This window comes from Arvicola amphibius, chromosome 2 (assembly GCF_903992535.2).
Source record: "Arvicola amphibius chromosome 2, mArvAmp1.2, whole genome shotgun sequence".
In the NCBI taxonomy this organism is placed as follows: domain Eukaryota; kingdom Metazoa; phylum Chordata; class Mammalia; order Rodentia; family Cricetidae; genus Arvicola; species Arvicola amphibius.
Window position 1 is genome coordinate 27,033,571 of NC_052048.2, and position 142,705 is coordinate 27,176,275.

The window sequence follows — 142,705 nt, forward strand, 5'->3', positions numbered from 1 at the left end:
CAGGCAGTGTGGGAAGGGGGCTAGCACTAGGTGAAGGGCTCAGAGGTAGAGCGATGGCCACGCCTGTGTGAGGCCCTGACTTCCAACACCTGTACTACAGAAAGCACGGCTCTCCGGGTTCCCCCTCCCGGCCCTTCAAAAGACTAATTTATAGCCGGCCGGTGGCAGTGCACGCATTTAATCCCAGCACTCAGGAGGCAGAGGCAGAAGGATCTCTTCAGTTCGAGGCTGACCTACACAGCAAATTCTAGGATAGCCAGGGCTACACAGAGAAACCCTGTTTTGCAAAGCCAAATAAATAAAATAATGAATGAATAATAAATAAATAAAATGACTCATTTAGTGGCCCATGCCTGTAGTCTTAGCACTCAGGAGAGTGGAGCCAGGAGGATCAGTAATTCACCGCCAAGGACAGCCCTGAGGATTCCTGGAACTCACGTGGTTGTGACTCCAGCGAGTTGTCCTCCGTGTTAGTCATGGCTCTCAGAGAACTGATAGAATGAATATGTATTAGATTGACTTGTAGAATGTGGTCTGGGAAGTTCAGCCATGGGTGTGTTGCAGTGGGAAGTGGAGAATCTTCGTCGTTCAGGCCCTGGCATAGTCCCAGTCTGGCCCTGAGTCCTGGAGGATTCACGGAGAGCTGCTGGATTCAGTCTTACCGTGGAATCCCAAGAAATCAGTTCTACAGGTGGAGGAACACAGGGCAAGCAGGCAGAAGTAAAAGCTTCCTTATCCCCTGTCCTTTAGTGTGGGCTCACACCGGAAGGCGTGGCCAAGATTAAGATTGGGTCTTCCCACCTCAGATAACCCCACCGCAGGCTTACCCAGCATCTGGGGTTTTAGTTGATTCCAGATGTAGTCAGGTTGACAACCAAGATGAGCGGTCATCCTCTGGCCTTTCACTACAATTTATTTATATATAAACATAAAGTAGATATTTATTATAAACAAGTAAATATAATTTTTCCATGGTCATGTTGAACTTTATATATGGAGTTCTTGGCCAGCCTAGGCTATGTGAGACATTGTCATTTGTTTGTTTTTTTGAGACAGTTTCACTAGGTAGCTCTGGCCGTCCTGGAGCTTGCTCTGTAGACCAGGCTGACCTCGAACTCATAGAGATCCGCCTGCCTTTGCCTCTCGAGCGCTGGGATTAAAGGCGTGTGAAACACTGTCTTTAAAGCAAAAACAAAGGAGGAAAAGGCCATAGTTCCTGGGCTCCTGCACCCAGAGTTCTGCCTTCCAGCCCCCACCTCACCCCACACAGATTTAGCAGGAACCCCATAACGGGTTGTCAGCCACATTCTAGGAGCACTTCCTATATCTTTCATTGATTCTTAGCACGCCCATGGGGCACAGTTACGTCTCCTTCGATAGGAAGGACACACAAAGGCTCATCTCTATCAGACTGATGGGGAACTGAGCCTAGGGCTGCTGAAGGATTGAACCTAGGCCACCGAAGGAGAGAGCTGTGAAAATAAACTCCCAAAGCTGGGCTCTTCTGTTCCCATGCTGGGGTGGGCTGCTGCCCAGCGCTCTTCCACAGGCCCTGCTGCTGTCTACTTACCAGATGCTTCTTCTCTAACCACCACTGTCCCATGGGGGTATTAGTATAACCAAGCCCCTCCCCCTCTGCCTTCTCGGGAGCTTTCTAGCTCTCCGTGAGTTGGGTTCTTTTACACAGTGAGTCCTAACTACCATGACTGCCCTTGAGTAACCCTCACCTTCTCCCCACATATGGAAATTATAAACCATGAGAAAGGTATGTGTGGCTTTACAACCACACCCTGGTGCCAGGAATGTGCCTGGCCTCAAACTCACTGTGTGATTGAAAATGCCCTTCGCTTCATCCCCAGAATCCACTTAAAAGCCATGAAGAAGACATGGGGCATACACTTTTAATCCCAGCAATTAGGAGACAGAGGTAGGCTTGGTCTATATAGCAAAGTTTAGGTCAGCCAGGGCAACACAATGAGACCATGTCTCAAAAAAAAAAAAAAAAAAAAAAAAAAAAGCCAGATGTACTTCCCTGGCCAGCCAGCAGCCAGACAGCCTAACCTGAACAGTGAGCCCCAGTTCCTAGTGACAGACCTCGTCCTTGTCTCTGTTTTGTTTTTTTGTTTGTTTGTTTTTATTTTTTTTAATATTTTACTTATTTTTATTTTATGTGCATTGGTGTTTTGTCTGCGTGTATGTCTATGTGAGGGTGTCAGATTTGGAGTCACAGACAGTTGTGAGCTGCCGTGTGGGTGCTGGGGATTGAACCCAGGTCCTCTGGAATAGCAGTCGGTGCTCTTATCAGCTGAGCCAACTCTCCAGCACTAAAATGTGTAGCCCAGGCTGGCCTCAAACTCATGATTCTCCTGCCTCCTCCCCCTCCAGCAAATCCTACCAGTGTGCTCCTCACAACCAGCCAGATCTTGTCTCAAAAAACCAGGTGGAGCTGGCAAGAATGGCTCAGAGGGATAGGTACCAGCCACAAAGTCTAATGACCTGAGTTCCATCCCACATAGTAGAGGAGAGAAATGACACTTTTGAGTTGTCCTTTGACATCCATATGCTAACTATGGCACACACTTGCATGCACACACACACACACACACACGCACACACACATCCATCCATTAATGTAATTAAGAACTGAGGTGTGGAAGGTCCTTCTGTCTATGTGTTGCTTTTATTGGTGAATAAATTAAAAAAAAACTGTTTTGGCCTATAGCAAGACAGAACTTAACAAGGCAGGGAAAACTAAACTGAATGCTGGGAGAAAGAAGGCAGAGTCAGGAAGAAGCCATGTAGCCCCACCAGAGACAGATGCAGGAACTTTACCTAGTAAGCCACAGCCTTGTGGCGATACACAGGTTAATGGAGATGGCTTAATTTAAGATATGAGTTAACCAGAAGTACGCTTAAGCTATTGGCCAAACAGTATTGCAAATATGGTTTCTGTGTGATTATTTCAGTTCTGGGCAGCCGGGGGGGGGGGGGGGGGGGGGGGGGGGAAGGGGGAGAAACAAGTGGCTCTCCTACTACAAAGAACAAAACAAAAAAAGCCCTTAGGCCAGGAGACACATCAGATTTCTTGGTACTAGAGTTAGAGGTTGTGGTGAACTACCCCAAATGGATGGTGGGATTCAAACCATCACCATGATAGAGCAGCAAACACCCTTAACCACTGGGCCATCTCTCCAGTCTTCTATATAACCATTTGGGAACCTGAACTTCTAATAAAATTAAATGTTCACTGACCCAATATTCCCACTCCTAGGTATTTTAAGAGAAATGAAAGCAGATTAGGCATGGAGACTGTGCTAGTTTGAGTGAAAATGGCCCCATAAGACTCCCAGGGACTGGCACGATAGGGATTGTGGCCTTTTGGAGTAGGTGTGGCTTTGCTATAGGAAGTGTGTCATTGGGTGCCAGCTTGGAGGTCTCACATATGCTCAAGCTTGGTCACGGTGTCACTATCTCTTCCTGCTGCCTGTGGATCAAGATGTAGAACTCTCAGCAACTTCCCCAGTACCGCGTCCACCTCCACACTGCCATGCTCCCTGACATGATGATAATGGACTGAACCTCTGAAACTTTAAGCCAGCCCCAGTTAAATGTTTTCCTTTATGAGAGTTGCCCTGAGGTCATGGTGTCTCTTCACAGCCATAAAACCCTGAGACAGTGACACAGGCCCGTAATCCCAGAATTTGGAAAACTGAAACAGGAATTCAAAGTCAATCTGGGCTACAAGGTGAGACTCTATCCAAAAATAAAAATACCTCCCCCCAGAAAAGTCCGCAAAAGGAGCTAGGTAGGTAAGAGTATTTGTGACAGTTGTCCATACCAGCCTGTGATGGCTGGAATAAGAACGGCCCCCATAAGCCAGGCAGTCATGGTGCCCGCCTTTAAAACCAATGTACAGGAGGCAGAGGCAGGCAGATCTCTGAGTTTGTGGCCAGCCTGGTCTACTGCTGGCTTCTCTGAGCCTCCGGTTGCCAGACGTCTTTGATCCTCCGTGTTCCCCTAGTAATTGCTAGGCCTCCTTATTCCCCAGGGAAAGGTGAGTGTGCTATCTGCCCATTCCCACAGGTCCATGATGCAGGACAATAGGGAGTCGAGTCAAGCAGGAACTCACTTTATTACTGTGGGAGTCAGCTTATATAGGTTAAGTGACATGTGATGTGGGGCTACCTCCATCCAATGAGAGGCAGCCAAGCCCTCCCTCTGACTGGAGGGGCGTCTACCTAATTTCTGCTGTCTCATCCTCACTCAAACTCGAGCCAGGCTTTTCTCTATCCTACAGGCCCTGAAGTACTCGAGCCAGGCTTTTTTCTGTCTTATAGGCCTCGAGTTACAGGCCCTGAGATAATTTTGGCCCAACAGTCTACAGAGTGAGTTCCAGAACAGCCAGGGCTACATTGAGAAACTCTGTCTCAAAACAGACAAACAGACAAAAATGTCCCCCACATAGGTATTGAAATTTATTTATTCATGTACTTAAGTCACCCAGAAGTGGAGCTGTTTGAAAGGATTATAGGGATTAGGAGGTGTGACCTTGTTGGAGGGAAAGAAAGTGTGTCACTGGGGGTGGGCTTTGAAGTTTCAAAAGCCCTTGCCAAGTCCAGAGTCTCTCCCTCTCTACTTAAGGATCAGGATGTAGAACTCTGTTATGTCTCCAGCGTCACGTGTATCTGTGTGCTGCCATGCTCTCTTCCATGATGATAATGAACTAAGCAAGCCCCCAATTAAATGCTTTCTTTTATAACAGTTGCCTTGGTCATGGTGTATGTCCTGGCTAGTTTTTATTGTTTGTTTTTTTGTGTTTCAAAACAGGGTTTCTCTGTGTAGTCCTGTCTGTCCTGGAATTTGCTCTGAAGATCAGATTGGTTTATGAACTCACAGAGATCTGCCTCTGCCTCCTGAGTGCTGGGATTAAAGACATGCACCACCATCACCTAGCATATTCTGGCCAGTTTTATATCAACTTGACACGAGCTAGAGTCATCTGAAAAGAGGGAATCTTAATTGAGAAAATGCTCCCTTAAGATCCAGGTGTAGGGCATTTTCTTAGAAACTGATGGGGAATGGTCCAGCCCTTGTGGGTGGTGCTATCCCTGGGCTGGTGGTCCTGGATTCTATATGAAAGCAGGCTGAGCAAGACATGATGAATAAGCCAGTAACCAGCACAGCTCCTCTCCATGGCTTCTGTATCAGCTCCTGTCTCCAGGTTCCTGCCTCCACATTCCTGCCTGTCCGAATGTCCTTCAGTGATGGACTGTGGATGTGGAAGCAGCTGAATAAACCTTTTCCTCCTCAGCTTGCTTTTGGTCATGGTGTTTCATCATAGCAATAGTAAGCCAGACTAAGACAGTGTCTCTTCACAGCAACAGAACAGTGACTAAGATTGGTGCCCATAGGCTCATAAGTTTGAATGCTTGGTCCCCAGTTCATAGAACTGTTTGGGAGGGATTAGGAGGTGTGGCTCCTGTTGGAGGCGGTGTGTCACTGAGGGTGGGCTTAAAGGTTTCAAAAGCCTACACTATGCCCAGTTAGCTATCTCTGCCTCCTACTTGCAGATAAGAATGCAAGCTCTCAGCTGCTGCTCCAGGGCCGTGCTGCCTGTCTGCTGTCATGCTCCCCACCATAACGGGCAGGGACTCTAACACTCTGGAGCATTGCGTCCCACATTAAATCCTTTCTTTTATAAAGTGTCTCAGTCATACCGTTTTGTCATGGCAATATAAAAGTAAATAAGACTCTGGCATATCCAGGAAAACACACATTTGTGGATGTACTCTTACGCTTTGTTTTGATTATGTAATGGATATGGACATAGCATCACCTGCAGCCATAACTGAGGAGGTCATATTTGCACTGCTGCCCTGACTCACCAAAGAAAGAGGAACTAGTTCTAGAGTTCTGTGTCAGAGGGCAGAGGGACAAACAATCCACCACTCAAGGTTTGGCAGCCAGAAGCCAGGCTGGTGGCACAGACAGATCATAGTTCCAGGCTAGCCTAGGCTACACAGCCACCTCTGGCTTAAGCACTCTCCCCTACTCTAAAAAGTGAGTGATCTTAAGTGGTAGGAGCGAGAGCTGAGTGGTGTTAAGGTTGGAAGACTCCCTAGTTATAGGAATTTGCTAGAATTCAAACACCTCCCAGCAAGGATATACGTCCAGAGCCTGCACAACTTCTCGAATAGGATTAGGAAGAAAGAACAGTTAGCTTCTGTGAGCTAGGCTCTGCTGACTGGGCGAAGAGTGTGTGACAGACAGCCCAGAGCCTTCTCCTCTGGCCCCAGTCCGTCCCTACTCCTTTCTGCCACAGAAAGTATGGGGCTGGGACCACCGAGGTAATTGTTGTGTGATCTCAAACATCCAGGGGAGAGATTCCTCCTTCACGCCAGTCCTCTCTGTTCACACCAGTCCCCCCTGGAAGGAATATATTTATTTTAATGAAGCTGCTTCTGTTCAATATTTCTCTAGCACCTATGTAAAAAGTAGGGTGCTGTGTACATCTGCCATCCCATCGTTGGAGGGGCAGAATGGAAGATGAACTCAGTCGGCCTAGGTAAATCAGTGAGCTCCGTGTTCAGAAAAATAAGGTAGAGAGTGATTGAGGAAGAAACTGATTTCAGGCCTTCAGTCACACACACACACACACACACACACACACATACACACATGCACGCACGCACGCAGTGCGCACACACACATACACGCACGTGTGCACACACACACACGCACGCACGCACACCCACGCACGCACGCACGCACGCACACACGTACCCAGTACGCACACACACATACACGCACGTGCGCGCACACACACGCACGCACACACACGCACGCACCCACGCACCCAGTGCGCACACACACATACACGCACGTGCGCGCGCGCACACACACACACGCACGCACACACGCACGCGCGCACGCATACACGTACCCACACACCCAATGCGCGCACACACACATACACGCACGTGCACAAACACACATACATGCACACACACGAACGTGCGCACACACACCCACACGCACGCACACACCCACGCACCCAGTGCGCGCGCACACACACATACACGCACGTGCGCGCGCACACATACACGCACACACACGCACGTGCGCGCGCACACACACGCACGTGCGCGCGCACACACACATACACGCACAGGCGCACGAATTGGCACACCACACACACAAAAGGGCATCTGTGTATTATGCTAATATAACCATGTGATTTGGGGGGCTCGCCTCCTTTTTTTGTCTTCTCAGATCCAGTTTCTCTACTCAGAAACAGTGATTCTCTTGGTCCTGTTTACTTCCTCATACTTCCCAGAAATTCACTTTCTTGTTTCTCTTTCTCTTTTGTCAATGTCACGTCTGTCCTTTGGGGTAGTGGCTGGCACTTAAGCATAGGCCCTGGGGCTTCTCTGGACATGAAGACTAGCGAGCCCTTTGAGATTATCTGCTATCCACTTGACTCTTGCATTTTCATCCTTTCTGGTCCTTTGCATGACTGCGAAAACAAGCCCACCGCTACCCTGAAACATTTTATGAGTTCTGAAAGCGGTTGCCTATGAGAAACATTAGGAATCGCTTGCCCGTCATCTCTGATGGGGCCCGATTCTGACAGGGCCACTGAGTGTGACAACCATGCTATGTAGGGGGGCTAACACAATAGCATTTTTCCTATGACCGCCGTGTGCGAAAGGCCGAGATCAGGTATGACACCCATCCTCATGAAGGCAGGGGCCCAGGCTTTAGTGACTAGGGAGCGCGCGGGCTCTGGGTGAACCTCCCTTCCAAACCCCCGCAGCGGGGGGTTGAACCCTCAAATTTCCGCCAAAGAGGCTAGGCGGAGGGCGGAGCATCCGGGGGGCGATACTGCAGGGGGCGGAGCTAGACCGCCACCAGCGGGCACGAGAAAGGGAAGGCGGCGTGCTGGGCGCGCCGGAGAGTCTGCCCGTCCTGCCTCAGCCTGTGTGCGGCTGGTTCCCGCGGCGTGTGCGTGGTGAGTCCGCCCACCCCCCCCTCCCGGGCTCGCCCTGGCCCTGTGTTCTCCTCCGGGGGTCCGCGCCAAGCTCAGTGTGGTGTCGGTTCGATCCTTTGCGGTGGCGGGGCGCCTGCGCTTTGGTGGAGGCGGGGTCGGGGCGCCGGCCGCCCGATGCCACCGCGGAGCTTCGGGCCAGGCACGGGAGGGCTTGGGGCGCGCGTTTGGTCCTGGTCTGCTGGCGGGCAGGCTTCCTGGTGCATCCGGGACCCCAGGTCGTGCAGCACTCTGCAGGTGCGCGCTGCGCGCGGAAGACGGGCCCAAGGCCCCCCGCTGCGCTCGGCTAGGCGTGTGCTCCGTCGTGGCTACCCGCAAAGATGAACGAGGGACGGCTACAACCAACCGATGGGCCCCGCGACAGACTCGGAAGAACCCCATCCCTGACACAGACCTTGGACTCCAGCAAAGGGCACCTTCGTTTACACCTGTGGGTGCCACCAAGCCCATAGCTCACACTCGGGCCTAAACTGGGACAGTGGCTGCCCCCTGCAGCATCTCCAGAACCCAAAATGGTTTGAAAATATGGGCAGAGAATGGCAGCTGGTGTTTTTAACAAGTTTGTTGAGTCGTTGGCCAAGTAATCGTAGGATTCTAGAAGAAATAAGCTGCCTTCAGCCACCAAGTGGCGGGGCCCACAAGGATTCACTCATTCATTCATTTATATCCTCAACAAATGAGTGTGCACCAGGGGCGGGTCAGGATGGAGCTGATGTGAGTAGAGCGAGGTCGGACTGAAAGGCCACCCGTCGTCGATTCTAGGATGGGATTGGCCCTCTCCCGATATACAGTGAGCAATGAACAACAGGTTGAGGACCCGTGCCAGGCCAGGCTTGCGTGCCCTTCCTGGAAGACTGCCATGAGATCAGATCCAGGGTGACCTAACTGTGGAAGAGAGTTGGGGGAAACTTCAAGAATGACGTGAATTTTCCACATTCCTTCCCAACCAGCCCTGACACTTCAAAGCCCTAAGCGTTCCCCTGAGACTTGGGCAGCGCTGTCCTGGACAAACCATGGCCCTCAGCTTTGAGTGTTCCCTCAGGGGAGTCCGGTCTGGTGCTGGGGCAACATTCCAGAGGCGTCAACCCCTTAGTGGGCTGAGGTCTTGGGAAGTTTTGTAGGTTGGGAGAATTGTGTGTGTCCTCGCCTCTGCTTGCCCTCTTGCCTGGAAAAGGAATGGCAGTGGGGTTGGCTAGTCACAGTTGGGGTTAGTAGGCATTTCCACCCACTGGGTGCAGGTTCCTGAGGAGCAAGGTGCTATCTCCTGGCTACTGTGGTGTGTAGTGTTGGGTACTGGTTTTGGTGATGGCCGATGCAGAGAGCCGCCGGGATGTGGCATACATTCTATTCTGAAGAGATTTGGGTAGGTCTGAGGTTCCTGGGGACTCTGACAGATGAATTGAGGGTGTACTTGAAAAGAGGCCGATTGGTGCAGTTATGCTGGGGGAGGGGAGGCGATAGTCACAGCTTGAGGTCACCTGGTTCCTCTTATTTGCAAGTCAGAATAGCCTACCCTAGGGCTCAACACGCTGGGTGCCTGGACTCCGGAAGGAAGGGAGGCTTGATGACACAGCCTTTTAGACCTTCTGAAGGGCAGTGCATGCTATTCCTGCTGCCCCTTGCCTTTCCAGCAAGAGGTTGAGGACTGGGGAGCTACCTCTAGGCTGTGTTCAAGGCCACACAGCCTTTCTCATGAGGGATGCCACGAATCTGGTGGTTCCCTGGATGTGAGCGTGAGACTGCTAGTCTGTAAGAAACTCCTGATGTGGGTCTGTGGTCACTGGACATTTGTTCTGTGGCTGCATCTCTGGCCGCCATTTGCCAGGCTGTGGTCGCGGAGGGCAGCTAGTGTTTCTGGTTCTGGCTGCTCTGCCTGGCTGGGCAGCCTCGGTAGCCACCTGTGTCCTTGCCCACAGTTGCAAGCCTGAAGAAGACAGTTAAATTGAAGCTGCAGGGTGGAAGGTGGCAGGATCAAACACCATCCAGAGCTTTCTGTGCCTCATAAGCTCACGGGGAGCACTTTGGTTTTCTTCACTTTTTGTTGGTTTGTTTGTTTTGATTTTCAAGACAGGGTTTCTCTGTATAGCTTTGACTGGTCCTAGAGCTTGACCTCACAGAGATCTGCTTGCCTTTGCTTCCCAATTGTGCTGGGATTAAAGGCAAGCCCCACCAGCACCCAGATACAAATTTATTTTTTTAAGGCAGTAGTAGGCTGCCAAGACTAATATCCAACTCCTGCTTAAGAGTATTTCCTTGCTGGGCAGCGATGGAGCACACCTTTAATACCAGCATTCAGGAGGCAGAGGCGGGCGGAGCTCTGAGCTCCAGCTAGGGCCATACAGAGAAATCCTGTTTGAAAAACAAACACGCAAACCAAAAAGACTGTTCCTGCCTCAGCCTCCTAAGTCCAGGGACTGTAGTGTGCACCTCTTATATCCATTAGCTCATTTCATAGTATGGTAGTTAGAAACTAGATTATTACTTCCTTCTTCAGATAGGTCAGCTGGGCAGAGAGAAGCTAATTAGCTTGCCCAGGGTCTCAAAGTCAGATTCGGAACTCTCAGTTCTAACTGCGCTACATGCTTTTTCAGGTCATGCTCCACTTCCCAAGGGAGGTGCATCCATGGGGCCTGATAGCCCTCAAGGGGTAGGAACAGAGAGAATAGCCGTAGACTCATTTATTTTTCAGGACCAGGGACAAACCCAGGCCCTGGTAAGTGCTGGTTGTGCACTCTGCCACCGAGGTAGACATGCACCTTCCTTTCCTGTGGACTCCTCTTCCCTCCTAGCGGCTGGAGGGAGGCAGGGCAGCTACTGATATGAATGGAGAAGCTGAAGCTTTAGTGCCCGGAACCTTTCTGGTGGGTCATTCCCCAAGAGCCATCCTGGCAGATGTCCACGGTTTCTCTACCCACAGTTCAGTGTTCCTTACTCTCTTACTCTGCTCTTTGTGATTTTGTTGGTCCAAACAGGAGGACTATTTCAGACAAAAGGGCAGAAGTAGCTGTCTGAGTGAGCTGAAAAGAGGTACTGCCATCTTGAAAATTGAGTTCTTAGCTGGCTTTTTGGGTGATTATCCTCATGGACATTGCCAGCCACAAAAAAAAAAAAAAAAAGAAAAGAAAAGAAAACGAAAGAACCAAAAAAAAAAAAAAACCAAAATCAAACAGAAAAAAAGGAAATGTATTTGTTTTGTATGTGTGTGGTATATGTATAAATTCATTATGGGTCATATCAGGTGAGTGCACGTGTGTGTGTGTGTGTGTGTGTGTGTGTGTGTGTGTGTGTGACAGGACCCCTCACTTACCCTGGAACTCACCAGTTTGCTGCTCACCATCTAGTCAGTGAGTGGTAGGGATGGATATTCAGGCACTCAGATTACCGGGCACACCGGTACACCTGGCTTTTGCATGATCCTAGTGACCCAGACTCAGGCCCTTATGCATATGTGTGCATGCAGTGTACTAACCGAGCCATTTCCCAGCCCTGGTTTGCTTTAAATTACCCTTCTACCTCAGTAATGCAAACGGGTAGTTGGTGCTGAGGAATGTTTTGCATCTGGCTCCTAGACCAGCCTTAGGAAGAGGCAGTGTCAGTCCTTTTCGGCATTATGCCTGGAAGGGTGTGGAGGGCTCTGGTGTCACCCCTGTCCCAGGACTGGGCTTTGTAGAATTGAAGCAGCCAAATGTAGGGAGGTTGACAGCTGTGTGTCTCGGTGCACACCCAGCTCACGGTGTAGGTAGATGCCTTTTTGCAAAACTTCCGTTTTCTCTGACCTGGAGGGATCTCCTGGCCTAGTGAGTCTATTCCCACCTAAGATGGCCACCACAATGACTTGGGCAGGTCTGGACTGCCTTAGGCCAGGCTTACCTCCTTCAGAGGTGAACCTTCTTTGTTTTTGTTTTCTGAGAAAAAGTCTCCTGTATCCCAGTTTGGTTTTCCATTCACTGTTTGGCTGAGAATCACTTCAACCTTGTGATCTCCCCCTGTGCTGGGATTACGGGCATGTGCTACCACACGTTTCAAACCTTTCTTTTTCTTTTTCTTTTTCTTTTTTTTTTTTTGGTTTTTTGAGACAAGGTTTCTCTGCAGCTTTTAGAGCCTGTCCTGGAGCTAGCTCTTGTAGACCAGGCTGGTCTCGAACTCACAGAGATCCGCCTGCCTCTGCCTCCCGAGTGCTGGAATTAAAGGCGTGCGCCACCACCGCCCAGCTTCAAACCTTTCTTTAGAGGCAGTGAGATAGAGCTGAAGCCCAGGTGGGTGCTGGCTGATCTCGGGAGAATATTGGGAGAGTCCAGTTCGTCTGATCAAGAGCATTGGCTGCTGGCCTTTACCTGAGTCAGCAGTAATGGTCCTGTGTCTTGTCCATGTTTGATCTAGTTCATATACATACATGCTTCTTCTGTAACAGGGCTATTCCCATTAAGCCTATCATAGCATGAAAAAGATTGCAAGTTAAAGAGGCATTTAGCACACCTAAGTACACTATGTTACCTTAGCACACTTTATGTGTCCTAGCCTTCCAAGGGGTGTGCGCACCTTATGGGGACAAAGGGACCACCACGATGCTCCCACCAAAGCAGCCCTGCTCTAAGTGAGGACATAGAAAACCTTTGCCTGGGCTTCTGTGGGGACTTTTTTCCTTACCAGTCTTAGAAAGGTGGGCCGGGGCTAGGTGACAGCATCTGGAAGAGGCCTCCAGAGCCCACCTTGTCTCCTCAGTCTGGCATGCTGCCATCCTCTCTTATACCATAGACCTATCTTTCCTTGAGTTCCAGACAGGGCTGGGCAAATGTCTGGCCAAGGCCGGCCTTGTTCTTCCTTGCGTATCTTCTAGATTCCAGGGAGAGCTCACTGCAACGTCCCTCCAGGAGCACACCTCCGTTGGCAAGGAGATTGTGCTGGCATCTTCCCTGTTGCCCATCCTGTTCTCCCTGGTGTAGGTCGGCTATTGTCCCCTTAACAAGTGAGGAAAGGTGGCTTTCTTCTAGGGTGCGGAAGACAGGAAGCTGCTATTGCCCCGTGCAGGCCCACTGCCAGCTCACGCCCTTGACTGTGGGGTAAGCGTCCAGTCATCTTTTCATTGTATTCTCTGCTGGGCTAGGTACCCCCACCCTTCCCATCATGACTGAGCCCAACAACAAAAAGGAGTAAAGCCTGGGGGTGAGGAGCAGACTGCAGAGTAGCCTCTGGGACTTCCGCCTGCCCCCCCCCACCCTGCTGACTCACCCTTAGGACAGCCCACTCCCTTTCTAGCCCTCCTGCCCCACCCAGTGCTTAGAGCTTTCAGAAGCCCAGGTTCTGGACAGGGAGGGAAAGCAAGGGACTTGTCTCAGAGGCTTTAAGCATCCAGGATGGCAGCTTCTAAGGGCCTCGTGGAGCCACAAGTGATAGGACTGTCACATGGTACACAGGCCCCTCTCATACCACCCTTCAGTTATATGTACTTTTCGCTTGTGTGTGTGTGTGTGTGAGAGAGAGAGAGAAAGAGAGAGAGAGAGAGAGAGAGAGAGAGAGAGAGAGAGAGAGAGAGACACACCCCCCCCCTTTTTTATTTAATGTACATTGGGCATTGCCTGCATGTATGTCTGTATGACGGTGTCAGATCCCCTGGAACTGAGATCTGCCTGCCTCTGCCTCCCAAGTGTTGGGTTTAAAGGCGTGTGCCACCACCACCCGACCCACTCTTGTTCTTAAAACCATTGTTTTGCTGGTGTGATGGCTCATGTCTATAATGCCAGCATGTGGGAATTCAAGGCAGGAGGCTGAGAACAAGTTCCAAAGCAAGCTTAAACTTGTCTCAAAAAGCCCAAATAAGGGACTGAAGTTATTGTACAACTGGCAGAGTATTGATATTTAGTTCAATCCCCAGCACAGCATAAACCAGGTGGTACACATCTGTAATCCCAGCACTTGGGCAGCAGAGGTGGGAGGATCAGAAGTTAAGATCATTCTTGCCTGCCTGTCAATTCTAGGCCAACCGAGGTCCATGCTAGGCAAGACGAGCTGAGCTCTGTGTCCCCAGTCTATGTCCATTGGTGTTCTGCTTGCACCACTTCATGCCTGGTGCCCATGGAGGCCAGAAAAGGTTGTCAGATCCCCTGGAACTGGAGTTAACAGACCACTGTGAGCTGCTGTGTGGGCTCTGGGAATGAAACCCAGGTCCTCTGGAAGAACAGTTAGTGCTTTTAATAGTTGAGCCATCTCTCAGGCCCGTGCTTTTTTGTTAAACGTATTTGTTTAGGGACACACAGCGTGAGCATGGCGCTCAGATGAGAGCTAACTGAGGTCTTTCCACTGTGTGTGTCCTGAGGATTAGTTCAGCTCTACAGGCTTGGTACTCAGGCCTTTACCTGCCCAGTGGTCTCGCCGGACACTTCCGGATTCTTGCTCCCTGTCCCTTGTCAAATGCTTTGTAAAAAATTTTCTCCCTAAGTTCACTTTGAAACCACTGTGCAAATCAAGCTGTCCTCAAACTTGAGGCAATTCTGTTTTAGCTTCCTGAGTGTTGAGGTTACACTTTATCATCTTACAGATTTTATCTTCCTAGTAGTATCTTTGAATTATAAAAGGTTCCAATTTTGAAAGATATATAAGAATTTCTCTTTTGTTTCTTGTCTCTGGGCTGTGTCTAAGATATTGCCTAGTACAAGGGAATTGAGATTTCCTCCCATGTTCTCTTCCTGGTTTTTAAATTTTATTTTAAAGATTAAGTGTGTGGGTGTTTTGACTGCATGTATGTCTGTATACCATCTGTGTGTCCTCTGACCTCAGAGTCCAGAAAGGGGCATCGGATCCCAGAGACTGGAGTTATAGTTGTGAGCCACTGTGAGGATACTGTGAATTAAACCCAGGTCCTCTGGAAGAGTAGCCAGTACTCCTAGCTACTGAGCCACCTCTCCAGTCCCCTGTGTTCTCTTTAAAGTGTTAGAGGTTAGCTCTTGCACTCAGGCCTATCTTTTTTTTCTTTTCCTTTAAGAATTTGTTATTTGAAGCCAGGTGTGGTAGTGTACAATTCTAACACTCAGGAGGCAGATCTCTATTGGAGGCCAGCCTGTTCTACATAATAAGTTTGAGGACAGCCAGAGCTACGTAGTGAGACCGTCTTTAAAAAAGCAAAAAACTGTTATTCGGGTTGGAGAGATGATGGTCCAGTGGTTAAAGGCACTGGCTGCTCTTTCAGAAGGACTTAGGTGTAATTCCTGGCATCCACATGGTGACTCACCGCCCTCCATAACTCCAGTTCCAGGGAATCTGACAGGGTTTCTCTCTGGCTTTCATGAATACTGGACACTTGTGTACATGTGCACAGAGATACATGCAGGCAAAACACCATATACACAAAATAAAAATAAAATAATCTGTTATCATTTAGTGAAACTTCCTGTGTAGCTTCAAGTTATCTGGTGCCCCCAACCCCGAGTCATTTCAGTTCTTCTGAACTTGGCGTTCACCAAGACAGACTGCTTAGGGAGTGTCTGGATATCAGAGACGCCCGATCGAGCCACCTCATGATGGGAGGAGCAGCTGCAGTCTTGTTTGTGGCATCGCTTGTCTGTCTGCTCACTGACAGTTGGGCTCAGTTCCTCTTAGGTGACTCATACCAACTTTGTCAGAGTGACCTGGGTTTGTCTGTGGAAGTGAATCCTCCGGTGATGCCCTGACCCCATGTGTCCTGTGCTTGCTAATGCTGCCACAGCACCCCGAAGTTTTCGTTTTCCTCATACTGGACAGTATCTCTATGGCCAACGTATGTCTGATGGGAAATTTATTTTACGTGTGTATTTCCCATACATGCATGCCTGTGTATCACATGGGTGCCTGGTGCCTGTGGAAACCAGAAGGAGTCAGAGCCCCAGGAACTGGTATTGAAGACAGTTGTGAGCCACCATGAGGGTGCTGGGAATCAAACCCAGGTCCTCTGGAAGAGCTGCCAGTGTTTTTAACCACTGAGCCATCCCTCCAGCCACCCTGCCCCCCCAGCATCCATTTGAGATCATTTGTATGACATCAGGCAGAGGTACAGATTCATGCCTTTGCTAGTGGATAGTTGGTTGTCCCCGGGTCGTTGATTAAAACACCACTCTTTCCCCTGGTGGTGGCTCCGCCATCATCGATGGATGGATAGTCTTGGGGTTGCTCACTGTTCTCTTTCTCTTTAACCAGGCCCACACTGTCACGACTCTCTAGTGTTATAGTAAGTTCTGAAATCAGGAAGTAAAAGTCTGTCTACTTTTCAAGATTGGCTATTTTTGAAAATGTCCTCTGCCTTCCCTTACGAATTTAGGAATTGCTTGTCACTGTCTGTAGAAAAACCAGCCAGTGTTCCTAGAGGAGCTGCTCCGAATCTGCCAGTCGCGTGGGGGGCACCGTAGTCTTACAGCATGGTGTCTTCGCACCCATGACAGGGGCTAGCCTTTCTTTTTTCCTTCTCAACAATGTTTGTAGTTTTCATTTAGTGTCCAGGCCTGACACTTGTAGTCCATTTATTCCTGAGTATTTTAAATGTTTTGTGTATGTGGATTAGTTTTTCCCCAGCATTGGGATGGGGCTCAGGCTCTTGGTAGACGTGTGTTCTACTGCGGAGCTGAAGGCCCAGGTCTTAGTATTTTCTTTCTTGGCGCCATAACAGTCACCTGTTTTCTCCTGGATTATCAGCGGAGTATAGGAAAAACAGCCTGTGGGTGCTTTCTTCTCTGCTGCCTTGCTGTCCTAGAGAATTAGTTCAGGTAGCTTCTTTAGTGGATACCTTGGGTAATGGTGTATGAGTCTGTCAGGTTATGTCAGACTGGTACATCCAAGGGCGTCCCGGCAGATTCCAGCATGCAGCCAGGCTTGAAAATGACCTACCGAGCTGGGCACTGCGCACCCGCCTGACATCCTGGTGCCTGGGAAGTAGAGGCAGGGATGGAACTTGTGACCAGTGTGCCTGGCACTCCAGCCGTTCATTTGGGGTTTGGGCAGTTGAAGTGGTCCCCTTGTTGGCACAGCCAGGATTCAGTTTCATGGTCTTAGCATTTGTTCATCTTTAAGAATGGGTGACACACCTGTTCTGTTGAGAGAGAGCAGCTGTTGCAGGACAGTTTTCTCTTGTGTCCTCAGTCTCTTGAGCTCAAAGGAACTCAGTTTTGTGTCCAGTGGGAAGAACAGCAAGTGTTATCTAGAACAGTGAGTTTGAGTTTGGGCCTTTCTCCCTCTCCCACTTGCCCCCCCACTGTGTGAGTGTGCGCACGCATGCACGCTCACTGGTTATTTATTTATTTATTTATTGTAATCTTGACACAAGCTAGACATGTAGAAAGAGAAGACCTCAGCTGAGAAGATGCCTCCATCAGATTGGCCTGTAAGGAAGCCTAAGGGGCATTTTTTTGATTGATGATTGATGTGAGCATGCCCAGCTTACTGTGGGCAGTGCCGCTCTTGGGGAGGTGGTCCTGCGTGATTCCAGAAAGCCGCCATATCAGTAAGCAGCACTCCCCTGTGGTCTCTGCATCAACTCCTGTCTCTAGACCTGCCCTGACTCCCCTCGGTGATGGGTGTGGCCCTGAGAGTCGTAAGCTGAAATATGCACGTTCCCCAAGTTGTTTTTTGCCATGTGGTTTATTGCAGTAGAAAGTGAACTAAAACACACCTTCCTCCCCACCCCTACAGTGAACTGTGGCACTGGGATTAAACCCAGGGCCTTGTGCATTCTAGGCAGCCTTGGTTTATATTTATTGTAAGACAAGGTCTCATTAAGTAGCCCAGGTCAGCCTTGGACATGTGATCCTCCTGCCTCAGCCTTTGGAGTAGCTGCAGTCATGGTTTGTGCCACCGTGTTTGTTCATGACCTAAGCTGAAGCTGCTGCTGTACTCTGTGTCTGCCGTGGAGAAGGCCTTTAGGAGAGCCCTGAGCTCCTTTCTACCTTCTGAGGCTGGCGCTGGATGCAGGCCGCCACACCCACCAGCTTTCGGTGGATGCTGGGCATCCAGACTCAGATTCTCACTTGTATGGCAAGGGCATAACCACTGAGACATCTTCCCAGTTCCTGAAACTTAATTTATTTCTTTTTTAAAACCAGGTCTTACTATGTGACTTTGGCCTGAAACAAACAACAGCAACAAAAAACCAAAACAAAACAAAAAAACCACTTCTGCTCGTTGTTTGAGATGGGGTCTCTCTATGTTGCTTTGGCTGGTCTGAACTCACTCTGTAGACCAGGCTGCCTCAAACTCACATATATCCACATGCCTTTGCCACCCGAGTGCTGGGATTAAAGGTATGAACCACCACACCTGGCTCCTGAAAAATATTTAAACAATTTATGTATTTTCATTTTATTTATTTATGGCCAGGCATGGTGGTACACACCTTTAATCCCAGAGCTCAGGAGGCAGAGACAGGTAGATCTCTGTGAGTTTGAGGCCAGACTGGTCTAGCTAGCCAGATCCAGGCTAGCTAAGGCCTCAAAATGTTTTTTTGATAATTTCATACATACATACATATAAAATGTCTTGTAATTAGAGACTGCTTGTTGGTTCCTGCCTCCCAGACCCAAATAATCACACAGAAACTATATTAATTGAAACTCTATTTGGCCAATGGCTTAGGCATATTCCTAGCTAACTCTTACATCTTAAATTAACCCATTTCTATTAATCTGTGTATTGCCACGAGGCTGTGGTTTACCAGTAGGTTCTGGCATCCTTCTTCTTTGGCAGCTACATGGCATCTCTCCTTGACTTCGCCTACTCTTTCTATATATCTCTGTTTGGATTTCTCTCCTGACTTTACTCTGCTAAGCCATTGGCCAAAACAGTTTTATTCATCAACCAATAAAAGCAACACTTATACTGCAGGACATCTCACATCAATGTCTTTTGATCATTTGCTGTGTTTTCTTACTTAATGGAATGATTCTCAGGGTGTCTCTTATGTTTTGCCCTGCTGTGCTCCCCTTGCTGGTCTAACTCTGGAGCTCAAGTGATCCTCCTGCCTCTTCTTGCTCACTGTTCTCTTTCTCTTTAACCAGGTCCACACTGTCATGACTCTTGAGTGTTATAGTAAGTTCTGAAATGAGGAAGTAAAAGTCTGTCTACTTTTCAAGATTGGCCTCAGCCCCCCAGTCTCTGGGACTGTAAGTCCACACCACTGAGCCAGGCTTAAGGAGTCAGATATGCCTCACTGGCCTTTGAAAAGCGTCTCTCTGGGATTTCCTGGACCTGAAAGTGACGTCTCAGCGGGTAAAAATGTTTGCCTGGCAAGCCTGGTGACCTGCAGTTTGATCCCTCGAGCTTATGTAGAAGTATAAAGCGATTACTGACTCCACAGAATTAGCCTCTGACCTCCACACAGGCTGTGACACACGCTCACCTGTGAGCTCTTGCAGGAAGTGCACATGCACCAATAATACATTTTTAAGTGATTTTTTTTTCTAGTTTGCATCAGAATTTGAAAAGAAAGTGGAGTCCAGAAGTTGGGAAATGAATTTTATTGTTGTGGTTTATAATGCCCGTGTCTGAACGGACTGTGGAGCGGTTCAGTGCCAGCCTGGCCTGTTGCTGGCGTGGCTGCCTCTCAAGGGCTCCTCTCCACTCCCATGTACCCTGCCTGATTGCAGTCACTCCAGATAGCAGAGTGACTTTGGATGCATGTTGACTGACTTTTTAGTTGGTGGTGAGGGGGAGGTGGGGGGAGGGGAGGGACAGAACAAAGCTCACTGCTTATGAAACAGCCAAGATTTGTGTCATTAATGGATAACCAAGTCTGCTCTTGGGTGGATGCCCGAGGTCCTGTTTGAATCTGCTGTCCTGTAGCTTCAAGCTTCTGACAACACTTGATGTTTATTTATTGTCTTCTAAAATTAGACCCTAGATTTAGGGGGGGGGAAACAACTTTATTTACTTGTTTATATTTTGCCTGCTGGGAATGGAATTCTCAGGGAGGGCCTTGTTCATGTAGGCAGACATTCTACCATCAGCCGTGGTTCCCGGCCCTTTCGGGGTCTTTACGTCTGAAGCTATGTTGGGTAACCCTAGAAAATAGAAAAAGAAGGGAGGGCTGGAGAGATGAATTCTGGGAACTGAACCCAGGTCTTCTGATGGGGCAACCAGAGTACTTAACACTGAGCCATTTCTTAAGCCCCCTTTATTGTGTGTATCTGTGTGTGTTTGTATGTGTGTGTGTGTCTGTATATGTGTGTGTGTATCTGCATGTGTGCCTATTTGTGTATATCTGTGTGTGTGTTTGTATATGCGTATGTGTATGTCTCTATGTGTGTGTGTCTGTGCGTGCACACACATGAGTGTATTGCCCACGGAGGCCAGAATAGGACATCAGATCCCCCTGGAGCTGGAGTTACAGGTGGTTATGAACCTGACATGGGTTCTGGGAACCAAACTTGGGTCCTCTGGAAGAGCAAGAGGCACTCCTAACCGCCAAATCATCTCTCCAGTTTCCAGCCAGTCCCTTCAAACATACTTTGTTTTCTGGTTGTTGAGGGTCAAGCCCAGGACCTCAGGCATGCTAGGCACTGTTGAATCTCTGAGCTACACACCCATAGTTGGGTAATTTAACCGTCATACCCTTTATGTTATTGCAACTCTATAGACTGTAGATATTAATGCAGGGGAATGCAGCTGTTGCCTTTCAGCTACTGGCAATCTTGCAGGTGGCTCCAAATTCTCCTTCTATTTCCTACCATCTGTGCATGCTGTTCTTTGACTCTTGAATAATTTTTATTTATTTATTTACTTGTTTTTATGAAGACAAGGTAAAATGTAGCCTAGCCTGCTCCAGCTGCGGTGTAGCAGAGGATGACCTTGAACAACTTCTTTTAAAATATTCATTTTATGTGCATTGGCGTTTTGCCTACATGTGTGCCCATGTGAGGGTGTCAGATCTTGGAGTTACAGACAGCTGTGACCTGCCATGTGAGTGCTGGAAATTGAATCTGGGTCTCTGGAAGAGCAGTCAGTGCTCTTAACTGCTGAGCCATCTCTCCAGCCCTGACCTTGAACGTCTGCTGTCTCCTGCTCCGCTCTACTTCCTGAGTGCTGGGGTTGCAGGTGTGTGCCGTCACACTGGGTAACCCAGGGCTTCGTGTACGTGAGGAAGCACCCTGCCAACAGAGCTGCGTCTCCCGCCTTGAGCAGTTTTAACATGGCACTGTGTTGTTGTTTCTATTAATGAGTCACATGTTTAACATTGGTTCATTTAAAAAGATGGAAAACTCAGGACCGGAGAGATGACTCAGTGGTTAAGAGCACTGACTGCTTTTCCAGGGAACCCAACACCTGTGGCAAAATACCAATGCTTAGAAAAGAAAAGAAAGAATTTTAAAAAGATGGGGGTGCGTTACGTTCTTCTGGTTATTTCTTGGGCATTCATCAGCCCTACATCTGGGCGGCTTTTCTTCTCTAGCTCGTGTCTTGGTGGCATTCTGCGTTTTGCTGTGTTGCCCACGGCGCCTTGGACACTTGTTGAGTGAGTGGGTGGTTACAGTAGGATATGACTTTCTCCATGGTGTTTATCACATTTCTGTCGGTTAGTTGTGTAGATAAACGTCAGCTGGGGGCACGTGGGACATAAGGAAGCCTACCTCTGTGGTAACTGCACTGAAGTGCCTCGCCTTCTTCCCGCCTGGTGTGGCCCATGTCTGCACTTCTGGCGTGTGGAAGTGGGGGCTTTTGTGGAGTTCAGGGTGCTCAGCTACTTCAGGACATTTGGCTTCCATGGGACAAGAGAAACCCTTGGGGCCCCAGGAAAGTGAGGTGGTTGTCTGTTCGTCTCACTCGTGACACATCTGGCCCAGAAACACAGCTCTCCTGCCCACAGCCCCCCAGCTGGTGGCTTCTGAAGGAAGTGGCCTCCGCTCTAACAGTGACGACACCCATGACCACCACGAGGTCTTGCCGAATGCTTTCACACCTGTGTCTACTACTGCTGGACGTCATGGGAAATGTCAAACAAGGTGGTTTCTTAAAATAAATTGTTTCCTTTATTGTTGTGTGTATGTGGCGGGGGTGGGACACATGGGCGTGGAGGTCAGAGGACCTGGAATCGTCCTTCTCCTGCCTCTCACATCATTCCAGGCTGGTGCCCGGTCTGCTGGCTGCTGGCAAGCGCATTCTGGCCTGCTCCGGGTTCTAGCTTTTTGAGGACCCTCCACACTGCTTTCCATAGTAGCCAGACTCATGTGCATTTTCAGGAACATTGTATACCGTGAACAGACAGACTTGTTTTTAATCCTGCAACAAAACTTTTATTAACATTTTAAACAGGTTCAGCTGTTACCGAAACTTTGGTTTTTTGTTTGTTTGTTTGTTTTTTGGTGTGTGTGTGTGTTTGAGACACAATTCCTTTGTGTAGCCCTGGTTGTCCAGGAACTTGCTTTGTAGACCAAGTTGGCCTAGAACTCGGATCCATCTATCTCTGCCTCCTGATTAAAGGCATGTGCCACCATTGTCCAGCTGGACATACTTCTTAAATTCAGTTCTTCAGTGACTTTCGGTCAGAAGGCTTGAGTGGCAGGCACATTTTACCAGCTAAGCTGTCTAGCCAGCTCAAAATAATTCTCTAATCCTCCAAACTATATTTTCTTCCCATTAAGTTGGAATGTGCACTGCTCTGCCTCATCGTGTGGGTAGAAAGAGGAAATGGGTCGGTGGTGTTGGGAGGCCCAGACCCTGTAATATCGAGTCCCTGCAATCTTGCAGGTGTGTGTTGGGAAACTCACTATAGGAATTCGTGTGGGATGTGCTGATTGGCCTGATCAGTCTTCCTGAGTGTGGGCAGCAAAGCTGAACTCTGGGGAACTGGCCTGGGGTGCCCAGTAGAGCACCCGCTGAGGGTACAAGGCGGAAGACTGCAGACCTGACTGACTGGGTTGCTGCTCTGGTTCGGCGTGGAGGGCAAACAAAGGAGCCCAGGTTGAGAGCCAGTGGTGGTGGGTATGACCTCAGCTGCAGGTGTGGTAGCGTCCTGCTACCTGATGGGGCCCCACAGGGGCGTTGCTTCGGGCAATAGCCACCTACACCATCTGTATGTCTTCTTTCAGGCTGTTTCCCGGACTCTGTGAGTCAGCAGTGGTTGGAGCTGCATAGCTTGTGCCATGGACTCTCAGGTTAGATTCTGGCATCTTTTCATTTTGTTTTTTCCTGGACGTCCCTGCGAAGGATGCAGCCTGGTCCTCGCTTGACAGGTCTGCAGAGATGCACCTCATATCCAGCAGAATTGGTCTCCGTTGGCACCCGATAGCAGCTTGGTGGGGGATGGGGGATGGATGGAGTGGCATGCCTGTCAGACTGGTAGACATGGCAAGGACAGCCCAGACTAGTTGTGTGAGCAGAAGAGACCTGGGCTCCCACTTGCCCAGTCAGGGACTGAGCTGGTTGTGGGCAGAAGTGGTGTCTGAGCCTCCCCTTCCAGTCAGCCACAGTCTGTAAGTCAGGGCTGTTGTCTCCTGCGGTCCTGCCCTGCTCTGCTGTCCTGCAGGGCCCTAGAGAGTGGCTCCCTCCTGTGGCCCTCCTCCCCTGGAGCAGGGTAGGTGAGGTCTTCCTGCTCTCATCACTTCCTGTTTACTTTTGGGTAGGAAAGCTGAGACACAGAAGTAAGTAGCTTGCCCAGTGCCGGCAGGTTGAGGCCGTGGTGAAATGGTAACATTTTCTCTTTATCTTAATATTTGACCTCCCCAAAATACAATAAAAGAACTTGTATTTTATTGTAGATGTTTCTGACTTTTGGGATTTTTTTATTCCAGCTTTTTATAGTAAAATAAAGTTAGTGTTTAGTACATCTATTAAATGCACATTGAGGGATGTTAAGTGACCCAAGTTTCATTTCTAAGCTTTCTTGTATTGCAGGGCCTCGTGGTACAGGCATTGCTGTCTCAGTGCTCCTCCCCAGTGCTGCTTCCCAGTGTTCTTCTCAGTGCTGCTGCTCCTCCTCCAGTGCTCCTACCCCAGTGCTCCTCCCCAGTGTTCTTCCCAGTGCTCTTTCCAGTGCTCCTCCCTAGTGCTGCTTCCTGGTGCTTCTCCCCAATGCTCTTTCTCAATGCTCCTCCCCAACGGTCTTTCCAGTGCTCCTCCCCAGTGCTGCTTCCCAGTGCTCTTTACAGTGCTCCCCCCCCACCCAGTGCTCCTCCCCAGTGCTGCTTTTGGACACCGTAAGGCTGCAGTGAAGAGCAGAGAGGCCTGTGAGCAAGACCCTCTCTGCCCGCTCTGGGGTTCTTTGGTTATGCACACATCCCCATGAAGTGGAACAGGCTAGGGCAAGGGCAGAGTCTGACCTGGGTCAGCACTCCCTAGAGTTTATTGAGCATCCTCTGCCTGCCAGGACCATCCTGGGCTCATGAAGGGGATGATGGAGAAGTGCTTGCCGCTGGGAACAGAGCCAGCGCAATCAGGCTCAGCTCTGTATGTAAACAACATGGTCGGAACGGCAATGGTGACATTTGCCGGCTTCCCCGAGATAGTGTACAAGCCTTACCCTCGAAGCTGCTTCCTCAGCAGGGTCTTTTCAGGAGGAGTTCTATAGAAGGTGCCAGATCGCCCCTTGGTGTCTAGAGGTGACGCTAGTCGGAGGGTGCTGCAGAATATGCCTCTGCCCTGTAGGCCTCCTGCTAGAGCTTTTGGCTTCTCAGAGCTATTGGTTCTTAGAGGCAATGAGCCTTCCTGACTCCCTTTTCATCTTAGGTCAGCAATGGCTCAGGCCTGGAGGCTGAGCACATCACAAACCTGCTGGTGTTTGGCTTTCTCCAAAACTCCAAGTATAATTTCAATCAAGAACTGGAGGCACTAAGTCAGGAGCTGCCCGTGCAAGTTTACCCGGATGCAGACTTGGAGGATGAGCTGCAGACTGACGGCAGCCGAGCCAGCCGCTTCTTCTACCATGGAAGAATACAGCCAGGTGGGCCCGGCCTTGTTCCCTTCTGTTATGAACATGGTGCCAGTTAGGGCCTTGGTGCGTGAGGAACACAGATGAGAGACAACTTTGCCTTGCAGACAGAACTTGAGTGTGGAGTTTATAAGAAAAGGGTACAGGAGGGAAGAGAGAGACAGAGAGGAAGCGGCCTGCTTGCCTCTTCAGAAGACCTGTGGGGAGAGAGTGGGAGTAAGCGGGGCTTGCCTCTTAAAGGGACCTTTGCATCTGCATGCAGTCAGGGAACTGCTTGCCATGAGCAGAGGTGTGACACACTGTGCCAGGTTCCCAAGGGGCAGGGCCAAGGTGTGCCTCGATTCTAACACTCCTCCCTTCCTTTTTTTATTAAAAGGTGAGGAGTTAGGCATGGCAGGTTAAGGGAATGAGGGCATCAAGTTGTTAAGACCGCTTCCTGCTGACCTGGGGGACATCGACTCTCTTTGGGGGAACCTGAGAAAACTGGGGTGTTGCCACGCCCTGGGGTAGTGGGTTGTTTCACTGTGTTCAGACTCTGTGGAACTCTCTGGTGCCTCTTAGACCTGGAAAGATGTGGGCAGAGCAGAGGACAAGATTAGGTTTAGGGAAAAAGATTTTTTTTTTCCTTAGGTCCTGGTTATTGAAAGTGAGAATGTCAGGACCGGAGAAAGGGGCGGGGCTTAGACACTTAGGCCTGGTAGCTGAAGGAGGGGTACATCTGACCTGCTCAAGGTGCATCCTCCAAGGCGACTCCCTGGAGCTTACAAGAATTCTTTGAGTTTGTGAAAACATAAGTTTTAGACTTGTTAGCATTTCACTGTTTATAATCTGTACTAAAATTTACATCATATAAGTGGCATATATTTATGCCAGAAATGATGGTGACAGGTGTGTTTTTGCATAATGAACAGCACTTTTTAAGTCTATAGTTAGAAAACGACCAGAGATTTTAAAATCGTAAGCTTGTGGCTCTGATGATAGTGGTATTGTGTGGTGTGTAGTACTCTGTCAGAGTTGTAGTGATAGCTCATTAGAACTTGATTGACTAATGCATAAGGAGAGAGAGATCTGATAACTTGCATTTGTACACCTTAAAACACTTTCTTATGCTGGGCAGTGGTGGTACACACCTTTAATCCCAGCACTCAGGAGGCAGAGACAGGCAGACGAATTTCTATAAGTTTAAGGTCAGCCTGGTCTACAAGAGCTAGTTCCAGGACAGCTAGGACTGTTACACAGAGAAACCCTGTCTTTTTTTTTTTTAAATATTTATTATGTATACAATATTCTGTATATGTGTGTATGCCCGCATGCCAGATGGTTGTGAGTCACCATGTGGTTGCTGGGAATTGAACTCAGGACCTTTGGTAGAGCAGGCAATGCTCTTAACCTCTGAGCCATCTCTCCAGCCCCAAGAGAAACCCTGTCTTGAAAAACCAAAACAACCAAACCAAAAACACCAAACCAAAACAAACCACTTTCTTGTACCCCGAAGCACCCGTAGATCCTCACATCTTAAGCTCTGTGTCTTTATGTAAACGAACTATAAAGTCCCTGTTCTTTCCCCGTCATTAGGACATCACCTAACGCTTGAGAGAAATCTGTTTTGTGAGTTTGTCCCTTTTAAACTGGCAAACATACCAGCCGTCAAACTGCATCAGAGCTCTTGAGAAGGATAAAATTTTACCTGAGTTAATGCTTAAAAAAAATGACAGAGACTTGATTGGTACCTAGACAGCAATTCCCTAGGGTCCTCCATAGTTGTTGAGGGCAGGGGCTTCGGGGCATCGTCCATCTTAGAGCTGGCAGCACGGCCCTGCCAGGCTTCAGAAGGTCCTGTGGGTTACGAGTTTGTAGGAAGACCAGCTTACCTTGCCCTGGGCAATGAGGCAGTCAATTTCAGCATACCATCATCCATGGTCTGCAGAGAGCTTTGCAGCAGTTGGGGTGAAAGGCAGGTTTGTTCGGTGGCTAATGCTTTCACGTGTGAAGCAAATTTCAGGTGGAGGGTCTTCTGTGCCCACCCATGTAGTTGGGAGCTGCGGGCAGGCCTGCTTTTCGTCCCGCCTGGCTCCCGGCCGCCGGCTAGCTTATGCCCCAAGATAATTACATGGAAACTGTATTCTTTTAAATACTGCCTGGTCCATTATTTTCAGCCTCTTACTCACATCTTGACTAACCCATATCTAATAATCTATGTAACACCACGAGTGGTGTCTTACCGGGAAAGATTCAGCATGTCTGACCTGGTGGCTGGCTTCATGGCATCTGGCTCAGAGAGGAGAGGCAGGGCAATTGTCTGAGCCATCTACCTCACTTCCTTCTTCCTCTTCTGTCTACTCCACCCACCTATTTCCTAACCTATTAGGCCAAGCAGTTTTCTTTATTAATTAACCAATGAAATCAACAGATTGATAGAAGACCCACCTACATCACACCCATCTTCTTTGGAGAAAATGGTGGGGGGTGGAGGAAATGGGGGTTGTACTAGGAGCCAACCTGTCTCTCTGTTTCTAATTAAACATTTAAATGCCATTTCCAAGTTCTCTGAACATTGAGGGCTGTCTATTGGGTATATCTGAGCTATGATTACAGTATAGGATCTGCCTGGAGAACTGGATCCAAGCTGAGAGTCTGTGGAGTGATGTTTTATCCAGAGTCCTCCAGCTTGACTGTAGCTGCTTTTAACTTAACAGGTCAGATTTAGACTTATGAAGGACAAAGAAAGAAAAAAATGTTGCAATAGAATACACACATGTATACAAACATACAGAGTTAAAGCTAGCTTATACTCACATAAAGGTTTTTTTGTTTTGTTTTGTTTTAGTATTTTGGTTTTTTGAGACAGGGTTTCTCTATGTAGCTTTGGAGCCTGTCCTGGAACTAGCTCTTGTAGCCCAGGCTGGCCTTGAACTCAGAGATTCTCCTACCTCTGCCTCCCAAGTGCTGGGATTAAAGGCACACGCCACCACTGCCCGACTCACATAAAGTTAAATCAAAAGTCACGTGCCTACTGAGGAAGAGATCTAGCAGGCAGCAGGTGTATAGGTGGGGTCCCTGTGTCAAATGAACACCTCAACAGGCCCTGTCAAGGTGTACCATCACACAAACACACCACATAGTCATTGTAACAGGAAATTAGGGACAGAGATATAAGTAAAAGATAAGACCAGACAAAGCGGAAAGGCAGCTGGCGACAGGTCATGTAACTACTCTCCTTGTGGTGGAGGGGATGTGGGGCAGGCCGTTGCAGGCACCACTTAGTTGGAGCAGAGCCGCATAAGCCTGTGGCTCCTCCCTGTCCCAGATGCCACCCACCCTGGGTGGCACAGAGGTGACTGGTCACATGGCTATCCTTAGTAAAGATGGCAGTTAAGATATCTGGTCTGCCCTTAGCCAAGATGGCTCCTGCCCATGAGTTATAACCCTTCCCTGTAGGTGGCACTTGTCTCTTAAATGACCTTTGTACCTGTGTACAGTCAGGGTACGGCTTGCCGTGCGCAGAGGGGTGACTGCACTGTGCCAGGCTTTCAAGGGGCAGGGCCAAGGTGTGCCTGGATTCTAAGCCCTTCACCCCACGACTAAGCTTTACTGATCTCCACAAAGGTTACAGGGGCTTTGGGGCTCAGCCCCCAACCCCGCATTGTCAGGTTCGTGTGTGTGTGTGTGTGTGTGTGTGTGTGTGTGTGTGTGTGTGTGTGCATGTCATGTGACTCGTCCTGTGATCTGTGTGCGCCCACTCATGTCCAACTCATTGCCCCTGTTTTGGGACTAATTAGAAAGTTTCTCCTTCTGCTGAGTCCTGCGTTCTCTTCAGGTGTGGACCCGAGTCCCCATTCTGGATCAACAGGGGGACCTGTTTTTTTACTATAGGTCCCGAGCAGTCACAGTGCAGCCAAAGACTGGAAGGTGGTGGAGATTTTGTAACCCAGAGGTGCCGCTAGTTTCACTTTGTGGAATTTCAAAGTCATTCCTCCTGCCATTCAGATTTGGGAGGTCTGGGACATCGCTAGTCTGGGCCCGGCCTCCAAGCGACTCTTAACAGAGCCCCACAAGACCTTGTGTGGGCTAGCTGAACTCCCAGTCCAGCGAAAACTCCTGCCTTTCTGAAACCTTAACATATGTGATAGATGACCTTCAAGACCGGAGCACTGAGGTATTCTGGCCCTCATTTCCAGATAAGGAAACCGAGGCACAGCAGACTATGCACCCTCAGATCAAACTGCCCGGGCTTCAGGACTCAGTCCAGCTGTCGCCCCCTGCTGAACCCTTATCACTCGGGCCACATCTAGACTTTGTCTTTCCCTGACCTGAGCCCTGGGCTCTGCTCGACCAGTGTGTTCCTGGGCTGGAGACTGCTGGGTGGTTTGTTTTTTTGTTTTTTGTTTTTTTAATTCGTGTCTGTCTGGGTATGGGGGTGTGCACAAGCCCTAGCATACGGGTAGAGTCAGAGTTGGCTCATTCCCTCCACCATGTGTGTCCTGGGGTTCGAACTCAGGTTGTCAGGCTTGGCAGCAAGTACCTCTGAGCCAACTCACTGACCCTCCGTTGATTTTTGATCCTGGTTGGAATCACTGCTCTGTAGGCCTCCCAGGACCTCCAAGCCCTAGACTGGGGCTTCCCCACCCTGCAGGCCAGGGGCTGGAAATGTAGGTCAGAGGTAGAGAATGCCTAACCTTTCGAAGGCCCTGGGTTTGTCACTGGCAAGCAAGCAGTCGAGCAAACAAAAGACAGCCAGCCTCTCACGTTACACTTGGTACCTGTTACTAAGCCCAGCTTCCCTGATCTTAGGACAGAGGCTGTGCTGCCCTTGAGTCATTGTGAGGAGACTGGCAGCTGATTTAGCCTCTCCCTCCCCTGCCTTCATTTATTTTTTTGAGACAGGGTCTCACTATGTTACCCTGGACAGCCTGAAACTTGTTGTGTGAGTCCTTCCCCTGCTTCTTTCTAGCTCAGCCCACACCTTCCGACGTCAAAGCCTGGCTAAACACAACGGGTGTCAGAGAAAGTGACGCTGGGGCTCTAACACTTGGTCTCACCGAGGCTTTGGAAAAGTCTGATTGGACTTGGAAGAGAGGCAGAGTAGGAGCTTCACAAGTGAGTGAGCAGGAGGAATAGTGACATTAAATCACAGGGAACCGGATGCCAAGTAGTGACGTGTGACTTCATCTGAAGTGAGTGAGCCCTGGAAAGGCCTTGGGAGAGCTGTGTGCTGGATATTTGACAAGTATCAGCCGAGCAAGGGCCAGGCATGCGCTGAGTGCTAGAGCGATTGCCTCACGTGTGTGTGTGGGGCTGAGTTTCCCCCTTGAGAGCAGCTGCGAGAACACAGGACACACTGGACGGATAGGAGCCATCTTTCCCTCACTCCCAACGTTGAGTACCTTGGGCCTCTGGCCAGTTCCTTAGAGTGAGTCCCCTTAGGACCCAGCTTACTGTAGCCAGTTCCTGGTTCTGAGATACAGGGTGAGTCTGCATTGTGAGCTTCAGCTGGGCAACTGACTGAGAGGGAGCATGTCCCTGTCAGGATAAATAAAAAGCCAGTGGGGTTCAAACAAAACTACAGTGATATTTACTGAGTACTTTTTAAGAGCTACATACAAGTTTGTCATTTATTCATTCATTCATTCACGAAATTGCTTACTGAGCACCAACCATATACCACTCACGCATTGTTCTCAGCTTTGGGTGTCAGACAGTAAACCAAAAGATTTTAAAATCAGCTTTTCAGGACCTGGAGAGGTGACTTGTAATTAAGAACACTTGTTACAGGCTGGGGAGACGGCTCAGAGGTTAAGAGCAGTGGTTACTCTTCCCAGAAACCACATGGTGGCTCACAACCATCTGTAATGAGATCTGGTGCCCTCTTCCACCATGCAGGTATACATGCAGGCAGAACACTGTATGCATAATAAATAAATAAATCTAAAAAATAAATCAATCAATAAAGCTCTTGTTACTCTTGCAGAGGACCCAGGTTCAGTTCCTTCCTGCACATGGAGCCTCACATCTCTAGTTGCAGGGGATGCAGTGCCCTTGTCTGTAAACAGAGACCACTTGTTTGTTTCCTGGCCACTGAGACTCATACAGAAACTATATTAATTACAACACTGTTTGGCCTATTAGCTCAGGCTTCTTACTAACTAACTCTTATGTCTTACATTAACCTGTTTCTATGAACCAATGTATCACCACGAGGCTATGGCCTACTGGTAAAGTTCCAGTGTCTGTCTCCTTCAGCAGCTACGTGGCATCTCTCTGACTCTGCCTACTCTCTCTATTCACCTCTGTTCGGATTTCCCGCCTGGCTTTACTCTGCTAAGCCCTTGGCCAAAATAGCTTCTTTATTAACCAATGGTAATAAAACATATTCACAGCATCCAGAGGGGCATCCCACATCACTCGTCTAACCTCCATGGATACCAGGCATATAGGTAGTACGTGCAGGCAAAACCCTCATACACAAATAAACTAATATGAACAGAATTGTAGTTTTCCAGAAGCTTATATATAAGCAGTTGTGTCAGACGAGAAAACTAGAAAGAAGTACATAGTGAAAAAGGGAGCAGCCTGGGCAGAGGCCGCACACGAGGACTGGGCAGTGGAGAGGCAGGGCAGCATCGGGAAGCTGCAGAAGGGGCAGCTTGAGAGGAGGCAGGGCAGGGCAGTCCCGGTGGCCAGTGTGTGGGCGTTCACAGTGAGAGGACTGGGAAAGGACACTCCTGCTCTGTGAGGGGCTCTGGAGGATGCTTGGTCTCGGGGCGGCGTGCAGCAGAGTCGGGGCTCAGGCACCACTACCTACAGAGCCCCTTCCCTAGTGCCATGCCGGTCCCAGGCTCATCTCTGGTCCCCACTAGGGCACATGTGAGGTAGGAAGTGGCATGAAGCTGTTGACCAGGAATCACTGAGTCTTGTTTGTGTCTGCTGCCTGAATGTTCAGATTCTGAAAGTCAGGAGTCGGCCATCCAGAACGTTGCCCGACGTCTTGCCCAGCTAGGCGATGAGATGGACCACAGGATCCAGCCCACACTGGTGAGGCAGCTGGCAGCGCAGTTCATGAACACCGGCCTGTCAGAGGAGGTACGTACGTGAGTCTGGCCTGAGTGCAGGACGCCCCCTGTGCAGCGCCAGTCTCTCGGGAAGTGAGTCCTGCCCTTGACTGCCACCAGCATGGTCTCTAAGGAGCACTCAGTTTAGATTTAGAAGCCCATCCGTCAGAGTCCAGAACTCAGGGGGAAGCCTCCAGAAAGAGGGTCAAAGTGTCCGTTCCCTACTCGGTCTTCTCTTTGGAGAGTCAGATGAAGTCACCAGTGGAGATCTTGATGTCGTTTTCCCCAGGGTGACAGTGCAGCCTGCTCCTCTGCTTGGCTCTGTGGTTCTAATTAGCACAGAAACAGACAAGATTTCTACTCTTGCTCAGTACTGTGAAGGACCCAAAGCTGGATCCTCGGCACTGTCCTTCCCCAAGAAGAGAGAATACCAAACCCCGGGACTGAAATACCCGCCTCTGGAAGGGATGGAGGAGGGAGCTTCTGTTTCAGCTGAAATCATGGGCGCCCTCACTGTGTTGACTGTGCCTCTAGGCAGCCTGTCTTTGTGATGGCACTCCCTCTACTGCCCTCACTCTCCGGCGGCTGTCACCCAGCATAGACACATCTGTGAACAGCCTTGGGACTCCAAGGGGAGATTTTGAATGTGAGCCACAGAACTTGAAGATCTCTGCCCCATGCTGCTTTTTGTTTTGTTTTGTTTTTGGAAGATAGGGTTTCTCTGTGGTAGCCCTGGCTATCCTGGAACTTGCTCTGTAGACCAGGCTGGCCTCTTTGAACTCAGAGATACACCTGCCTCTGCCTCCCGAGTGCTGGGGTTAAAGATGTGTGCCACCACCTCCTGGCTACCTTTAAAAAAAAGGAGTCAATTCTGTGTCTGCATGAGCCTTGTGTGCGAGTACATGCACACACTTGCGTGAGCCTTGTGTGAGTACATGCACATGCTTGCAGGTGCACGCAGAGGTATCAGGTCCTCGAGCTGGAGTTGCAGGCCAGCGTGAGCCGTTGCATATGGGTGCTGGGAACTGAACTGGGCCCCCTAGAGGAGCAGTACATGCTCCTTTACCTCTGAGCCATCTCTTCAGGTCTCTCTGATGGTCTATTGTCTGCCTTTCCACTTGAAGGAAAGACAACACGTAGCCCCTAAAGCCGAGCACAGCAGTAAGATGAGCCTCAGGCAGCCTCCTGAACAGCAGTTCTGTAAGAACGGACTGCAGGGAGCGCCTCTGTCGTGTGCACAGGCTGCTCAGTAAACACACGGGGGTGAGTGCCTGCCGCATACCTCCCTCCACGGCTGTGGGGACTGACTTCTCTCTGCCATTGTGGGGACCATTCCCTCTGCCCCGTGCTCTTAGCTGTTTAACCAGTGCTGCCCTCTGAAAGGCTTGTCTCCTGTTGCCTGGTCTGTTCCCTCTGAGGGAAGAACATCTCTCAACTGTCTTTTTTCACGTGCAGGACAGACGGAACTGCCTGGCCAAAGCCCTGGATGAGATGAAGACGTCTTTCCCTAGAGACATGGAGAATGAAAAGGCCATGCTGATAATGACCTTGCTATTGGCCAGAAATGTGGCCAATCATGCACCATCCTTACTCCATGATGTCTTCCGCACGACAGTGACCTTTATTAACCAGAATTTATTCACCTATGTGAGGAACTTGCTTAGAAATGTAAGGACCAGTAACACGAGCCCGTGGAGTCCCGTGGTCCCTCCCTGCTTGCCCACCCACTCCTCTTGACTGTTGGGAATCCAGCAGAGCCAGAGCCCCTGCTGAAGTCCCTCTTGCCCCCCCTATACCCCAACTGCAGACTGACGGTTGGGATGAGAGGCAAAGGCTGGTTCACACTGCTGGCGGGACGCAAGCACGGTGGGGAGACATGGAGTGACAGGGAAGATGGCCAAGGGCTCCAGCTCCCTTGGGCTGCTGTTGTCACAAACTTATTGCTCTTTATTGGTGTGCGCATGAGCATGAGCTTGGGAGGGTGGTGCCTATTGAAGCCAGAGGTTGTTACCAGGTGTCTCCTTTTGTTCTTGCTCTACCTATCTTTTTGAGGTAGGGTCTCGGTGAAACCGAAGGGTGGAGGTTGTTTATTTATTGGGGGTGGGGGAGGGGCAGAAGCCACCTCCATCTGAAGATGACCCGGAATACAAGGTACTCTTCCTACCTCAGCGTCCTGAATGCTGGGACTACAGTGCACCACCACACGTGGTCAGTGGCGCCGGGGACGGAGCCCCGAGCCCTGACTGAGACTGACTGCTGCCGCTCTCTCCGTAGGAGATGGACTGAGGACGCCTGCAGAAGCGTGGCTGGCCGACACCCACGATGGCGAACCAATGAAGCTGACTCCAGAGGAAACTCGGCCATGGAAACACAAGCTGGAGTGAAGACAGGTCCCAGATAATAGCTGCCTCCCTATTCTCAGGACAGTGTTTTGGGCTGGTGACTCGGTTTCTCCATTGAGCTAGTCTAATGAAGATGCCAGCGTGTGCGTATCTGAAGGGCTTGCGTCAGCTCCTGCATCTGCTCCATGTATTTTTGTCTAAGCTGTACGGGTTCCCACTTGAAAATTAAACTTAAAAGCAGGTTGTAAGGCAGAAAGACTTATACTGTGAAGTTACTGTTCATGAGAGGCTAGCCTGGGTTGCTGTTTCAGGACAGTGCTAGCAGGGGTGCCCTGGCCCTGGAGTGAGAACTCCACCCAGTGCAGGGGACATCTCAGTGCACAGACGGCCACAGCCTTCCTTTGTAAAAGCTGAACAGCAATGAGGTTTGAGTCTATGACTCTGTTCTCAAACCACCCCTCCCCGCCCCACCCATAAGCAAGGGTTTAGCTGTTTCAAGGGACTGTTTTTCTAAAGATTGCTGAGTTGTGCACACAAATTCAGTCACTACAATCAGGTTTGCTAGGAAACACATTTACACAAGAAAATGAAATACCAGAGTCAACCGGAAATAACAGGAGAGATCTAAAACAGCAGCCAGTAATCCAAACAGTAGCCTTGTCACCTCCCACTGTGCGGTGGCCACCATCTTAGTCAAGTTTCCAGAGGTAATTTCCAGACACATCTGATTGACATTCTTGGTTGTAAAGCAGTATTGCCATTCGTCCTCACCGGGCCAACGTTTTGGAAAGATTCCATGTGTCAAAGCCAAATGTCCCCTTTGCTTTTGTATTTCAGAGCTAAGGTCTTGCTGTGTATCCTCAAACGCAGGGCGATTCTCCTGCTAACTTTCCTAATGCTGGAATTGCAGGCATGAGCCACCACTACCTGCTAAGTGTTCCAATTTTTAAGTCATCGCAGCCATGACGGCCTGGTATATCATGGAAACTGGTGGGTTTTTTCTTTAGGAACATGATCCTTGTGTGGGTGTAATTGAGAGATGATTTTAATTCAGAGAATATTTTTCATTCTGTTTAAAAGTATGTGAATTGATATGATAGAAATTTGTTCAAAATAAAAGGCTTTCTTTAAAGGATGCTTAGCGACATCTCCTAGGCGATCTAGTGCATCAGAAGGTCACAGCATTCCCAATGACCTTCAGAACCTAGCATAAACAGTGTTTGGGGGCACAGCGACTTCACTGGCTGTGCCAACTGGGAACTCAGGTGTGGTTTGAATGGCAGGATTGTGCTTCGGGACTAAGGCAAACCAAGTATGCGTGCACTTAAGAGACTACAAAACATTACCTGAAGTAATCCCCCTACGCCGACAGCAGTGGACAAAACCATGAGTCATTAGTTATCAGAAAAGCTCGTTTTATTGTCACCTCCAGGGTGTTTCCCCAAGAAGTTGCTACTGTCTGGAAGCACAGTTTGTAGACTTGAATTTTGTCACTTCCTGATAGAGAAATAAGCTTGGGCACAAAGTAGACAACAGCATGGGAAATGAGCCAGAACAATTCGCAGCAATGAATTGAGCAAGTCAGAGCTGATAAGCATACTGGAAATGATGCTACCTGAATCAAATGCTTATGCTAATCTTTATTTTTGGTGTTTTGTTGTTTTCTGAGACAGGGTTCCTCTGTATAACAGCCCTGGCTGTCCTGAACTAATTCTGTAGACCAGGCTGGCCTCGAACTCACAGAGGTCCACCTGCCTCTGCCTCCCGAGTACTGGAATTAAAGGCGTGTGCCACCACAACCCAATACTATTTTTTTTTTAAAGATAGGATCCCGTGTATTAAAGTCTGAACTTTAACTCTTAGCCACATATGGCCTTGAACTGTCTTCCTTCCTTCCCCTGAGTGCTGGGATTACAGGTATGTGTCCCATGCCCAGTGCATGTGGTGCTGGAGTGGAAGCCAGGACTTCACACTGGACAGACATAACAGCTATGTCTGCCTGACTCTGCTGTGTTAATAATTACCATTCCAGTACTTTGTGTGGGGGAACTAGAACTAGAGCCAGTAACAAACTGAGCTTAATCAAGGGGTTAGGAGAAAGAGGCACTTTTAATATGAAGGAAGACAGACAGATTACAAGAGCAGGGAAAATACAGGTTCAGGGGGAAAAAATTTTCTTTTCCTTTTGTGCTGGCCAACAAATGGCCCATGTACACAGGGTACCAGACAGACCTTTTTAGACCTCACTAAGGGAAAGTGTAGTTCACCGTCCTGGGAAAGGCCTTCACAAACCTGTCATCTCAGAATGACAAAACGTGGCACTGGCAAGATAGCCATGGGTAAAGGTACCTTCCACCAAGTATGGGGACCCCCATGGTGAAAGGAGAGAACTGTGGCATGCGTCCACACACACATAGACAAATGAATAGCTTTTCATGTCAAGTGTTTGCTGGAGGAATATATCCAGAAGCAGTGTCTAACACCCTCTCAGAGGAGAAAACGGGAGGATCCCGAGCTGGCTGCTCCGACTTGGGCCAAGGCCCGGCAAAGTGTCCCTGAGACAGTTCTGCCCTGAGCGGCACTGAAGCAGCTGAGGGGCTGGGGCCTCGTGTAAACATGAGCGTGTGAAGGGCAAACTGGGACGTGACGAGCCAGGCTGGGGGGAGGGGGGCTGTGTGAAGACCACAGCGTGTTCATCTTTTAACAACAGCTTCCAGCTCTGCGGCTGTAAAACCAGAGTCGGCTCTGATGGACGCAGCAGTTCTGCGGCAGGATTTCACTGGGAAGTACTCTTGTCAGAGGAGCAAGATGGAAGACTGGTCATTCCTGAGTCTTGAGTGTCAAGAACCCAAAATCCTCTAGGTGTCCCCATATCCCTCAATATGCCCACCCTGGACTGATGGCCACCACAGGGGGAAAGGACCAGAGGGATCAAAAACTGCCAGGAAGGGGAGAGGTGTCAAGTGGCTGCCTTCATCTGTCACTGCATGCCTGGTGATGACAGCTGTGTCCGACAGTCCGGCTTTGTTCATGGAAACACACATTAAATATGGCTACTGAACATCAAGAACCGCCACAGGGTGCTCCTGGGGCGCTCACCCAGTGGTTAAAGGGACGCTGCACTGGGCCTGGAGTCAGGAATTTTCACTCGCTGCCTTGCCTCTGGTAAGCTAGGCCATGAGATGAACCAGGAGTTCGGGGTGGGTTCCTACTCATTAACGCGGGAAGTCTAGAGTGAGCGGCTCCCAGGACCTGCAGCTGTGAAGTCCCCTAGCCTCTGGTGTGTATTAAGTGCTCAATCAATATCAGCAAAAGGGGCAACAGCCCCACAAAGCTCACTTAGAAGGTATACTACTGTGGCAGGCCACAGCCATCTCACAAATGAAAGTTCTCAGTGCTGTCCTGCTAAGATTGTGTGTGTGTGTGTGTGTGTGTGTGTGTGTGTGTGTGTGTGTGTGTGTGTGTGTGAGAGAGAGAGAGAGAGCTTGCGCGTGTGCGCGAGAGAGACCGACAAAGGCTGATCATACTAGTGAGCAGAGCGCATGAAGACCTAAGAGTAAGGAAAGACTTTTTCTTAGCTATAAAGTGTAGTTTCTATAAAGCAGCTCTTAAAAGGTCAATGCCCACATCTCCCCTTCAGAGCAAAAGGCAGTGCAGACACTGTTCTCTGACTAGGGAGCTTAGCACAGAGGCTAAGCAGTGGCAGCAGTGGTTCCAGGAACCAGGCTCAGAGAACTTCACTCTCCCTAGGACAAATGCTACCTGAAGGGACTGGACACAGGCAGGAGGGGCCAGGGATGCTCTGGGTAAGGTAAACGTGAACCAGGCCAAACAGGCATGTTCTTCTAGAGCAGTGATTCTCAACCTTCCTAATGCTATGACACTGTAATGTGTGTTGTGGTGAGGAGACCTCCAACCATAAAACTATTCCGCTGCTACTTCATAACCAATTTTACTGAGAGGAATTGTAAACCCCTGGTACGCAGGACAGCTGATACACAACACCCCTCCCTAAGGGGGAGGCCCGCTGGGTGAGAACCACTGATCTAGACCATCTTCTGGAGGCAGTGGTGGTCATGCAAGGCCTTCCTGCTAAGGCACTCGACTCAGATTTGCCATGTCAGTACACAAGATTAAGTTGGTATTCTTTAGTCCTGGTGTGTCTGTCAGGAAAACCTCACTGATTTTGGCTAAGTGAGCACCAATCGTTTCGCAGAATGGAGCAGTTAAGAATTCTAGGAAGGGCTGAGGTGCAGGAGGGATCGAGCACTTGCCTGGTGTGCAGCATAGCCCCACTATGAGGTGCACACACAGGCGACAATCTCTACAACTAGTAAAACTCTGGTTCACGAGCAACAGCAGAGCTGCGCTGACTCGATTCTGATGCCGTGCGCTCCCCAGTCAGGCGGAATGTATTCTGAAACTTTAGTCCAGGGGCAAGAACAGCCTCCTGTCAGTCCCCAGAAGGACTTGAGAACTAATTTTAATGTGACAGAAAGACCAGGTGTGGTGACACATGCTTATAATCTCAGTTCTGAGGCTGGACTATAAGTTCAAGACCAGCCTAGGCTACATAGGTAGACTGCCTATTTATTTTTATCCATTTAGAGCAACGGCAAACCTAGGAAGTGCAGCAACACTTGTGGTGGCTACTCTGTCCCATTGCCAAGCAGAGGGCAATGAAATACAACATGCCTATCTCCCAGGAATAAGATTCCGTGTGGAGAGAACCAATGGGAAGTCACCTACTTACCATCACCCAGAAAAAGATAGTTGGGCAAACCAGGTCAGTGTTCATGGGGTAGTAAAACACAGCAACAAGCACTTAGCACAGTATCATGTCTTCCCTGTCCCTGCCTTGGTGGAGAGCAGATACAGCCATCCTATAACAGACTTCTTAGCCGCTCCCACCTGAATGTGGCAGTCAGCCCTTAAATGGGCTGCACCAGTGAGAACCCAAAGTTCCACAGGGTTAACGCTGGAAGAAAACTCTTTTGGAAAAAAAAAACAAAAAACAAAAAAAAAAAAAAACCAAGGTAAGGCAACCCACCAGTCTCTGAGCTGGTGAACCAGGACATACTCCCACCACCTCCGGCCACACTAAAGCCCTTATACCCACAATGGGGCATCACAGTGCGACACAGCAACAGGACACAAACATGCTCAAATCTCTTCCTGATCCGCTCTTTCAAGTACTTTTTAAGGGATAGTTTCTTTACAAAATAATTTTTAAAAATCAAGCATATTTAAAACATCAGCTCTTGGTGATCAGAGTAGTTAAAATTTTATTATAAATTTCAGAATCTAAGAAGTGTAATGTTACATGACTAAGTTAAATCTGAGAAGACTTCTTACCAAGCTCGTGAGCCTTGCAGGTGGCACTGTGGCTCCAGGCATGACAGGGTCAGGTTCCACCCCTCCTTGAGGGATGGGGTCAGCCAAATGACAGAAGACCCTGCTGAGTCCCATTAAGTACAGGTGAGCATAGGGGCCTCTTGGTCTGTCACCTGGCATTGGGCTGACCAGAGTTCAGGCCAAGAGGTCTCTTGAACTCTGAAGACCAAACCAGCACCTGAGCAGCAGTCTTGGTCTTAAATTCAAGTTTCTGTCCCACTTTTCATTAAGTGATACCTAATAGTAAATGATAAAATTTTATCATTTATTTCAATGATTTACATTGAATAAGGGTTATGCTCCAACTTTCTGTAGCCAAATGATGACACTGCTTCCTACATGGCAGGAGACCCACAGGGAAGCCGATGCTGTCCCAAAGACCAAGGTCAGGTACTGGGAAACACTAACCCAGGGTCCTAGATGATGCAAATGCCATCAGAGGTGTCATGGACACGTGGGGTGGATGGCCTCATGTGTAAGAGGTCCAGCAGACCTGGACAGGCTATGTAGACTGCCTTCCTGCCTCTAAGAACAACAACCACAGCCTGTAACCTGCACTGGCAATCAGACGAGGACACCTCAAGTCTCCTACACAGCTCTAACACATTTATCTCTTGGGACAAGGTTTCAGCATGCAGTCCTGGCTGGTCTCAAACTCAGTATGTACACCAGGCTAGCTTTGAACTCGTGATAAATCTTCTTGCCTCTACGTTCTGTATACTGGGATTACAGATGGTGCCACCAAACCTGGCCTGGGTATTTATCTTTTAAGCAGTTCCTAAAGGCAGCATCTTTGAAAGATGGAACCATGGGAGGCTTCGGGGGTTTGCTGGGTGGGAAGGGTGCAGGGTGAGCCGCACTGTACTGCAGTACCTGAGAGGTGGTGCAATGGAAGAACGCCTCACGCTGCAGAATGGGAAACCAGCAAAACGCAGCTGCAGAGCACAGCAAGTTCACGTTACGAGAAACTGCAACAGGATGAACAGCTGGCTGCCCCCAGCTGCAGCTTCCTCCCCCAGATTCTCTTAATGGAACCCTATCCCTTAAAGCAGTGGCCCTCAACAGGGAATGACTTTGTCCACGGTGGACATTTGGCAATGTAGGAGACATTTTTGGCTGTCCTTACTGGAGTGGGGTGCCACTGGCGTCTAGATGAAAGCCAGGGCTGTTTCCGATCATTACGCACACAGGGGCAGCCTCCTACAGAGAATTACTGAAAGGTAAGGGTGCTCAGGCCTGTCCTAGACGGGAACTGCACTCTTACCCTGCCAAATATGGTGTGCACCAAGGCCCTCAGGATGACAGCCAGGCCAGTGTGAACACTCTGTGTCAAGCCAGCTCCCCCAGTGTCCTGCCAATGTCCAGTCAGCTGTTGGCAGTCTATGTTCCAGTGAATACAACTAAAGCCGCAGGTCCTTTTGTCTGCTTTCTCGTCTGAAAAGCTGTTACTTCTTCCTCAGAGCCAATGCAACTCCCACTGCCACAGCTAGGATGGCCACTGCAGCAGCCCCTCCAAACAGCAGTGCAGCCTTGCCCTCGATGGGCACGGCACTCTTGGCTACCCTGGCAGCAGTGGCCTCCCCAGTGTGGCTCTCTTTCCTGCCCCCAGCCCCCTCTGCACTCAGCTGGACGGCCGGCTCCGCCCCCTCCAAGGCAGCAGGTCTTGCTGCCGCTGCTGCTTCCAGCTCCTCCTCACCAAACTCCACAAACACAGATGGAGTGGGGCTGGCTTTCTCAACTCTCATTTCGGAGGCTTCCTTGGTGGTGACCTGTGGGAGCAAGGGAGCGGTGGCTTCCGGAAACGCCTCCTCTGGCACTTCCTCCTTCTCCACGTGCACGATGTCGGAGTTAGAGGAGTTGTTCTCGCTCTTCTCCCCGGCCCCGCTACTGTCCAAGCTCTTCACTTCTTCCGGGTCCATGGCGATCTGCTGCCAGGACTCAGGCCCGAGAGAGACCGGGAGGCTTTCTGTGTGCCAACTCTGGCTAGCAGACAGCGAGACAGGTAGGCTCTCAGACTGCCAAGATGTGGTCACCGTTGGGGACTCCGGGGGACTGACCTGTCCGGAGTTGTCACTAGGCAGGATATAAATGTCATTACTATCTTCTGCAATGATTCCCGGGTATTCTTCCTCCTCAGACTCAAGACTAAAGACAGTGCCCTAAAAAAGAAGAGGGAGAATCCACAAGCAGACTCATTAATTTTAAAAACTGTCAACCTAGGGAAAATAACTGTCTACTGTCAAGTTTCAGGAGTAAATACACTGCCCCCACCTATACAGCTTCTGAACAGAATGTACTCATCTGAGCGTAAATAAATGCAAAGGAGATTTTCCTTTTTTTTCCGTTTTTTGAAAAAGGAGCACTTTTACCCCAGCTTCTTCCCCCACCCAAAACACATTTTTGTTTTAATTTTTAATTGAAAAAAGTTCCCGTACACTGAACTATGGTCACACCTTTCCTTTCTCCTACAGTCTAAAAGCTTTCTTAGTGGCTTCTCTCAGCCTCCTGAGTGCTGGTGTAACACTCCTGCACCCCATACCTTGCTAAAAGAGAAAGCTTTTGTTTTGTTTTTTCAAGACAGGGTTTCTCTATGTAGCCATGACTGTCATAAAACTCACTCTGTAGACCAGGCTGGCCTCGAACTCCGAGACTCACCTGCCTCTGCCTCCCAAGTGCTGGGATTAAAGACACATGTGCCACTGCCTTGCTAAAAGGGAGAATTTTGGCAGCTCCACTGTGCATCATACAGTTAATTAACTCAAAACAGCAGAAAAAAATGAAAACAAGATTGTGTACTCTGAGAGTCTGTCACCGAGTAAACACAGAAATGTGGTCATGTACCCAGTGCTAGTGAGGGTTAGAGGAGAGTGTTCTTCTGGTGTGGAAAGGCAAGGGGATGGCAGAAAAACCATGAAATCCTGGCAGCGAAGGCTGTCAAGAAGATACAGTCTAACCAAGCACAGAACTATAGAAGGCAGGCAGGGAAGAGCAGACAATCTACTCTGCATTGTGTGCACGAGGGATAGGAAGTTCAGCACGACAGGCTAGAACTCATTCCTGTGAGGTGTCCCTTACCTCCATGCACATAAAATAATCAATAATATATATTTTGAAATTGATGACATAATACGTCTACTGTCTGTAGCAGGCTGCAGTGGTCTATGTCTGCAGTCCCAGCTCCAAGAAACCAAGTTAAAGCATCACTAAGTCCAGTAGTTCGGGCCAGCCTGGAAAGCACATGAGGCAGCCCAAACAAAACAAACTTTTGGATACTATGTCATGATGAAACACAAGAGACTGGGGACTCGGGCATCTTTCCTTCAGGGGATCATTAAAGACCAGCAGTGTGGTCTTCATCCATGTTCAGCAGAACTGCTGACCAGGCGCTATTTCAGGGACTGAGGTTCTAAGAAGGCTTTCAGGTATGTGTCCACACAGGCTGGGCAAAGCCAGGGGTTAAGATACAGTAAGAAAGGCAGGAAGAGAACCAATGGGTTGCAATGTTATAGAGATCCAGGGAAATTTCACACACACACACAAAAAGCTAGCCAACACTTAAATGCAACAGAAAGTTTGAATAGAATATATAAGTGAGCCAAGCAGTAGTGGCGCACGCCTTTAATCCCAGCACTCAGGGGGCAGAGGCAGGTGGATCTCTGTGAGTTCAAGACCAGACTGGTCTGCAGAGTGAGTTCCAGGACAGCCAGGGCTACACAGAGAAACTCTGTCTTGAAAGGGGGAGCTAGGAGAAGTTGAGGGAGGAGGAGAAAAGGTTGGGATATATTATATGACTGAAGAATCTATTTTCAATAAAAAAGAAAGAAGAAAATTACATATTAAAATCCTTGCTCAGTTTTTCTATTTTTTCTTTCTTTTGTCTTCGCTCTGTGTGTGTGTGTGTGTGTGTGTGTGTGTGTGTGTTAGGGATGGAATCCAGAGAAACTTAAGTGCCAAGCAGACTGATTGGACCACTGAGTTCACCTCAGCCCATCTGAATGTACTTTTATTTTAAAAATAGAAGATTTTTATGTGTTTGGCCTGAATGTATGTCTGTGTACTGCCTGCAGCGGTCAGAAGACAGCATTAAATGCCCTGAAACTAGAGTTACAGCCAGCTGTAAGCTCACCATGTGGGTGCTAGAAATTGAACCCAGGTCCTCAGCAAAAGCAGCCAATGTTCTTGAACGCTGAGCTCCCCCATTAGAATTATTCTTGATTTGAAAGAGACTTTACTACCTTTCAGAAAGGTTAAAAACCTACAATCTGGGGGCTGGAGAGTTGGCTCAGTGGCTAAGAGCTCTACCCGCTCTTCCAGAGAACTTGGGTTCAATTCTCAGCACCCATATGGCAGCTCACACCTGTCTATAATTCCACTTTCAAGGGATCTGATACATTCACACAGACACACATGCAGGCAAAACACCAAATGCACATGAAATAAAAATAAAAAAATTCAAAACCAAACAAACATACAGTCCATCCTACTTACTGAAAAGTCAAGTCTGATGTATAAGAAGCCCATACTGTACAGCCTACATACACTACACAAACCTACATTATTATTGAGCCAAACTGAGGCTGTCTAAGTAAATGAAGGGCTATATAGTTCATTCAAAGGCTCATCACTGAAGGGTGTTTTAAAATATTAATTATTTCCCAGCCTAGCATGGTGGGGCATGATGGAGCACATCTTTAATCCTAGCACCCAGAAGACAGAGGCAGGTCGATCTCTGAGTTCAAGGCTAGCCTGATCTACAGAACAAGTTCTAGGACAGCCATGGCTACATAGAAAAACCATGACTTGAAAAATAAATAAAAATGTTTATTATTGTCCAATGAAGCTATTATTGTATATAGTTTCATATATACAATCCCACCAGGCTTTTTCTTACAGAAATTGACAGCCTGACTCTGAAATTTATGCTGTAAGACATCAAGACTCACTAGGGCCAGGTGTGGTGGTGCCCCTTTAACGCTAGCACACAGGAGGCAAAGCCAGGAGGGTATTTGTGAGTTTAAGGCCAGCCTAGTCTACATAGCAAGTTCCAGGATAGCCGGGGCTAGAGAGAGAGAGACGCTGTCTCAAAACAAACAACAACCTCATTAAGAAGCCTACTGACAGCATTAGTAGAACTTTTCCAACTCATGCCCACCCTTGGGCATACCTTCTCCCTCTCTGAGTGAACTGCATTTCTATTACTGAGCACAGGACTCTGGTCCAATAGGTTCTTCCAAGAAAAAGAAGCTGAAAATCTCAACGGGTCCTCCCCAGACTCTAATCTGTACCTGTAACACAACATGCAATACAGGCTAGGAAATGTGAATTATTTGAAAAAAATTAGTGGAATGTCTGAACTTGAACATGTCTCAAACAAAGGGCAAGACATATGGAAATACTATGATAAACTAGTATTCTTTTAACGTTTTTTTTTAAATATTTATTTTATTTATTAATTATGTATACAGTATTCTATCTGTGTGTATGTCTGTAGACCAGAAGAGGGCACCAAACCTCATTTCAGATGGTTGTGAGCCACCATGTGGTTGCTGGGAATTGAACTCAGGACCTTTGGAAGAGCAGGCAATGCTCTTAACCACCGAGCCATCTCTCCAGCCCTCTTTTAACGTTTTTAATTCATTTAAAAAGTCTTATCACACAGAGAACAAGTCATGGGAGGAGATTTTTCTTTCCACCATGTAGTCCTAGGGATCAAGCTCAAGTCATCAAGCCTGACTGCAAATGCTTTTCCCCACTGAGCCATCTCACTAGCTCTTAATTCCTTTGTAAGAATTCAGATTCAGAGTGGCTTATAAATCTATAACATAAAATTCATCATTTTAAGTATATGGTTCAGTGGATTCTAATATAGCCACAATGTTGTATAACCTCACCAGTACAATGTTAATTGTAAAGAGTTCCTTTTTTTCTTCTTAATTTTTTACAAGACATTTAAAATATCAATCTATTCTTTTTAAAAAAATATTTATTTATTATGTATACAATATCCTGTCTGCGTGTATGTCTGCAGGCCAGAAGAGGGCACCAGATCTCATTACAGATGGTTGTGAGCCACCATGTGGTTGCTGGGAATTGAACTCAGGACTTTTGAAAGATCAAGCAATGCTCTTAACCGCTGAGCCATCTCTCCAGCCAGCCCCTCAATTTATTCTTTATTGCCAAGGTTTATAACAAATTATTTAAAAGTAAAGGCCGGTTTTTAGTCCCCATTTAGTTACTTGCTCCATTTCACTCTTGCATACTAAAGTCAAATGTGTAAAACACCTGTTAATGTTCAGCATTAATATATCTGATTTATGATGCAGAAATTAAACACGCAGCTGTACAGCAATTGTCACTCTTGTCAAAGCTACTGATTTTTATACTTCAGAAATAGGTTATTAGCACAGTCAAAAGACAAAATTTAAATTCAGGGGCAGACCATATTTACTTGATTGACCAAAATTTAAAAATCAAACAGCCTTCATTTCTATAATAACTTCAAAGAAATTTAATGTATGGTTTTTGAGAAATACTTTCAAAGATACCTACATTGCCAGCATTACAATCTGACACTTTTAACAGGAGTTACCCTACACTGCTCATATGCCATCTTCTGACATTACACCTGATACTTTAATCATAATTATTATAATGGTCAAAGAAGTTTAGTTACTAATTACTATCAATTCACTTATAGATAAGCCAAGTGTGCTCACCCTCTCCCAGTTTTTTGAAACTCTGATGTGTTGATTTTGGTTTATCCTCAATATAAAATCTCTATAACACTCAACATACCACAAACTGACGACACCTGGAGAGCGAAGCAGACTGGACAGTGGACAGTCCCCTCCAGTGCTGCCACCCCTGAACTGACCATTCTGTCCTGCTGCCTGCTGAGCACTAGAGACACCTACCTGCATGAGTTTAAAAATTGATCTGCACAAAAGAACTTTTAAAAACTATATACAACAAATTGGTTTTTAAAAATACAAAAATAACATCTGTCACTTCTGTCATGCTGACAACTTGACATATATATGCATGCAAAAAAAGTTCCAACTCGGCCATCTGAACAGCTGTGCTCTAATATGATAAACTGCCACTACGTTCCCACTGACAGAGGGTATATTCAAAATATTTCATATACTAAATACTGCAATAGTCTCTGCACGTATAAATGCTGGTTATAATAGTTTTTTGCCTTGATTAAAAGTGTCTTAAGCTAACATTAAGTGCACTAAAATCCACAACAGTTCAGAAATCTATGACCTTACAATAAAGAAATACAAAATGTACAACTATAAAACAAGAAACGATTACTGCCATGCAAGACTTAAACTGAAAACTGCAAGGAAATGTGATTTAAAACAGCAAAGCTCAGATATACTTAACACTCCAGGGTCAGCAGCAAGTTCTACCAACAGCAGACTTAAAAAAGAAAACACATTCTCTTTGCTGGTATAAATCATATCTTCCAATCTGAGAGCAACCGTCTGGCCTCGGGTTTAAGAGATTAGGTCTTTTACAGCTGTTTTAATGAAATCTTTCTTCTCAGTTAAGTTGTAAGCAGGATAGTTTTCATGTACCTCTTTGCAAATCTGCTTCATTGTGACTTCTTCCAACTTAGCATCAGCCAGTAATTTCTTCACTGTTTCCTTTAATTCTTCATCTGCAGGTGGTTTTTTTTTTTTTTCAATTTTTTAATTAATGGTTCATCATCAGAACTATCTTCAGATTCAGAGTCTTTTTTGGAACTGTTTTGATTCTTCTTGGTAGTGCTGCTATCTGCCTTCTTGACATTAGCACTTTTTACAGACTCGTTACTTTCAGCAGCAGCTCTTTGTTTTGCTTTCTCTTTCTTAGCTGTCTTTAGGTGGCTGCTGCTCTTCACTTTCTCTCCCTTCTTCTTCTTCTTCTTATCTTCGTCACTACTGGACTCACCTGACAGAATTCCAGGACATTTGGTTTGCTTTGACTTCCTTGTTGTTCCAGAACTGTTCCGTTCCTTTTTACTACCTTTGCTTGAAGATTTTTTGGATTTTGGCAATGGTTTGCCAGAAGGCTTTGGATGCATTAAGAAATTCAAGATCCTCTTCACTAGTGTGCTGTTCACGCCTGATCTCTCTAAATCAAGAACCTCACAGATGCTCTTCAGCATGGCGTTTCTAAACTTTTTCAGCATTTCTTCCTTCTTTTTATACTGGGTACTGCCTTTTTCAAATGGAAAGCCACTGAACTGACCCACATTCTTCTTTAATGAGGACACTGTGCCTGGTCTGTTGTAAAGCAGTTTGTGTAGATGTCTAAGTTCATCTGATTTTTTCTTACTCAGAAAGAAATGTATCCTTTCAATTTCACAAAGTTTCTGACCCTTCCCTTGTGCAATTGTAAATGGCTCTCTTTGTAAGGAAGACACTTGCATTGTCAATCTTTCTACTTTCTTCTTTTCTTTCTTGCCTTCCAAAATGAGACTCTTTTCTTTCTCTTCCTCTTCGTCTTCCTCCTCCTCCTCCTCACTCTCGTCCCTGGGGCCCGGCATTTTGGGCTCCTTCTCGGACGCGGGCTGCGCTGGGCCGTCCTCTGCCTCCGCAGCAGCGGGGGCCGCCGCCGCCATGCTGCTGCTGGGGACCTGCGGGCGAGAGGAAGCCGCAGGCTCCAGTTCGCTCGCACCGGCAGAACCGCGGCGACCGCTGGGCGGCAGTTGCTTCCTTAGGCGCCCACTCCAGAGGCTCAGCCACTCCGCCCGCCTCCCCGGGGATGCCCTAGGCGGAAAATCGCACCGCCTTCCTGCCACCCATACGCGCGCTTCCGCCCAGCCTTTTTTCTTTTTAAATAAGACAGCTATGCAGGTATTCAAATAACCAGTTAGCTTACAATTAGATTGAGCCTAAAGAAACCAGGTACAACCGAGCTCCTGAAAACCTGCACTGTGGTAACTTTCTGCAGTGCTAAAATGGAGCTCTTTATCTGTGCAGAGTGTGGAACTCAGGACACAGAGAGGCACACATGCACTCGGCCGGAGCTGCACGCACCCCAGGCCCAACAGAGTTACTATTTAGCTTCCAGACAAGCCCCCCCTTAGGTGCCATTCCTCATATGGATCCTTGTCCCAGGCGTCCCCAGCTCCACTCCTGTGGGAACTCTTTCAAACCAATATGCCTCCATTAGCATGATGGTAATGTAAAGCCAAGCAACAATTCCCAACCTTCATCAATAATGAATGTCACAAAAAGCCCTTTACGACCAAGAAAACGACCATCAGTGGCAGAACTCATGGAATTACGGGCAGTCAGAGGTCAACCGCTGCGACAGCATTTCTCTTTCCTCTCTCATGTTGTCATCTTGCTGTGCCTTAAGCACAACACGGATCTTAATGTATTCCTAAGTGTGTATCTCCTTTGTTTTGTTTTGTTGTTGCTTTTGAGACAAGGTCTCAGGTAGCCCAGGCCAGCTGTGAACTCAGTATACAGCTGAGAGGGATGGAACGATAGCTCAGTGGTTAGAGTGCTCACTGCTCTTCCAGAGGACCAGGGATTGATTCCCAGCACACACATGGCAGCTCACAACCAACTACAGCTCCAGCCCACATCCTCTTCCGGCCTCCTCAGATGATGCATGTGATACAGACATAAATGGAGGCAAACAGCCATACATAGAAACAAACAAAATATGTAGCAAAGAATGGCCTTTTATTTTTTATTTTTTAGGTGACTGTCTATGTGACCCTGGCTGGCCTCAAACTCACAGAAATCCACCACCTCTACCTCCCAAGTCCTGGAATTAAAGGTGTGCACCACCACAAAACTAATGTTTTTACATTTATTTATTTAGTGTGTATGTGGGGGACATCTCTGTCATGGAGCATACGTGAGTGGGAAGTCAGAGGGCAATTTGCATGAGTATAGGAGTCAGCTCTCCCCCACTGTGTGAATTCCAGGGACAGAACTCGGGTCACAGCAGCAAGCACCTTTACCCAAGGACTCATCTCTGTGGCCCCGAGCTCCTGACCTCCTTCTTCAGTCTCCTTCCTCAGTGCTGGCAATAGGACTTATCCCACAATGTCTGGCTGTGTTTTGGTTTTTGAAGACAGAATCGCTTTGTGTAACCTGGCTGTCCAGAAACTCACTTTGTAGACCAGGCTGGCCTTGAACTCACAGAGATCAACCTGCCTCTGCCTCCCATATGCTGGGATTAAAGGCACCATCTAGCTTCTGTTTTGTTTAAGTCTGAGATGGCCTAGAACACATAGTCCAGGCTGACCCTGAACTTGGAATCCTCCTGCCTCAGACTTCTGAGTGTTGGTTTATAGGAATTGCACCATCTCCCACCTAAATGTATCTATTTTTCTTTTCTTTGGGACCATTTCACAGTGTAGCCCTGGCTGGCCTGGAGGAACTGGTTATGCAGACCAGGTCAGCCTTAAACTCACAGAGATCTGCCTGTTCTTTGTGTTGGGATTAAAGGTGTAAAACACCAGGAACAGCTTCCAAATGTATCATAATATATCTAAATACAAGTTTTTCTTTCTCTGAAAATTTTCTGCTATTATTCTAATAAAAGTAACCACTATTTTCTTAAGAATTTTTACACTTATTTATTAATTGGGTATGCATACCCCGGCACGTGCACGGAGGTCAGAGGACAATGTGCTGGAGTTATTTCTCTCCTTCCACTCTGTGGGTTCTAGGGACTGAAGTTGAGTCATCAGGCTTTATGGAGTGTCCTAGACAGCTGAGACATCTTGGTGGCCCCAACCGCTTCTCTCTAACACAATGACTCCTATCCGCCTAACAACTAGTCTGGAAATGGTGTGGTGGCAAAGCTCATCCCAGCCACAGGCGAAGGCAGGAGGACTAGGAGTTGATGAACAACTAGTTGTCTTTTGAGACCCTGTTTCCAAAAAGCAATGGAGAGGGTGCTGGGGGTGTGGACACAGAACAGTGGTGGAGCTTTTCTGCTCACAAAGGTCCTGAGTTTTAGGCCTGGCACCAAAAGAAAGGGAAAGTGTCGAGAAATGAAAAGTAGAATGTCCTGTCTGTCTGGAATCCTTTGTCAGCTCGTAACTAATGTATCAGCCCTCCCTGCTATCAGTCTAACGAAGACCACACCACGGCTCTCTTGGGAACTCAATTCAACTCCCTGCCTCCATTACAGCCCCTCTCAGTCAGTCCATCAATATCTCAGAGCAGAAAACCTGCCTCTAACGGGTTAGCTAGCCATCAGATAAAGGCTCAGTTCAAATAGAGTCCTGCTAATTATCTGACTCTCCCCGTGAAAAAGCCAAGAGGGCAAGGCAATACAATACTTAGAAGACACATTATCCTTCCTGAGCACAGCTGTGCTTTACTCTCAAACCAAATATAAATTATTTAAAGGAACAATACTATCAAATGAAGTAAACCAAAATGTCCTCCCTCTTCTTAGGGGCATTTTCTTCTCTCTCTTTCTTTCGCAGCACTAGGCAGGGAACCCAGGGCCGCGTGCACGCCAACCAGGCCCTCTATCCTAGACTCTGTCCTCACCCTCTGGAACCACCTTACAGCTCGGTTTTTCCTGCTTGTGTTCTAGGTGTTCTATGAGGAGCCTACATAGCCCCACAACTCCACACCCACAGCCTCCTGTGAGCACTGTGCTAGAACTCCCAAACCTTGCTGCCCGGGAGTTTCAGGATATGAACTCTCAAGCCGGGCACAGTGGCACATAACTTTAATGCCAGCACTCAGAAGGCAGAGACACAGGAGGACCTCTGGAGCTTGAAGCCAGCCTGGTCTACATGATGGGTTCCAGGACAGCCAGGGCTACAGAGAGACCTTACCTCAAAATCAAAAATCAAATAAATAAAAGATAGGACCTCTCAGCTGGACAGTGGTGGCACACCCCTTTAATCCCAGCACTTGGGAGGCAGAGGCAGGCAGATCTCAGTGAGATCGAGGCCAGCCTGGTCTACAAAGTGAGTTTCAGGACAGCCAGGACTGTTATACAGAGAAATCCTATTTCAAAACCCTCCTCCAACCAAAAAAAAAAAAAAAACAAAAAACAAAAAACAAAAACACGAAACCCACAAACACTCAATAAGTTGCTGATCTGCACTTTGAAAAATGAGATAACAAGAACCGATTTAAGAAACAAAACCAGAACCAAAAGTGTCTAAGTAAATAGGTGAGCACTGTGGGCTCAGAAAGCCCTTTGGGTTCCGCATTTACTGAAATAGATCTTTCATCAGGGAAAGCTAACAAGCTGACACAGATTTCCTTACAGAGTCTGCCCTGTTACTACTCCATGTTTGTGTGGTGCTGGGGATGGATCCCAGGGCCTTATGCATGCAAGAAGGTACTCTCCTAAGAGCTACAAACCTCCCCTCATTACTTTAACAATCCAAGCGAAGCTAACAGAGGGCATAGGAGCCTCTGGTCCACAGTGAGAGGACGTCACAGCAGCACATCTGTCCGCGCCGCTTGGGGAGCTCCCTCATGGGACTATCTTCTGCTACCACCATCTCCTCACAACTTTTTGTTGTACTTAGGCCATTTTAGTAAAAATTACCATCTTTTATGCTCTTTTATAATTGTCTTTTTTTTCTCTAAATTTTATGCTTTTATTTATTTACTTGTGGTGGAGGGCAGGGAGAGAGGGGGCACACAGTGATTGTATGGAGATCCAAGGGATCTTTCCTAACATGTGGGTTCCAGGAGCAACTCAGGTCAAGCTCGGTGGCCAGCACCTTTACCTGCTGAACCATCTCACCGGCCCTTCTGTGAGCCCCTGAAGGAAGAGCGCAGCATAGCAGCTCACATGTGACCTCGGCACTTAGGCTGAGGCCAGAGGACTGCTCTAAGTTGGGGGCCAGCTTGGACTACACAGTAAGTTCCAGGTCAGCCTCAATAAACCTCTTTTAAAAACAAAAAGAATGACCACTGAAGTTCTTCCCAAGGGGGGCCTGTCTACATAGACAGCTGTTCTGGGCTACCTAAACTCCAGCAAAGTAGAGTAACATTCAAAGTGGTTCTAAAAGTATCTGTTCCACCCCCATCACCTAAGCTTGTCTCTTGTTAGAGACCTTCTGCTATAACTTAGCAGCTAACGTCCAGTTTCTACCCTCACATCTGTCTGTTATATCACAGCGCCTCAAGTCTATGTCTGTGGCTAGAAGCAGAGAAAACAAGTCACCCTGTATATATGAAACCAGATAAGAAGATAAAGGAAATATGTTTAAACTCATGTAAAATAAAATATGACCCTGCCCTGCTTAGGAGTTAGGTGAAGAAAACTGACCTAGCAATTATTCAAAGAACCATTTTATGGGTTGGGAATGCAGCTCAGTTGAGTGAGTGATTGCCTACCATGAATGAAACCCTGAATTTGATGCCCAGCGCTATATAAACTAAGTGTGGTGGTGCAGGCTTGTAATTCTAGCACTTGGAAGATGAGAAAGAAGACTCAGGAGTTCAAGGCAGTTTTAAGAGTTCAGCTACAGCCGGGCGGTGGTGGCGCACGCCTTTAATCCCAGCACTCGGGAGGCAGAGGCAGGCGGATCTCTGTGAGTTCGAGGCCAGCCTGGTCTACAAGAGCTAGTTCCGGGACAGGCTCTAAAAAAAAAGCTGCAGAGAAACCCTGTCTCGAAAAACAAAAAAAAAAGAAAAAAGAGTTCAGCTACACGGTAAGTTCAAGGCAAGACTGGCTACATGTGACAAAAATAAAATTTATTAAAACTGTATACTGCATGCTTCCAGATGTCTAATACTGAGCTTATTTTGTTTCAAGTTTTTTGGATTTTTTTCTCACATCAGTTACAAATTATTTGTAACTGCTGCATCTGGTATAAATTTTTACCTTTTGTGTCATGACTGGTGACCTAAGCACCTATGGGTTTTATTTTTCCATCTGAGGATGAGTGGACAGAATTCCAAAGCCCATCCTCATTGGTAAATCCATCTAGAAAAGCACCTCCTCTAAACTTTACCAATAAACCTTTAGCATTCACTCTCAGACATACATACATTGTTGCTAAGGTATTCAGCTTATGAGATGTGAACAGGTAACTGACTTCTTTCTAATGCTCAAACAGGACCCTTGCAAATGCTGCTTTAGTCCCTGCTAACTAACTAAGAAGACTGAGTGTGAAAAGCCCTTCTGGAGAAGTGGATTAATGTTCACAAGGATGATGCCAAGACCCACAAGAACACATCTCGGAAGCCAGCTCTGGATGGGACTGTAAATGAGAGGTAAGAGCTATTGCGCAGCACATAGCGAGGCCCTGGCTTTCATCTCTAGCACTGAAGAGGACGTGGGGATCAACTCAGAACCAAGCATAATAAACACCCATACCTGAATAGACAGAGGTTCCAGACTTACAGAACTATGCTGACTTAGTTGCAACCAACCTACTTGGCTTCAGATCAATTTTTATAGCATAAAACTGTTCTAAGAAACCCTAACCCTAAATGCTTCCAAGAAAAATCCTTATCCTAGACTAAAAATAAGTAATCCTTTTCATGGCTGCTACTCTTTAAAATTGTAACAAGAATCTTCAAATCAGGGGAAAGAATAAGAGATTAATAGCATTCAAAAAATCTAAGACAGACATTGATGAAACGTTACAATAATTTTCTGTGTAATCTGAAACTGAATCTTTTTTTGGGGGGGAGGGGGGGTTTCGAGACAGAGTTTCTTTGTGTAGCTTTGGAGCCTGTCCTGGAACTCACTCTGTAGACCAGGCTGGCCCTGAATTCACAGAGATGCGCCTGCCTCTGCCTCCCAAGTGCTGGGATTAAAGGCTGTGTCACTACGTTTGACTGTAAACGTTTTCTTTGAAGAAACTCCAACTATGTTTTAAAACTTTTTCTTTTTTTCATGGAGTAAGAAACCTGGTTAAAAAGAACCACTATCAAAATAATAATGAAAAAAAGGCTAAGAAACAATGGCTACAACACTGAATGGAACAGGCGTGCACAGAAAAACATGTGTGATACTGCACACAAAAGTCAGGCAAAATAATTACGGTCTAAGGATATACACGCACGTAAACTATGATTTTAAAAAGTCAGAAAATCTGGGCTAGAGAGACGGCCCAGGGGTTAAAAGCATGCACCGCTCTTCCAGAGGAACAGTGTTCAATTTCCAGCACATCAGATGGCTCACAACTACTTATAACACCAGCTCTGGAGGGACCCAACACCTCTAGCCCCTGTGAGCATCTGCACTCCTGAGCATACCTACATACAAACACACACACATACACATATTAAAAATAACGCAAAAAGGCCAGGCGGTGGTGGCGCACACGCCTTTAATCCCAGAACTCGGGAGGCAGAGGCAGGCGGATCTCTGAGTTCAAGGCCAGCCTGGTCTACAAGAGCTAGTTCCAGGACAGGCTCTAGAAACTACAGGGAAACCCTGTCTTGAAAAACCAAAAAAAAAAAACAAAAACAAAAAAAAAAAAAACACAAAAAAATGGAGCTGGAGAGAAGGCTCTGACTGTTCTTCCTGAGTTCCAATTCCCAGCAACCACATGGCAGCTCACAACTGTCAATAAAGACATCATAACCGTCTATTGTGAGATCTGATGCCCTCTTCTGGCATTCAGGCAAACACACAGAGAGAACACTATATACACAATAAATAAATCTTTAATAACAAAAAATAAAAAGCTTTAAAAAAGTTCAGGAAATCTGTTAGCCTTATGAGGTAACAGATAATAGAAACATATCAAAACCCAGGAGAAGAATATAAAGAAATTCAAAAATGGCAGCTGTGTGGGCTGGGGATATAGCTAAATGGTACAGAACTTGCTAACACATGTGGTCTGACTTCAGTCCCTAGCAATCTCACGCTGTCCCCTAAAGCATTAACTGCATCCTTCCCACAGACACATGGAGGTCATCTTACTATTCTTCACCTCTTAGTTATTTTGATGTTTTTTGTTAGCATAAAATATTCATGACCAACAACTACTTAAAAGTCCCACGTATCAGTTTATTTAAGTAAAATCCAGGTAACTTAAAATGGTTCAAACAGCCTTTCCACTGCTCGTCGTCCAGAACTAACACAAACCTACACTGTTCAAGGCAAAACAAACCCATGAACGGCGTGGGCTCGGGATGTAACTCAGCAGTAGAGCACTTGCCTACCGTGAACATCACCTGGTTGATTTCCCAGCAAGTAAAAAATATATAAAACTTTTAAAAAGTCTTAATTATAGTAAAGAAAAACCGTTTTTTAAGTAGTTCATACCCAGCCACCTTGCTGCACGATGAACTCTGCAGCATGATCCTCCAGGTACGTCACGCCGAACTGCAGCAGTGTGCTCAGGGGCTCTTGCCCACGTCGTGTCAATTCCAGAAGCATTTGTTGTAGCAAAACTAGAGGCACCAAAACCTTGAATGCAAAGATCAAAACATGAAAAACATAAAACTTGGAATTCTTATAACGGATTTTATGTTCAACCACTGAAAATGTCAATGCAGACACATGACTGTGGTTATTTCCTCCTTTCGATGCTAAGACATCTACTCCTGCTAGAAATTTTTAAGCTACTCTATGTAAATTTCATACAAGTGGGAGGATAAAAAGTTGTTATGTGAAAATAACCATGTGGGAAACATATGTATTCAGAAATTCACACAATTAACTATAACAAAAAATACTGTAGTGATATTTCATTTGTATTTTAATAAATATGGCTTGACTGAAGAATAGAACACAAACAGCCACACTAGTCAGCCATAGAGGCCAGGCAGTGGTGGTGCATTGCCCTTAATCCCAGTACTAGAGAGAAATGTAAGGCAGGATGAGACAGGAACTCACTCTCTTTCAGTCTGAAGATTTCAAAGAGGTAAGAGGTCTTTAATGGCTGGCTGCTTTGCTTTTCTAATCTTCAGGTTGAATGCCAATACCTGTCTCTGGGTTTTTAATTATTTGTGGCTACAAAATGCTAAAAACAATTCAACAAAGACTAATCTAAAAACTGTAGTCACCCTTGCTCTTAAAAGAAATAGACTGTTAATGCACCAATTACCAAAATTTAAGTCAACACACAGTGCATATGCACACATACACCTATGACTTACAGGGACTCTGGAAAAAGTTGTGAAAAGACACAAACTAGCAACAGTCACGTAAGGGAACTTAGTGATTAGGGCAGGTGAGGGAAAAGTTATTATCTTTGATTCTATTATTTCTGCACTTTTTTCTTTCTCTTTTTTTTTGGGGGGGGGGAGGGTCATGGGTCATGACAGGGTTTCTCTGTGTAGCTCTGGTTGTCCTATAACTTGTTCTTTAGACCAAATTGGCCTTGAACTCAGATTTGCCTGCCTCTGCCTCCCAAATGCTGGGATTAAAGATGTGCACACTGACACCAGGTTTATTTCTATACTTTTTACATTTTGCACCAAACACTTTATTGTATATTTGAAAAAAATTTCATTGTTGCTCTTTCTGAGCCAGGGTCTTATGCTGCCACACAGGCTGGTTTCCACCCATGGCAATCCTCCTGCCTCGATCCCCCAAGTGCTGAAATTATAGGTGAGTGATCACATCTGGCAAAATAATAACTTAAAAACTATGAGCTACCTTATGAAAGTCACCAAACTCCAATACAAAAAGAGGCATTGTAAACTATACCTGTGGTAGTCTAGATGAATAATATTATGGGGGATTAGGAGTGGCCTTGGAGGAAGTTTGGTCTTGTTGGAGGAGGCAGGATGACAAGGGCCTTTAATCCAGACCTTTAATCTGGGCCACACCTTCTGTGGGGTGGGCTTTGAGGTCTTTTTCTCAAGCTTCACTCAGTGTGACTGTCAGTGGACTCCTGCTGCCCCGAGTCAAGATGCAGCGCTCTCAGCTCAGCCCCACATCTGCCTGCCTGCTGCCATGCTTCCCACGATGACGATAACTGACTGAACCTCTGAAACTGTAAGTGAGCCACCAAATTAAATGTTTCCTTTGTAAGAGTTGTCACGCTCATGGTGTCTCTTCACAGCAATAAAAACCCTATGACAATAGCTAATAATCCTGTGGCTCAATATTTAAAATAATCATAATTTACAACAGACACTAACTAGAGTCTACTGCCTTCCTTTTGAAAACAAAAAAAAAAATGCATACAGAAAAATAAGAACAAAAACTAAAGGACTGAGGATGCCTTGGTGGCAGAGTACCGAAGGAACTGGATCTTTCCCTAATGTTACAAATTAAGAAGCTAGAGATGGGGAGGAGGAGGAGGAGAGGGAAGAAGAAAAGAAAAGAGGGGAAATTAGCTAATGTTAATAACTGCATGCCATCTGCATGCAGGCTCTTTTGTCTAAAACATGAAAGTCTCTCCATGACCTAAGAAGGAATGCATGAGGAAATAAACCAATTTCAGTTCCTTGTTTCTGGATTACGGAGGAAAAAAAAACAGAATGACAAAGTATTTCCTCAAAAGAAAACAAACTTTGAAAATGAGTTCATGCTTCATACTAATATTCCTTGGCTTTGGATTCTTGAAGGAATCCACTTTGAAGTTTGAATGGAAGATACAACACACATCTTCATTTTTTTATATTCTCAAAGAACTCTGCTCAAAATACATTAAAACCTTTTTTAACCACTAATGGAAATGAAAATAGGGCTATTAGAATAAGAAAATGCATCCAGCTGTCTAAAACAAAATGACTGTTTATCTTGCCTCCACACTGCCTTGGGCAGGAGCAGACAAAGGATGGTTTGAGAATCCTGCAAACTCTGGTCAACTGCACAGACCTGGGTGTCCTCTACAACAAAGCACTCTAATCTCCTATAATGATCCAGAAGTGTGTGACACTTTGACTTTAGGCATGCTCAATCTCCTATTATTTATTGGGGAAATGAACTGTACATATCTTACTTTATGAGCCATCATATAAAATAACATTTCCTTTCACCCGTTACAAGTTACCTCTTCCACATCTATCAAAAAGCAGCTAGGGCTGGAGAGATGGCTCAGAGGTTAAGAGCACTGGCTGTTCTTCCAGAGGTCCTGAGTTCAATTCCCAGCAACCACATGGTGGTTCACAACCATCTGTAATGAGATCTGGCGCCCTCTTCTGGCCTGCAGACATACATGGAGGCTGAACACTGTACATAATAAATAAATCTTAAAAAAAAAAAAGCAGCTATCTCATTTTATATAAAATAAATGAGTAACAAATGTGAGAAGCTTTCTCTCCTCACTTTCAGCTTTGGGTACAGTCCCTCCTAACCACTCTGGACAGCTGTCATCTAACCCCTCTGTTCTTCACCTAGTGCTCTCCCAGAGCCTTCATCATCTCATTTTCCTTTCCATGCTAGCTAATTTTGAATGGCAGAGTTCAGACATTTCATTTTATAAACTGCAGCACTTTCTCTTTGTCTGCTAATATTCTTGTTGCTACATGCCCGACATATGACTTATTCCTCACACTGTTTTGATGTTTTAAAGACCACGTATGCATTGCTGGGGAGGGAGCAGTCTGAGAGTGCATCATAGGGCATGAGGTCAGAGAACGACACTGGCGAGTCTGCTTCTCCTACCAGGGATCCCAGTGCTCAAACTGAGGCCATCAGGCTTGGTGGCAAACACCTTTACCTGCTAAGTCATTCTGCTAGCCCTGTTCTGTTCTGCTTAAGAGAGGGTCTCACGTAGCTGAGGCTGGCCTTGAACTACTGATCCTCCTGCTTCCACCTCTAATACTGGGATTACATATGCACCACCACACTCAGCTCACAGAAATTATTAAGCGACCATCACACCAGGCTTACTTATCTGACAGGCCCTTCTTAATGGACCTTCAGACCTACTCACTTCTATTTGTATTTTATTTGTTTTCGGTTTTGTTTGAGATAAGGTCTCATGTAGCGGGCTGGCCTGGAGATCATCATATAGCTGAGGATGGTCCTGGATTCCTGATTCCTTGCCTCTACCTTGCCCAGTTTGGGAGCAGTAGTGTAGATTATCTTTACATACTTCAACTTTCCTGTACAAGAAACATCAGGAGGGGCTGGAGAGATGGCTCAGCGGTTAAGGGCATTGCCTACCCTTCCAAAGGTCCTGAGTTCAATTCCTGGCAACCACATGGTGGCTCACAACCATCTGTAATGAGGTCTGGTTCCCTCTTCTGACCTACAGGCATACACTCAGAATTTTGTATACATAATAAATAAATAAATATTTAAAAAAAAAAAAGAAACATCAGGAGTTGCTCTAAGCAGGGCTAAGGATGTAGCTCAGTAGAGTACTTTTGTTTAGCAGCCATGAAGCAACACAAAACTAGGTGGTGTGGTTCAAGCTTGTAAACAGAATATTACAAGTTAATAACGGGAAGTTTAGAAGTTCAAGCTCATCCCTGGCCACATAGTTATCCTGAGGTTAGCTTGGGCTATAATGAAATGCTGTTTCAAAAAACCAAAACAAGAAAAGTTAAGTCACTTCTACAGCTCATTTATACCAACTGTATTATTCACAAGTATTCTACATAATCTAAAACTAAATCATTATTTTTTAGTAGTCTGCATTTTTGTGGTTTTTTTAATATTAAAAGGATTCAGACCAGGTAGTGGTGGCACACACCTTTATCCCCCAGCACTTAGGAGGCAGAGGCACACAGACCTCTGGAGTTTGAGGTCAGCCTGGACTACAAGGCAATTTCCCAGACAGCCAGGACCATTACACAGAGAAACAATGTCTCAAAATACTAAAAAAAGAAAATAAAAGAAAATTCAGAGCCTAGTCATTCCAAGAAGGTCTCATATTCACTTTTCTAGTGATTAAGAAAGGACTAGGAATATGGTTTAGCTGGTAGACTGCCTACCATGAGTGAAGGCCTGGGTTTGATCCTGAGCACTATAGAAACAGCCACTGTGGTACATGCCTGTAATCCTAGCACTGGAGAGGTGGAGACAGGCAAACCAGTAGTTCAAGATCATCCTCCGCTGCTTTAGGGCAGCCTAAAGGACATGAAGTCCTGACTCAAAAAATAAATAAAATTACAAGAAAGATGAAGCACATAGTCTTCTCTTCTTATTCTTATTCTGAGTAATTCCCTCACAGGACAACAGTATTCCTCACAGGGAATATCTTTCCCTGAGAAATTCCTGGACTGGAATGTCTAGGAGACTTTCAGCATCAGAAAGGGTACCGTCTACTGGCATACCTTTGTTCACATTTTATTTAATTCCCTGACAAAGAATGGGCAGAAAGACAGTAAAAATGTGCAGTTTGGCAAGAAAAAGAGTATAAGCGAATATAAAGTTGCACCAAGACGTGTGTGGAAGAGAGGTTGTAATCGTAATGGCAAACTTCCTGTTCTGCCATGGATGACAGCAGAGGAGTCCTTCCACTCAGGCAGTAGCTGGTGAAAAGGCTTATCTGTCTGAAAGGAGAGAGCTTGAACTAAGAACACAGTAAGGGGCTCCCTGATCAAAAACAAAGACCTCAGCACACATAAACTACTGCAGCTGTGATCCAAGGGGCCAGGAGCCATCTGGAGTTGGCAGCAGAACTTGGCAGCATCATCCACGTGGTACTGGTAGGCTTTACACACAAGAAAGTTGCAAGATTGAGAGATTAATGGAATCTTGTCCATGGTTCCAGAATGCTGCTGAGGCCAGACAACTGTGGCAGGAGAGGCTCTGAGAGGCTATTGTGTGAAGATGTTTGCAATGAAGCCCCTGGGACACTGGAGACAATTAAACAGCCACCAAGGCGAGGCATGACTGAAGCTGGTTCAAGAGACAGACTGTGTGCACTGCGGACGGCAGGGCTAGCCACGCTATACTTCCCCACAGTCATCTCCTCCCAATCCGCCTTTGCAAGGCAACAGGCAGGCAACACAGCATAAGACAAGAGATAATCACACAACACAGTGGAAAGGCTAGAACCAGCAAATGTGAACTGGTTGCTAGTCAAGAGATCCTACACAAGCTTAACCCTTTCCTGAACAGTCATCCACCTAAGTAAACAAACAACAGAAAAAAAAGCTCATTATACTGAGAATGCAGTTCACCAGTAGAGTGCAAAATCTAGTCAGCAGGATATCCCACCCCCTTCCAGCCGCAAAATAAGGCAATAAAATCCACTGTGCATTCTTCAAAGGAGAGTTTAGAATGATCAAATGAGATACCACATGAGACACACTACTATCTAAACTATAAAATCAAAAACGGCGTTAAATTTTTGTTCATTTGTTTTGTTTTGTTTTGTTTTATAAGGCAGGGTTTTTCTGTGTAACAGCCCTAGCTATCCTGGAACTCACTCTGTAAACCAGGCTGCCTTAAACTCACAAGATCCGCCTGCCTCTGCCTCCCAAGTGCTGGGATTAAAGGCGTGCGCCACCACCGCCTGGCATGGCACTAATTTTTTAAAAGAACCAGAAGACGTATCTAAATGAATACCTCATTCTTCTCTAAGACATGTTAATTCACATGCTAACAAGTAACTACCTGGAGACAAATGTCATGTCTAACAAAGAGAACTCAAGAAATGATAGAAAACTCAGAGCACAGCAAAGAAGAGCATACCACAGGGGACATTGTGGAACCTTGCACATTAATTTAAGAAAATAGTAAAACAAAACTATCCACTTAACATAGTTTGGACTCATACATTAATTAGTGCGAAGAGTAACAATTCTCTTTCTGCTTTATTATTAGCAAAGATAACTTGGTGACTACCTTATTCCATGCGCCGGCATGAGCTGCAATCTCCGCTGCGCAGTCACGGTAGGCCTGATACGTCAGGGGCCTGTAGAAAGTTTTTTAAAAGTCTGCGTCACAAAAAAGGGCTTAATTTCAGGTGAATAAATATACAGACACTACCGTGTTGCTAAGCTTTCTGAACATATCGATTTTTTTTCATGATATGGCTTTTAATATTTGGTTTCCCCCAAACATTCCCTACACTGCTGAGGAGGTTGTTATAGCAGTGTATCAAGATAAATATATATTCTAGTCATTATTTTTTAATTACTTGAAATTCATCTGTTAGAGATAAATGCCTGAATTACAGATACTAAATCCCAAAATTAAAGAATCAAATAGTAACGTGTAAAACTTAAATCAAGATAAATATATATTCTAGTCATTTTTTAATTACTTGGAATTTATCTGTTAAAGATAAATGCCTGAATTACAGATATCAAATCCCAAAATTAAAGAATCAAATAGTAACATGTAAAACTTAACTCAGTTAAGTGAAAACACAATCTAGCTTTTTTTTTTTTTTTTTTTAAAGGCAAAAGCCTAAACCAGACAGTGGAGGCAGCACCTTTAATCCCAGCACAAGACACGGGCAGATGGATCTCTGGGTTTGAGGCCAACCTATCTCAAGAAAACATAAGTAAATAGGTAAGTAAAACAAGAAAATAGGAAGTAGGAAGGGCCATGCTTTTATAGGTTTTAAAAATCCAATTCCAGAATCATTTTCTGTTCTGACTACTCTAGTCTGCAACTTCTTAGCAGATGAATACAGACAAACAATAAAAACTACCACTTATTAGTGGTCTAATGTATTAGGTTTTATATTTTTCACATTTATATTATATTACATCACATACTATCACCACACATTAGAAGGCAAAGCTGGGAAAAGCTAAGAGACTACACATCCCAAAAGCATGCCAGGCAAACACCCAGCCGGACTGACTCCAATAGCACACTACTTCCATTTCTAGTTAGGGTTTTTGCTTTGCTTTGTTGTAAAGACAGGGTTTCTCTGTTTAGACTTGGCCATCCTGGACCTCGATCTGTGGACCAGGCTAGACTCGAATGCAGAGACCTGCCTGCCTCTGCCTCCTGAGTGCTGGGATTAAAGGCCACCACCTGGTTCGTTAGGATTTTGAAGTATGCCACAAAAATGTCTAGATATCACATGTAGCTATAAAGAATCTGAAATGTGGTTATTGTGCCTAAAATATTAACACACTTTGTATTTCAAAGAGCTGCAAAGGAAAAAAAAAGAATGAAATATCTCACTAATAATCTTTGAATATTTAAAATACTTTGACTATACTGATTTAAAATATGTTAAAAATTTCATTAATGTCATGTTTTATGTGTTTGCAGATGTTTTTGCCTTCACTGTGTCTACAGACTAGAGACTCAGGAAACAGCCCTGCTGCACAGCTGCTGTCCGCTATACAATCAGCACCGCGCACCCGGAAGCACTGCCTGGCTGAAGCCACTTCTTATCAGTGCTCAGGACCCTTTTAGAAGTATCGGGCTCCACACTGGAATCCTGCACAACTGGAATTTCACCAGATACTACATCATCCACCTACCTCTAGCTCCCTGAGGCTTCACTGGCGGCTACCAGTCCCTTCACTTCCTGTTCTGAACTGGGCTGCTGTGGGCCACTGCAGTCCTTACAGGTAGTTTGGCTATCAGGCTAAGGACTTTATCATCCTTCAGAATGAAATATGATTTAAAACATTATATGTACACACATGCATATGAAACATGTAGCAGGTAAAAACATTTATGTTTTAATACATAGGAAAGCAAGTAGCTGAATGATCAGCCTTCTTTCTGTGGTCTTAGAGTAAAGAGAAGAAAGGTGCCTATAGAAATCAAAGAGTTAAGATGAATTTCCCACTTTTGCAAAAGCATTTGGAGTAGGAGATGTTTCCACCTGTACAACTGCACTGTTTCCAGGGTGTCAGTAACAGCTTCAAACTTTCAAAAGACTGACTTTTGAACAAACTTATTTGCTATATAACCAACTTAAAAATATTATTATTAATATTAATAATAAAAAATATTATTTTAAGTGCCACTATTTAAGGTTTCTGGAAAACTAAATATTCATCTAAACCAGCATTCTCTTAAATGAGTGAATGAATGAATGAATGAATGAAAACTCAGGACATGGTAGCACAAACCTTTAACGCTACCTATCACTTGGAAATCAGAGGCAAGGTGAATCTCTGTGAGTTCCAGGTCAGCTAAGACTCCATAGTAAGAGACCCTGTTGCAAAAGGCAAAATTATACCATTCTGCTCATTAGAGAGTTGGTAATATCCCAGCCAAGTTACAATGAGTAAACGAAGAATTGACATATGAAGAATGAAATGGTTTTCATAAAGGAGAGATGACTCAGCAGTCAAGATTAAGAGCACTTCCTACCCCTGTTCAGTTCCAAGCACCCATGATGGGGCCTGTAATTCCTGGTCGAGGAGACTCAACCTTTTCTGGTCTTCTGGGCATCAACATACATATAAATAAAAATAAAAACAAATCTTAAAGGCCAGGCATCACGGTGGCACATTCCTTAATTCAGCACTTGAGAGGCAGAGACAGATGGAGTTCTGTGATTAAGGCTACAATGTGATTTGGGCTACAATGAGACCTTGTCTCAAAAAAGACAAAGAAAAGAAAGCACGATCTTTTAAGGTTGTAATCTCAGTATGTACAATATTTGAACATTTAAGGACAGAAAGTCTTAGTGAACCCTACTCAATTCACCCTTCCCCCCAGGCCCCCAGAGCTAGGACAGCAGCCCTGCTGGTCTTAGTCATGCTGTGAACCCAAATTTCCTACTTAAGCTTTATTTCCTGGCCACTCATACCATCCTTTCCACATTCCTTTACTCTGTGTCTGAGGTAGAAAATCCACCTATGGTTTCACTTCACTGAGCATAATTAAGGATTTTATATATGCTCCTTTCACCAGAAAATATGGAAACACTAACTGCTTCCTGCTAAACCTTGACTACATAACAGTAAAGAATTTCCTTACTACAACAGCAATTTGCCATCTGAATTTTAACCTTTTGGTGAGGAACAAATTTCCTAAATGATCCATCTTCATCAATTCACACTAATGCTGTAATTCATATTAATTCCTCAATGAGACTTATCATAAGTGAATTGGTTCTATTTTAGCATGCTTGTATTTTTGCTAGCTTCTCAATTTTAGTTTTAGTACAGTGAGGGCCATAGCTGGAAAGGAGTTCCCTGCAGGAATACAGAAGTAGCTTCACAGGCAGATGTGCAACCCCAAAGGATAACAATATCTGTGATACAGATACAATACTAAATACAGCCATCTCAAATACAAAGATAATGCTAATCATACATTATAGTACACAAACCCCCAGCCATATTCATATATCTATGAAAATAGATGGCCAGAGACAAGGAATGATTAGGACAAAGGCAATAGTTTGTGTTTATAACACAGTACGTGAATCTGTTGAAACCTGACAGCTCAATGGGTAAGTAAAAACCATCAGATCTCTGGCGGAATATTTAATCCTGGCTTCGAGACAAAGCAGACGCTTTAGGAGCGCGAAGGAGGAAGGGTGACTGCCTAAAGCAAAGCCTCAGCCAACCCAGCACCGCGTCCACCCAGACTGCTCAGAGAAGCACCCTCCACTCGGCAGCTGCAACTCACTGGCTGAGAATCACTTGCAAGGCCTTATGCAAAGGCTCTTTCAGCTCCTGGGACACTCTTTCTCCAAGATGGGCCAAGCAGTCTTCTATTGAGCTTTCGGGGTTAGCTGGGCTAAACACTGGTGAGGTGTGACAGTCAAAGCCTGTGCTGGTGAAGGCTGAAGACAAGATAAAAGAAAAATCAAAATTAATAAATGGTGCCAGGGCTGGAGAGATTGCTAGTGATTAAGAGCACTTGCTGCTCTTTCAGGGGACCAGGGTTTGATTCCTAGCACAAAGACCCAGGAAATCCAAAGCCCTCTTCTGGGACTCCTTTGGCACTGCATGCACATGGTACACAGACATACATACAGACAAAACACCCATACACATAAAATAAATAAAAGTTATAAGAACGACAAGAAAATAAATAGTACCATAAGTTGTGCTATAAGCCAGATGTAATGGTGCACACCTATAATCTTGACACTCAGGGTTGTCTGAGGCAGGAAGATCTCAAGAAAGAAGCCTGCCTGGGCTACACAGTGAGTCCCAGGTCAGTTGGGCTATACAGCATGAGTCTGCATCAAAAAAAAAAATCAAAAGAAAGCTGAGCATGGTAGCACACTAAGGAAATGGAGATAGGATGACTAGGAGTTCAAGACCAGCCTTGGCTAGTGAATCTGAGGCCAACCTGGGATCCAACAACACCCTGTCTCCAGGAAAAAAAAAAAAAAAAAGAAAAAGAAAAACAGAAAGAAAAGAAAGGGGTATCTTTATGAGAGTCTACAATTTTGAGGTGTTATTGTTTTGTTTTTCAGCTGGAGGCCTCCCTATTTAGCCCAGACTGGCTTCGAACTCATGATTCTCCTAGCTCAGTCTCTCAAGTACTGGGATTATAAGCATAAACCACCATGAATTGTTCATTTGTAAATTTACTTCTTTATTTTTCTTTTCCTTCCTTTCTTCCTTCCTTCCTTCCTTCCTTCCTTTTCTCTTGCCAGCATTTGTCTCACTGTAGCCTAGGTTCACATGGTATTTACTATGCAGCCCAGGATGGCCTCAAACTAACAAGGACCTTTGTCCCTCACCCTCCCAAGTGCTAAGACTATAAGCACAAATCAGCATGCCTAGTTTGTTCATAAATTTTTATTAATTTTCTTTCCCAACTAACAGTTGTTTCTATTGAAAGTTATTACATTTTATATATTTAGGAACACACACATACATATACACACACAAGTATTAACAATTTTTAAAGAAGAGGACATGAATTTGAAGAAAGCATGGGAGAGGTATATGGGAGGGGATGGAGAGGAAAGGAAAGAGAGGGAGAAATGATGTAATTACAATGTTTTCAAGATAAAATATAATTTAAAACATATATTTTGGCAAAGAAAACGGTCATAAAAATCATTTTCTGACTGTAAGTGAGGCCTGCTCCAGAGCAGAGAATTCACATCTGATACTATGAACCTCTAAACACACAAATGAATAAATCTCTGGAGGAGAAGGCAGCAGTGGCAGTGCACATCTTTAACCCTAACACTGGAAGCAGAGGCAGTTAGATTTATGGGGGTTCGAGGCCAGCCTTGTCTACACAGCAAGTGTCAGGCCAGGCAGTTACATGGTGAAACCCTACCTCAAAAATTAAAACGACAGCCAGGCAGTGGAGGCGCACGCCTTTAATCCCAGCACTCGGGAGGCAGAGGCAGGCGGATCTCTGTGAGTCTGAGGTCAGCTTGGTCTACAGAGCGAGTTCCAGGACAGGCTCCAAAGCCACAGAGAAACCCTGTCTCAAAAACCAAAATAAAATAAAATAAAATGATGACAACAACGAGGGGGGGGGGGGTAACTAAATGGACAATAACCAGAACTGACAAATCTACTCATTGCTCAGGAAGGGAAGAGGGAATAGACCTTCAGAGACTTCTTTGTCCAAGGATTTCAGTTCTTCTTCAATCTCAGATTTAACTTTTAATAAAACTTCTGGGTCCAGAGACTGTGGGGTTACATCACCTGAAATAAACAAGAGAAAACAAGAGAGGTTACTACAGAAAGAGGGACAGATAAGCCATTAGATACAGACAGTTGTAGTAGCCACATGTGGAGGCCTTGGCAGGAGGGGTCACCTTAGATCAGGAGTATAAGAGCCAGCCTGGGCAACAGAGTGGTACCCTGTTTCCAAAAACCAGAACTATTTACACTTAGTATTAAGTCAGAAAACAAGAAATCAAATTTTATTATCAAAGCTAGAAGGTATTTTTTGCAACAATAAATAAGGCTGAGGTGTAGATCAGTGAAGAGCACCTGTTCAAACACTCTGACTTTGATCCCAGAACTAAAAAAAAAAGAAAAAAGAAAAAAGAAAAGCAGGGAAGAAACAATAGTTAATAGATTAATGCTGAGAGTAAAATCATACAGAAGAGGAGCCTCTGAACACTTGACTCCAGACACATACATTAGAAGACAGGAAGACAAGAGTATCAACACACACAGGTCCCCTCTTCCTGCTTGCAACAGTCTTCAGAATAAAAACGTGTGAGTCAGGCATTATGGTCCCGAGATACTCTCAGCTCTAAGGAAGGCTGGGCATTTTGGAGGCAAAGGCGTCAAGTTTGACACCAGTCTGGTCTGATAGCAAACTCTAGGCCAGTTGAGACTACACATGTAGCCAGGCGGTGGCACACACTTTTAATCCAGCATTTGGAGGCAGAGACAAGCAGATCTCTGTGAGTTCAAGGCCAGCCTGGTCTACAGAATGAGTTCCAGGATGGCCAGGGTTATACAGGGAAACCCTGTCGTGACGAGGGGCGAGGGCACACACGACACTACAGATGTAGCGAGAGCCTATCTCAGAAGTAAATGAATAGCCCTGAGTAAACGAGAACCTTTGAAGAACTCTGCTTAGCGTTCCAGAGACAGACAGTAAGTACTTCTCTGTTCTTGGCTTTTTTTTTGAAGATTTATTTATTATGTACACAGTATCTGTCTGCATGTATGTTTACAGGCCAGAAGAAGGCACCAGATCTCATTATAGTGGTTGCTGGGAATTGAACTCAGGACCTCTGAAAGAATAGTCAGTGTTTTTAACCTCTGAGCCATCTCTCCAGCCCCAAGATTATATACACACACACACATCGCCACACACACCATATAAATATATATATATATATATATATATATATATATATATGTTTTGAGACAGGATTTCTGTGTAGCTTTGGAGCCTGTCCTGGAACTAGCTCTTGTAGAGCAGACTGGTCTCGAACTCACAGAGATCCGCCTGCCTCTGCCTCCCGAGTACTGGGATTAAAGGCAGGCGCCACCACCACCCGGCTGTTCTTGGCTTTGACTAAGAATCAATTCACTAAACAATGCTAGTGTGACCATCTAGGAACTTATGGATAACACAGCTTTGATGTCATTCTCACCGTGGAAATCTACAGTGCTCCTAATTCCCATTTTATTCCTTAGACGTTTCCATAGTGTGTGTGTGTGCTGGGGGGGGGGGGAGGGGAGGTGTATACAAGCGTGAATGCAATCATACATGTAAGTGGAAGTCAGAGGCCAACATTAGGTTTCTTTCTCGATGGTTTTCTACCTTACTTTCTTTGTATGTGTGTGAGTGTTTTGCCTGAATGGATTTCTGTACACCACATGAATTCTGGTGCTCATGGAGGCCAGAAGACAACACTGTGTTCCCTAGAACTGGAGTTACAGTTTTAAGCTGCCACATAGGTGCTGGGAATTGAACCCAGAACCTTTGGAAGGAAAACCAGTGCTCTTACCTGCTGAGTCATCTCTCCAGCCCCTCCACCTTGTTCTTTGAAAGAGGGTCTTTGCGGAACCTGGAACATACTAGCTAGCCCACGAGCTCTAGGGGTTCACCTGTCCTGCCTGCCCTATACTGGGGTTACAGACCAATGCTACTACGTCCAGCTTTTACCACATGGGTGCTGGGGATCCAACCTCAAGTTCTCATGTTTGCACAGTCAGTAGCTTATTAACTGAGTTAGCTCCTCATTCCCATCACACACTTTTTGAGAGGGAAGGGGTTAAATAGGATCTTACTAAACAGATCTGGCTGGCATCCAATTCATGACCCTTCTGTCCGGCTGCTGAGATTTCAAGCACGTGTCATAATGCCTGGCTCCAACAGGCATACTTTGAAACCACACTGAATTATGTATAGTGAAGATTTTTTTAAAAACAACCCAGGCCGCTGGTGGTGTTGCACACCTTTAATCCCAACATCCTGGAGGGCAGAGGCGGGTGGATCTCTGTAAATTCTAAACCAGCCTGGTCTAGAGCGAGTTCTAGGACAGCCGTGACAACACAGAGAAATCCTATCCCAAAAAAACAAAAGTAAAAAAAAGCAACCCAGTTTCTTCACAATTCAACAAATAAAACACATTATACTTTATTTCTAATGTATTGCCTTATTAACTTACTCTTTTTCCTGATTATTCCTCAGAGGACCAATTTAAGTCTGTTTCTCCATTATGTCTTCAGTCTTTAGTGATTTTTTTTTAAGAGAAAGTTTCCCAGGTTGGACTTAAGATCACTGTTATAGTCAAGGGTAACTTTGAACTTCTGACTGTGCCACCATGCCCGGTTTTAGGCAAGCTGGGGATTGAACCTAGGGTTTTATGCTTCTAGGTAAGCTCCATTCACACTCTTCAGGGACACTTTCCTACGCCTGAGGTCAGTACAAGCCTTTCAGTATCAGTATCAGCCTGTGCTGTCCATGTAGGTAAACACTTACATGTACTCCAGCCTACATTCAGTGATTTTACAATCTGTTCTGACCAGGTTACAAAGACTCTGACACTTTGTCTAAGACTTGTGTCAAACAGGACAAACACTTGACAGTGGTATGGCTGTCACCATCTACTGTGGTATGTACCTAAGTAAAGGGTTACAGTGGATAGAAAAATATACATAATGTATTGGCAAAGAAAAAAAGAGAAGAAGTTAGAAATTGAGAAGTGATTTTTCTATAAGAGAGCATGAAAACTGACTAACCACACATACAGAGCAATAGATAATATAGATTTATTAATGGCAGTGGAGAGACAGAGAATATGAAGAAAGTTAACAAGGAAGCTGACCTCAACTCCTGCCTCCACACTTATGAGAACTGTACTCAATAACCAAGGCACAAGAGTTTAGCTTTAAACTGAGTCTGTAATCAACCAGTCCTCATCATTTGCCCATGCACCAATAAATAGTCCATGAAGAAGCAACACTGAAAACCAAATCTTCTGCCTGGAGTGGCTAATGACTGTAATTCCAGCATTTGGGAGACTGAAGCAGAACTGTTATAGGTTCAAGGACAGTAGAGAGGGGGAGGGAGGGAGGGAGGGAGGGAGGGAGGGAGGGAGGGAGAGAATCGTTCTGTTAAGTGGCTTATTACTGAACCCTAGAATGTATGAATAATTTTTGATGCAGTCTCAAATAAGAAATAAGCGAGGCCATCTGTCATCAGCCTCTTTCTGGAGGACATGCACAACCTCAACAAACACAGACCCACAGCCCCTGGCGCTCCACCGACCCACACAGTGAATGACAATGTCTTGGTTACCATATGCTCACACCACCAGATTAAGAAGCAGCTGATCAGGAGTGCTGTTCTCATGACACTGACATGATGCTGATTACACATGACAAGCTGTCATATTGATAACAAGCCGTGTGGAAAGCCTAAACTATAGAAAAGCTACTGCTGTCAGGACACAAAAGGCTATCTAGCTAGCGACCCAAGGACAGACAGAGTCAATGATCTTCATCTAATTAATCCTCCCCACCCAGACATTCTATAGCACAGAACTACACAGCAGGGCCAATGTAGCATAAATCCTGTTCAATGAATCCAGGGGAAGTATTTCAAAGATAAATAGGCACGAGCACACTAAAGTCCACCCACTTCAATTCAAATGAGGAGTTAAGTGAGTTAGCAGCTGTTATATCCCAGCTCTGAAATTTGTCCAGAGCTTTCAAACCAAATACAACTAACACATTCTGGTTAACTTGAATGGGCTAAATCAAAGAAGTAAATTCTGTATCTACAAATTTCCATATAAGGACATATTAAAATTATCTATAAGGGAGGGGGGCTGGAGAAATGGCCTTTTTTGTTACTCTTGCAGAGGACTTGGGTTTGATTCCCATCACCCAAATGGTGATTCATTACCATTCATGACTATAGTTCTTGCTATCTGATACTCTTTTGATCTTTGCAGGCACCAGGTGTACATCGAGCACACATACATATAGGCAGGTAAAACACTCATAAGCCTAATATAAAATAAATGAACCTAAAAAAAATTTTTAGGCTGGAATGGTGGTACACATCTTATTTATTTATTTATTTATTCATTTATTCATTCATTCATTCATTCATTCATTCATTTATTATGCATACAATATTTTGTCTGCAGGAAAGAGGGCACCAGACCTCATTACAGATGGTTGTGAGCCACCATGTGGTTGCTGGGAATTGAACTCAGGACCTTTGGAAGAGCAGGCAATGCTCTTAACTGCTGAGCCATCTCTCCAGCCCCGGTGGTACACATCTTTAACCCGCACTCAAGAGGTAGAGGGAAATGGATCTCTATGAATTTGAGGCTAGTCCAGTCTATATAGTAAATTCCAGGATAGCAAAAGCTACATAGTGAAACTGCCTCAAATAAATTAATTAATTAATTAGGTATTAAATTAAGTGGCTGGGTGTGGTAGTACACTCCTTTAATCTCATCATTTGGGAGACAGAAATGGGTGAATCTCCTGGGAGTTCTAGGCCATCAAAACACAGTGAGATTGGGGCTGGTTAGTTTTTGTCAACTTAATACAAGATAGGGTCATGTGAGGACAGCAAGGGCTACACAGTGAAACCCTGTCTTGAAAAACAAAAACAAAAGAAACAAACAAAAAACCTACAGGCTGAGCAAGTCATGAGGAGCAAGCCAGTAAGCAACATTCCTCTTTGGCCTCTGCTTCAGTTCCTACTTCTGGTTTTCTGCCCTGCTTGAGTTCCTACCTTGGTTTCCCTCAATGACGAACTGTGTATAAACCCTTTCCTCCCCAATCTGCTTTTGGTCTTGGTGTTTATTTATCACAGCAAAACAAAATAAATTCAAAAAACAAAACAAACAAACATGAACCTGATTATCAACTACCAAGTCTGTAGGCTTTAAACAGTGACGGCAGGAAGCCGCCTGCACTGACTCACTGTCCAGAGGATGGGAGTACTACATACGACAGTCTCAGACAACAAAGATTAGAATAAAACACAGAATTTAATTAAAAACTAGAACTATATACATTTATCATCAATAGATTTCAGATATTTTGTGAGTTTTTGAAATTTTTCTTTAAAGATTTATTCTTTTTTATGTGCAATGGGATGTTTTGCTTGCATGTACATCTATATAAGGGAGTCAGATCCCTTGGAGCTGGAGTTACAGACAATTGTGAGCTGCCATGTGGGTGCTAGAAATTGAACCCAGATCCTCTGGAAGAATAGTCAGTGCTGTTAACCACCGAGCCAGCCCATCTCTCCAGCCCATAGTTGTGATTTTTTAAAACCAAATCTCACTATGCTGAAAGCCAATTGGCTTCAAACTTACCATCTTCCTGCTCTGGATTCCTAAAATTCATATGCAATGACATCTCATCCTGTCAACTGATTTTTTACATAAATAAATAAGACTTTTAATGAGTGTACTTTCTGGTAGGTGGTGGTAAACAGAAGTGTACTAGATTGTTATATATAAATTTTGTGAAATTTTCTATCAATTCTACAAATTCTACTGAGTTTTTTATGCAATGTTATCTAGGAATAATGATTATTTCATTTCTTCTCTTTAAACCTCTAACCTTTTATTTCCTTTTTTTGTTTGGTCATATTGACTAGAGTATAGCATCTGGCATACTGCAAAGTCAGAGCAACGTTATAAATCAAGGCCATGAAATCGGGGGGCAGGACTGTGGGGTCATACAGCAGGATTTAGAGGGAGGAAATGGGGGGGTACATATGATTAAATTTCACTGTATACATGTATGAAATTCTCTGTCAACTGATTTTTGAAAGGGGTATCAAAGAAAGAATAATGTTTTCAATACATGGTCTAGAACAACTAGATATTCTAATGCAAAGAAATCAATCAACTGTTACTTCAAACATACACACACACACACACACACACACACACACACACACCACAAAAAAACCAACCAGAGACCTAAATATGAGATAAAGCTATGAAACTCTAGGCAAAGCTTTCTGAAGCAGCATCATAAGAAATTAAAGAAAACAAACACTGAACCTCACCAAAATGAAAACCTAGTAGCAGGAAGTAAACCAGCAAAGTTAAAAAAAAAAAACAAACAAATCATGAAACGGAAGAAAGCACCTAGAAACAACATATCAGCTAAAAGTCTGGTATCCAGAACATAAAGGAATCCTTAAAGCTCAACGCTAAAAGATAAATAACCACTCAGAATGGTTTAAAGAGGAGAGTGAGACGGGTGTTCCTGGTCGTCACTTGACTGCATCTGGAATGAACTATGCTCCAGCAATAGAGGCACACTTGTGATCTGGAACACGCTTCACCCAGACCGTGAGGCTGGATGGCACTAGACACTACAAAAATACAGATGAGAACCAACCACAAGGCTAAGGGCCTAGGAGATGACTTAGGAGGTAAACCTGGGACACCCCTTCTGTTGGAAGCCTACGTAAAGACAATGGAAGAAAGAATGGTTCGCTCTTTGCCTGCCTGCTCTCGCCTGTCAGCACACCCACTCCTTCACTGGCATCGAGCCTGCTTCTTCAGGATTCCAGCATATACTGAGGACCAGCTGAGACGCCCAGCGTCATAGGACTGAGAGGCTACTAAATTACTGGACTTTCTAGCCATTTTTGGACTGCAGCCAAATGAGAGAGAAATTCATCCCATAAATTCTGTGACTCTAGAGAACCCTGACTTATACAGACAGGAAACAGAGATTTCTCCAAAGATACACAAATAGCCAGTAAGCACATAAAAATATGCTCAACATTGGGCTAGAGAGATGGCTCAATGGTTAAGAGCACTGGCTGCTTTTCCAGAGGACCTGAATTCAATTCCCAGCAACCACATGGTGGCTCACTACCATCTATAGTGGGATCTGATGTCCTCTTCTGGCATAAAGTCAACAAAGCTGTCATATACATAAAATAAATAAGTCTTTTTAAAAAAAACTATGTCCAACATCATTAGACTCTATAAAAATACAAATTAGAAGCAACCACAAGGCTAAGGGCCTAGGAGATGACTTAGCAGGTAATGATGCTTGCTGCACAAGTGTGGTGACCTGAGTTCAATCCTCAGAACCCACATGAAAATGGAGAGAACCAACCCCAGAAAGCTGTCCTGTAACCTTCATATGCACACCACACACACATACATACACATGTGCACACACACGCACGCATCATGCACATATGCACAACAAGGTGGTTTACACTTACAATAATTTTTTTTTAATTTTTTGAGACGGTTTCTCTGTAGCTTTGGGGCCTGTTCTGGAGCCCACTCTTTTGACCAGGCTAGCCTCGAACTCATAGAAACCCACCAGCCTTTGTCACCTGAGTGCTGGGATTAAAGGGATTAAAGGTGTGCTCCACCACCACCTGGTTTACATTTATAATAATCTTAAAAAAGAGCTTCCATGAGTTTGAGGCTAAATTAGGCAGCACAGTGAGTTCTAGACCTGAGCTATTGAGATCCCATTTCAAAATCCCTAAATAAATGAATAAGATTTAAATGTAAGATTACACATGACAAAACAATCCTATATCTGGATATATGTCAGACAGAATTCAAAACAAAAGTCAAGGTGTGGCTCAGTAGGCTGAATACTTGTCTGGCATGCAGAAAGCCCTGGGCTCCATTCCTAGTATCACATAAACCAGGCATGATGGTATACACCTATACTCTAGCTCAGGAACTAAAAGCTGTAGGAGGACGGCAAGGCAAGGTCTTCAGCTACACAGAGTTCAAGGTTAGCCTGGGTTACATGAGACCTAGTCTCAAAACAAGAAAAAGAATTCAAAAAAGAAACTTAAGCAGATATTTATACATCCATGTTCAAGGTAAATTACAATAGCCAGAAAAATACAGGAAAAGCCAAATCTCCATAAACAGACGAATGGATAAACAAAATGTGACATATACATATAGTCATATGTATACATACATATATTTATATACATAAAGAAAGAGATTTACACACACTACAATATGAAGCACCAATCACAAAATGACTAATACTTTACATGAAGTATCTAAGAATCTAGAAAATTAGAAAACCAGTTAGCAGGCACTAGCAGCTTAAGAAGGAAGAATGAACCAGTTACTACATAAGAAATGTATTTCACTGTCACATTACTGTTGACAATGTAAGTGTCCTTCCAAAAAAAGAACTATATGAAGCTGGGACTGCAGCTCAGAAGTAGGACACGTAAACATCCATGAGGCCCTGGGTTCAACCTACAGTACTATAAACACACACACACACACACACACACAGAAATAGAAATGCCTCTTTATTAAATCTGTATTAATGACCACAGAGACAAGGTGGTCTATGTTAATATATGCCAAGTTGAATATAACAAAAATTATCAGTTGGCATAAATATGCAGGCCAGAAGGATTTTAACCATACAAAATATATAACTGAAACCAAATATGGTAACTTGCACTAGAAATCTCAGCCTTGATCAGAGGCAGCCACGCTACATGAGACCCCGTGTCAAAGAGGAGGGAAAAAAAAAAACCACAGAAGACGAGAAAGAAAGAAAAGAAAAATAATTCAGGGCTGGAGAGATGACTCAGAGGTTAAGAGCACTGGCTGCTCTTCCAGAGGTCCTGAGTTCAATTCCCAGCAACCACATGGTGGCTCACAACCATCTGTAATGAGATCTGGTGCCCTCTTCTGACCTGCAGACATCCATGCAGACAGAATGCTGTATACATAATAAATAAATAAATCTTAAAAAAAAAAAAAAGAAAAAGAAAAATGATTCAACACAAACAGCACAGTACAGAAGACTTAACTATTTCAGAAAAAGTATGGAAGAGCCAAGTGGTGGTGGTGTATGCCTTTAATCCCAGCACTCAGGAGGCAGATCTCTGTGAGTTTAAGGCCAGCCTGGTCTACAAGAGCTAGTTCCAGGACAGGCACAAAAGCTAGAGAAACCCTGTTTAAAAAAAAAAAAAAAAAAAGGAAGAAAGGAAGGAAGGAAGCAAACAAGCAAGAAAGGAAAATTATAGGAGAATTAACTGCTCTTGGAAAAGTCTACACCCAGAATATGACTCATTTAGGAAATAATGAGAAATATATAACGTGACAGAAAATCCTCAGTCATGAACAGAACCTTACTCGGCCACTTCTCACATTTATTGTTCCACAAACTTGAAACCAAGCCCTAACTGATGCTATAATAAATTCTATCCACAGAAGATGGCACAGGAGTGAGTTGTAGATGACATTTCAGGAAACAAACAGGGTAACAAGCCAGGTGGTGGTGGCGCACGCCTTTAATCCCAGCACTCGGGAGGCAGAGGCAGGCGGATCTCTGTGAGTTCGAGGCCAGCCTGGTCTACAAGAGCTAGTTCCAGGACAGGCTCCAAAGCTGTAGAGAAACCCTGTCTCGAAAAACCAAAAAAAAAAAAAAAAAAAAAAAAAAACAGGGTAACAAGACAGCAGTAAGAAACTAAAGCTTTCCCTTAGGAAGGCTACCCTAAACCCTACTTGATGATACAGGCCTGGAATCGCTGCACACAGAAGCTGGGGCAGAAGGGTCACAAGCTGGAGGCCAATTGGGCTATACAGTAAGACTCTGCCTCCAATTCCGCTCCTTGGCCCCCAAAATATAGCCTCCTGAGGCTAGAGATGAAGCTCAGTGGTAGAGTACTTAGTTAGCATGACAAAGCCCTAGGGGGCTGGAGAGATGGCTCAGTGGTTATGAGCACTGACTGCTCTTCCAGATAGACCCGGGCTCAATTCCCAGCACCCACATGGCAGCTCACACCTGTCTGTAATTCTAGTTCCAGGGAATCTGACACCTTCACACCAATGCACATAAAATGAAGTTAAAAAAAAAAAAAGCATGGCAAAGCCCTGGACTTGATCCCTACTACTGAGATCCACTACCATTTAAAAAAAAAAAAAAAAGAAAGAGTTTGCTAGCACTGCTTAATATTCATATGTACTTGAGCCTACAAGAAAACCAATTATTAAGGATAACTAACCCCTGCTGTGGAACAATCTTTGTACACTGTAAATATGTATACTCTCATTAGTTAATAAAGAGCTGACTGGCCTAGAGCCAGGTGGGAAGAGACTGGATGGAAGAACCAGACTAGGAGGACACTGGGAAGAAGGGCAGAGTCTCAAGAGTTGCAAGACAGACAGAGGAAACAGGACGTGTAGAAAATGAGGCAACAAGCCATGAGCCACGTGGTAGAACTCAGATAAGAAACATGGGTTGATTTAGGTTGTAAGAGCTGGGTAGTAACAAGACTAAGCTTTCGGCAGAGCATTTATAATTAATATTAAGTTTCTGTGTGGTTACTTGGGAGCCAGCTGGCAGGACAGAGCTGACAGGCAGTCCCGATGAAAAACTTGCCTACAAACCACCACAAATTTTTCAATTTTATTTTTTATCATTATTAGTGTGTGCTTGTGTGTATGTACGCATGTTATGGGTGCATTAGTATGCATGCCACAGTACACATGGAGGCCAGAGGTGCTCCCCAGGGTAGAGTACAGGAACTCAGGCTCTGGAAGAGCAGTACAGGCTCGCCCATCTTTCTAGTCCGGTTTCGTTTCTTCAGTCTCAATTCGTCCCCTAGCCAAGCCTAGCCTTAACTCTCATCTTCGGGCCTTATACCACATGTATGCCGGTACCCGAGGAGGCCAGAGAAGGTAACAGATCCCCTGAGACTAGAGCTACAGACAGTTGTGAGCTGCCATGTGGGTGCCGGGAATGGAACCTGACTCCCCTGTAAAAGCAGCCAGTGCTCTTAACCACTGAGCATCTCTCCAACCCTAGGCCTCATCTTCTTGAGTGTTGAGATTAATGGTGTCTATCAATACACTAAACTTCATGTTTAGACTTTAGATTTAGTTTTAGGGTTTATTTTTCTTTATGTGTGTGTGAATATATTCCATATGTTGTAGGTGCCAAGGAGGACAGAGAACTAGATCTTGTCTTAGGGTTTCTACTGCTATAACAAAACGCCATGACCAAAAGCAAGTTGGGGAGGAAAGGGTTCATTTGGCTTACAGGTTACCATCAATGTATTTTGCGAGCTACAGGCAGTTAGACTGACTATCTACTAAAAGAGCTTTCCTTAGTTCCTGCAATCTCATACCATTATCGTGTGTCCTGGCCAGTACTACCTTGTTTTCTTTTTTTCTCACCCCCTCAAATATATATGCATGCAAAACACTTTTTTTTTTTTCCGGTTTTTCAGTACAGGGTTTCTCAGTAGCTATGGAACCAGTCCTGGAACTCGCTCTGTAAACCAGGCTGGCCTCGAACTCACAAATATCCACCTGCCTCTGTCTCCTGAGTGCTGGAATTATAGGCATGTGCTGCCACCACCCAGTCAAAAGATTACACATGCCCCAGCATTCGGGATGCAGAGGCAGAGGCAGGTGGATATTTGTGAGTTAAAGGCCAGCCAGGTCTACAGAGCTAGTTCCAGGACAGCCAAGCCTACATAGAGGAACTCTGTCTTGGAAAAAAAAAAAAAAAAAAAAAACGACGGGCGGTGGTGGCGCACGCCTTTAATCCCAGCACTCGGGAGGCAGAGGCAGGCGGATCTCTGTGAGTTCGAGACCAGTCTGGTCTACAAGAGCTAGTTCCAGGACAGGCTCCAAAGCCACAGAGAAACCCTGTCTCGAAAAAACAAACAAACAAAAAAAAAAACAAAACAAAACAAAAAAAATCTTTGCTTGGAGGCATTTATTTGCCGGGCGGTGGTGGCGCACGCCTTTAATCCCAGCACTCGGGAGGCAGAGGCAGGCGGATCTCTGTGAGTTCGAGGCCAGCCTGGCCTACAAGAGCTAGTTCCAGGACAGGCTCTAAAAAAGCTGCAGAGAAACCCTGTCTTGAAAAACAAAAAAAAAAAAAAAAAAAACACACAAAAAACCGAGAGAGAGAACGAACGAACGAACAAATGAATATAGAAAAAAAGAAGCTAATAGAACAACTTTAAACAATGATGAAGTCCTGGCCAAAACTCCTGTTTCTGACAGACAGGTGAAAGGGGGCACAGCTGCCGTTTTAATATTGGTCTGTCCCTATCATTATGGGTTCAGTCTCAGTACTACCAAAAAGAAAGGAAAGAAAGAACAAACAAATAAACAGGAAATTCAGGGCCTAGAGTAAAATTGAACTGGCGCACAGCCACACTCATACATGTGCAGGCCAGGGCTGTTTCGGGGCCAGCAAGGTGCAGCTGCAATCCAGACTTGCTGTGTTTCCTGGCTCCACACTGCTCCCCATCACGAACTGCAGGGCTGCTACTGTAGCTGCACAGCATCCAGCTAACAGAGCACAGCTCTCCCTTCACTCACCTGTGACACCTATGTGTCGGGGAGGAAAAGAGGGAGGAGAGGAGTCAGAATATTCTGGCTTTAAGGCATGATGGTGTAGATTATTCTGTTCTCAGAAGAAGGCAAAGTATAGTGTTTACTATCCTGAAATAATGGAAGAGTCATAAACATCACCAGACTATAAAAACTCATCAAAATACTCCCAGTTGACACGGAATCAGATAAGAAAAATCAGAATATTTAAAATGGGACATTCAATACCAGCAGTATTTAAAAAAAAAAAAAAAGTAGAGAAACCCTGTCTCAAAAAAAAAAAAAAATAGGAAGGAAGGAAGGAAGGAAGGAAAAGAGAAAAGAGACAAATGAAAACAAGACAAAAAAAAGTGAGCTTCAAAGTGGTTCAGTCAGGAGCCAAGCAAGAAGAGTGACTTAGGATGTTAATTAAACATGCTGCATTTAATCAGACCACAAGAGAATTAAACTAAGAATCAGTAATTAAAAGACTAATGAAAATATAATCACCGAATACCTGGAGATTAGCTAGTATACCTGTGACACAAAAGTCAAAGAGAAAAATCTGAAGAAAAATCAAGCACTGTTTTGATACAAATGGAAATGAGAACACAGCCGTAGTGGCAACAAATGCATATGCACGCGATCTTACCAATGGAAAGACAAACGCAGAGGTAAGAAAGCTAAGAGACTAAGAATAGCTTGATCCTGAGCATTCCTGACCACTCACGCAGCATTCAGTAGGTGGAACCTGTCGATCCCAGTGTCCCAGTACTCTAGCCACAACCACATCCCTCCAGTAGGACTGAAGTCTTAAAGTACCAAGACAGAGCTGAAGTGCTGACCTAGGCCTTTAACCCTAGGATTCAAAGATGGAAGCAGGAGGGTCTCTGTGAGACGGAGGACAGCCTGGTCTACAGAGTGAGTTCCAGGACAGCCAAGGCTACACAGAGAGACCCTGTCTGAAAGAAAAAACAAAAAAACCTCTCAGTTTGTTCTCCAGCACCATGTCTACCTGCATACTGCCATGTCTCTCTCTCTCTCTCTCTCTTTCTCTCTCTCTCTCTCTCTCTCTCTCTCTCTCTCTCTCTCTCTCTCTCTCTCTCTCACACACACACACACACACACACACACACACACGTCAGGACTAAACTCTGAAACTGTAAGCCAGCCCCAATTAAATGCTTCCTTTTATAAGAGTTTCTGTGGTCATGGTGTCTCCTCACAGCAACAGAAATCCTAAGACATTTGCCAAAAAGTCTTATGGCCCGAGCTGGATTTCCAGGACCCCTAGAGTGAACAGAAAGGACTCCTAAAGGTTGTCCTCTGACCACCACACACACATCGTGGAATGTAAACACCCACACAGATGCACATGTGTGAAGTAAATAAATAAGTTTTAAATGAAACAAACCAAAATCAAAGTAATATAAAATGAGTACCGTTAAGAGAAGCTGCAGCTAGGAATGGGACAGGAGTGGAATGTGACGGAGGGATTATTCTCTATAATTAATACTGCTTGATCTTACACGTATAAATTACTTAGATGCAAATACTTCTATAAATCAAGTCCTTATCATGAGCCAATATGACCACCATAAACTAAAGACAATACCTTGGGGTGAGGAGCCTTCTTGCTTCTCCTGAGAGAGAAGTCCCAAGTAGCTGAGAACAACATACTTCGTTTCATAGTGAAATCCTACAGGCACAGTAGTCGAGGACGCCATTGAACTCGCTGAAGGAGCTCCAAAGAGGCCTAGTTAAGGATGTCGGAAATCTAAAAGCAAAAAGTTTTTTTCAGTTTAAAGGTGATTACAAATCAATCAACTTCCCCCATTGATCCCAATTACTCACTTAACTCCCAAAGTAAATGTCTCAACTGTTTTTTTCCAATAATCTTTTTTAAGTTAACTATTTAAGGGCTGGAGAGATGGCTCAGAGGTTAAGAGCACTGACTGCTCTTCCAGAGGTCCTGAGTTCAATTCCGAGCAACCACATGGTGGCTCACAACCATCTGTAATGGGATCTGGTGCCCTCTTCTGGCCTGCAAGTATACATGCAAGCAGAACACTGTATTTGTAATAAATAAATAAATCTTTTTTTAAAAAAAGTTAACTATTTAATTTCTATACAAACAGTAACTTAACTATTCAAATAAAAGGTAAATTTTCCTTTTCTCTTTTTTTTTTCTTGTCTTTACTTGCTTTGTACTGTCTTATAGGTGGCCACACCTGCCATGATGTGATGTGGGATTCCCCTCTGTATGCTGTGATTACCATTAATCAATAAAGAAACTGCTTTGGACCCATAGCAGGGCAAAACTTAGCTAGGCAGGGAAAACTAAACTGAATGCTGGGAGGAAGAAAGCAGAATCAGGAGAAGCCATGGAGCCGCCGCCAGAGACAGACGTGCTGAAACTTTGCTGGTAGGCCACGGCCTTGTGGTGATGCACAGATTAATGGAGAAGGGTTAAATTAAGATGAGCAGCCAGGAACCGACAAGCAGCCTCCCCAACAGTGGTGCACAAGTGGTGCACATGTGGATGCCAGAGGACAGCTTCGCGGAGTTGGTTCTCCACTTTCACCTTCCATGGTTCCGGGAACCAAATTCAAGCACATTTACCCACTGGGCCATCTCACTGCCTCTTCCTAAATATTTCCACACGTGTAGCAAACACAATTCTGAACCCCACGCCCATATATGTCTTCTCATTTCTTTTCTTTTAATATTTATTTATTTATTTATTTATTTATTTATTTATTTATTTATTTATTTTGTATATAGTTTTCTGTCTGTGTGTATGTCTGCAGGCCAGAAGAGGGCACCAGATCTCATTACAGATGGTTGTGAGCCACCATGTGGTTGCCGGAAATTGAACTCAGGACCTTTGGAAGAGCAGGCAATGCTCTTAACCACTGAGCCATCTCTCCAGCCCTTCTCATTTCTTTTAATAATAAATCTCATAGCCAAGGCCTTTAATACCAGCACTCAGGAGGCATAGGAAGACGATTTCTATGAATTGGAGGCCAGCCTGGTCTACAGAGTGAGTTCTAGAAAGCCCAGTCTCAAAAAACCAGAAACAACAACAACGAAGGAAATGCCTACAAATGCACTTTTCTCTGCTATATAGAACAACACTGACAAAGATTATTTGGTTAATTTTGGGCAGACTTCTAGGCCATCTGTGCATTTCCCTTTAAAATCTAATATTAGGGGGGCTGGAGAGATGGCTCAGAGGTTAAGAGCATTGCCTGCTCTTCCAAAGGTCCTGAGTTCAATTCCCAGCAACCACATGGTGGCTCACAGCCATTTGTAATGGGGTCTGGTGCCCTCTTCTGGCCTGCAGGCATACATACAGACAGAATATTGTATACATAATAAATAAATAAATAATTTTTTTTTAAAAATCTAATATTAGGGGCTGGAGAGAAGGCTCAGTGGTTAACAGCATTTACTGTTCTTGCAGCAGACTTGGACTCAGTTCCCAGTACCCACGTGGCAGCACTGACATCATAACTGTAACTCCAGTTCCAGGAGACCCAACACATAGTACACGTACACATAGCAGGCAAACATTCACACATATAAAATCCATAAAAACAAAATCTAACTCTAGCAAAATAACATTCTGAGTTTATCCAGAATAATCAATTTGGAGGTGGGGTTTTTAGAGGAGGTGGCTAAGACAGAGTCTCTTTCTATCCCTGGCTGGCTTGGAACTCACTGTGCATATCAAGCTGGCCTTGAACTCAGAGATCCACTTGCTACTGCCTCCAGAGTGATGGGATTAAAGTCAGGCACCATCAGCCTGGCCAGAATAATCTTTAATATCCCATCATCCTTGATGTCTGATCTCCTGGCTTAATTTAACTGAGCATGTTATTAGATCAGTTTAGTCAGACTTTCTTATGTTTAATCTTATTCTCAGTAATTCCTGATCTACTGACTCCCATACTGTTCTCTGGCTAGAAATTCCCACTTGCCTATGTTCAGAGTTAAACCCAATCCCTACTGATGTGGGTGTCCCCTCTGTGTGCTATGATTACTATAAATGAATAAAGAAATTGTCTTAGCCTGTTGATAGGGCAAAATTTAGGTAGGCAGGGAAGACAGAACTGAATTCTGGGAGGAAGAAAGCAGAGTCAGGAGACGCCATGGATCCACTGCCAGAGTACGACATGCTGCCGAAACTTAGCCGGTAAGCCACTACCATGTGGCGATACACAGATTAATAGAAATGGGTTAAACTAAGGTGTAAAAGTTAGCCAATAAGAAGTTAGAGCTAATGGGCCTAGCAGTGTTTTAACTAATACAGTCTCTGTGTGATTATTTCACTTCTGGGCTGCCCAGACGAACAAGCAGCCCTCTCCTTGCAACAGATTGGCGCCATGTGGCCAGCTAAATCCATGTAAAACCTGAAAGGGCTTGAAAAGGAATTCTAGACAAAAAAAAAAAAAAATTACAGAGTTTAACACAGCTTCTTGCTGTTTGCTGGTGGCGTGCCACAGCTCCTTCAAGAGAGATTTTCCTGGTTCAACCATAGCAGGAAAAAAAAATTGTGGGGGTGGGGGGTTAAAACGCAGCTTCCTGAGCTGTGTCGCCAGCACGAACTCTGGCTATGAAGCATTTCAATGGCATTTGTGGGCCCTGGTGTATGTGTGTCCACTCGGGGTCGGGAGAAAAGTAGCTGAGACCATGCCCATGGCTTGGCGCTCCCTGCCTGGGCAGGCACTGGGGTCAGGTCTACTAGCGGCCACCACTGCCCAGCTACAAAATTAAATTTCTAAAATTGCAAAAACTATCAGCCGCACTGCTACAAGTGAGGTGTCAATTTAAAAATTCAGCAGACACCACTAATATTCTAGTGTTGATTGTCCCTTTCCAGTTAAGACATGCGTAATGGAACACTCTGGCTCAATCCTGTGTTAACAACCGCCCCAAAATATCATCACTCAGCAGTTGGCATTCACAGATAATGCACTCACAGGGGAATTCCTAACATGAAACCCTCCCCCTTACACAGATTCTGACTTTCACAGTAAGTATTTTAAGCTTCCCATATAACAGCAAAACAAATTTCAGATACAGATTGTTCCACTTCTAGGTACATGCTAGAGAAATGTAAACATGTCTACCCAAAATTTGTACACGAGTGTACAAGTATAAAAGGTCACTTTATACCTAACAGCCTAAAAAGAAACAATTTTTTTCCCTTTTTTCTTTTTTTTTCCCTAGACAGGTTTTCTCTGTGGAGCTCTGGCTGTCTTAGTACTTGCTTTGTAGACCAAGCTGGCCTCAAACTCACAGAGATCCAACTTCTTCTGCCTCCCTAGCACTGTAATTAAAGGCGTGAGCCACCACAGCCACCAGCAGGAAACAACTTTCAATTTATTTAAAAAATTTATTTAAAAAATAAGCATCCATGACTGACAGCTCACATTACAACCCCAGGAAATTCAACACCTCTGCCTCCTCTGGTGGATACATACATCCACACAGATACACATAATTAAAAATAATCTTTAAAATAAGTATGAGTCTATATGTCTGGCTACTTGGGGAAGATGGAGTATGAGGGTCACCGAATATAAGTTTAAGCCATTATCTAGCACACACCTTTAATCCCACTACTCAGAGGAGAAAGAAGCAGGTGGATCTCTTGAGTTCTAGGACAGCCTGGTCTACACAGTAAATTCCAGGACAGCCAGGGCTACACGAAGAAATCCTGTCTTGAAAAATCAAATCAAAACAAAACAAAACAAAAGACACTGCCTGAAAAATAAAAAAATATTGGCTAGGGTTAGAGGACACGCCTATATTAGCAGCACATCAGGGGAGAAGGAAACAGGAAAATCTGAGTTTGAGGGCACTATAGTCCACATATCAAGGTTCCATCTCAAATCCCCTCCCTGCAAAGAAACACAATAACAAATGGTGTGGTAGTGCACACCTTTTATAGCCAGCACCCCAGAGGCAAAAGCAGGTTGTTCCTGTGAGTTACAAGCCAGCAAGGGCTACATAGTAAGGCCCTGTTTTAAAAGGGGTAGGAAAGGAAGGCATGAAAATGAAAGGGAAGTTTAAAAAAAGAAAAAAAAAAGGCAAGAAAAGTTCCCTAACATGTCATACGTCCACACATTGCCACACTGTACACACTGGAATATCATTTAGCTTTAAAAAGGAATAAAGTAGTGGCTCAGACTTACAGTCTCAGTACTTGGAAGGCTGAGGCAAGAGGACTGCTAAGGCCAGCCAAATGAGAGGCTGCTTTAAACAGAAGAGAAATCAGTGGTAAAGAAGTGAAAGAAGTAAGAATAAAAATGGCTACCAAGCATGGTAGCATACACCTATAATCCCTGCCATAAAACTGTGGCAAAAGAGCCGGGCAGTGGTGGTGCACACCTTTAATCCCAGAACTCGAACTCGAGAGGCAGAGGCAGAGGCAGGTGGATCTCTGTGAGCTCGAGGCCAGCCTGGTCTACAAGAAATAGTTCCAGGATAGGTTCCAAAGCTACAGAGAAACCCTGTCTCGAAAAAAAAAAAAAAAAAAAAAAAAAAAAAAAAAAAAAAAAACTGTGGCAAAGGTATTGAAGGTTCAAGCCTGGGCCACATAGAGATTTCTCTCAAAAAGTAACAAAAGAACCATGGCCAAGTGGTATGGGGTTTCTTTTAGAAGTGATGAAAACTCCAATAATGGTTGCACAACTCTGAGTGTGCTAAAAGTCATTATATTACACAACTGTGAATAGTACAGTAAATTAGTTATATCTTGGTGAAGCTGCCAATGAGCTGCTCTCAGCCGGTCGCAGTAGAACACAACCGCAATCCTAGCACTCAGAAGGCTGGAGCAATATCACCACCAATCTGAGGCCTGACTGAGCTATACGGTGAGTTCCAGATCAGCCTGAGCCACATACTGTCTCATAAAAACAACAATAAAAATATCAGTTTCTATCGGGTGAGGAGTGTAGCTCAGTCATAGGGCGCATAAAAGCCTGAGACCTGTGTTCTATGCCCAATTCACAAAAGCACGAAGCAATCAACCAAAGGGGCTGGAGTATATCTCGGTGAAAGCTCAGCATGCAAAGGACAGTGGATTTGATCTCTAACATAAAAACCCAACTCCTGAAAATATTACTCTAGATCTAGATGTGAGTGATGCAGGTCTATAATTTCAGCCACTTGGGAGGCTGAGACAGGAGGATCACAGTTCAAGACCAGACAAAGGCTATATAGGAACATCCTGTCTAAAAAATTCTTGGTGTTGGGGCTGGAGAGACGGCTCAGGGGTTAAGAGCATCTGCTGCTCTTGTAGAGGACCTTGGTTTGGTTCCTGGCGACAACATGGCAGTTCACAGCCATCCCCCAACTCCAGTTCCAAAAGATGTTCCCTGTTGTGACCTCCACAAGCCCACACACACAGAGAGTGCACAGACACACTTACAGGCAAAACACTCACACAGAATAAAATGAATACATCTAATATAAAAAAATCTTAGTGATGGGGCTGGAGAGATGGCTCAGAGGTTAAAAGCACTAGTCGCTCTTCCAGAGGTCCTGAGTTCAATTCCCAGCAACCACATGGTAGCTCACAATCATCTATAATGGGATCTTCTGTCATGCAGGCATATATGCAGGTAGAACACTATGTACATAATAAAAAATCTTTAAAGAAAAAAATCTTGGGTGAGGGCTGGAGAGATGGCTCAGTGGTTAAGAGCATTGCCTGCTCTTCCAGAGGTCCTGAGTTCAATTTCCAGCAACCACATGGTGGCTCACAACCATCTGTAAAGAAGTGTGGTGCCCTCTTCTGGCCTGCAGGCGTACATGAAGACAGAATATTGCATACACAATAAATAAATAGATATAAAAAAATCTTGGGTGATAATTTCATTTATTTGAAATAAGATATGACACAAATTCAAGTCTGAAAACTGAAGAAAAAGTAATGAAAATACTAAATGTTTACAATTTTATACCTAAAATATTTCATAAGAAAAAATGCAAAAATAAAATCTTTTTGGACAATGTGGCAAGATGGTAAATAAAGTCACTTGCTGCCAAACCTGACCAATTCCCAGAAACCACATGATGGAAACAGAGAACAGACGCCTGCAAACTGTCTTCTGACCCCTACATTGGCTTGGGATACATAAAACCCTGTCGGAAGGAAGGAAGGAAGGAAGGAAGGAAGGAAGGAAGGAAGGAAGGAAGGAAGGAAAGAAGGAAGGAAGGACTTCAAAATGTGTTAAAAGTTAAAGACATAGTTTTCTTTTTTAATTTTTATTATTTCTATTATGTGCACAGGTGGGGATATGTGCACACGAATACAAAAGGTCAGAGATGTGAGGTCCCCTGGAGCTAGAGTTACAGACAGTTGTAAGCTGCCTGATATGGTTGCTGGGAATCGAACTCAGGTCCTCAAGAAGAATGGTATGTGTTCTTAACCACTGAGCCATCTCTCCAGCCCCATTTATTTTCTTCTTAAAACAGAGTCTGACTTTTAGCCCATGATGGTCCCCCGCAATCTTATCTAGCTCCCCATATTTACATTTACAGAAGCCCAAGTGTCATCTTTTTTTCTTTTATAAATTGAGGAAGGTGTTTGGTGATAGCAGTAAAAGAGGTTAATGGCGGCGGGGGTGGAAATGACAAAAATATACTACATACCTGCACAAATTTGTCAAATAATAATGCTTTTTAAAAGATGGTTGGATTTAGCCTTACACATTATTTGGCTGAATTCACTTTCCAGGGCACACTTCTGCACAAGATACAGGCCATTTTAAAATGGATGTGGCAGTTCCCTGGAATCCCAGCACTAGCGAAGCTGACTTAGGAGGACAACTAAAAGTTCAAGGCTAGCCTGGACCACAGGCTGAAACCGTCTCAAAATAAATACAAAAACAAGGGCTGACTGACAAAATGGTTCAGCAGTAAAAGTAATTTGAGTTTAATCTCCAGAACCCACATAAACATGGAAAGAGAAAATAGACTCCCAAAGCTGCCTACTGGCTGTGGATGGCGGCACAGGCCCTGGAAAGTGATGTCATCCTGGTCTATATAGGAAGCTTCAGGACAGCCAGAACTATATAGAAATCCTCCCCATACACACATCCAAAAAACCAAGTTGTTCACTGCCCCACAAACACGTGTACCCATACACACACCTACACCCACAGTAATAATAAATTTAACTTAATTTTCTAAAGGGGCAGGCATGGTTGGGTTACTCCTGGATCTTTATTCAAGGGAAGTAGGAGTAGAATTTTGAGTTCAAGGCCAGCTGGGATATATAATATCAAAAACCAAAACAAAATGTTATTTAAAGGTTATTTAAGGTCTATGAGCCATCTGAAAAAAATATTTACAATAGTTAGAATAGAACCTGATCATTCAGAGAAATGGGACTTGCAAGTCCTTATTTGCTTATTAGATACAGAACAATGATTTTAGCACTTTCAATTCATTGATATAAACATGCAGGATACGTTAATCCAATTGTGTATATGAAATATAAGTGGTTCACTACCCACACACTTGCTTAACTTTATAGTCTGTAAAATAATTTAAAAAAAAAAGGTGGGGAGGGAGGAAAGGCATTTCAAGGGTGTGGCAATTCATGTAAGGTCACACAAGTTAGGGCAGAGAGCATCAACATTCTGGTTTATGCCAAGCCTCCAGGGGAAATATTAGTAATTTTACAAAACTTTTTTTTAACATCAAAAAGAAGAGGGACCTGCCAGCATAGCTCAAAACTTTTAAACGCAGAGAGCAAAACAGATCTTTCCGATAAACACTTGTGCATGGGAATGGTGAACTGATTAACAACGCTATCAGCAAAGAGCATATGAATTTCTGGGCCGATCCGTCCAATTTCTACCCCTTAAAATAAAAGCCCCGACTTAGAAAGTCTAGGCTTCCTCTTTCACAGCACTGTAATATAAAAGCAAGAAATGTGAGATCCCGTGAGAATGTGGGGAAGATTTTCGAAAAGGAAAAGACGAGGTATCTATCGTCTCCATAGGGGAAGAAGGCCCATTGGTTTTGTTTTGTCTTGGGGGCGGCGGTGGTGTGGGAACGGGTGTCAAAACTGCAGGGCTAACCCTGAGAAACAAGACTTCTACCACTGGGACAAGAAAGCTCTAGCAAAGCTAATCTATAATCGTTCTAAGTGAACGGCACACATGTCCCTCCTCCAAGAATGAACTGAGGTTTCCCAGTCCAGTCCCCCAAAACAGACCCCGGTCGGTTCTCCAAGCAAAGATCGGTGTGAAGAACAGAATTAGAGCAAGGGTGTGAGCCCCTGGCGCCTCAGGCAGCCACACCGCCCGTTCAAAAGCAGCTCATCGCGGGGGCACTCCGGACAGGTCCGATCAGCCCCGAACAGTCCCGAGAAGTCCCGAGAAGCCTCGGCAGAGCAGCTTGGTTCCTCGCTCCCTCTCGCCCGGTGTCGCGGGCAGCACCGGGCGGTGGGCTCGGTGGGCTCTAGACCCCTTCCTCAGCGGATGAAAACCCGCTTCGCCACCCGGCAGGACCTCCCCGGAATCCCATTCCCCTCACCTGGCCCCGGTCGTGTCCCGGAAGGGATGAAGGAGGCGGCGGCTGCAGCAGGTGCTTCCCACAGGGTCCCAGAGCGGCAGTGGCTGCTTCGACCCGCGGCCCTAATCTACCGCCGCCGCCATGATGTACGGTGAGGTCACCCCGGCGCGCTTCCGTCACGGCCGGCGTGGGGGCGGGGCTGGGGGCGGGGCCGAGCCGGAAGCCCGAGACTCGGGCAGCTGGAGCGGAAGCCGTGTCACTGACGCCTGTTGGTTAGTTCACGCAGGCGTGACTGACCTGTGTACGGAGCTGTCCTTTGCCTCTCTTTTCAGGAACCACTCAAAGCCTGGATTCCTGGACTTCAGAAGTGTCCTCACTGGTGCTAAGTAGCTCAGTTCTGCAGACCTGTGCATTCCAGTACAGCAGATGCAAGGGCTGCCGGATTCGGCATCGCAGCCACCTGTCAGGAGGTTGTCCTGAAAGATGGACAAACAACTTGAAGACAAGGGTGGACTGACAGACGGGTCTAGGCAGAGACAACTCAAAGCCCAGACACCATAGTGATAAAGGGAATCTTATATTAGCGATCCATTTTTCACTCACAATGCCTGGCAAGCTGCCTGGAACTGAACTGTAGTTTGTGCTGATTAATGCGTGTTTTCTTGACTCCGTGAAACATGTCCAACCTGTGGTCCGAGATAAGCTGTGAATGCTTCCCCACCCCACCCCCCACAAAAAATAGATTTACTTAAAAAACGAGGATACGGTATGTGTAACCTGATTATCTAGTTTTCAGAGTATGAACTTTGTAGATGGCGATTGTGTCTCAATGTAAAAAGATCAAGATATCTAGGGTAAAAGATGAACACCCTACTTTAGCTACCTCCTGTTTCGGGCTATATTCTTGAAGTAACAAGGACAGCATGGAAGATTAGGAGTTAGAAGGCAGTTGTAACCAGTCAGATCAGAAGTGCCCAACTGCTTGTACAGGCCTCTAATCCCAACACTCAGAAGGTTGAGGCAGGAGGATTGCCATAAATTAGAGGCTGACCTGGTCTCCAATGCTATTTCCAAGAAGTCAAAACCACATAGTGTAATCTTTTCTTTAATAATAAAAAATAAGCCCGGCAGTGGAGGTACATGCCTGTAATCCCAACATTGTGGAAGCAGAGGCAGGCAGATCTCTATGAGTTCAAGCCCAGCCTGGTCTACAAAGCAAGTTCTAGGACACCCAAGATTACACAGAGAAACCCTGTCAAAAAAGGAAGAAAGGAAGGAAGGAAGGAAGGAAGGAAGGAAGGAAGGAAGGAAGGAAGGAAGAACATAGAAGAGATTTATTACAAAACTGACTGGGGGCCAGCAAGATGGCTCAGCCAGTAAAAGCACTTGCTGGGTGCCTAATGCACTGAGTTGATCTCTGGAAACCACATGGTGGAAGAAGAGAGCCATTGCTAGCAAGTTGATTTCTCTGACCACACTGCCCAACCACCACCACCCTCCAGCACACACACACACACACACACACACACACACATACACACACACAAGTGTTTCAAAGCAAAACTGATAGGAAGTGACCACCAGTGGCTATGTTTGGGGGCTGATGAAATGTTTAAAATTCACAGTGATCATGGGAGCACAATTACAAATATATTGAATTCTGTTTAATTGTATGCTTTTGGTTTCTGTTTTTTGAGACTGTGTCCTTTGCTGACCTCAAACTTATTCTGTAGCCTAGAAAGACTTTGAATCTCATCCTACCTCTGTCTCCTGAGTGCTGGAATCTCAGGTATGAGCTAGCATGCCTGTGTGTTGCTGGGGATGGAACTCAGGGCATATGCTCTACAAACTATGATCCCAACCCTTTTGAATGTGTTTATTTTTTTAGCTTTATATGGGTGTTTTGCTTACATGTATGTCTGCAACATGTGGGTGCCTAGTGGCAGAAGAGGTCAGAAGAGGGTGTTAGATCACATGGAACTGGATTTGTCAATGTTTGCAAACTGCCATGTTGATCCTCTGAAAGAACAGCACTTAGAAGAGGACTGGAGGATCAAAAGTTCAAGATCATCTGCAACTACATACTGAGTTCTAGGCCAGCCCAGACTACCTGAGACCTTGACTTGCTGTGGGATTCCCCTCTGTATGCTGTAAATACTGTTGGTTAATAAAACAACTGCCTTGGCCTACTGATAGGGTAGAACAGAGGTTGGCAGGGAAAACTAAACTGAATGCTGGGAGAAGGAAGGCAGAGTAAAAGAGAAGCCAAGTAGCCTGCCTGCCTGAGACAGACACCAGAACTTTAGCCAGTAAGCCACAGCCATGTGACGATACACAGAATAATAGAAATGGGTTAAATTAATATCTAAGAGTTAGCCAATAAGAAGCAAGAGCTAATGGGCCAAGCAGTGATTTAATTAATACAGTTTCTGTGTGATTATTTTGGGGCTGAGCAGCCGGGAACCAACAAGCAGCCCCCCTTACAACATTGTCTTTAATGGAAATGGGCTTGTCTGTTTTGCTAACTTGCTTCTAGTTCACCAGCTTGGGAATGGAAATAGGTAGGAACAATGATCATGCAGATTTATCGTTGGTGACTAACCTGACAGGAATTTGGGCTAGCAGTTTTTAAAGGCACATGAGTAGACTTGTTTCTTAAACTTCATTTGGAAATTTATTTTAAATAGTTTCTGTACAAGACCGAAGATAATATCAAAGGATCCTGCATTTAGGAAACTATGAATTTAATTGTTAATACTTGCAGGTTTAGTATGCTCTTAGATTTAAACAAAACAAAACACTTTGGGGGCCAGTCTTATTATTTAAACCAGGCTGGCATGGGACTCTCCAAATCACTGCCTCTGCTTCCCCAAGTATTCGGATTATAAGAGTATACAGCTGTTCTGTACTGTCTCAAGAATGATCTGTGGGAGCTGTGCTTTTAGTTTCGACTGAGTGAGTTTATTAAGTATATAGCAAACAGCAGATAGAAATAGCAGATAGATATTAAAACATCATTGAATCTGTAGTTTTCAACATCCAGCACAGGACAACTGAGGTAGCACAGTTGAGAAAGTAAAAGGTAACTTACAAACATCCAACAGGAATGGACTGGGGAAGTTGAGGAAGTCAACTGGGATTCCCAAGTGAGATTTGTCTCCAAAGATGACTTGCCCATGGAACACATGGCTGAACTTCCGGCCTCCAGTTCCTACTGCAGGTATTTTTATATGATGAGAAAAATAGCAGTAATATCTGTTGGAAATGATTTACCTTCCAGCTGTTCTCAAAGGGCATAATGCTGCCGGGCGGTGGTGGTGCACACCTTTAATCCCAGCACTCGGGAGGCAGAGACAGGCTGATCTCTGAGTTCAAGGCCAGCCTGGTCTATAAGAGCTAGTTCCAGGACAGGCTCTAGAAACTACAGGGAAACCCTGTCTCAAAACACCAAAACAAAAACAAAAACAAAAACAAAACAAAACAAAACAAAAAAAAAACAAAACAGGGCTGGAGAGATGGCTCAGAGGTTAAGAGCATTGGCTGCTCTTCCAAAGCTCCTGAGTTCAATTCCCAGCAACCACATGGTGGCTCACAACCATCTGTAATGAGGTCTGGTGGCCTCTTCTGGCCTGCAGGCATACATGTAGACAGAATATTGTATACATAATAAATAAATAAATATAAAAAAATAAAAATGTATGATGTGGGAGAGTCTTCTGTTTGTGTTGATTTCATTCGTTAATAAAGAAACTGCCTTGGCCCATTTAACAAGCCAGCCCTTAGGTGGGTGGAGTAGACAGAACAGAATGCTGGGAAGTTAGTCAGACCGCCGTGCCTCTCCTCAGGGAGACAGATGCAATGAAGCTCCGGCCCAAGATGGACACATGCTAGAATCTTCCCAGTAAGGCACTACTTCGTGGTGCTACACAGATTATTAGATATGGGTTAATCAAGATGTGAGTAAGAGGCTGAAACTAATGGGCCAGGCAGTATTTAAATAAATACAGTTTGTGTGTTGTTATTTCGGGGCATAAGCTAGCCAGGCAGCCGGGAGCCGGGCAGGGACGAAAAGCAGGCCTCCCTGCAGCTCTCACTACAGTAGTATGTGCACAAAGGACACTTCAGCCCAGTTCAGAGGCAGAAAGACCCCTTATTGATTATGTATAATGTTCTGGCTGCCTGCATGCATGCCTGCAGGCCAGAAGAGGGCACCAGATCTCATTACAGATGGTTGTGAGTCAACTTATGGTCGGTGGGAATTGAACTCAGGACTTCTGGAAAAGCAGCCAATGCTCTTAACCTCTGAGCCGTCTCTCCAGCCCAGATCTCCTCTCTTTATGCAGGAATAAACAAGAAGTAGACTGACAAGATAGCTCAGATGGAGAAGAAGCATTGCAACCAAACTTGACAACCTGAGCTAGTCTCTTGTTGAGACCCTCTGAGCATGGCAGGCATGAATCATGAGGGCCAAAGCAGGCTTGATCTGAGGTTAAAATAGATTAGCAAAGCCATCCATCTCAGAATAGCATCTACATCTTGAGTTCAAGGCAAACCTGAGCTATACAGAAAGATCTTGTCACAAATAAACAGAATAACTCAGAATCCGGAGTTTAGATAGTTGTGTCCCATGTTCTGCATTGATAACTGAGCATTATCATTTGTTATGTTTACTAAAACTTCATTCGTTCATTCATTCATTCATTCATTTATGTGTGTGTGGTAGTGACATTGCCTGTATATAATAGCTTTCACGTAGAGGTCAGAGGTAAACTTCAGGACATGGTGGCTCTCTGCTCTACTACGTGGGTAGCAGGAAAAAAAAAACTATTCCTCATCAAAATGAGGTATTGACATAATCATATAGATATGAACACACCAAGGCATTTGACCTGATAAAACGTAAGAACTCTCCTTTTGCTGGTCGTGGTGGTACATGCTTTTATTCCTGGCACTCAAGAGGCAGAGGCAGGTTGAGCTCTGTGAGTTCCAGGCCAGCCTGGTCTACAGAGCAAATCCCATGCCAGCTGGGGTTATGCACAGAGAACAATAAAACAACAATAACAGAAATTTCCCTTTAACTATTATTTAGTTAAGGTTTCTGTTGTTGAAACAGAACACCATGGCCAAAAAACAAGTTGAGGAAAGGGTTTATTCAGCTTCTACTTCCATGTTTTTGCTGCTTACCACTAAAGGAAGTCAGGACAGGAACTCAAATAGGGCTGGATCCTGGAGGTGGAGGCGTGCTGCTTACTGGCTGGCTTCCTCTAGTTTGCTCAGCCTGCTTTCTTATAGAACCCAGGACCACCAGCCCAGAGATGGCATCACCAACCATAGGGTGAAGCCCTCCTCCATCGAGCACTAATTTAGAGAAATGCTTTACAGCTGGATCTCATGGAGGTTCCTTCCTCTCTGATGACTCCAGCTTGTGCCAAGTTGACACAAAACAGCCAGTACAACTACCATTAAAAAGCACTTTCCTGGGGGCTGGAGAGATGGTTCAGTGGTTAAGTGCACTGCCTGCCCCTCCACAGGTCCTGAGTTCAGTTCCCAGCAACCACATGGTGGCTCACAACCATTTGTAGTGAGCTCTGGTGCCCTCTTCTGGCCCGCAGACAGAATACTGTATACATAATAAGTAAATTTTTTTAAAGGTGCTTTTTTTTGCAGTATCTCTTTAAATCCCCCTTTTCTATCAGTCTGATCTTAATTCAGTCTCAGCCTGCACAGTGTTACTCTTGACATGACAAAGATTCCCATACCTTAGCTTCCTGAATGCAGGGGATGTGGGAGTTGGAGACAAACCTAGACAACATAGAGACATCTAAAAAATAAAAAATTGATAGTATATCTGGCAATACTCCTTAAAAATCTGAAGATACTCAGAAACAAAGGGATGGTGTTTTAGCTCAGCTGGTTAGAGCACTTGCTTCGCATGCTCAAAACCTGGGTTCAATTCCTAACATCACACAAATATTGAACACAGCAGTACCCCAAATCCCAGCATTTGGGAGATGGAGGCAGGAAGATAAAGTCAGGGTTATCCTTGGCAACTTAGCTAGTTCCAAGGCCAGCCTGAGATACATTAGACTCTGTCTTAAACAAACAAAAAAAACTTTCTGGACTGAGGGTGTAGTGTAATACTATAAAATTTTTTAAGGAAAATCTCTTAATATAATTATAATTTATAATCTTTACAAACCAAAACAACTGAGAAACCCTGGAACTGGGAAATCTGTAATCTTCCAGATGCAGAGCAGATTCTGAGACTCCAACCAACAGAGTCATCAACAGCACATGGAAAGGGGAAGTGAAACTGGGCATGGCGGTACAGGCTTATGATCCTAGCATTTTTTAACGCTTTATTGTTCTTTTGAGATAGGGTCTCATGCAGCCCAGGCTGGTCTCAAGCTCACTGTGTAGCTTAGGATGATCTTGAACTTCTGATGGGATTGGACAAGTTTGGTGTGATATGGCTGTAGACAGATATTGAATTTCTGATCCTGGGTGCTGGCCTTACAGGCATGTGCCACCATATCCAGCTTATTTGGTGCTGGGGACTGAGCACATGGTTTGTGTGTGTTGTGAGCACTCTCCCAACAGAGCTACACCCAGATCCCCAGTATTTTCCAGTGGGATGTATGAAGATCAGGAGTTCAAGGGCATCTTCAACTATATAGTGTGTTTGAGGACAGTGTGCACTACATGAGACTGTCTCAAAAAGAAGAGCTGGTGAGACAGTTCCATGGGTAAAGACACTTGCCACCAAGCTCAGTCCCCAGAACCCACATGCTGGAAGGAGAAAACCAACTCCCCCAAGTTGTCTTCTGACAGCCACACTGGAGCTGTAGCACACCAGTGCGCTCTCTCTCTCTCTCTCTCTCTCTCTCTCTCTCTCTCTCTCTCTCTCTCTCTCTCTCTCACACACACACACACACACACACACACTATAAATACACACATATAAATAATAAATGTTCAAAAACAACAGCAGCTGGGTGGTGGTGGCACACCTTTTAATCCCAGCACTCCAGAGGCAGAGGCAGGAAGATGTCTGAGTTCCAGGCCAGCCTGGACTACAGAGTGAGTTCCAGGCCAGCCTGGACTACAGAGTGAGTTCCAGGACAGCCAAGGTTACACAGAGAAACCCTGTTTTGAAAAAACAAAAAAAAACAAAAACCACCACAACAAAATGTATTGAAAGCTTATGGGTTACAGCTTAGTTCATTGGTTTTTTGTTGTTTGTTGGTTTGGTTTTTGTCTTTGTGCGTGTGTTTTGTTTGTGAAAGAAAGGGAGGAGGGAGGGAGGGAGGGAGGGAGGGAGGGAGGGAGGGAGGGAGGGAGGGAGGGAGGAAGGGAGGAAGGGAGGGAGGGAGGGAGGGAGGGAGGGAAAGGTGGGCTCATGAATGCTGCAGTGTATGTATGGAGGTCAGAAGACAACTCTGTGGAGTCAACATTTTCCTTTTACCTTCATGCGGATTCCAGGAATTGAACTCAGGTCGTCAGGTTCACACCTCAAATACCTTTTACTAAGTTATCTCACCAGCCTCCACAGTTTCTTTTTCTTTCTTTTTTTTCTAAAGATAGTTTTATTCACTTTTATTTATATGAGTTTATGTGCAGCATATGTGTATGCAGAGGCCAGAGGGTTGTGGGAGCCTCTGGAACTGAGTCACAGACAGTTGTGAGCCACCGGATGTGGGTGCTGGGAACTGAACCTGGGTCCTCTGGAAGAGCAGCATGTGTTTTTAACCACTGAGTCGGCTCACATGCACACCTATGCGCGTGCGCCCCCACACGCGCACATATATACACACGCACGTGCACCCACACCAAGTTTCTTAAAATGCCCATTGTGACTCCATATAGGATCTCATAACTAAAAGTGTGTATCACAGAAATTTTGGAAATAGTAAAAGTTTTTTGAACATACAATGATCAAAACTTAATTCAAGTGAAACAGGAATGAATCTGAAATTTTCCTGGTAGAGCTTTCCTATATTGCTTTGCACATGACCTCACTACAGCCTCGGTTCTGAACATAACAAGGGGCATTTTGCCTTGAGATATCTTTATACTAGGCTATACCATGGAACACTGCCTGAGACACCTCAGCTCAGATTCAAGACTTGTATCTTATGATTTACAATTTTCTTATTCTACAAACATAGTTTTCTTTTACAGAATTGTATGATTTATTTATTGAAGACAAAAAAAATTTAAAAACTTTCCTATTGGGTTTGGAGAAATGGCTCAGTGGTTATGAACACCAGCTGCTCTTCCAGAGGTCCTGAGTTCAATTCCCAGCAAACACATGGTGGCTCACAGCCATCTATAATGAGATCTGGTGCTTTCTTCTGGCCTGCAGGCAGAAGACTATATACATAATAAATAAATCTTAAAAGCAAAACAAAACAAAATTAGAAAACCTTTTCTACTGTCCTTCCTCACTCAGGATTTGATTATCAAAGTAGTCTGTCTGAATGTGATTAACAGCAGTTGCTACTCCTCCAGGGGATCCGGATCAGTTTCCCAGCATCCGTATGGTAGCTCATAACCATCAGGAACGCCAGTCCCAGGACATCAGACACCTCTTCTAGCCTCGTAGGCACCAGCATGCACAGTGGCGCACACATACATGCAGATGAAACATACATAGACATAAAATAATTTAAAAAAAATAGTACATTTAGCCAGTCGTGCTGTTGTGCACCTTTAATCCCCCCAGGGCTATATTTAGAATATTTTGAAAATTATATTAAAATATTTTTTAAAATGCCATTTGAGTTGCTGATTTCATAAAATACCAAACGAATTTGGTCTTGGGATTAGGACAGAATTTCGAAGGACTTCTGAAGTGATCATAGCACTTCTGCCCTTTTATACCACCTGTTTATTGAAGTGGCCATCTCAGCATTGGCAGTATAAAAACAAAAACATAGGGCTGGAGAGATGGCTCAGTGGTTATGAACACCAGCTGCTCTTCCAGAGGTCCTGAGTTCAATTCCCAGCAAACACATGGTGGCTCACAGCCATCTGTAATGAAGTCTGGTGCCCTCTTCTGGCCTGCAGACATACACACAGACAGAAAACTGTATACATAATAAATAAATAAATATTTAAAAAAAAAACATAGATTAACTCTGAAAGATGTTTTAGACGCTTTATATCTTTAGGTATGAACTATTCAGTCACGATTTAAGTTTTTACATAAAATTAAACAAGCACACCCATCCCATTAGTATGTAAATTTGGTTCTGACCTTAATAAAAGATAAAATTACATAAAACAAAATTTAATTTATGTTTTATTATCAATATTTGATTTGTATACCTATCTTATATACCTGTAGTACCAAGGGTAATGTAAAACTTACTGACTTAGGAATGGAAAAGTTTAAGCCCTGGCATTGTACATCGGCTGCAAGTCCTCCTGAAATGAACAAGATCAGAACCGAACTGAAACTGCATATTGGTGTGATCTGGTTTTCACACAATTCTTATTTGATAATAAATATTAAAGGGCCTATTTTTATTTTATTTACTTGTGGTTTTATTTTTTTTATTTTTCTCGAAATAGAGTTTCTCTGTGTAACAGCTCTGGCTATCCTGGAACTCGCTTTGTTTTTATTAAGGCTAAATCTGGTTTGGGTTTTATTTTGTCTTTTAAATGTGTCATTTTGCCTGCATTCCTGGTGTCCATGGAAGCTGTTGTAACTCTTGAACTAGAGTTACAGTTGTGAGTTGCCATAGGGCTGCTGAGAATTAAACCTAAGTGCTTTGGAAAATAGCCAGTGGGTTTAATCCCTCTGCCATATCTCTAGTCCCATGGTTTGGGTTTAAATAAAAACACGTATTCAATCTCTAGCCCAGGCAGCCTTCAAATTTCCGATGTAAAGGAATGATGTGGCATTTAAGAGTTAGATGGATTTTCCAGCCTCCACCTGAGTGTTGGGATGTGAATACGCTTCAGCACATCCAGCTCACAGATGCTAGGACAGAAATCCAAGACTTCGTGTGTGTTATGCGAGCAGTCTGCCAACTGAGCTACAGCTCTTTAGGCTGGCCTCGAACTCACAGAGATCCGCCTGCCTCTGCTTCCCAAATGCTGGGATTAAAGGCGTGCATCACCACTGCCCGGTTTCCTGAGCTATATCTCTAGCTCTGAGTAAAGTTTTGTTTATTTATTTATTTTTTTGGTTTGTTTGAGACAATGTTGAAACAGTTTTTCTGTGTAGCCCAGGCTGTCCTGGAACTCACTCCGCAGTCCTGGCTGACCAGCTGTCGATATCTGCCTGCCTCTGTCTCCTGAGGGCTAGGATTAAAGGCATAAATCCTCACACCCGCTTTTTTTTTTTTTGGTTCTGAGCTCTGAGTAAATTATCTAAACTGGGATACTCAGTAGCTGAACCAGGCGTGGTTAGTATCCATAATCCCAACATTTGCAGGTGGAGCAGGATGAGGCCAGCCTGAAAAAAAAAAAAGAAACAAAAATTGTTTTACAAAAGCAACCGCTGAACAAGTATAAATAATTCTGACTAATGTCTGACACAAGACTCTCTAAAGTCCTCTCCCTCCGTGAAGTAGTTTGTCCTTGACGATCAGTCACGAGTCACCTGGGGCGGGCGGGAGAAAAAAAAAAAAAAAAAACTCCCAAAGAACAGTTCACGCCTGCGCTTAAAAGGAAGGGCGGGACTAGAGCGGAATTTCCGAGGGTACAGTTCTCTTTTTATTGGTTGGGAAGACTCTGTCCTGGTCACATGACAGGAACCGGAAGTCTGGGTTATAAAGTAAAGGAAGCTGAGCCCTCCGCTGGGTTTTGGTCTCGGGTTTGCTCCGCCGCAGCTTAAAGCCCCGTCTCGAGGCGGTCCCCTGGCCGAGCTTCGCCTTCGCCATGGCCCTCAGCGATGCAGACGTACAGAAGCAGGTGAGGGCCGGCGTGGGTGCTGCGCCGTCGCAGCACCGGGCTGTGCTGGCGTTGGGCTCCTGTAGAGCCGGGTTTTAGGACGGCCGGAGCTCTCTGTGCGGGTCGTGTGCGTGGGGAAGATTTGCGGTCCCGGAGAGGGGGGGGGTCGCAGTACATCTCACGTGACCGCTGGTCTCCTGCTTCCACTTGCTGCCACGGAGTCGTCAACTGGCTCTGCCTCTCATCTCAGCAACCGCCTTTTTTCCTGGGGTTCTCACTGCTTAATCCGGCAGAGTTTTGTGCAAAGGTTGAAAGCTGGGTTTTTTCTTTAACCTGATTTTTTTTTTCCAAGCCGAAGTAATGGCCCACAGTATATGATAGGAAAGAGACTGTTGGGAAAGAGCAGCTTGCCTTTGAGGACCTTCGTGATGTGAACCGGGGCTACACATCTTGGGAAATCATGATTTCAGGCCTGCTGGGCTTTGCACCCTAACTTAAGAATCTTAGGAACATGCTGAAGTACAGCCTAGGGGGAAACAGGGTGCTGCTGACTGGCCTATCACAAGAGAAAGGTGTTTCCCATTGACCTTGCTGACTGTAAAAGGTCTCCAGGGACTTTGCATTTAGTAGTCATATTACCATCTAGTTTCCCCCCGCCCATTCATTTATTGGGGGGAGTTCCCTTAGTGTTTTGAAATAAATTCTTGCTTTGTGGTTCTGGCTAGCCTGGTATATAGCCCAGGTAGTCCCCTGCCTCAGCCTCCCAAGTGCTGGGATGACAGGTGCAGACCTCCCCACCCTAGCTGCACATGGGTTTCCAGAAAAGAAAGTTGAAAGCTGCGGTTTACTGCTGCGTAGTTAGAAAACTAAGTCTATTGTTTTCTCCAAGCACCAGGAAACCCCTGACTGAAGTGTTCTAACTGCTTGGGAATCTTCCTAGAGAAGCTGTGCTTTTTTTCTTTGATGGTTCCATCTCTTGGGTAAAAATACCCAATTTCATCCTTAACCAAATATGCGTGAGGAACAGTGTGGTTTGCTGGGTGATGGTGGCTCAAGCCTTTAAGGCAGGTGGATCTCTGTGAGTTCGAGGCCAGCCTAGTGTACAGAGTTCCAGAACAGCCAGGACTACACAGAGAAACCCTTTCTCAAAAAACCAAGAAAAAAAAAAAACCAGTAAGGTTCTTCTTCCTTTTGGGAGTGGGGAGGAGAGGGAGCTGTGGTGGTTACAGAAGGGAAGGAGGGTGACATCCATGAAGAAGGTTAGGAGACCCTACAGTTTGTTCACAGAAAATGTCTTTGGAGCATTTGTCACTAATTCCGGTTTTAGCATAGGGAAAACTTGATGCGGTGGAAAAGCAGAGTGCCCTGCTCTCAGGCACAATCCACTTCCTTCTTTTTAACCCATCCTCCCCCCAGTTCCCTTCCTACTCCTTGTTAGAACTGTGTGGGAGGCCAAGGCCTCCACAGGAAAACTACAGTGCAGAAACAAAGCGGTGTGATCACTGGGTTTTAGAACAGAATCATTTCTTCCTTATATAAAATGAGAGAAATCCCAATTGCAGTCTGCTCACTCCTGGGAGAACAGAGGTCTTTTGTTTGCTTGTTGAGGGGGGCTTGTTTTGTTTTGTGGTGTTAAGGTTCTAACCCAGATCTTGGTGGGCAAGTGGTCTGTCAGTGAGCTACACTCCCAGGCCAAGAACAATGTGTTTTATTCAGTATATTCTCAGCAGTGTACAGACCAAGTGCCAGACTTATAGCAGGGCTTAAATTCTAGATTCTAGCCAGTGATCTCAGAGAGAGGCGGAGGTAGGTGGATCTCCGAGTTCAAGGCCAGCCTGGTTTACAGAGCCAGTTCCAATATAGACAGAGCTGTTACACAGAAAAACCCTGCCACAAAAAATTTACAGGGAAAAAAATCCTAGAGTCTTCTTTCTCCCAACATTTTTTAATTTTTTTTTTTTTCAATTCTAGGCCTATTTGATTTGGGGCCATGTGGTACTGACTCGGGTCTTCACACATGGTGGACAAGCACTGAACCATATACCTCCTTCCTTGTACAAACTATTTCCTTTTTTTAATCTAGAGAGTTTGGTCATTTATTACACCAGATTTTCTAAGGAACCAGACTCCAGAAAACTTTATTAGTGGGATATCCAAGAGAAACAAAACAAAACAAAAAGCCCACATTTTTTGAAAGTTTTTTTTTTTTCTGATTTAGGGGTGGAGCTAAATGTCCTTAAGGGGTTGACTCACGTCTTAGAATCTTGGTTGACTGTAAATTACTGCCTGTAAAAGAGTGCCTTTGCTCTAGGCTGGGCTGGCCAAGGCGGGTCTGCAGCCAAGAGTCCAGCACCAAGGAAGGCAGGTAATACAGGTTTGAATTGGTTTCTCCCAGGAAGCCAAGTCTTGGATCTTGGAGCGTTTGTAACACTGATCACTTTATTAAAGTATGTTTATGTTTTTGAGCCCAGGTCTCACTGCACTGGTTCATAAGCGATCCACTTGCCTCTGCTCCCCAAGTGCAGGGGTCACAGGCATGTACTGCCATGCCTGCCTGCCTGCCTTCCTAAATATGGTTTATTTCTCTCTTAGGATTTCTTTCTTTCCTCTTTTTAATGTGCACTGGTGTTTTGACTGTGTGTGTGTGTGTGAGTGTGTGTGAGTGTGTGTGTGTGTGAGTGTGTGTGTGTGTGTGTGTGTGTGTGGAGTGTGTGAGTGAAGGTGTCAGATCCCTTGGAACTAGAGTTCCAGTTGTGAGTTGCCGTGTGGGTGCTGGGAATTGAACCCAGGTCCTCTGGAAGAGCAGCCAGTGCTCTTAACCACTGAGCCATCTCTCCAGCCCCTTAGTTAGGATTTTTCTTGCTATGCTAAAACACCACAACCAAAAACAGCTCTGGAGAGGAGAGTTTATCGCAGTTACGTCTACATATCACAGTCCAGCTGAGTCAGGGCTGGAACCTGGCGGCAGGGACTGAAACAAACCGTGGAAGGGTTTGTTCCTCAGCCTGCTTTTCTATACATCCCAAGACCACCTGCCCAGAGGTGGCACCACCCACACAAATACTAATTAAGAAATATCATTTAGGCTTTCCTACAGGCCAGACTTCTGGGGACAGTTTTCTCAGTTGTGGTTCCCTCTTCTCAGGTAACTAGCTCCAGTGCTGTGGGATAACCCTTTCGTATGCTGTGAACATACGTTCCTCTCATTGGTTGATAATAAAAGCTGCTTTGACCTATAGCAAGGCAGAATATAGCTAGGCAGGAAAACCAAGCTGAATACAGAGAGAAAGAAGGGCAGAGTCGGAAGAGATGCCAGCCAGCCGCTGGAGGAGCAAGATCTATTAGAACACAAGTAAAGCCACGAGGCAAAACATGGATTAATAGAAATGGGTTAATTTAGAAGTAAAGAACTAGTTAGTAATAAGCCTGAACTGTCAGCCAGGCAGCTTGTGATTGATATTAAGCCTCTGATTGGTTTTAAGATCGGCCAGGACAAGGCAAGACAGAGAAACCTCCATTTACACTTGAGCTTGTGTTGTTGTGTCTAGTGACAAAAGCCCTACCAGGACAGCTGACTTATTAGGTGAGGTACCTGATGCCAAGCCTGATGACGTGCAATCCCTGGGACCTCCATGGTGGCAGTAGAGAGCTGACCTTAGCAGGTGGCGGACCCACTAACACACAATAAATATGAAAACAATCAAGATGTTAGGTGTTTGGTAGAAGAGGTCCAGAGTGCCCCAGGAGCACAGCAGTGGGAGGTTCAGGAGATGGCGGGTAAGCTGGGGCCTGAGGCGGTGGCCACTTGAAGACTGGCAGAAGTGGAAGGGGGAGCATATTAGACACCCGGGAGGTGAGCACCAACAGTAAACTCAAGGAGCTGGAATGAACCACCTGTGGTGACAGTTTCCGCAGAAGCATCCTTGGCTGTGCAGTTTGTTCCGGGTGGTGCTTGAGAGAAGCAGCAATCAGCCTTGTACCTTCTGAGTCTCTGCACTGGCTTTGTAGCCCTGGCTGCTCTGGAAAGTGCCCTGTAGACATGGCAGGCCTGGAACCTGGTAATCTGTGACTCTGAAGTGAGATGCCTTCTCTTCCTGACTAAAACATGTCTTTTTCCACCTAGATTAAGCACATGATGGCTTTCATTGAGCAAGAAGCCAATGAGAAGGCAGAAGAAATTGACGCAAAGGTGAGATTTTTTCAAGTTGAGTTAACTAAAGGTTCGTGCTATTTAGCACCATTACTGCTAAAATTGTTTAAATTCACATCACATATAATCAATAAGAAAATACCTTTCTTTTTCTTTCCTTTTTTTTTTTTCCCTTTCTCAAGATAAGGTTTCTCTGTGTAACCCTAGTTGTCCTAGAAATAGCTCTGTAGATAAGTCTGGCCTCAAAATCACAAAGATCCACCTTCCTCTGCCTCCCTAAGTGCTGGGATTAAAGACATGCACCTTCTTTAAAGGAGGGGCTGAAGAGAAGGCTCAGTGGTTAAGAGCACTGACTGCACTTCCAGAGGACCCGGGTTCAATTCCCAGCACCCACATGGCAGCTCACAACTGTCTGAAGATCCAGTTTCAGGGGGTCTGGCACCTTCACACCAATGCACATAAAATAAAGTTAAATAAACCACTAAAAAAAGCGGGGGGGGGGGGGAGGCTGGGCAGGCAGTGGTGACACACGTCTTTAATCCCAGCACTCAGGAGGCAGAGGCAGGTAGATCTCTGAGTTGGAGGTTAGTCTGATCTACAGAGTGATTTTTCAGGACAGCCAGGGCTACACAGAGAAACCCTGTCTCAAAAAACTGGAAGAAAAAAAAACCCACAATTTTTATACTTATTGTGTGCACATGTGTTCGTGCACTGTATTTTTATTGAAAATAAAACAAAAAACATGAATAATACATACATGCATGCATACATACATATACACAGGTACACACACAAAAATCCATAAAAACAAAATCAGAAACAATAATAGACATGTAACGTTTTTAAAAAAATGCCTAAGTAAAGCATTACGAGAGAAAACATCTCCCAAGGTACCATTGAATTTGTTTTATGTTGTCCGTCTGTCCCAGGCATGGGGCCTCCCTTAAGTGTGGTTTGTATGTAGAACGCTTATGGCTTCCACTGCTGTGAAGAGTGCCGTGACCACTGCAGCTCGGTTTCTGTTTGTTTTAAATTTTATTTATTTATGTATGTATACAGTGTCCTGCATGTATGTCTGCAGGCCAGAAGAGGGCACCAGATCTCATATAGATGGTTGTGAGCCACCATGTAGTTGCTGGGAATTGAACTCAGTACCTCTGGAAGAGCAGTCAGTGCTCTTAACCTTTGAACCATCTCCCCAGCCTGACTGCAACTCTTATAAAGAAAAACATTTAATTGGTTTACAGTTCAGAGGTTAAGTCCATTATCATGAAGCATGGTGGCATTCAGACAGATGCCGTGCTGTAGAGGCAGCTGAGAGTTCTACATCATGATCCGCAGGTAACAGGAGCTTCTGAAATCTCAGAGCCCACCCCCAGTGACACTTCCTCCAACAAGGCCACACCTCCCATAATGCTGCTCCCTGGGTCTGTGTGGGCCATTTTCATTCTTTTGTCTGCTGGGGATAGCTCTGGGGTAGTGGTGGGCGTTTGTGTTCCTTCTCCATTGACTTAGACCTGTGCTTGCAGCCACAGTCTATGAGTTCCTGTGTGTCAGTCTTGTAGTGTGTGGAAGACCTTGTTTCCGTGGTGTCCCGCATCCCACTGGCTCCTACAATCCTCTTGCCCCCGCTTCCTTGGGTTTTCTGAGCCCTGAGGGTTTGATGAAGACGACCCATTAGGACTGAGTGTTCAAGGTCTGTCGCTCCCTGCACATCATCCAGCTGTGAGTCTCCTGCAGGAGGAAGCGTCCCTGATGATGGCTGGGTGGAGTCTGATATGATTCCCAGGTGGTGTGGCCACCCCTTCCTTATGCACATTAGTGCCGTGTGCCGTGGTGTTCGTGTGGTAGTTCTCTCCTTTCCCACGTGGGTCCTGTTAGATTTGGCATCAGGTGCCTTTGGCTGCTGAGCCATCTCACCTATCCCAGTCTTCAAGTTTGGTCTGCCTGCCTCTGCCCTGAGCTTCGAGATTAAAGGTGTTCACCCCCACATTCTGTTAGGGTCTTACTGCATGAGAATCATCAACATTTGATAGACCACCAAGAACATTCTTACAGGGATCTGGCACATTCCTGAAATCCCAGCATTTAGGAGGTAGAATCAAAAGAACTCAGTCAGCTGTGGCTCCGTTAGTCTTAGTCTCAGACAGAACAAAAGCCATAATCCAAGCACCTGAAGGTAGAGCTGGGAGGAATGCCCACATGTTGAAGACCAGGGAAAGAAAATATGTGATTTTTAACTCTAAAAAGACTGTTGGGGTTGGAAAGATGGCGCATTGGTCAAGAGCATTATGGCAGCTATTTAAGACCAGAGTTTGGTTCCTAGCATCTGTATCGGGTTGCTTACTGTAACATCAGTCCTATGGGATCTAGTACCCTCATCTCCAGAAGCACCTGCATACAGAAGACACATTAAAAAAAAAAAAAAAAAACAGCCGGGCGGTGGTGGCGCACGCCTTTAATCCCAGCACTTGGGAGGCAGAGGCAGGCGGATCTCTGAGTTCGAGGCCAGCCTGGTCTACAAGAGCTAGTTCCAGGACAGGCTCTAGAAACTACAGGGAAACCCTGTCTCGAAAAACCAAAAAAAAAAAAATTCCTCCCCTCCCACCCCCGAAACAAGGTTTCTCTGTGTGACAGCTCTGGCTGTCCTGAAGTTCTCTAGACTCCGCCTGCCTCTGCCTCCTGACTGCTGGGATTAAAGGCGTGCGCCACACTGCCTGGCCAACAAAGTAATCTTTTTTAAATATTTATTTATTTATTTATTTATTTATTTATTATGTATACAATATTCTGGCTGTGTGTATGTCTGCAGGCCTAAAGAGGGCACCAGACCTCATTACAGATGGTTGTGAGCCACCATGTGGTTGCTGGGAATTGAACTCAGGACCTTTGGAAGAGCAGGCAGTGCTCTTTACCACTTAGCCATCTCTCCAGACCCCACAACAAAGTAATCTTTGAGGATAAGAGTTACATTAGATTTTAAGTTTTCACATAGGGAATAAGTGAACATATGAAAGTATTCCTGGTGCTCTCTTCGGCAGCACATATACTAAAACTGGAACGATATGGAAGATTAGCATGGCCCCTGAGCAAGGATGACACGCAAATTCGTGAAGCCTTCCATATTTTTAGATATCCTCATCCAGTATGATCGGACCCTGCTTGTAGCTGATCCTTGGCGCTGTGAATCCAAAAAGTTTGGAGGGCCTGGTGCCCATGCTTGATACCAGAAATCCTACCGATAAGCCCAACTCAAGGATCAGGGCTTACCTTTGTGATAAACATCCTAGGGTTTTAATGGTCGAAAGAAGGAAGGAAGGAAGGAAGGAAGGAAAGAAGGAATTAAGGAATTCCCGGTTCCTGGATGTTTATAATGATCAGCCAAATTGAATGTTCTAAATTAATATATGTTAATTCTTCTAGGCAGAAGAAGAGTTCAACATTGAGAAGGGTCGTCTTGTACAAACCCAAAGACTGAAGATTATGGAATACTATGAGAAGAAAGAAAAACAGATTGAGCAGCAGAAGAAAATGTAAGGAGATGATGGTTAATGCACTGAGCTAAAGAAGCCATGTGTCTGTAGCCCACGTTGGCCGGAGTTTGCTGACCCTCCTGCCTCCACCTCCCAAGTGGGACTGCGGGCATGTGCCACCGTATGTGGTCTCTGCACTGCTGGAGATTGACTCCAGGGCTTTGTACTATCCACACGCTCCACCAACCAACTGAGCCAGTCCTCAGCCATTAAGAAGGTTTGAAGGTCGATGAAGCAAGGTCACGGAATAGCTCAGTGGGACGGTGCTTGCTTACCCTGTGCAGGGCCCAAAATTCCACCCCAAGATCTGCTCTTTATCCCAAAGAAAGTTCAAAACTACAGAGACAAAACGAAGTAGCTTGAGAGTCTAGTTCTTCCTCTTCTTTTCTCCCCAAGACAGTTTCTCTGTGTAACCCTGGCTGCCCTGGAACTCGATCTGTAGACTTTTTGAACTGGGAGTCTACTTCTTGACTTCGGCAAGTTAGTGGACTTCTGTCACTGTGGAACAGAAACCTTAGCTGGGGTGGTAGCTAGTGTCTGAGACATGAGAGTCAGAGTTTGAAAATGGCAGTGATAAACAGAATCTATGGCTTATCTCCAAAGCTAGCAGATGGAAGAAGATTGGGGCATAGGGTACACTCCTAGAATCCCAGCAGAGGCGGAGCTCTGGGTTCCAGGCCAGCCTGGTCTACGTAGAGTTGAGGCTAGCCAGAGCTACACAGTGAGACCTTGAATCAGAAAAGAAGGGCAAAACTGGTGAGAGCGCATGGAGACTCGCAGGGTTCCTGCAGGGCTGCTGACTGCTTACATGGAAAGTGTGTATTTTTCTGTATCGTTATTTTTGATGTTGTATTGATAGTCTCCCATCTCTTTTTTAGTCAAATGTCCAATCTGATGAATCAAGCAAGACTCAAAGTCCTCAGAGCAAGGGATGACCTCATCGCTGTGAGTACTTAGCTCTAGTGATTATGGAACTATGAAATGCTCGTTCACTTTCAAGTGATAATTATTAGTTAACATATAGAAATAATGGTTTTTGTTGTTGCTGTTGTGTTTGGTTGGGTTGGTGTTTTTTTGTTTGCTTGCTTTTTTTTAAGATTTATTTATTTATTATGTATACAGTATTCTGTCTGCATGAATGCCTGCACGCCAGAAGAGGGCACTAGATCTCATTACAGATGGTTGTGAGCCACCATGCGGTTACTGGGAATTGAACTCAGGACCTCTGGAAGAGCAGTCAGTGCTCTTAACCTCTGAGCCATCTCTCCAGCCCGTTTGCTTGCTTTTGTGATAGTGTGCTTCTCAGTATGCAGTTGGCCTAGTTGATGTTCCAGTCTGATTGATCTTTTGTTTGTTTGGTTGGTTTTGCTTTTCAAGACAGGGTTTCTCTGTGTAGTCCTGGCAGTCCTGGAACTAGCTCTGTAGACCAGACTGGCCTGGAACTCAGATCCACCTGCCTCTGCCTCCTGAGTGCTGGGATTAAAGGCGTGCTCCACTACCATCCAGCAGAGAAAGGTTTTCTTGTTTTGTTGAGACTGTAACAGGTATGCCACTCTTGGCTTTTATTATTTATTTGTGCTGGTGTTTTGCCTGCATGTCTGTGTGGGGGTGTCAGGTCTTAGAGTTACAGACAAGTGGGAGCTGACATGTGGGTGCTGGGCATTGAACCCAGGTCCTCTGAAAGAGCAGTCAGTGCTCTGAACTGCTGAGCCATCTCGCGAGTCCCACTCCTGGCTCTTTATACAGACTTTTCACAGTAGCTGAATTGTCTAATGCTGTTACTGGGGTTGAAACCCACACTATGCCAAATACCAACATGTAGCTTGAGTTGGCTTAGCCTTCCTGTGTTGCCAAGGATGACCTTGAACTTCTTAGCTTCCTGCTTCCACTTACTGCTGGCCTGACAAGGATGCACCACAGTGGCCCATTTTGTAGTCCTGGGGGTCTAAACCAGAGTTTCATACATGCTAAGCAAACACTACTAACTGACCTCCACCCTCAGATTGTTGGTGTTTTGTTTTTGTTGATTGTTTGTTTTGTTTTTTCAAGACAGGGTTTCTCTGTGTACCCCTGGCTGTCCTGGAACTCGTTCTGTAGACCTGGCTGGCCTCAAACTCAGAGATCCACTTGTCTTTATCTCCTGAATGCTGGGAGTAAAGTCATGTGTGTGCCTGATTGTCTTTGTTTAGAGACAAGGTGCCAATATCCCTAGAGCCTGTAGTTTAGTCAGACCCTGGACCCCTGGTTATCCTTCCACAGCCCCAGCGATGCAGACATACACCAGCATACTGTCCAGGTCTTGCTGTGTAGTCCCAGCCAGCCTTAGATACTCAGGTTTCCTTCCATCTCCGGATTGGAATTATAGGCATGTAGATCTTTGCAGGTTCATCAGTCCCATAGGTTTCAGCTAAGCAAGTCTGCTAAACAGAACTCTCTGAGAACAAGAATGGTGTTTCCCATCAGCACTCGGGAGGCAGAGGCAGGCAGATCTCTGGGTTCAAAGCCAGCCTGGTCTACAGGGCGAGTTCCAGAACAGCCAGAGATATACAGAGAAACTCAAATGGTGTTTCCTGGGCTGTTTAAGTTTCTCAAGACAGGGTTTCTCTGTGTAACAGTCCTGGCTGTCCTAGAACTCACTTCCTGAGAGCTGGGATTAAAGGTGTGCACCACCACTGTCCGGTACATTTCTTGCTTTCTTAGCAGTGTTTGCGGCACAGACACGTACAGTATCATGTGTGTTAGTGATGCATGTTAGTGAATCCCCAGCAGTGGGATGTGAGGCAATGGGCATGAGCTGTGATGGGAAGATACAGTGCTTCTCTTTCCGTTTTCTGTAGGATCTGCTAAATGAGGCAAAACAGAGACTCAGCAAGGTGGTGAAAGATACTACCAGATACCAAGTGCTGCTGGACGGGCTGGTCCTCCAGGTATGGTTCTATGCCAAGTTGGCCATGCACAGCTGCAGTCCTGGGAGCCTCTAAAGTCTGTCAGAAGCCAGCTCAGTTTTCCCAACTCAACTTCTTTTTCCTTTTTCCTGTGTTTGGTGTGTGCTGTACAGGGGCAACAAAGTCCTTTCTTTCTAACCCTCTGGTCAAATCTACCTGTCGCCTGCAGCCTTACATGTCCCAACTTTGGTTTGACCTTTAAAATACTTGACTTTAAACCCATGGTTAGTGCTGAGAGCATAGCTCGGTGGTCAAGGCAGAATATTTGCATAGCTTGTGGGTAACCCTCAGGTTCGCTGCCTAGTACTGTAAAAAGGAAAAAAGTTCAAACAGTTGTTTGCTTCTGGGTTATGAATCTTTTATTTTACTCATGTTAATCCAGAGTATTTGTCCTCGGTCTGGCTAATAGGACTCCATAGGAACGCGGTTGAGCATTAAAAATCTCTGGTTTCAGACACTGTTGTCTGTTTTCCACTACAGACTCTGATTGCTTTTTCCAGGGCTTGTACCAGCTGTTGGAGCCGCGGATGATTGTGCGATGCAGAAAACAAGATTTCCCTCTGGTGAAGGTAAAGACCTTAGTTCCGGTTGTTGAAAAGAGGGCTGAAGTGTCAGAGACCGCCCGCACTGGGCGGACGCTGTCACTGAGGCAGTCAGGGAGGAACCTGGAGGCAGGAGATGATGTGGAGGAGTGCTGCTTACTGGTTCCTGGGTTTTGAAACAGGATTTAATTATATTTCTATTCCTGGCTTACCTGGAACTTGCTATAGAACAGGCTGGCCATGAACGCCTGCTTCCTCGTACTCTGCCTCAGCTGGAACTGAAGGCATGCGTCACCATGCCTGCTTTTACCCTCTTTCCTACCGCACGCAGGATCACCCCCCCACACACACACACATCTACCACTAATTAAGAAAATGGCCTCCAGACTTAGCTACAGGCCAGTCTGTGGAGACATTTTCCCAGTGAGAGTCCCTCTTCCCAAGTGACTCGAGCTTGTCAAGTTGACGTAAAGCCAGGTGATGGACTGGGAAGATGGCTCAGTGGTTCCAGAGGACTTGGGTTCAACTCCCAGCACCCACATGGCAGCTTACAACTGTCTATAACTCCAGTTCCGGGGGACCTGACACCTTCACACCAGTGTACACAGAGTAAATTTAAATAAATTACTTTTTAAAAAAAAAAAAAAAAAACTAGCCAAATGACTCTCTAGCATATAAGGTAGACTAGACAAGATAGCTTAGAGGTAAAGCCACATGCAAGAACAAGGCAGATTCCTGCATGTTCTCTGACCTCTGCACACACAGATAATACTGTAGAACAAAGTAGTTTAAGGTTTTCTGTGATAGTTGCTTCTGTCTTTTGGTTTCTGGCTGTACACCAGGCTGACCTTGAATTACAGAGCTCTGGCTCTAAAGCTGTGTCACTGAGCCTGGCCCTTTGCTTGTATTGCTGTCCCAGTAGAGCAGGCAGTTGAGGCGTCATGATATGCCAGGGTATTGCTCACCCTTGAGTCACAGCCCAAGGGCTCTGAGTGACTGCGGTGCCCGAATGCCTAAGAAAATTCAGTCTGTTGGATTTTTTTTAGGAATGGCCTTAAAGTTTTTAGGCAATTGTAATTTAAAGTTCTCCCCCCTCCCCACCCCGGGATTTTTCGAGACAGGGTTTCTCGGTGTAGCCATGGCTATCCTGGAACTCACTCTGTAGACCAGTCTGGCCTGAACTCGTGGAGATCCACCTGCCTCTACCTTGTGTTTTTCTACCCACAATACACAAAGATTCTTGTATCTCTTCATACCCGGCAATATTTCTTTTAATTAAAATTTTTATGTGTGTGGGTGTTCTGTCTGCACGTATGTTTGTGTGTCACCTATGTGTCTGGTGTCCTCCCAGTGGTGGTTCCCCTGGAACTGGAGTCACAGGTGGTGTGAGCTGTCTTCTGGGTGCTGGGAATCATATTGGCCTTCTGGAAGAGCAGGCTTTGTTCTTAACCCCAACCAGCTTTTCAGTCTAGGACTTTGTAGTCGCTGTTGTAATGGGTGTGGGTTGCATCTCTCGTGGTAAGCAGTGCCATCTCACTTCTGCAGCTGCCAGTTCAGGTCAGGCCAGCAGCCACCCCTCCCCCACGCTCCTGATACCAGGCTGTCTGCTGCCTCACCCACACCTGAGCTCTGTGGCGCTGCCCCTGGTGTATTCATTCAGTTGCCAGAACCATTGAGTCTTGACACAGATGAGCCTGTGTGTCTCTTCCTCCCACCTGCGCTCAGGTTCTTGATGTTCATTCTTCCTTGGGAATGGCACTTTTATATGTCCTCAGCAGCAAAGCTTGCTTTCACTCGAAAATCTTTCATTGTTTGTTTTCCCCAGGCCGCAGTACAAAAAGCAATTCCTATGTATAAAATTGCCACCAAAAAAGACGTCGATGTCCAAATTGACCAGGAGGCCTACCTGCCTGAGGAAATGTAAGGAGACTTCCTGTTGTTGATCTTCTTACTATGGGAATGGCTATGGTGCCGAGCCTTTTAGAAAGTGTCTTGTTTTTGTTGTTTTGGGGGAGGAGGGGTGGCTCAGCAGTAAAGCCCATACCTGGGTTTACTCCTTGGTCCTAAATAAGAAAAGTGTTTTCTTGGCTGAGGTCTTGGCTGCAAGACGAGGTGTGGTGTGTTCCCCAGAAGCCTGTGGCTGTCATCCCATCAGGGCTCCAGTTCTTCCTCTTTAGAAACTCTCAGTGTGGGCAGAGCTTATCTAATGTCACTGCCTGACCTGGGGTGGCATCGTAGGACACATTTTGAACTTAGTGGAAAGAACGTGAGGCTTAGGAATGTAAAATGGGCTGCAAACACTGACATCAGTATTAGATTTGCAGCTTTGAGGTTTTGGTTCATTTCTTCCTACTCCATGTAGAACCAGGAGGTCATGAACACTGTGATGATTCAGATGTGGGTTCCTTCCCCACCCGACCACATACTGTCTGAGCAGTGTTGGACCCCATACTTAATCTCACTGAGCCTTGAGATTTTTTTTTTTTTTTTGTTTTTGTTTTTCTGGTGGTGACGGGTAAGACAGGCTTTCACTCTGCAGACCAGGTTGGTCTTGTTTCCAGCAATCTGAAATCAGGAGGCTGGGGTTACAGGCCTGGCTCACCATGCCCAGCTGACTTCATTCAATTGAAGTACAGCTACCTGGCACTCTCATGACATTCAAATGAGGTCATGTCTAGACAGCACTCACTGGTATAGCGGCTGATACCGCCTGGAGACTGTCATCATGTGTGTTTCGGAATAGTAGTGAAATGGGCTAGGGTGTAGTTCAGTATAGAGGGTCTGTTTATGGATGTGAGACCCTAAGTCCTATCCCCAGCACTGAAGAATAATAAAGTACCTAGTATATAGTAGTATATATACCATTGTACATACAGTATAGTACTATACTATTGAATAATATCTTCAAATCACTGGCATAGCCAGGTACACTAATATTTCTGAATAAACACAGGAAAAACTGGCCATGGTAGCACTTGATATTAATTGAAGTATTTGGGGTGGCAGGAGATTGTCAAGCATTCATGACCAACATTTTATTTTTTAAAATGAAGCTAGAGCCAAGTATTGGTAGCACATGCCTTTAATCCCAGAGGCAGGCAGTCTCTGTACAAGGCCACCTGGTCTACAGAGTGAGTTCCAGGACAGCCAGGGTTACACAGAGAAGCCCTTTCTTAGGGGAGAAAAAAACAACAACAACAAAAGCTGTAGGCTCAGCCAGGCATGGGGCTCATGTGCAGGAGGCTGAGACAAGATAGTTTATTGTTGCTCAGCCTTTTGACTCGGGTCAAGGGTAAAGTGCTGGAAGCAGTTTGGACTGTATGCAGACACTGTGTCTCAAAACCCAGGAGAGAGCCGGGCGATGGTGGCACACGCCTTTAATCCCAGCACTCGGGAGGCAGAGCCAGGCGGATCTCTGTGAGTTCGAGACCAACCTGGTCTACAGAGCTAGTTCCAGGACAGGCTCCAAAGCCACAGAGAAACCCTGTCTCAAAAAAAAAAAAAAAAAAAAAACCAGGAGAGAGAAAACCTACGCTGACGTTCAGTTCTGTTTATTCCAGTCCCTGCTGTTCTCACATTCCCCCAAACACAGACAGGAGTCGGGATGGGATGGTGGCAAAGCACTGTCTTGTCGTTGTGGAGGGTGAAGGGGGACTGGCTGTATCTGCTATTGTCATCCACTGAAATGTCCCAAGGAGAAAGTACAACCTTTCCCAGCCTGTACATAATGGCGCATGCCAGTAAACTCAGCAGAGGCAGGCGAGTCCCATCTAACTAGGGGAGTGGACTACCTAGTGAGGTGTTGTCTCAAACATCATCCAGGCCATTAGTCTGTTTATCTCAGTAACTGACAGAACTGGCTGTAGCTGAATCTGGTTCTGGGGTTCCTAGTTGACTTGTGTGTACCTCCTGTGTGCTGAGAGCCATCGAGGAGCGGGGTGACAGTGAGGGCTGGGTAGAGGTCGATAATAGGCTGTTGTCTTCTGTCTGTCCTCCCTGTCTGTCAGCAGTATGCAGGTGCGGTCTCTCCAGTAGTAGGCTGCCTGTTGATTCATAGCTACGATAATTGAAACCAGTTTCCACTCGCTGGGGAGGCCTGGCTACAGCTGAGCTGCATGGTATAACGTGTGGCTTGCTCAGCAGTCACTTGGGTTGTGTGTGAGTTCTTGCTGAAGCTGTCGCGTTAGTGTCACAGGGCTAGGCCACCTGTGCCAAGGGAGTTGTGCAAGCGTGGTGAATGCACACTTGTCAAGCCTGTGATTTCCTGTGATTTCCTGTGTTCTCTGTAGAGCTGGTGGGGTTGAAATCTATAATGGGGATCGCAAGATAAAGGTTTCCAACACTCTGGAAAGCCGGCTGGACCTCATAGCTCAACAGGTGAGTGCAGAAGGCTTCTGGTTACCTTTTGACTGATGCAGTCGGGCTTTTTCTGTCCCCTTTGCCGGCTCTCAAATAACCACAAGGAGACTTCTTGTTTCTGACAGCTCTTATAACTTCAGTCAACCCATTTCTATTCCTTTACTTTTTATTTTTTATTTTTTTAATTTTTTTAATTATTTATTTATTATGTATACAATATTCTGTCTGTGTGTATGCCTGCAGGCCAGAAGAGGGCACCAGACCCCATTACAGATGGTTGTGAGCCACCATGTGGTTGCTGGGAATTGAACTCAGGACCTTTGGAAGAGCAGGCAATGCTCTTAACCTCTGAGCCATCTCTCCAGCCCTATTCCTTTACTTTTTATCTTTACTCTGTGTCTGGCTAGCGACTCCTCGCGCCGTCTCGCCATCCTGAAAACTCCTGCCTAGCTGCTGGCCATTTAGATTTTATTAAACCAGTCACAGTGTAAAGGAGTATTCCACAGCAAGTGGGCACTTGCTCTCAAGGGCTGCAAGAACACAGGTCTTTTCAAAGGGTGTGCAAGGCTGCTTCTCACATCTCCACACTTGCACGCTGAACTCTACAGCCATGGCGCTCAGCAGCCGCACTGCTACCTTGTTCAGTCCCTGATTTAGTGTTGTGGTTTGCGCGTGTCTAGAGGCAGCCAGATCTCTGAATGCCGAGGCTAGCCTAGTCTATAGAGTGAGTTCCAGGATAGCCAGGGCTACATAACCCCTGTCTCAAAGCAGAGTAGTTTAGCCAGACACGGGGTTAGTGGTGCCACTTGGGAAGCTGAGGTAGGATCACTGTGTCTGAGGTCAGTCTCCAAGGAAGTGCTCTATGCTGGGAATGGACGTGCTTGACTTGCAGCCATAGCGCTTTCCTGTGTCAGCTTCAGTAACCCAGAGCTGCAGATGGGAGTTAGGTGGATGTGGAGCTCCAGGCCTGGGCTGGGCAGATAAGTAGCTCAGTGAGTCAAGTGTTTGCCTCACAAGCTTGAGGGCCTGAGTTTCATATCAGGAAACTACATAAAAAGTCAGGCATGATGGCATATTTATAATTGCAGCACTAGGGAAGCCGGTGCGGGAGGATTCCTGGGGTTGTTGGCCATCCAGTCTAGCTGAGTCGGCAAACCCCAAGCCAGCATAAGGTGTGTTCCTGAGCTTGCCCTCTGGCCTTCACAGCATGTGGGCATGGAGTCTCCCTCTCTCCCTCTTCTCCCCACCCTCTCTCTGTCTCCTAAGGAGACAAAACAACTTCAGTCCAGATGTAATGGTCCGCGCCTGTAATAATCCTAACATTTAGAAAGCAGAAAGATTGCTGGTTCCAGTCCAGCCTGGGCTAGGCAGTAAAACCCTGTTCCATCTCTAGCTACACACACACACACACCACACACTCTCTCTCCTTTCAGTTCTTCACCAGTACGTAAAGTTATATTTGAGGGGTGCAGTAAAGTAACTGCCAACATGACCGTCCCATGATATGGTTGAAGCTTGTATTGTGGATGTGAGAGAGAGAGCAGTCAGGCATCTGGAAGAGTCCAGAGCAGAGAAAGAAGTAGACGAAGCATGGCCAGCAGACTGGGTGTGGCCAGGACTAGGAGAGCAGGAGAGAATAGTGGAGCTAGTGATAACAGGAGAGAGACTAGAACAAAGAAGGGGGAGCAGGAGAGAAAGGATGGTGAGAAAAAAGGGGGCAGAGGGAACACCCTGGGGGGGTGAGGATGCCAGTGTGGACTTGTGGTACCGAGAGCCTGGAGACCTGCAGGGGCATTGAAATACAACTCCAGGTAGCCCTCTGTCCTTTCTGCCAGAGGTAATGGATATGACTCCTTTTGGCAGGTGGGAACCAGTTTTGCAAGTTCCTAGGGAATGCTGGCTTTTATTTAACTGCCAAGATTTTATCTGACCCTTAAGTTTGGTCACAGCCCTAGACATTTGAGGCCAAGTCCTTCTGTTCTAACAGGGACTTCAGCATAAACTCCATTCTGAGTGTCCTGTGTGGATCACCCCTGGCACACTGGAGGCACTCAGAAAGAACATGTCTGGGGCCTGGAGAGATGGCTCAGAGGTTAAGAGCACTGGCTGTTCTTCCAGAGGTCCTGAGTTCAATTCCCAGCAACCACATGGTGGCTCACAGCCATCTGTAATGAGATCTAGCGCCATCTTCTGGTCTGTAGGTATATATGCAGACAGAACACTGTTTACATAATAAATCTTTAAAAAACAAAAAACCATGTCTGATCCATGTGATGCAGTAGAGCTGTTCACACACCGTCCCTGTGTCACAGTGCGACAGGCTTACACGGTGATTACTCCAGGCCTTTCTCCTGTCCTTTTTTTTTTTTTTTTTAATTCTGTATACAATATTCTGTCTGTGTGTATGCCTGCAGGCCAGAAGAGGGCACCAGACCCCATTATAGATGGTTGTGAGCCACCATGTGGTTGCTGGGAATTGAACTCAGAACCTTTGGAAGAGCAGGCAATGCTCTTAACCTCTGAGCCATCTCTCCAGCCCCCTCCTGTCCTTTTAGTAAGCCCACATGTGTGAGCCCACAGTGTGACTGGAAGTCCCTCTGGCAGGGTGTAGTAGATAGGATGGATCTGACGTGCTTAGCTCTGACCTTCCCATGTGGCAGTGCCCTATCTGATGTCTTTATTTACTGACTGGCTTCTTTACAGATGATGCCGGAGGTCCGGGGAGCCTTGTTTGGTGCAAATGCCAATAGGAAGTTTCTGGACTGAGCCTGCGGAGGTGCAGTCCGTCCGAGGCTGTACTCCTGGAGAGCAGATACCTGTGTGGCTTCCTCTTTCTGTTCTAATACTGGTGATCAGTGGATACCCTCTGCAGCTAATGCCTAATGTCAACAGAAGGGAGGGCCACGTGGTGTGGGCAGGATCCCAGCCCCAGCTTATCTGACACCACAGCTGTGCACTGTTCTGCAGCAGGACTTGAGGGGTCAGCTGGTGCCACATGGCCCTCACCACGGAAGGACCCATTCTCCCTGCTCCTAGTCTAGTCTAGAGTGAGTTGTGCATGCTGTCCCCTGCATCGGTGTCACGTGCATGTGGGGCTTGCATTCCTCCAGCAACATTCTCTTCACTGTTACTGTTTGGGTCTAGTTGTCCTCATCTGTAAACGTGATCTAAAATCTAAGCCACAAATACTCTTTATTTATTAAAACAAAAAGTTGATGTGGATTTGGTTGTCGCTTCTTTTGTAAGGCACTGAGAGTTTGATTTGAGAGTTAAGTTTTGCTGGGCACAGTGGCACACACCTGCGAAAAATTATTTGGGGCCAGCCTGGGCAACAAAGAAGACCCTACTCACTGCCACCACCGAAAGAAAAAAAGGAATCCAGAGAGGAACTATTTCTGAATCCCTGTGATAAATGATATTTACTAGACCTTCCTGCAGCCTTGTGACCAAGTGGACACCATACACAGGCTGTTCAGTATATCCCAGAGTCTGGACAGCTTTGTGTGTGTGCACACGTGCTAGGGACGGGTCCCAGAGCCTCACACGGTAAACATAGGCTGTACCACTGAGCCACGCCCCCCAGCCTATGGTCTGTGCATCTTTGTTGAAGCAGTTTTATTTGGACAAAGGATAAAAAAGCCCAAGTTTTGGAGGCGGGAGCTTTGTATTAGTGCAGGCCCTTTCCCAGCCACCACCCGTGCTTTCCTTTGCCCTTAGGTGAAGGCCCAGCTGTCTGCGATCTGGCAGTAGGATTCTGACTGTCTTGTCTCACAGAGAAGGAAGCCGGTCGGATGGTTATTTGCATGCACATCTGTCCCCGCCCCCCCCACACCAAGTTTTAAGTTAGGTGGGACTAATGTATGTTCTTTTCTGTTTTGATGTTTTGGTTTTGTTGACAGTTTTATGCAGTTCAGGCTGGCCTAGAACTTGCTTATTGGTAGATGACAACCTTCAATTTCCTATCTTCCTGCCTCTACCTCCTAAGTGCTGCGGTTATAGGTGCATGCTACCATGTCCAGGTTTGAGGTGCTAGGGATGGACCCCATGACTTGGGAGCATGCTATGTAAGCACTCTACTAACTGAGCTTTATGATGTGGGATTTCCTTCTGTGTGCCGTGAATCTTTTTATTACGACAGGGCAGTATATAGCAAGGTGGGAAATCTAAGCAGATATAGAGGAGGAAAGAAGGTAGTGTCAGGAAAATGCTATGTAGCTGCCGAAGGAGAAGGATGCCAGAACCTTACCGGTAAGCCACAGCCTTATAGCGATAAACAGATTAATAGAGTGCATTTATTTAAGATGTAAGAGCTAGCTAGGACTATGCCTAAACCATTGGCCAGTTTAGTAATTAATACAGTTTCTATGTGATTATTCGGTTCTGGTGTCCAGGAAACAAAAGCAGAGTCTTGTGTCTCCAGTCCTGGTTCTTAAAACAGGATTGTTAGCTGGACAATGGTGGCACACGCCTTCAATCCCAGCACTCTAGGATGCAGAAGCAGACAGATTTCTGTGAGTTCGAGGCCAACCTGGTCTACAAAGTGGGTTCCAAGACAGGCTCCAAAGCTACAGAGATGACTGGGTCTGTGAGCACCTGTTGCTTCCAGAGGACCTGAGTTCAGTGCCCATGTCTGGCAGCTCACTGCTTACATCCTGAGGGGATCCAGTGCTCTCTGCTGACCTCCCAGGGTACTCATACAGACACACATACAAGCTCAGGTTCAGTGTGAAGATGCATCCCCTCCCCCAGCTCCTCCACTCCTGGGTAACAGTTGACGATGGTAGTGAATTGTGGGGCCCCAGAAGCCACAGTGTGGTTCTTCAGGAGACATTGCTTGTCAGCCATCCGCTGTGCTGATTACAGGACAAGGATTTATCCAGCTTTATTATTGATCATGTCCCACAAACACCCACTAGGAGGGACCTGGGAGGGCCATACCAGGGTGGGCATCTGGCCAGGACAGCTGTGAGGTCGCCAGACTGCTCATTCTGATCCATTTGACCACTAGTGATGCTCGGGAGCCCAGGTGCACTTCCGATGTCACAGCATCGGTGCTAGGATTAGCACTAAGTCCTCAGACGTCACAACTGTGTTGGCCTGCCTACAGTGGGAGTGTTAGCGTCCTGACTGCACCTGGGCCTGCCCTAACACACCGGGGCTTCCGAATGCCCCTGGTAAGCTGTACCACAGCCTAGATTTCATAGAAGGAGATGAGGGCTCTACTCACTTAGTAAAATGGGTCACTTCTGAAGTAGCACTACAAGTTAAAGACCATATATGACGGGGTGGGCATTTTATGTAGGATCAAGTGTAGGACCAGAGGTGGCCGAAAGCAAGGCACACCTGAGACTACTCAAAGCACTTTAAGATACGTTCTCCGATGCCAATGAAGTAGATGCCCTGGGCGATCCCGAAGAGAGGGGCTATGACTAAGGCCCGGCAGCCGGCTCCCTTCATGAAGGCAGCTGCTCCCTCCTGTGTCCAGAGTTTCCTGTGAAGAAAGGAGAGCCTTGGAAGTGAAGGCTAAAGGCACACTAACTCATGACTTTTCTCCAAGCTTGACTTTGTTTTTGTTGTTGGATTTGGGGAGGTCTCTGAATATAGCCCAGGCTAGCCGTGGGCTGCCCTCAACCTCCTGAGTGCTAGGATTATAGGACTACTACCTCCTTTAAGACACGATCTCACATTGTTTTAGGCTGACCTATGGTCCTGCCTCCACCTCTCAAGTGCTAGGCCAAAGACTGGAGCCATTAAACCCCACATGGTCAAGTATTTGTGCACCTTCCTTAGAGAGGGCTGCAGTGTGCAAGGAGAGCTACTTAGCAATTCCGGATTGTCTGGACTCTGGTTGGAGGAGTGGGGAGAAGCACAGGGGCTCATGGGAGAATCAGAAAACCCCCAATACTGTATTCTCTGAGAAGTGAGGGGCCAGTACACTCCAAAGCAGCTCCAAGTCCTTCCATGGGTCTTTAGCTGGCAGGCTGTCTGGGGCACTGGGCTCACCTGGCACAGTCAGTGACCCCACTGTAGGTGTCCTCACCCAGGCCTTTCTTGAGGGTCTGGATTCGAGTCTTCAGAACTGAGTGAAACAGAAGTTAAAGCAAGTAACAAACACCGGAGTCTGTCCCTTGTGCAAACCAAGTGGGTCCCCTGTGAGGCCAGGTCTGCACCGTGAGGTGAGCAGCCGCCTCTGCCTCCCCTTTAGTAGGGGAACTGTGGGTGGCCCTGAGCACACAGGGAACATCTTCTCACAGTTCCCCCAGTGCCAGTTCTCAGAACTACCAGGAAGGACAAGAAAGCCTATGTGGTAACAGGGAGCATCGAGGTTACCTGTCCTCCTGTGAGGGCCTCTGGGAGTTTATCCCAGGGGCTGAACAACGAGGGTTTTGAGGATTGGGGCTGTTTCACCTGCAAGTATGAGCTCTGTCTCCATAGACTGTGTGAGCCTGGTAACTAGAGCAGGGTGGCCCAGAAATCCCAAACTCCAGCCCTCTCCACACCTACCGTCCAGAGGGGTGACAGCCACCGCGGCCACAGAACCCGCTGCGCAGCCTGCCAGGAAGGAGTGTGTGAAGGGGGCCTTGCCGGTGAGCTCGCTGACCCCAAGCTGGTTCAGGTTCGCAAACAAGGGGAAATAGATGATAGAGAAGGGAATGTCTCTGCAGAAGAGAAAGACCACACTCTGGGTGCCCTCACAGCTGCTTCCCCAGCAGCCATGCGGCGCAGCAGATGGGAAAACACCCCTATTTGGCAGAGGGGAAGTTCTTCCCCTGTCCAGCTCCTCCCACCCCCACCCCTACTTCTGTAACCTGCAGAGGAACCAATCAGAGGGAAAGCAGTTTGGGAAGATGAGTCAGGTAGGCAGGCCCCTAGATAAGACACTTAGGTGCCTCTGGGCCCAGGCTCACTCAGGAAGAGGGCCTCACCTGAGAAGAGTGGCACCCAGGCCCCTGTAGAGCCCAGAGAGGCCCTGAGTGCGGAGCAGCTCTCGGGCAATGAGGGTAGCGGATGGGCGCTCGTGGGTGGAAGCCGGGCCAGTGCTGTAGGGTCGGGAGGTGGACGCGGCTGAGGTGGAGCCCTGATGACCGACAGCTGGAGAGGAGACAGGTATCCAAGATTTCCTTAGTGGTGGACCTCTCCCGTGTGCATGACAACACCTCAGTTAGAGTCGCCCAGCCTGATTAAAACCCTTGGATGAGGCAGGCAGTGGTGGTGCATGCCATTAATCGCAGCACTAGGGAGGCAGAGGCAGGCAGATCTCTGTGAGTTCAAGGCCAGCCTGGTCTACTGAGCAAGTTCCAGGACAGGCTCAATAGCTCCACAGAAGCCCGACTCGAAAAAACAACCAACAAACAAGCCAACGAAAACCCTTGGACGGCCGCCTTTGAGTCTTCTGGTGGTTGCATCCTGCTCTCACTTCGAGACAGAAACACTGTGTACGTTCTACTCAGTGTTAAAGGCCGCCAGCAAATCACCTCCTCAGCCTTCCAAGCCCAGGGCACGTGCCCTTTACAACCCCTCCAGCTCAGAGCAGAATTCAGTGCTAAACCATTTTAGTGTCGTGTTCAAAGCCTATGACTTGCTGAACTGAAGCTGGGCCTGTTGGTTCACTGTAAGCCTGCACTTGGAGGGCTGAGGCTGGAGGATTATTGCTAGTTAAAAAAAAAAAAAATGGGGCATGATGGCACACACCTTTAATCCCAGCACTCGGAGGCAGAGGCAAGTGGATCTCTGTGAATTTGAAGCTAGCCTGGTCTATATAGCTCCAGGCCAGCCAAGGCTACATAGTGAGACCCTGCCTATAAGAGTTAAGAAATAAACTGGGCGGTGGTGGTGCACGCCTTTAATCCTAGCACTCGGGAGGCAGAGGCAGGCGGATCTCTGTGAGTTCGAGACCAGCCTGGTCTACAAGAGCTAGTTCCAGGACAGGCTCCAAAGCCGCAGAGAAACCAAAAAAAAGTCTCGAAAAACCAAAAAAAGAAAAAAGAGTTAAGAAATAAATAATAATAACAGACATGAATTTTTGTTTTTGGTTGTGTTTCTAGACAGAGTTGCTCAGTGTAGCCCTAGCTCTCCTGGAACTCACTCTGTGGACCAGGCTGGCCCAGAACTCATAGAGCTCTGCCTGCCTCTGCCTCCTGAGTGCTGGGATTAAAGGCGTGCGCCACCACTGCAAGGCTCATAATTGAAAAACAATGACTAGTGTATGTGTTTTTCCTGCCTGTATGTCTGTGTACCACATGTATGCATTGAGCAAGAAGGATAGAAGATGTTATTGGATCCCCTGGAACTGGAGTCACAGACATGTGTGGAGTTACATACATGTGCTGGAATTAAACCCCAGTTCTCTAGAAGGACAGCAAGTGCTCTTAACTACTGAGCCACCTCTTCAGTACCCTAAGCCCCATTTTAAAATATCTTCAGGAATCCAGCCTGAACATCAAGGCATTGGCACAGAGGTCTGAGAGGAGCTTACACCCTCTAGAATCCAGGATCTCGTTTCTGCTCCTTGGTCTGAAAGGGTTAAAGGCATCACTGTTAAACATGTCTGTTGACCTAGAAGCTGAGTGTGCACAGAACTGGTGGTGGGAGTGTGCAGTGCAGTATGCATTGTGCTGGTCCCAGCCTTGCGGATACCATGAGCTGAGATGTGCCTCACCTAAGCGGCCAGCATCCTGAAGCTGAATCTTGAGCATTTCCATGGGACAGGTAACCACCACCTGGCATATTCCAGCCCCACACCCGGCCAGCATCTCCATCTTCAGGTTCTGCTGCGTCCTGTGGGACCAGGAATAAGGTTCTTAGTCTCGGGCCAGCCCTGCCCCACTCTGCCCCTCCTTTTTTTGGTAGTTAGAACTGTTTTGTTTTATTTATTTATTTAGGTTTTTTGAGACAGAGTTTCTCTATGCAACAGTCCTAGCTGTCCTGAAACTAACTCTATAGACTAGACCGGCCTTGAACTCACAGAGATCCACCTGCCTCTGCCTCCCGAGTGCTGGGATTAAAAGCGTGTGCCAGCATGCCTGACTCTCCTTTCTGTTTTTTGAAACTATTTAAACCAAGCCGTCCTCACTTTTGCTGCATTTCTGCTGCTGCCGCCTACCTCCTAGAAGTGCAGAGAGCACCACTGCGTGTGACTGAAGCTGCATTTCCAGCAGAAGCTATGGGGGCAGCTTGTACACCTGGGATGGAACCAGGAACCACAGGACAGCAATGTGGTGTCAGCTTGCGCTAGCCTCTCAAGGACCATCCGAGGACAAGTGGAGACACAGAAGAGAGGGTTTGGGGCTTGATGTTTAAAATTTGTCAGCATGTTGGGTGTGGCAACTCAAGGCTATGATTTTGACCACTTAGGAGGTAGAGGCTGGAGGATCACTATAAGTTTCAGGCCTGAGAGAGCTAAACAGGGAGACTCTGTCTCAAGAAAAAACAAACAAAACAAAACATGAACAAACAAAACAGAAAAAATCCATCAGCTAGTGGCTAAACATTTCTGTCCATATCTGTCTGTTTGGTATTTTATCTTGCATATACTGTCTGTGAGGACACAGGGCAGGGTCTCTGTGTCCCCATTATCTGTCCTTACCCATCTTGCATGAGCAGCTGCCGCAAGAAGTCATTGGCTGCCAGCTTGATTGCCTTCTCTGGAGTAACCAGGGTGAGGTTTACTGCAGCCCCTAGAGGTGGGAAATGGACAGAAGAATGGCCGGGAGTCTGTCACCACAGGCAGAGCTCCGGGTCGGCAGAAGCCAAGCAGGCAGCACAGTCTCTAAGGAAAAGATCCATTCCCTCTCCCCAACACATTTCCCTTCCCATTTATTTATTATTAATGTCTGTGGGCCCCAGCACACACGTGGAGGTCAGAGGATCATTTTGTGGCGTCTGTTCTCTCCCTCTACCCTTGCATGGTTCTGGAATTAAAGCCAGGTTGTGGGCCAGCACCTCAGTTTGAGCCAATTTGCCAGACCCCTCTCATTTTTGGATTACATAGCCCAGGAAGGCATGGAACTCACAGTCCTCCTGCTCCCTGAGCACGAGCATGGCAGGTGTGTCACCGTGAAGCACGCTGTCCTCCCGTGTAAGCTGCGAGCTCTCTGTTCACTGCCTCCCAGCTCCATTCTTCCCTTCCACTCTACTCTCTCCCTTCCTTCCTTCCTTCCTTCCTTCTTCTTTTGATATTTTGAGACAGGATCTCACCGAGATCCACTTGTCTCTGCCTCCTGAGAGCTGGGATTAAAGGCATATACCACCACCGCCCGGCTTTTTTTTTTTTAAGACATTTCCTTTTATCTTTTTAAAAATTTGTTAATTTAATTTGCCGGGCGGTGGTGGCGCACGCCTTTAATCCCAGCACTCGGGAGGCAGAGGTAGGCGGATCTCTGTGAGTTCGAGGCCAGCCTGGTCCACAAGAGCTAGTTCCAGGACAGGCTCTAAAAAAGCTGCAGAGAAACCCTGTCTCGAAAAACAAACAAACAAAAAATTGTTAATTTAATATGTATAGTGTTCTGCCTGCATGAATGCCTACACGCCAGAAGACGGCACCAGATCTCATTACAAATGTTTGTGAGCCACCATATGGTTGCTGGAAATTGAACTCAGAACCTATGGAAGGGCAGGCAGTGCTCTTAACCTCTGAGCCATCTCTCCAGCCCCTTTTTTTGTTTGTTTTAAAGAGTCTATTTTGTAAAAGATTATTTTATGTATGTAAGTGTTTGCCTGCATGTTTGTAAGTGCACCCATGCATGCCTGGGGCCTGCAAGATCAGAAGACACATCTGATTTCTCGGGATTAGAATTACAAGTGACTGTTAGCGGCCATGTGGGTGCTAGGACCTCTGGAAGAGCACCCAGTGCTCTTAGCTGTTGAGCCATCTTTCCAGTTCCCAAATTTTTATTTTATTTGCATAGTGCGCACGTGTGTGTGTGTGTGTACGTGTGGGGTGTGTGTGTGTGTGTGTGTGTATGAGTGTGTGAATGTGTATAAGTGCAGTCCCTATAGAGGACTCAAGACAGCCCTCCTGGAACTGGAATTACAGGTAGTCCTGGGAACAGAACTCAGGTCCTATGGAAGAGCAGTGCTTAATTTCCCCTCCTTTCTTCCATTCCTTTTTGATATTTTGAGACAGGTTTTCTCTGTGTAGTTCTGGCTGTCCTGAAACTCACTCTGTAGACCAGGCTGGCCTCAAACTCAGAGATCTCTCTGCCTCTGCCTCTGCCTCTGCCTCTGCCTCTGCCTCTGCCTCTGCCTCTGCCTCTGCCTCCCGGCTGCAGTGCTGTTCTTAACTGCTGAGCCAGCTTTCCAGTCCTGTCTCTTCCCTAAACTCCTGTTCTCTTTATGGATGCATGTGTTCCATTGCTAAGAAGTTAAGAAGTCATCGGTTTTTGTTGTTATTGTTGTTATGTTTTGTTGTTTCCCTTTTTGGTTTGTCTGAGACAGGATCACATGTAACCTAGGACAGCTGGACATGAACTCCTTTTGTGACTGGGGATAATCTTGAATTCATGATTCTCCTGGCTCCGTCTCTCAAATGCTGGGATCACAGGTACATGCAACCACATTGGCTAACAATAGCTAAGAAGTCACTGCAGTCTGTCCTGCTGGTATCTTCCATCTCTAATGGTGAAGCAGCAGGCTGGGGAACTGGGCAGGTCTCCTTCTTTATGGGAACCAGGTGATCCACACACGTTTGTCCTTGTTCTCAGGGGTCCTCGCATATCAGCGCTTTCCCAGCACCGACGGACAGCCCAAATCCCATGGTCTCCTTATAACTGTGAAAGCTGCAGACAGCAGCAGCACAGGGTCATTGGAGCTGAGTTCACAGCTCTGTGGGTCATTCTATGTCAGGAGGGGAGAGAGGCAGGGGAAGGCTGGAGGCTTTTGCTTTAAATACAGCACAGCCAAGCACCTCCAGGGAGGCCTTAGCTAGAAGCAGTGGCTTCCACATTCAAGGCTCTTGGAAGCTGGAGAAGTTCAGAGCCTCGTAGTAGTTCAGGCCCCAACCCAGCAGCTCCCTGGGTGGAATGAACACCCATACCACTGTGCTCCAAGCTCACAAAGTGCTGGCTGAATGCACCGCCCCATCATCCTTGGGAGTTCAGAAACCCACCTCGGTACATGCCCAAGAAGCCCTCAGCACGTGCGGTCTTCATCAGGCAATCTGTCCTAGAAGCAGAGGCCAGAAAGGAAGTTAGTAGTGACCAGGTGTACCTCTTCCCCTTCCTGGGCACACCTCAGTTGGCTTGGCCCCCCCAGATCCCACCCTGAAGAAAACGAAACCTCAGACCCTTCTCAGAGCCCGTCCTGCCTTCATTTCTTCCACAAATACCTACATTCCTTTATACACATCTTTCCCCTGCTGGTTCTGCAGTCGGGTCTTGGCAAGGTCAATGGGAAACACGCAGGTCACTCCCACGAGTCCTGCCACACCTCCATTGATGAGTTTTGCAGTGATGCTAGCCCATGGGGAGGAGAGGAAGAGACGCAGTGAGAGAGGGTACTTGGCACAGCCAGCTTGGGTAGGGACAGAAGAGCAGGACCAGGCAATGAAAATCAGGAATGGTAGCTACTGGGCTTCCAGCTGTCAGTCCCTGTCCCCTCCCTCCACACAGGCTGGGAGCCTCTTTCAAGGAAGCCCATGTTTACCAGCCTGATGGCCTCATGCTAGCACACAGTGAAAGGCTCACCAAGCTAAGACACTGTGCCTGCTGGGAAGGGGCCCACCGGCGAGTTGGCAGGCCTCTGTTTGGACTTCAGAGATGCCTTCCAGCCTCTCACCCTTGGAGGCCTGTGTGGAAGTTTTCAAACAAATTCCAACTTTATTTCCAATTGTAGGTCAAGAGAATGTGGTACAGTGGAAACCTGGCTGGGCTGTGAGCTTGGGCAAGTTGCCTCAGGCCTTGGAAACTTTTTTCCCTCATCTAAGGGACTATGTCAGGATTAACTAAATGAACATCAGGTAAATGACAGCTATTAAGGATGAGACCCCACCAGGCTGGAGAGATGGCTCATCAGTTAAGAACACTGGTTGCTTTTTGCAGAGGGCCCAGGTTCGATTCCCAGCACCCACATGGCAGCTCACAACCATGTGTAACTCCAGTTCCAGGGAATCCAATGCCCTCTTCTGACCTCTGTAGGCATCAGGCATACACATAAATTATGCAGGCAAAACGTTCATACAAAATCAACCTAAAATTTTTTTAAAGGGTAAGGTGCCCTGTCTCTGAACATGCATGTGTCTTAGCAATTGATAACCAGGATTAACAAGCAGTATATTATCTGCCCTAGACTCTGTAAAGACATGAGCCTGGGAACAGAAAACAAAGCTTTCTCAGACTCCCTGGAAAATAGTAAAATGTTCTTATCTTTCAGGCTGTGGACAGACATGAGGATAATACTTGAGACAGAATAGCTAAAAGCAGTTAACAATAGGTTTCTTCACAAAGGAACCCAAATAAGCAAGAAAGTGGTAACAAAGGGGACCATGGCTTAAACTTACCTGAGGAAATGTGTGAAAACATTACTGTAGGGGAGGGGGCGCTTAAAGACAATCTCATGCAGCCCAGGCTGACCTCAATCTTACTATGTAGCCAAGGCTAGCCTTCAACCTAATCCTCCTAGAGCTGGGATATAGGCATGCACCATCATGCCCAGCATGCAGACTGGATTTTAACAGTACTCTGTGTGTGTGTGTGTGTGTGTGTGTGTGTGTGTGTGTGTGTGTGTATGTGTGTGTGTGTCTGTTGGTAGATTTAGGGAAATACATGTTTGGGGCAACAGGTCTCACCTGCTCTTCCCGCTCTCCTATTCCAGAACTGGCGCCAACACAATGGTGCCATTGCAGCCCTTCTTCAGACCAGCTGTCCCCTAGAGCCTACCTCAGGTCCTGGCTGGACATCCCGCCGGCGATCAATGGCAGCTCCCAGGACTCAGGCTGTGGCGTCCTCACAGGCAGCTGCTGCTGAGGCCAGTGGAGAGGGAAGAAGTCTGTCTGTGTCCTTGACGCTAGCCTTCCACGGAGCTGACAGGACAGGACAGCATGTGTCCCCACTTCCTAGACCTTTTGGAAGTGTGCATTCACACAGGATCCTCAACTGTTTGGACTTCTGTCAGAAAATAGGCCAGGTGCACATGCCTTTAATCTCAGCACTCAGGAGACAGAGGCAGGTGGATCTTTGAGTTTGAGGCTAGCCTGGTCTACGGAGCAAGTTCCAGGACAGCTAGAGCTAGACAGAAAAACCCAATTTCAAACAAACAACCCCCCCAAAGAATTCTCTCTGAAAAAAAAAGAAAAAGAAAAAGAAAGAAAAGAAAAGAAAGGGAGGAGGTGAGAAAGGAGAAGGCCAAATTAAGAGGCCACCCCAAAAGGCTTTTGGGGGAGTTCTGGGAGTAGTGGAGACATGGGCTGTGAAAAAATTTTACTAAGAGTTCCTCTCACAATAAGCAAGGACTGCAAAACTTTGTTCTTTTCTTTTTTTTATAGGATTTTATTTATTTATTATGTATACAACATTCTGCCTCCATGTATGCCTGCATGCCAGAAGACGGCGCCAGATCTCATTACAGATGGTTGTGAGCCACCATGTGGTTGCTGGGAACTGAACTCAGGACCTCTGAAAGAGCAGCCAGTGCTCATAACCACTGAGCCATCTCTCCAGCTCCTGTTTCATTTTTCAAGATAGGGTATTGTTCTTTTCTTTTCTTTTTTCGAGACAGGGTTTCTCTGTAGCTTTGGAGCCTGTCCTGGAACTAGTTATGTAGACCAGGCTGCCACAAATTTACAGAGATCCAGCTGCCTCTGTCTCCCGAGTGCTGGGATTAAAGGCGTGCGCCATTAAGATCTTCCTTGTAGCCCTGACTGGCCTGGAATTCGCTCTGTAGACCAGGTTGACCTGAGACTCACAGAGATCCAGCTGCTTCTGCTGAGATCACAGGTGCATGCCACCATGACTGGTGTCACATTTATGACTGTCACATATGGGTCCCCTCTTCCATGTTCCTTCCTCTTTCTGAGGCTGCCATACTTGCTTGACAGCCTCAACAAGAATTAGTCATCTCTAGGTCTTTTTATTTGGGGGAAGGAAAGAAAGGAAGAGGGGGAAAGTGACTTAGAGATAAGTTAATCAGGTCAGTAAAAAAATATTATTAAGGGGCCAGAGAGATGGTTGGGTGGTTAGAAACACTTGCTCTTCCAGGAACCAGGTTCAATTCTCAGTACCCACATGGCAGCTCCAACCATCTGTAACTCCAGTTTTAGGAGACTTGATGCAGCTTTCTGACGTCTGCAGGCTCCGGGCACCCAGATGGTGCACATACAGACAGACAGACAGACAGACAGACAGACATACGGCAAAACACCCACAGCCAGTTCTGGGACATAGTACTGGAGAAGAAATGACTAAGATCTTATCTCTTGGGGACTTAAATTCTAGAAGCTACAGATAGTACACAGGAAAGCCTGAAGATCCTAGGGAGTAAGAAATACTATGGAGAAAATGGTGCCTCCTGTCTATCTTTCCAGAACCTGGAAGCCTAGGCAGGAGGGTCTGGTGTGCAAGGGCTGCTGGGAGATGACTCTCAGTAAACTTAGCCTGCCTAGAAAGCACAAGCATCAGCACTGGGGGTGGAGACATGTGTGGTGTAGGAAGTCCTTCTGTCTATGTGTTGCTTTCATTGGTTAACAAAGAAACTGCCTTGGCCTGTTGATAGGGCAGAACTTAGGTGGGGGGGAACTGGATTGAATGTTGGGAGAAAGAAGGGTGGAGTCAAGAGAGAAGCCATGAATCCGTGGCCAGAGACAGACATGCTGAATCTTTGCCAGTAAGCCACTGCCACGTGGCGATATACAGATTAATAGAAACGGGTTAAATTAATGTAAGAGTCAATAAGAAGTTAGAGCTAATGGGGCAAGCAGTGTTGTAATGAATATGGTTTCTGTGTGATTATTTCGGTTCTGGGCAGCCGGGACAAACAAGCAGGCTCTCCTCCTACACATGTGGACCCCTGAAGCTCATTGGTCAGCCATCCCAGCCACATCTGTACACCTCAGTTCAGTGAGAAATTGTCCCCAAAACTTACAAAAGTAGAGAGTGATGGAGGAAGTCTTGTGATCTCTGCCATAGGTGAAAGGGGAGGGTGGGCTGTGAAGGGGAAAGCTGACTACAATGAGGTCTGAGCAGGGTTTCACCAGGCAGCCATGGAGGTGGGAGGCTCAGGCAGAGCAGAGCTGCGGGGAAGCGCGGCCAGGAAAGCAGAGTTAGTAATTGAGGCAGCTGTGCTGAGCAGAGGTAGGACATACATGCTCAAGGCGGATCCAGTCAGCTGCTGCGGGAAGAAACGGGAGCCAGTCAGAAGACAGCAGCATAAGACTTAGTGCGGCAGTACAAAACGGGACAGTCTTGAGCACAACCTTATTGCTGGCCACAGCTCCTGTGCCAAGCTTTCGTTTTGCTGTTGGTCTGATACTGGGGACTGGACTCTGGGGCTGGCCTTGTTCTGCCAATGAGCCCTATTTTGCTTTGTTTTGAGACGGGGTTTCTCTGTGAAAGTCCTGGCTGTCCTGGAACTCATATTCTTTTGCCATTGCCTTCCAAGTGCTGAATTCAAAAGTGTCAACACCACCCGGCATCTCTTTTACTTTTTGAGACAGGATATTGCTAAGTTTGCCCAGGCTGGCCTGGAACTCACTACATATGCTAGGCTGGCCTCCAACTTGTAATCTTCCTGCCTCAGCCTTCCCTCTAATTGAGATTGCAGGTCTTAATGATATTAATATTAAGCCTAATTAATTCCAGTTCATACATAAATACCAGGTATATTCTTGTCCTTGGATCCCGAGACATTCAACTGACCTCATTGCATTTCTTGCCATAATTGCAGTTAAAATTCTACTTTTGTGTCCATGCTTTATTTATGGTGTGTGTGTGTGTGCATGTGTGTGTGTGTATGTATGTGTGTGTGTGTGTGTATGTGTGTGTGTGTGTATGTGTGTATGTGTGTGTATGTGTGTGTGTGTATGTGTGTATGTGTGCCACAGCATGTGTGGAGGTCAGAGAACAATCTCAGGAGTTGGTTCTCACCTTTCCCTGGGGCTATAGGACTTGTATAGCAAATTCTTTTACCCATTGAGCCATCCTACCAGACCATAGAATTGCTGTTTTTATTTATTTTGGTTTCTCTGTGTAACAGCTCTGGCTGTCCGTGTCAACCAGACTGGCCTTCCTTGAACTCAAAGATCCGTCTGCCTCTGCTGGGATTAAAGCCCCCATGCTAGACATTTTGAGACAGTCTCACATTGTAGCTTAGCCCAAGATAGCCTCCAGCCTGAGTCTGGATTGTTCGTGGCAATCCTCCTCCTCCAGTCTGAGTCTGGATCACAGGCTGTGTGATAACTGGTTTTATGTAGGCCTGAGAACTGAACCCAGACTTTAAGGTTGTTAGGAAAACACTGTTTTACATTGAAAACTGAGTTACATTTCCAACCCACTTCTTTTCTTATTTTTAACCATTTGTGTGCCTGCACATGTGAGCTGTTTTCCGTGGAGGCCAGAAGGGGGCAATAGAGCCCCTGAAACTGAAGGGATAAGGTTGTGAGTCACCTGTTAAGTGTGCTGTCCTCTGCAAAACAACATGCACTTGTAACGACTGAATTGTCTCAGCTCCCTAGACTGCTACACACACATCTATGTACATATATATACATACACATGCATATACATACATATGTCTATATGTGGGTGCTTAAATAGGCATGTATGTGGGTGTTTTCCCCATGTTTGTCTTTACATTTCATATTCATATTTGGTGCCCAAAGAGGGTGTCAGATTCTCTGAAACTGGATTTACAATTGTAAGCTTCTATGAATGTTTTTTTTTTTTTTTTTTTTTTTTTTTGGTTTTTCGAGACAGGGTTTCCCCTATGAATGTTGTGAATTGAATGTGGATTCTCTGGAAGGGCAGCCAGTACTTTTAACTGATGAGCCATCTCTCCACTCAGAAGTTTAATACTGAGCCCAGCAGTGGTGGCGCACGCCTTTAATCCCAGAATTTGGGAGTCAGAGGCAGGTGGATCTCTGTGAGTTCGAGGCCAGCCTGGTCTACAGAGAGAGCTCCAGGACAGGTTCCAAAGCTACACAGAGAAATCCTGTCTCAAAAGTCATGATATTAAAGGTCAGCAGTTCTTTGAGATGGTAAACTGCTATGGAAAGAAAAAAAAAAAACCAAACCTGTAGGAATGGCCAAGATCAAAAACACTGATGACAACTTATGCTGGAGAGGTTGTGGGGTAAAGAGAACACTCCTGCATTGCTGGTGGGAGTGCAAGCTGGTACAGCCCCTTTGGATATCAGTGTGGCTGGCGACTTCTCAGAAAATTAGGAAACAACCTTCCTCAAGACCCAGCAACACCACTTTTGAGTATATACCCAAAGGATGCTCAATCATGTCCTCAACTATGTTCATAGCAGTATTATTTGTCATAGCCAGAGCTTGGAAGCAACCTAAATGTCCCTCCACTGAAGAACGGATGAAGAAAAATTATACAATGGAATACTACACAGTGGAAAAAAATAATGAAATCTTGAAATTTTCAGGCAAATGGATGAATCTAGAAAACATTACATTGCGTGAGGTAACTCAGACCCAGAATGACAAATATAGTATGTACTCACTCATAAATGGTTTTTATCTTTTTAAAAAAAGAACATTTATTTACTTATTATGTATACAATATTCTGTCTGTGTGTATGCCTGCAGGCCAGAGGAGGGCACCAGACCCCATTACAGATGGTTGTGAGCCACCATGTGGTTGCTGGGAATTGAACTCAGGACCTTTGGAAGAGCCGGCAATGCTCTTAATCTCTGAGCCATCTCTCCAGCCCCATAAGTGGCTTTTAGACATAAAGAAAAGAAAAACTAGCCTACAATTCACAATCCCAGAGAACCTAGACAACAAAACGACCCTAAGAGAGACATACATGGGAAGTAGAAAAAGACAAGATCTCCTGAGTAATTTGGGAAGCGTGGGGTTCATAGGAGAGGGCAGAAGGGGAGGGGGAGGAAGGGAGCAGAGAAAAGTATATAGCTCAATAAAAAACTGAAACAACAACAAAAACCCAAAACAAAACCCCAAGTGGCTACTTAGGAAGTTCAGAACCTAATCTTTCTCTGCTAAGTCAGAGCAAAGGAAACAGACACATGGCAGCCCTTTGGGTAACACTGCCTGTGTTTCTAGAGCAAATCAGATGTCTGAAATCAAAGTTCCTTGGTGATGGGAATGGGAGACATTTGAGATAAGTCAGAGAGCAAAGGGATAGCCTGAGCCTGGGCACTCAGTACCACTCTGCGGCATCTGCTGGTGGATGCTTTCCTCACTCCGCAAATCCTAGCAGGTTCCCTTTAGCAAACTCAGGTACTCAGAGCCTGGCTTCACAAGAGTCCTGCCACAGTAAATGAATCAATGAGTCAGTTGATACCAGTGTGTATGTGTGCCTGTATGTGCATCAGGTTTGTTTTTGTTTTTTTTTTGTTTTTTGAAGACAGGATTTCTCTGTGTTACAGCTCTGGTTGTCCTGGAACTAGCTCTTGTAGACCAGGCTGGCCTTGAACTCACAGTGGTCCACCTGCCTCTGACTCTGCCTCCTGAGTGCTGGGATTTAAAGGCATGTGCCACCACTGCCTGCCTTAAATTTTTTAAAAAAATTATTTTAATTTTTTAAAATTTAGCCAGCTATGGTTTTAAAGCAATCTTATCAGGAAAATCCTGAACTTGGGAACAGTCCTATTCTGCCCAGTCCTTCCGGCAACCTGTTGAATGCCTGCAATGACAGACAATATTCCTGGAGGGGGGTTGTAGTTTAAAGTTTTACCTTCAGGGAATTTAGATTTTACTGGTACCAGCACTTTGAAAGGGCAGGGCTGGCAGTGTGCTCAGTGGAAGTGTGACCTCATGGGTGGGAGGTTTTACATTCTAGCCTGAGTACTAATGAGGAAGATTCTGTAATCTGGAGAACTGTTTGCCTCATTACTGCAGGGACAACAAAGCAATGGCTCAGGCTCCATATAATGAATGGACTTGCTCTGCCTTTTTTTTTTTTTTTTTTTTGGTTTCTCAAGACAAGGTTTCTCTGTAGCTTTGGAGCCTGTCCTGGAACTAGCTCTGTAGACCAGTGATGTGGGGTTCCCCTCTGTATGCTGTGAATACCATTGATTAATAAAGAAACTGCTTTGGACCTATAGCAAGGCAGAACTTGGCTGGGGGAAGGAACTAAACTGAATGCTGGGAAAGAGAAGGTAGAGTCAGGGAGAAGCCATGTATCCCCACTGGAGACATGCTGGGAACTTTACCCAGTAAGCCACAGCTACATGTCAATACACAGTTACTAGAAAAGGGTTAAATTAAGGTATACGTGTTAGCCACTAAGAAGATAGAGATAATGGGCCAAGCAGTGTTTTAAATAATACAGTTTCGGGGCTGGAGAGATGGCTCAGAGGTTAAGAGCATTACCTGCTCTACCACAGGTCCTGAGTTCAGTTCTCACAACCATCTGTAATAGGGTCTGGTGCCCTCTTCTGGCCTGCAGGCATTCACATAGACAGAATATTGTATACATAATAAGTAAATATTTAAAAAATAATACAGTTTCTGTGTGATTATTTTGGGTCTGAGCTGTCGGGCAGTGGGGAAACAAACGGCCTTACTACAACAGACCAGGCTGGTCTAGAACTCACAGAGATCTGCCCGCCTCTGCCTCCTGAGTGCTGGGATTAAAGGCAGGCGCCACCACTGCCCAGTGACTTTTTTTTTTTAAAGAAAGGGTTTCACTATGCAGACCATGTTGTCCTCAAACTGACTCATTAGCCTTAGCCTTATGAATGCTGGAATACTTTCACTATTTTTTATAGTGCTAAACAATTTTTTTTAAAAAGTACACTCAGGAAGCACCTCCCCCATTGATTTTTTTTTTTTTTGAGACAGGGTTTCTCTGCAGCTTTAGAGCCTGTCCTGGAACTAGCTCTTGTAAACCAGGTTGGTCTCGAACTCACAGAGAGATCCGCCTGCCTCTGCCTCCCGAGTGCTGGGATTAAAGGCGTGCGCCACCACCGCCCGGCCTCCCCCATTGATTTTTGAGCCTTGCATATGCTAGGCAAGTGTTCCTCCACTGAGATCTACCCATAGCTCTTTGTCGGGGTCTCATTGTTACCCAGACCAGCCTTGCACTTAATCTGTGGCCTCCGCAGACTTGTACTTGTCATTATCCCTGCCTCGGCCTCCTATGTCACCAAGTACTGCTTGGAAGGTGTAGAATGACTCAAGAGTCCACGTGAGTAAGGCTGTCCAGAGCACCAGGCTTCTGCTGCAGCCCCTACCTCTTGGCAGACCTTCAATTTGCTTTTCAGGATCAATACTAGTTAAAAAAAAAATAAAAGTTGGTTTATGCTTCATCTTTAAAGTTTTTATATAGTGTGTGTGAGGGGCTAAGAGATGGCTCAGTGGTTAAAAGTGATGGTTGAGAATCCAGGTTCAAAACTCAGCAGTCACATAGTGGCTTATAACCACCTGTAATGCCCACTCTAGGGGATCTGATGCCCTTTTCAGGTACCAGGCATGTATGTGGTGCACAGACCTACACGCAGGCAAAACATTCATATACATAAAATAGAAACTTTTTTTTGAAAGTGTGAGCCTATGGGGCTGGAGAGATGGCTTAGCAGTTAAGAGCACTGACTGTTCTTACAGAGGTCCCGAGTTCAATTCCCAGCAACCACATGGTGGCTCACAACCATCTATAAACAGATCTGGTGCCCTCTTCTGGCCTTCAGGTAGGACACGGTATACATAAATAAATCTTAAAAAAAATAAAGTGTGACCCTCATATGTATGGATTTCAGAGGACCAATTTTGACAGCTGGTTGTCTCCTTCCACTGTGGGCTCCAGGGACTGAACCAGGTTTTTAGGTTTGTGCCGCAAACACCTTTACTAACTGAGCCATCTTGCCAGCCTTGTTTTATCTTGCAATTTAATTCTATTTCTTTTTTCTTTTTCTTTTTTTTTTTTTTGTTTTTCGAGACAGGGTTTCCCTGTAGTTTCTAGAGCCTGTCCTGGAACTAGCTCTTGTAGACCAGGCTGGCCTCGAACTCAGAGATCCGCCCGCCTCTGCCTCCCGAGTGCTGGGATTAAAGGTGTGCGCCACCACTGCCCGGCTTAATTCTATTTCTGTACTAATTTGTTGATATTGTAAAGTTTCATCGATACTGATCCAGGAAGAACCAGGAGAAAACCAGGTCGTTCACCATTGGTAGTAAAGTCTTGTCTGGGGCTTGGCAGATGGCTCAACAGGTCAGGGTGCCAAGGCTGACGAGTTTTGGCAATCCTGGACTCCACACGGTGGAAGAACTGACCCCCACATGCACACTATGGTAAGGACATACAAAGAACTCACACAAGTAACAGAGGCCTGTTCTGAGCCAGTCAGGTGTATCTCGGCTTACCACTCCAGCACTCTGGGGACTGACGGACTAGTCCGTCAGACAGCTTCCAGCACGCCGCCCGCACCTCTTCTCTGCTCTCTCCTTCTGATCAAGCAGTTTAAGCCTTACACACATTGCAATGTGTCCAGAACGCACTCTGCTCAAGGACTGACACAAGTCATAAACCGTTCTTGGGAACCAGAGTGATTTCTAATTATCAATGTCATTTCCTCTCACAAGTGTTTTTTATGAGAGGATCTACATAGCCCTGGCTGTCCTGAAATTTGCTATGTAGACCAAGTTGATGTCAGTGACCCACAGAAGTAATTCCTGCCTTTGACTTGTAGTTGGTGTCAGCATAAGACAGCCAGCCTTCCTGAGCTGCCCTCTCTTCACGTTTAGAAGCTGGGTCAGGGGTCTCGGGAATGAGAACCAGGACTGCTTCCTCCTACCAGAGTGGCCATTAGCTTTGTCTAGACTTACTGTCTTGGAAGCACTTTACTTCCCAGGATGCTCCTGGGATGCCAAAGACTTCCTCTTAGCCCTGCTTGCAGTGGGTAATATGGAAGGCCCTCTCCCCTGGCTATTTCTTCCTACCAACTCTATGCTTGACACAGACAGACAAGACAACTCTTACCAGCTTTCAGGAAGGACCTTCATTCGGCTTTCTCTAGAGTAAAGGACAGGGGCTGGGTTTCCCATGAACAGGAGCTGCTCTGTCCTTGGGGTTTATCAGAGAGCAGTCCCTCCCTTCTTGTCCCTGGCAGAGGTGCCAAGCAGGCAATTACAAAATTCTTCACTGTAGTCTTAGCCTTGTCACACTGCACTTTGGTCTGAGTTTGGATCCTACTTCACGGAAGCCACACCAGGCCAGAACTCCCCTCATCTGGTCACCAGAGCGCTGAACATACAGCCGAGAAACAATCTAAGGCAGTGGCAGGAACAGGGTGATGTATGCACTTCTGTGAAGACTCAACCGCCTTGTCACTAGCTGAACACACTGGGGCAGACGGCAAATGTGAGGAGGGGGTCGGCGTGGAATCCAGTGAGTGTGGCTGTTGACTTGAACTACAATTACCTGCACAAGGGGGTGTCACTTCATATGTATTGTGATAATTCATTCATGTATGCTTCATGGGTATATGTACTTTTGTTTTCTGAGATAGGCACTCACTGTATAGTCAGGCCTGGAAATCCACTATATAAATCAAGTTGGTCTAAATCTCACAATCCTCCTGCCTCAGCATCCAGAGTACTGGGATGACAAGCATGCAGTACCACACCCAGCTACTACATTCTTTTCGCAGGTGTGTGAAGGGAACTTCATGCTCTGTGTGTACACACCATGCTGGGCAAGCACTGCACTATGGAGCTACAGACCATTCTCCATTCTCATGTGCTTTCATAATTCCAGGTAAGCGTTACTGTTGCTCTTTCACAGAACTGGAGTTTGGTTTCCAGCACCCACACGGCAGTTTATAATCATCCATAACTTCAGTTCCAGGGCATTCTGATGCTCGCTTCTGACCTCTGTGGGTACCAGGCAAGGACATGGTATATACGCCAAAGCACTCACATACATAACAGAAAAATTTTTTTATTTTTTGGTTTTTTTCTAGACAAGGTTTCTCTGTAGCTTTGGTGCCTGTCCTGGAACTAGCTCTTGTAGACTGGCCTTGAACTCACAGAGATCCACCCGCTTCTGCTTCCTGAGTGCTGGGATTAAAGGCAAAAAATTAATTTTTTAAAAAGGAGAGAGAGATGGATGTGGTGACACACACCTTTAGTCCCAGCACTCTGGAGACAGGTGCATCTCTAAGTTCAAGGTCAGCCTGGTCTACAGAGCGAATTCTAGGATTACACAGAGAAACCATCTTGAAAAATAACAAACTAAAACTCACACAGACACACTCACACACACACACACACACACACACACACACACACACACACAGAGAGAGAGAGAGAGAGAAAATTGAACCAGAACTTGTTTCAACTCCTGAGATGACATAGATTGTCATAAAAATCTGAGACCAGCCCTCCCTGCAGAGTGATCCTGTCTCAAAACCACAAACTAGAACCCCAAGACAACAAAAGAGCAGGGCTAGGATGTAGTTCAGTTGGTAACTTGACTAGGACACATGAAGTCCAACCAATCCCCCAGAGAGGATAAGCAGCAGTCAGGAATTAGAGGCAGAAGAACAGAAGTTCCCAGGTGTACATGGCTAGAAAGCAAATCCCAGGCCATCCTGGGCTTCCTGAGAATCTGTTTGAAATGAACACATAAAAACAAACTGGTATGACACCATAGTCCAGAAAGCCAGGTGGAAGGGAGCTTCAGCTTTGGTTTGTGGCTATCAAGCCTTGCTTGCTCTCAGAGTGCTCCTGCAAGATTCCCAAGCTATTAGCACCCCTCTGAGGCACAATCTCTTTAAGGCCGGGTATCAGGCAGGCAGGGTTTGTACAGCCCAGATAACCACTAAGAGGCAGCCTGGACTGGCAGGAGCTTGTTAAGTTTGCTGCTGCTGTCGTCATGGATAAACAGATATTAGCACGGAACTAGCGTGTGTGGG

At 45.9% G+C, this 142,705-nt stretch overlaps 5 protein-coding genes and 1 non-coding gene across 6 annotated transcripts; 3 read left to right on the forward strand and 3 right to left on the reverse strand.

Annotated features, from left to right (window-relative positions):
• Positions 1-7,877: 7,877 nt before the first annotated feature.
• Positions 7,878-35,779, forward strand: Bid (BH3 interacting domain death agonist). Its single transcript, XM_038318204.1, has 6 exons — positions 7,878-8,011; positions 23,086-23,151; positions 24,722-24,935; positions 31,864-32,003; positions 33,428-33,640; positions 34,247-35,779. The coding sequence occupies exons 2-6, from the start codon at positions 23,140-23,142 to the stop codon at positions 34,256-34,258; spliced, it is 591 nt and encodes a 196-aa protein (XP_038174132.1). The 5' UTR covers positions 7,878-8,011; positions 23,086-23,139; the 3' UTR covers positions 34,259-35,779.
• Positions 35,780-39,582: 3,803 nt separating this feature from the next.
• Bcl2l13 (BCL2 like 13) lies at positions 39,583-91,395 on the reverse strand. Its single transcript, XM_038318202.2, has 7 exons — positions 91,259-91,395; positions 82,314-82,475; positions 67,989-68,087; positions 66,091-66,247; positions 62,374-62,443; positions 55,939-56,082; positions 39,583-41,867 (listed from the first exon to the last, which is right to left on the reverse strand). Exons 2-7 carry the CDS (start codon positions 82,423-82,425, stop codon positions 41,154-41,156), a joined length of 1,296 nt encoding a protein of 431 aa, XP_038174130.1. The 5' UTR covers positions 82,426-82,475; positions 91,259-91,395; the 3' UTR covers positions 39,583-41,153.
• LOC119806481 (protein DEK-like) lies at positions 45,956-48,345 on the reverse strand. The gene is given in 2 exon segments (XM_038318203.1): positions 45,956-47,393; positions 47,396-48,345. Coding segments are annotated over 2 exon segments (1,107 nt in total). The 5' UTR covers positions 48,323-48,345; the 3' UTR covers positions 45,956-47,213.
• A 10,608-nt stretch (positions 91,396-102,003) lies between the features above and the next one.
• Positions 102,004-120,890, forward strand: Atp6v1e1 (ATPase H+ transporting V1 subunit E1). The gene is made up of 9 exons (XM_038320572.1): positions 102,004-102,160; positions 106,263-106,328; positions 109,713-109,822; positions 110,701-110,767; positions 112,660-112,749; positions 113,268-113,336; positions 115,135-115,229; positions 117,599-117,686; positions 120,372-120,890. Exons 1-9 carry the CDS (start codon positions 102,128-102,130, stop codon positions 120,432-120,434), a joined length of 681 nt encoding a protein of 226 aa, XP_038176500.1. The 5' UTR covers positions 102,004-102,127; the 3' UTR covers positions 120,435-120,890.
• On the forward strand, positions 109,315-109,419 carry LOC119808629. Its single transcript, XR_005284538.1, has one exon. It is a non-coding gene; the product is annotated as a U6 spliceosomal RNA (small nuclear RNA).
• A 2,127-nt stretch (positions 120,891-123,017) lies between the features above and the next one.
• Positions 123,018-131,571, reverse strand: Slc25a18 (solute carrier family 25 member 18). The gene is made up of 9 exons (XM_038320780.1): positions 131,543-131,571; positions 129,998-130,120; positions 129,775-129,830; positions 127,255-127,345; positions 126,328-126,446; positions 124,595-124,760; positions 124,173-124,327; positions 123,672-123,747; positions 123,018-123,159 (listed from the first exon to the last, which is right to left on the reverse strand). The coding sequence occupies exons 1-9, from the start codon at positions 131,560-131,562 to the stop codon at positions 123,018-123,020; spliced, it is 948 nt and encodes a 315-aa protein (XP_038176708.1). The 5' UTR covers positions 131,563-131,571.
• Positions 131,572-142,705: the final 11,134 nt, after the last annotated feature.

Bases quoted from the DNA above. Each gene is read 5' to 3' on its own strand.
- Bid (XM_038318204.1), top strand. The intron at 24,936-31,863 runs GTGGGCCCGGCC...CTGAATGTTCAG, and splicing joins CCATGGAAGAATACAGCCAG to ATTCTGAAAGTCAGGAGTCG. The intron at 32,004-33,427 runs GTACGTACGTGA...TTTCACGTGCAG, and splicing joins ACACCGGCCTGTCAGAGGAG to GACAGACGGAACTGCCTGGC.
- Bcl2l13 (XM_038318202.2), bottom strand. From the start codon at position 82,425: ATGGCGTCCTCGACTACTGTGCCTGTAGGATTTCACTATGAAACGAAG. The intron at 62,444-66,090 runs GTGAGTTGCAGC...AACTTTCTACAG, and splicing joins TTGCAAGTGATTCTCAGCCA to GCCCCTGACGTATCAGGCCT. The intron at 56,083-62,373 runs GTAGTCACCAAG...TTTGCATTCAAG, and splicing joins ATGCCGGCGCATGGAATAAG to GTTTTGGTGCCTCTAGTTTT.
- Atp6v1e1 (XM_038320572.1), top strand. From the start codon at position 102,128: ATGGCCCTCAGCGATGCAGACGTACAGAAGCAG. The intron at 110,768-112,659 runs GTGAGTACTTAG...CGTTTTCTGTAG, and splicing joins CAAGGGATGACCTCATCGCT to GATCTGCTAAATGAGGCAAA. The intron at 112,750-113,267 runs GTATGGTTCTAT...TGCTTTTTCCAG, and splicing joins TGGACGGGCTGGTCCTCCAG to GGCTTGTACCAGCTGTTGGA.
- Slc25a18 (XM_038320780.1), bottom strand. From the start codon at position 131,562: ATGTCCAGCCAGGACCTGAG. The intron at 126,447-127,254 runs GTAAGGACAGAT...CTGGTCCCACAG, and splicing joins CAGCTGCTCATGCAAGATGG to GACGCAGCAGAACCTGAAGA. The intron at 124,328-124,594 runs GTGAGGCCCTCT...TCTCTTCTGCAG, and splicing joins CTGGGTGCCACTCTTCTCAG to AGACATTCCCTTCTCTATCA.